This window comes from Onychomys torridus, chromosome 1, assembly GCF_903995425.1.
Source record: "Onychomys torridus chromosome 1, mOncTor1.1, whole genome shotgun sequence".
Taxonomy (NCBI): domain Eukaryota; kingdom Metazoa; phylum Chordata; class Mammalia; order Rodentia; family Cricetidae; genus Onychomys; species Onychomys torridus.
Window position 1 is genome coordinate 87,863,165 of NC_050443.1, and position 117,276 is coordinate 87,980,440.

The following is a 117,276-nucleotide window of genomic DNA, read 5'->3' on the forward strand; positions in this document are numbered from 1 at the left end:
CGAAAAGTAAACATTGCACAATGTACAGGCAGTGAGCAAAGGAAAAGCAGAGAACAGTATATGCAGAACCATGAGCACACTAAAGAAAGCAATGACTGGTTTGAGGGCTCTATGTGCTCAGACCATGCTTCTGGAACATTCTGCCAAAATAAAAATAAAAACTTAGCTGGTCCTAAGGCTCTCCCGCTGTCACATCTGACACAGCAAACCCTTCACGAGAAAATGGGCTTTTGCAACACACACACACACACACACACACACACACGAGGGCAGACAAGGCCACCTGTGTTCTATGTTCCCTCAGTCTCCCTACCCTTCTAAAGAAATGGTTCAGAATCATCCATCAATTGACAATCTTTGTAAGTTCTTGCCAAGTCTCCTCCCCCTGTGTAGTGGGAGAACCACCCTCCCACATCCTTCTTCAGTAGACTGAATGAGCTATGAAAGCCTTGGGCACCAGGGAGGGAAGGAGGGTCCAAGGACACAGATCCTCAGGAGCATCCTAGGCAGTCCAGAGCCCAGCCAGCCGCAGGGAGAGAGATGCAGAGTTTGGTCCTCAGGCAGGCCACACTGCACCCTCCACAGCACCCCCCACCCACACACCCATTAAAGCCAGTGACAGTGAGGTTTGTCTCAGGTGTTTTATTAAGTGGGCCATACTGTAGCTGGTTTCTAAGTTGCAAAACAACATAAATTTAACAGTAATAACATAGCCAGTTAGATTGTGACAAGCTCTTCCTTTTCTTAAAGAGAAAAAAAGAAAAGAAAAACAAATACGTAAAACACACAATGTCAGGTTAAATAAATAAGATAGATGAAGAAAAGACAAGCCTGTTAAAACATGCTCATGTTTACTTCTGTGCAACTTTGTGCCAACAGGAAACATGATTTTCTACATGACAGCGGCACAACGACACGTCCTGGCATGTCTCCTTCCCAAATAATACTGACCAAACAAAGGGAAGGCAGGGGAACAGATGTGGGGCTGACTCTGCAGTGCTGGATCAGAGACACTGCTAAGAATCCCTTTGATTGGAGCATGGATTTCCCGCTCACACACCTGTGCGTGGCCCATGAAAGCCAGATATTCAGAACAATGTTAATATAGAAAACATTAGTTTAAAAACGATGTGGAATGGCCTCATCGACGTGACGGGGCAGCATGTGGAATAGCCCCACACGTGTGTGCAGGCTCAGTCCAGGAGGCCACAGGCTCCCAGTGCGTGGCCGTGCAAGGGAGGGCACCAGCTTCAAAATAAGCAGTGCCAACCTCGCTCCCTCTTCCTGTCACTCTTTCACATGAAAGTGTGTAAAAAGCAGATCAGCAAATAAACTCTAAAATAGATTATTTTTTCCAAAAATCCTCTAGTTTTCTTTTTACAGTAAGTATACATCTCTTCTTGTCCCTTACAAATGCTTAGGTCCCTTTGGGATGAAGAGGCAGAGCTGCAGGGAGTCTTTCTGGGTCCTGCTGCTGGCTGGTGCTGGGAGGTCAGATGTCAATGCCCTTAACAAGGGAGGTCTCCAGTGTGATGTTGAATTCTTGCAGGGTCTGCAGCACTCGGATCAAGGAATTGACGAGTGTGTGGTCTTTGATCAGTGCCACGTCCTCATACATGTGTGCAGTGATGGGGCAGTCAGCCAGCAAGGCAATCCAGTGGTGCAGGAGGTGATCTCTGGCAGGGTGGGAGTGAGTGGTCCAGGCAGGTCAAAGCGAGGGAAGAGGAAGAAAAACAGGACAAGGCCAAGGGGGATCCTTGAGCTAAGTCTGAAGATGAAGTAATTGGCACCTCCCCATAGCCCCACTTCCCTCCTAAAGGAGCTCGCCTTCCACTGGGAGCTGCTCAGCCTGGGAACAACCCAACCCAGTCACCCCTGTCACCTGCCTCTCCCTCCACCTCCTTCATCTCCCTAGACAACCTTGGTACACACCAGTTACTAGGCTGAAGTGAGTACTCCTGCTTCCATCAAACACAAGCCCCAGAGTTAACACCACCAGGAAGAAGTGCTAAGACACATGACATTTCCCAAGTGCCAGTACAGTTGCAAGAGGTTTAGGTTTTGGTTTTGGGGGTTTTTGTTTGTTTGTTTTGGTGGCAGGGGGTGGGATGGGGGTGGGAGTTGTTTGTTTGGTTGGTTTGGTTTTTCCAAACAGAATTTCTCTATGTATCCCTGGCTGTTCTGGAACTTGCTCTGTAGACCAGGCTGGCCTCAAACTCAAAGACCCACCTGCCTCTGCCTCCCAAGTGCTGGGATTAAAGGTGTGCACCACCACTGCCTGTTGAGGTTTAGTGTTTATGACAGCCCCAGGACATTATTGTCTCCACCTCACAAAGGAAGGTGAATAGCTTGTCCAAGATCACAGAAAAGTAGGAGGTGCTCAAAGATATGAGCCTGGTAACTCTGGTTCTAGAGTCTATTTTTCACTTTTTTTTTTCTATGTGTATGGTATTTCGCCTGCACGTACAACTGTGCACCACCTGCATGCAATGGCAGCAAAGGACAGAAGAGGGTGTTAGGTCCTCTAGAACTTTTGTTAGTGCCCATGTGGGTGCTGGGAACCCAACTTCGGTCCTCTCCAAGAGCAAAAGGTGCTCTTAACCATGGAACCATCTCTCCAGCATCTTATTATTTTACTTTTGTGTTGAGTGGCTCATGATGACTTTGCATCTCTAGGCTCAAGCAATCCTCCTGCCTTAGCTTCCCAGTAGCTGGGGTCACAGCCATGTAGCACGGTGCTCAGCTTAGAGTCTGGATTTAGCCACTCGACCACCGCTCCCTGCAGGTGCTCTGAATGCCATGTCTCCAGCCTCTCTGCCTTCCTGCTCTCCATGCTGTCCACTCCGATGCACAAAATCCAGGATGTCAGACCCACATTATTCCAGCCTTCTCATCAAACAATGCAGTCGGAATCCAGGGGGAATGTTCTGTCTCAGGTCTTGAACATGCTTCCTAACACTGCCCTTCCCTCACTCTACCTGAAGCCTCGTCTCAGTACCACCTCCTCCTGAAGCCTTTTCTAGACTCTCTCCCCCTAGGGTTTCAGCACATCGTATAAGGTAGTCTGATGGATTGTCACCTTTTGCTTTTTAACATGACAAGTAAACTTCTCAGTTCAGTTTTCTTCCTACCACTCTCTAGAAGGCCTGGGACATTTAAATTTTGTTTTTGTTTTTTGGTTTTTCCAGACAGGGTTTCCCTGTGTAGCTTTGTGCCTTTCCTGGAACTCACTTTGTAGCCCAGGCTGGCCTCGAACTCACAGAAATCTGCCTGCCTCTGCCTCCCAAGTGCTGGGATTAAAGGCGTGCGCCACCACCGCCCGGCTCGACATTCAAATTTTACTGAAAGAATAACTATACATATTTACTTCCAATTTCCCCAAGGGGTGGTTTTAAATCTTCCCATCAAAATACGGCCTCCATCTTCCCCAATTATACATATTCTCCTTCACAGATCCCTACAAACATACAGGATACAGAAGGAAATGAACAGCCTAAAGGAGCTCTCCAAAGGTGCCTGTACAATGGCCAGTGCCCCCTGCATGACAGCCCTACTGCTGTGATCTGTGTAGCTGCTGCCCTGCACTCTGACCCCTGCAGTACCTGGCTCCCAGGCACACCAGCATCTGAAACTTGCCGTCCTTGCCAATGTTCCGGGGTGTGTTGTTGATTGCAGTGACAAAGCGGCAGAAATTGCGGGCCCTCGTGTGCCAGTTTTCCTCAGGAACTATGTCATTCTGCTCCAGCGTCTCATAATAGGTTTGTGCTTTCTCTGTGAAAAGCAGAAAAGTTGTGACAATGGTCCCCAAAGCCTATTCTACAGGTCACTTGCTGTGGGACTCTCCAAGCCCAAAAGGCAACTTCAGGAGAATAAAGCAAGTATACTGATGTCAGTGAATATATTTAAAAATAATCTCTAGAGCTGCAGAGATGGCTCAGAGGTTAGAAGCACTTCCTGATCTTCCAGAGGTCCTGAGTTCAAGTCCCAGCAACCACATGGTGGCTCCCAACCATCTATAGTAGGATCTGATGTCTTCTTCTGGCATAAAGGTGTACATGCAGATAGAGCACTCATACACATAAATAAATAAATAAACCTTTTAAAATAAATTCAAAAATAAAATAAATAAAAATAATCTCTAGTTATAAAATGTGTTTCTGTAGCCTTTGGTCCCCTGGTCTGAAGAGACACGAAAGCTCTGAGGACTCTCTCCAAGATAAAAAATTCTCCAGTGGGGACCCCACAGGGCTTGGGGTCCAATACTCTGAACTGTCCTTTTGGATCTATAGGGACAGAGGGTAAGGACTTGGGGACAAGCCTGCCTATTCTAGATGAAGGATGCTTAGAATCTCTTCTGTCAAGAGCTCATAAAGGATGAGCATGGAGTTGGGGTGCTTCTGGCAATCCTTTCAAGAAGACCAAGGTAAACGAAGAGCAGACTTGAGGGCTGCCTGACTTGACTTCTACAGCTAGACCACACGAAACAGGTAAGACCTCCACAGCTACATGTTTTTCCCATTCTTGAACAACAGACCAGCTCACCCAGGAAATCCCAAATGAAGACATTTTTGAAGAGCCGGGGTGATTTAAATCCATGCTGGAAAGCTTGTTCCAGGGCTGAAACGAGACCACACTCTCCACAAAGCAACAGTGTCAGACTGCCACGCTAAGAAAGAAAACAGGGTGAGTTACAGGCAGATCTCAGCTGAGCTGCCCTTCCACCACTGCATCCCTAAAACCAGCCAGGCCAGGAAGAAGTCAAAGACCACAAGGCTCTCATCTGTTGTCCAGCACTAACCATAGTGGCCAGCACACTCTTTTGGAAGAACTCCTTAAGGGCATTGATGGAGTAGGGTCACACACAGGACATTGCCCAACAGAGCACAAAGCCAGTGTAGTCATCTTCTGGACAGACACAAGGAAATCCAGAAAATGACAGGAAGAAGGTGTGTTTCCTGGGGGGCCCTAGAGACTCCACTCAGTCATCAACATCAAGGGAAAACAGAACTGAGGCAAAGGCTCCTGAGGAAAGCCATCCCAAAGTAGACTCGGCATGTTGTACTGGGCTCTGGCTGGGCATGGTAACAATGCCTATAATTCCAGCACTCAGGAGGTGGAGGCAGAACTGTCACAACTTTGAAGCCCAGATGGACTACATAATGAGCTCCAGGATAGCCTGGGATATCCCAGAAGACCTTGTTGATAACTCTGGCCTAGCCACAGCACATGGACCTTGGAGAGCATATCAAGGTTAACTGCAACATTAAGATGACTCCCTCTTATTCAAAAGGCTCTGTGTTGGAGGGCAGGAAGGCTCACCTCTTTCTCAGGTTTATGGAAGTGCTTCACAATGCCATTGACTGCCTCCCCAATAGACTCCTGGATCTGCCCAGTGTTCAGCTCTGAGAAAATCAAGCAGACATCCTTAAGGAATCTCAGAGGTTACCAAGCAGGAGCCTGGGGACACAGGAAACAGGCCCATAGGAGAAGCAGGACAGTGGGAACTTAGGAAGCAGAGACTCTTGCCCAACTACTTGTGCAGAGAGAGCTTGTCCCAAAAATCTTGGGGGGCAAAGTCAAAGCTAAGAGAGCTCTGTCTCTATGCAATCCTGGCCAGGTTTACTTTCTATTTTACTCTGAATTCTTGGCTTCCGTAAGAGGGCCATGACTTGGTGGTGAATAGTCACAAGGAAGGAGGAGGCCAGAAATGACCCTTCTCCCTGACAGGAACATGGAAAAACAGAACATCAAATGCTCCTTCTAGGTCTTCAAGGCAAGAGCCACATACGTATGATGATCACAAGAGGAGGTGGCTCCTAGGGCTGCTGCACAGGCTGGGACCAGGACTTTGCTCCCACTTACTGGGCTTGTTGCTGGGCGAGATGGCTACAAGTCTCCGGATGACACTGGGGGACTGCTGCAGGGGCGGGGTCCGGCAAGGCTTCTCATCTACCTCAGGTAGACAAGTGAGCAGCTCCCCCACCAGCACTCGCTCCAGGCTGCCATCATCCATCCCTTTCCCTAGCCATCGGCCACATGGGAACCTGGAAGTAAAGCAATGACCCCTGAGAGCTGCCCATTTCTCCAGCACCCTCCCTTGCTGCTCAGGAGTGCCATCAACAAAGCCAATCCATAGGGACATGTTACAAAACCAGATTAAGGGCTCCCCAGGCTCTCTTTGCCCCACAGTGAACTACCTGAGTGGCTTGGGTGACTTGGGACACGTGTCCAGCAATGTTATACGTGTTTATTTGGTTGAAAACCATCTTGTATCTTTCAAGTGCACAGGGCAAAGTCAAACCTTAAGAGGCTCCTTGAAAAGCTCATACTCAATCACCACAGACAGCCCTGAGGGTGCATACTCAGAGTCACTCACTTGTAGGTATGTCCTGTGATCTCATTCCTGACCATCACATACTCCACAAGCCATTTGGCATACAGCCCAGAATTATCATGGCCAATCTGGACAGTGGTGAGCTTCCCCAGGTTCTGGCACTGAGTGAATAAAGAGAAGAAGTCAGGTCAGAAAAGCAGGAGGAGAGAGTGGCAATCCTTGAAGGCACAAATACGACTGGCTGCCTGCTACCCGGCAGGCTCAGCAACTGCAGGAGCAGAGCTCACAGCTCCATCTACCACCAGATCTGGCAGCCAAGCACTGTCTCCTAGGCAGTTCATGGCTGAGAAAGAGGATGCTAGCCTTAGAGAAAACCAGGGCCAAGACATTCCAGGGGTTGGTCCTGAGGCTTAACAAATACCTGTGTATACCAGCGGAAAGAACTCTGGGGAATCTCCCAACAACCTACCCCACCCCACTCCCACGTGTGCCCCAGGACAAGGGAGTACGTGAGTTCTGACAAACTCCTTCCATCCAGTGACTCCATACAGGATGCAGATTCTTCCCTCAGGGTCAACCCTGTCCTGGCCTCAGACTGTCTCAGGACTATGCTGACACATATGGCTGGGAAATAAGGCCTCCATAGCATCCTGAAGAACCCCCCCACCTCAGCTGTTACAAACGAGTCCCCACAGCCATGGGATGGGACCCCCAGGTAATACATACCTCAAAAGTCATCTCTAGCACATTCCTGGGGATCTGCAGGATCTGTGTTTCACCCAGTTCTCCTGATATACAGATCCATGGGTTGGCGGTGAACATGGAGCCACCCAGCTTCTTGCTTGGGACGATCAAAATGTGGTACGGAATCACTGTTTAGAGAAGCCACAGAGGTACTGATGGGACTGGAACTCTCCCACACCTGATGGAGGGCCCTGACTTGCTCCAGGGTCTACTGCATGACTGCAGCCCCTGCTGTGTTGCTGTCCGCAGAGTTCTGAAGCATCACAACCCCTGACTGCTTCGACACCAGCCTTGCTCTCACTAGTCCCAGGGTTATCATCCAATAAAAAACAAGCCTATCTGTAGGCTCGGCTTTAAATGCACCCACCTCCTAACTGAATTCCATCTCAGAGTACTTTGCAGACCCTCGCCTCACAAACCCTAACAACACAACAACAGTGGTCTCCGCAGGCTACACGGCTGCCGCCTCTCTTCTGCAGGACACACAGAGGGAAACAGTTTACCGTAGGTCTCCTAAGCGCAGTTCAGTGCTGCTCCTGCCAAGGCCACAGCCCTTGTCTCAGAGGGAAGAGCGCCAAAGAGGAGACAAGAGTGTGAGTTGTAGCAGCAGAGAGTAGCTGGTCAGAGAACTGGCTATGAAGCCAGCTCAAAGGCTACTAAGTAAAGAAAGACTCTTGGCATCAGACAAAGATGGGCTCCAAGACCTTAGGGTATTCTGAACCCTCCTATGAGAGTGGGAGAGTGAGGCCCCAGGCAGGGACAGGCTCCACTCACAGGAATATAATGAGTTAGGGGCAGAGCTGGCCTGGCCTAAATCACATACTGTCACCTGCAGTTCTTCCTGCTACTTTAGGACTCCAGAGATCTCTCTCTCTGAGGCTACCACAAACCTGTGATGCTGAGACACCTCTCAGACCAAAAGAAAAGAAGGACTCTTTAGAAGTATACAGGGTGGAAAGGAAATGTAGCTCCCTGGCATACTTTTATGTCCTCTAGCTCCAAGAGCAGTGATTGGAACAACACTGATGTGAAAACAGAAAGTTCAGAGAAAACAGCCATCAAGAAGGAACTGGACCCCCTTACTTCTTCCACAGACACACAAGGCAAACAGAAAATACAAGGGAAGCCAGGCATGGAGGTGCATACCAGTGCTTGGGAGGCAGAAGCAGGAGGACTGTCATGAGTTAGGTTTTGAAGCCAGTTTTGGCTACCAGTGACATTCTTTCTTAAAAATTAAAAAAAAACAGCCGGGCAGTGGTGGTGGTAGTGCACACCTGTAATCCTAGCACTCGGGAGGCAGAGGCAGGTGGATCTCTGTGAGTTTGAGGCCAGCCTGGTCTACAGAGATAGTCCACAACAGACTACAAAGCTACAGAGAAACCCTGTCTCAAAAAACAAAAACAAAAACCCAAAAAATAAAATAAAATAATAAAAAAACAAAGAAATAAAGTAAAAAGGAGACAGCCAGCCTGGGTAGATTTAAAAAGCCTGGCTAGAGCAGGCCAGCAGGGAGCAGAGGAGAGAGCTACTCACAGATGGTTGTGAAGACGTTGGTGAAGCAGAAGTAGTCCACTGCGTTGAAGGAGAGCAGGTGATAGAGGAACTGCTCCTTCTCATCATCACAGCGCAGGAAGGCATAACGCTTGTACAGCTTCCTGTTAGGCAGGAGGCAAGACATCAACACATCAATCCCCAGCCAAGAGGAGAGCAAAGAAGCTAAGCATGCTCACTTCCACAAGCAGATGGTAAGGGAAGCATGAGATGTCAAGCGTCAAGCTTCTTAGGATCACTTTGTAAAGGTGAAAACTAGCCAGTCTGCATGGCTGAGGCTAGAGGAAAAGAGCCTAAGCCGCAGCAGGTCCAACAGAAACACATGCTGATGTTACTGTACTGTCCCATGGGACAGGTCATGGAATCTCCTTTTCGAAGCCAAGGACTGGTCTGCAGTCCATCAGAGATAACACAGACACTGCTGGCACTAGGTCTGTGGTGACCATTCATTAGCAGGCCATACCTCAAAGCCTTCCACAGACCTGAGAGCTGTGAGTCAGAACACTGCATTCCAGAGGTGATGCAGAGTAGGATCCTGATCCTACCTCAGACCCACCTTGCAGGTAAGAGCCAGCACACCAAAGGCCAATTCCTTTGCCTAATTCTAGGCCCTCTGTGGCTTGACACTGAGAGCAGTGTTCAGGCCCTTGTCAAAGAGAAATACAAGAAAAAGAAGACAACTCTTCTAGTTGCCCATACTACAATCCCCACCAGCCAGAGAAGGATAAGCGCCTTACCCACAGGTCCTAAACAGGAAAGAGCTCGCCCTCAAACACACTGATAGAATAAACTGGTAAATGCCAATACGCATAATGAGTTACTAGATGAAAGGCTCTTTCTGGGAACTTAAAGAACAGTGAGCTTAGTCCTGCAATGTTTTCTAGATCAAGAGGGATCTAGAGGACAGCTTAACACCAGACTGATGTTCTAAGTCACAGGAAAAGAATGTGTAGAAAACAGGGTGGTTAGAGTTGAGTGCTCAGAAAGGATCAGGTAGCACATTAGGGCTGGAAAGCTAGGCTAGAACACAACAAAGGAAGGCCCTACACCCTGAGGCTAAAAACTTGCAATCTGCTTAGTTAAGTCACGGGTTTCTATAGTGTGCCCTAGAGGTATGGCCAATGTCAGGAAGTTTAGTTGGTGCAGTGGGAGGCTGGAAAGAGAATGAGGACTAAACTAAAACAGAGCAGGAAAACCAAGGAACCAGAAAAAGGGGGGCTAAGGACTCAGCCTCCTTAGAGGGGCAGAACAGCAGAGTCAAAACTGACCCTGTGCTGGATTGTGGGTGTTGGGGGAGAGTGGGGAAGATGTTAAGATTTTCATAGAGAACAGTAACGACATTGCAAGCTGTAAGGAAGTTACAGCTTTTATTCTCCCCAAACTACTCTTCAGGTCTGAAAGGAAATAAATATAGGACTAGAGCTCAGAAGAATGGCCAGGGCTAGAGCTTCAGAGACGGGAGTCACCTGCTCAAAGGTGACTGAAGTCACAAGTGGGTGAGATCATCAAGTGAGGGAGAGCAAGTAAGACAGAGACAAAGAAATGACACATATGCAGAGGCTGCAACCCCCTGCAAAGAGCAGAGGGAGAAATGGAGCAGGAGGCAGGGTGGTGAGATGCTCAGGGAGTAAAAGGGCCTGCTGCCAAATCTGAAGTCTAAATTCCACCCTGAGACCTCCATGGTGAAAAGACAGAACTAATACCCAAGAGTTGTCCTCTGACCCCCACACACATGCATGCACACACACATGCATGCATACACACTAGCACAGTAAATAAGTACTGCAATTTTTAAAGGAGGAAAAAAAAAAGAGCGGAAGGGTAATTGCAGCCTTATAACATCACACAGCAGTTTCAAGATAAAGGAAGCTCTACACAGCAGGAGTCACCATGGAGAGGTCAAGGTAAGGGGGACACTATACACCAGCTGCAGAAAAGGAGGAACATGGCATGACTGACGCTCTGAGCAAACCGGGATGGAGGTGCTATGGACTGGACATGGTTTGGCTTAAACTCCCTAAGAGGCCTATGTGCTGGAAGTTTGGGCCCAAGTGAGGTGATACTGAGACAGAATACTGAAGTCAGACCTAAAAGAAGGTAACTGTGTCAGAGAGCATCACTCTCAGCAGGCATTTATACTGGCCTTTGGAGTGAGTTCTCATCAGAGCAGCAGATTATCATAAATTGAGACCACTCCATGCACTGTGTCCCTTCTACGTGTGGTGATTACCTTTTCTATGCTGTGATGTAACCAAGGAAGCCCTTGCCACAAGACAAACAGATGTGGCTGCCTGACCTTGAACTTCCAGCATCCCATTTATTGTAAAACAAGTAAATCTTTTTTTCCTTTATATAATATCCAACATTGGGTATTCTGTTGTAGCAATGCCAAATGGGCTAATACCAAGGGACTATGCTTAATACAGTACTCTTCTCTCTCTCTTCCTATACACCTAAGTGCATTCTGTGGAAGCAAATCTCATTTTCTAGTTACTGGAGTAGTTTAAGGATCAGAACATTGGGTAAGAAGTACTGTATACTGAGTGAATGTTAAGCTAATGTCCTCTAATAGGGCTAGGGTTTAAAAAAAAAACAAACAAATAAGATTAGGGCTGAAGACTTACTAGCTAAGTAGTACAACATTTGCCTCACATGTATGAGGTCCTTAATCTCTAACACCACCACCAAAAAAGGGGGAGGGGAGCGAGCCAGATGTGCTGTATCTGAAAGGACACAGAGGAGTCATTGGAGAGGCAGAGAAAGAAGGACCTCTCATCCCTTGGTTTGGAACAATCCAGGGGAGGGGGAGAGGTCACAGATGGATGGGCAGGGGACTGCAGATTTGGTGGCTCTGGAAGTGTAAGCACCTCAGACTTCCTCCCTATCCTAGTGGGAGGGGTCGAGGGAGGTTCTAGAGGGCTATTTGAAGTTTTGAGAAGGCCCAGTCAAGGAAGAAGAAAGGTTAACTGTTCTAGGTTGACCTGAGGCTCAGAAGAGAAGAGAGAAAAGGGTAACTCAGAAGTTTCCTTTTAATTCTCCAACCCTTTGCTTCTCGGGACAGGAAAGAAACAGAAGAAAAGGGGCTGGAGAGATGGCTCAGCAGTTAAGAACACCGACTGCTATTCCAGAGGTCCTGAGTTCAATTCCCAGCAACCACATGGTGGCTCACGACCATCTGTAATGAGATCTGGCACCCTCTTCTGTATACATAATAAATAAATACATCTTTAAAAAAAAAAAGAAAGAAACAAAAGAAAAAATGCCTCATGACCAGAAGGCCCCGGGAAGGAGAGGAGGACCCACTGATTCAGACATGCAGACTACAAGGAGGGAGCAGAAGGCAGCAGTCCAACTCCGCTGTGGGGGAGGAGGGGCACTGCAGGACTTCATCCCAGGCTCAGTCTAACTGCATGCCGCCTCAGTAACACACTGCGTCTCCCTTCCCACCCCAGATTCTGGTCTCCCTGCCAACCCTGGAGCTCTGGTCTACCCCCAGTCGAGTGGCCTTACTTGGTGAGCTCGTGGTCTGAAAGAAGCTGCTTCAGGTGTCTGGAGAGTAACTTCTTCTCCATGGACAGTCGAACCCATGCTCTGGCCTTTCCCACATCAGTTTTGATTTCCCCAATGTTCTGGATGTGCCTAAGGGAAAAGGGGTAGGGCAGGGTAGGAAAGCCAAAGAAGCTGGCCAGACAGCCCTACCCACCCTGGGAGAGTCACTCTCATTGTTCCACGTGGCTTTGCCAGACAGATTTCTCACTATTTGGGAGAAAGAACAGGGAGTACAGGGTTCAACAAACCAGGCTAATCCCAAGCCCTAGGGACGGTGAGATGCTCTCCTGTGCTCTCTCTCCTGGTATAGTTCACCAAAATGCTAGGAAAATCACCTTTTTATAAACTATACAAAGACCAGTAATGAAGACTTCCTAGTTAGCTGGGTTAGCTAAAATGCTTTACCAGCCACTGAGATCTTGTGGGTTATACCCAAGCAACACCTGAGACAAGACTTTAATGCTAATTCATGAATGAGCACAGACGGACCTCATGTCCTGAATTAGGGAGATCCTCAGGGGCGACATGACAGCACTGGCATCAGACTTTCTCCGTTCTGAATCAAGAATTATTCCTGGAACAACAAAGACGGTCATCTCCAAAGAAACCTCAGTATCCAAATAGTGAACTCTCTCACATGTCAAATCACAAATTCCTACAGCAAACAGTTGGTTACATCATTAATACCTTAAGCAGTCATTCACAAATAGTCTTAAGTTTCCAACAGAGATCAGATTTAAACTTTTGCATACTATTTAATTCTTCAATAATTTGTAAGATAAGCCAAAAAAGGTACAGTCTTCCCACTTAACAGAGTGAGACACAGGAAAGCTGATTTTGTGGTAGAAGGGACTTGAGCACAGATATGGCAGAGGCAGGCAGATCTCTGAGTTCAAGGCCAGTCTAGTCTACAGAGTGAAGTACAGGACAGCCAGGGCTACACAGAAAAGTCCTGTCTCGAAGGAAAAAAAAAAAAGAAGAGGAAGAGGAAGAGGAAGAAGAATAGCTGTAAACTCCCCCTGTATAAAGAGAGTTGTAAAGGAGCCAGTGTACATATGGGAAGAAACACTTCAGGACAGCATGAAGGACCCTATAGGAGTAGATAGAGGTCTGTTCCCAACCTAGTCTTTTTCATTAATTTGTTACATGATCTTACAACAATCCTGTTCCTTTTTCTCATAAAGTAAAATGGCTGGACTAGATGGTCCCTGGAGTCTCTACAAGCTACAGGTTGTTTTTGTTTTGTTTTGCAGGGTGGAGATGGATCTAGAAAGAACGATAAGCAGTTAAGAGCACTGGTTGCTCTTCTAGAGGACCTGTTGTTTTAAACAAAATCTCAATTGTTCTATTTTACCAACAAAGACTTGGAGCCAGGTGCTGGGGTGAAAACCTGCTAGCTCAGGGAGGCAGAGAAAGCACCCTGCTGATCTCCTCCTCCAAGGTCCTAGAAGCCTCCCATCTTCTCCTAGACCACAACTCTCCTCAAACTCAATGTCCCTCCCTTCTCTTTCTGTGCATCTCTCTCCCTGTCCTCCTAACTTCCCCTTACTCTCTATGGTGTTTTTCTTAACAATCCTGTGTTCACTTCCTGTCAGCTGCTTGCTTGCTGACTCTTGACCTATGGTTGACTTTATTTAATCCTGTTTAGAATATTAGAGCAGAAAGCTCTTGGATTAAAGTGATGTGCTAGGGCTAAGCCACACCACAACTAGAAACAGGTTTTTCCAGTAAATAATGCAATCTCAGGGTTCACAGTGTGAACAGATGATCCTAAAACAAGGAATGAGGGTTTAATTCCCAGCACCCACATGGTGGCTCACAACTGGCTGTAACTCCAGTTCCAGGGGACACAATGCCCTGTTCTGGTCTTCATGGGTACCAAGGCATGTACGTGGTGCACATACACACATGCAGGCAAAATACTCATACATAATTTATAATAAGAGAAATAAATTAAAAGTTTTAAAAAATCAACTCCAATATTTTTAGCACTGCTGGTGACTGAACCCAGGACACTCAGCATGCCATAGGCTCTATCACTGAGCAGAAACCCTGGTCTGACATTTTTATTAAATTAGAAACAGAAAGGAAGTATAAAGGTTTGTTCATACTGGGCTCTTGATTTGAGTTCCAAGGAAGGGCATTGAATTGACTAGTAGAATAATTTCCATACCCATGTCATAGAAATAAAAGATGCTAAAAACAGCTTCCTGCAAACACCAGGACCATAATAAAACCCAATTTCATTTTTCTTTAATTTACAGCCCATTCTGAAGCCAAAATAAGATGCTTACTTTCACTGATCAAAAGGATCTAGAACAGCTAAGAGAAGCAAACCTGTGGTGCAGTTGATGCTCTGCGTTTCAGTAAGCCCATGGCAGCCCCATTGTTTTCTTTTAAGATTTAATTTGTGTGTGTATGGGGGTGGCACTGTGTGTCTGAGTATCCATAGAGACCAGAGAGGATGTCTGATCCCCTGAAGATCTAGTTACGGCTTTGATCTACCTCACATGGGTGCTGGGAACTGAACTCTAATCCTGTGCAACAACAATGAGCATTTTTTATAAAAAGATTTTAATTTTCTTTTACGTGTATAATGTCTGTATGTATGTGCACTGCATTCATGCCCCGCAAAAGAAGGGTGTAGGGTCCCTTAGAACTGGAGCCACAAATGCTGTGAGCAACCATGTGGGTTCTAGGAATCCAACCCGGCCCTCTGGCAGAGTAGCAGGTATTCCTAACCACTGAGCCATCTCTCTCCAACCCCACAACAGTCTTTAACTACTGAGCTGAGATCTCTCCTGCCAGGTGACTTTATTTTTAAAACACAAAACATTAACGCCAAAGCATCACTGGTCTGAACAGGGAATTCAAGATCATTATAGCAAGGGGCAGGAAAATAAGCTGAGACATTCTCTGCACATGTGAAGAGATGGTCTTACCTGAGGTACTGAGGCTTCCTGATGTGAGTTTTCTTTGCCGGTTTTCCTGATAATGTAACAGGTGAGACCACAAAGCTGATTTCCCCTGGAACCAATGGGAGGGATGATATTCACCATGTAAAGATCAGCTTTTGCTAAAAATATTGGTGCTGTGTCTGGTTTCAATTCCCTCAAATACACACAATGTACATAAATGCATCTTCTACTAAAATCCAGGAAAAACAGAATGGAAGAGAGCAAAAAGCTAAAATGGTTCCCAACTAGAATACAAAGGAGATGGGATATGCCCAAAAGGGCATGGAAAGGACCATGAATAAGGAAGTAAAAGGCAATCTCTAAATGCTCTAGTGGAGAAAGGTCACCTCTTGTCCACAGAAACATATATCTAGCCTATGAGAGTCTATAAACAACTTCTAAACTTCCAATTACATTTAAAAGCATCCTTGCCCTTAGTTGCTGGGTGAGATGAATAAGCCAGGCTGGCCTCAAATCCACAGAGATCTTCTTGCCTCTGCCTCCTGAGTGCTGGAATTAAATTATATGCCACCACACCCAGCTTCCACTTGGTTTTTTTGTTTGTTTGTTTGGTTTGTTTTTGGTATGGTTTTTTGAGACAGAGTCTCTCTGTGAAACAGTCCTCACTGTCCTGGTACTCACTCTGTAGAGCAGGCTGGCCTCAAACTCAAAAAGAACTGCCTGTCTCTGTCTCCCAAGTTCTGGGATTAAGGGCATGTGCCACCACTGCCTGACCCCATCTTGTTTTTCTTTTCTTTTTTGGAGCTGAGGATCGAACCCCAGGCCCCAAGCGCTCTACCACTGAGCTAAATCCCCCCCCCCCCCCACCCCATCTTGTTTTTTAAGACAGGTTCTTTCATTGACCTGGAATTCATCAAGTACTTACTGGCTGTCCAGTGAGCCCCCCCCCCCCTCTTTATGAGCACTCAACACCATTAGCTTTTTTTACATGAGTTCTGGAGACAGGACTCAGGTCCTCATGCTTGTACAGCAAGCATTTTACCAACTGAGCCATTTCCCTAGACCTCATAACTATCACAGATGATAAAAATTTCAGATTCATGGTGATGTTCCTATATGGTTGATAAAAAATAAAGCATGCATTACGTTAGTAATAGAATTTATAATAATCTTACAAAGTCTTTTAGTTTTATATTTAATGAAAGGAATAATGACAGATGATATCATAACTCAGCACTTGCAAGTAATATAGCACTCTGTTAAATGTCTAAACTATAGTATCTTAGTGCTGTGGATGTGGCTCAGCTGGTAGTGTGCTTGTCTAGCAGACACCAAGCCAGTACCATATAATTCCCCAATGTAGCGGTCCATGACTATGATTTCTACATTCCAGAGGTGCAGGCATCAGGAGCAGAAATTTAGGGACAGCAAGGGCTACATAGAGAGATGCTGTTTCAAAAAGAAAATTAAAAAAAGGCTGGGCCCTGGTGGTACACAACCTTTAATCCCAGCACTTGGGAGGTAGAGGCAGGTGGATCTCTGAGTTTGAGGCCAGCCTGGTCTACAGAGTGTGTTCTAGGACAGCTATAGCTACACAAAGAAATCTTTTTTCAAAAAACAACAATGCCCCCCTAAAAAAAATTAAGTACCTAAAGGGCTGGGGATACAAATCAAATGGTGGAGTGCTTGCTTTGCATACAAGAAACCCTGGATTTGATACCTAGCATTGCACAAACCAGGTATGTACATGTCTGTAATAGCACTTCGGAGGTGGAGGCAGGAGGATCAGTTCAAGGTTACTCTTGAATATATATGGATTTCAAAGCCAGCCTGGGCTACATGAGACCTTGCTTCAAAACAAGTACATGAAAATAAAAGATGCTACTTTGACTCCCACTTAAAAGTACATCACTGAAATAAAGAAATTCTTTGAATATTATGTGGGAAAAACAAAACAAAACAAAACACTATACTCCTCAGGGACCTCTCTCAGATCTTCAAATGATTGACCCACAGTGAGAGCCTCATTTCTACTAGGGCTGTAAAAACAGCCATGGCTGGTGCTTCCTGAGCTCACACTCCCCTGTTCTACTTCCAGACACACCCCAATAGCTGGAGAATCCATCAAACTGACCTGCAACTTACTCCCAAGAAAGGTGCCATTTTTAAAAGTTTGAAAAACACAGATTATAAAGTTTATTTATAAGAAAAAATAAAAACCCTGAACTCACATTTGTTAGCTGTTTCATGACTCATTCTGGAAGCACTTTGTTCCACCTTTAAAGCCAGCCAGCTAGCTAGATAATATGGGGCAGCAGTTCTCAACTTGTGGGTCAAGACCCCTTGGAAGGGAAATCAAATGACCTTTTCACAGGGGTCAAATATCAGATATGCATATCAGATATTTATATAAGATTCATAACAGTAGCAAAATTACCCTTATGAAGTTGCAACAAAAATCATTGTATGGTTGGGGTCACTACACCATGAGGAACTATATTAAAGGGCTACAGCGTTAGGAAGGTTGAGAACCACTGCTATGGGGAAACCAGTAAGTGAAACCAGAAGTAGACCTATTACCTGTTTCACTTGTAGCCCATGGCTCCAGATCCTTTCCAGAAGGTCACAGAGGCTGGCAATCAAGGTGTTCTCTTCCACACCAGTGATGTTCACCTCTCCGTGCCCCAGCTCCACAGCCTCTCGGCCCATTTTCTCCACCAGCATCCTCTTGGTCTAGGAATGGGTAAGTAGGATAGATCCCCCCACAGTGAGTAGGACCACATGCAATTGCAGAGGGCTGTGGTAGCCTGCAAGGGATATATGCTGGGCAGGGAAGGACAAGATGAAGAGCCCCAGGGACAGTGTATTTACAGACATACAGGTCAGATTAGGGGGAGTGCAAACTTTCAAAGTCCAGGTAAGAAGGTGGTAAAAACACAGCTATCAGCATGTAACCCTAAGAAGGGATTTCATCACTCTGGAGTCAAGCCTTTGCCTTTAGGAGATGAAAAGAGTTGAATAAAATCCTTTGCTCGTGCCCACCTCTGATATTCTTCCCATTCTCATTGCTTAAATAAATGTACTAAACAAACCTTCAAGCACACATATAACCAAGAAATAAATCTGAAATAACCCTCAAGGAGACACAAAGTTATTGAGTATAATTTCAGGTAAAAATCTGCAAATGCTTATTGTAAATATGTACCAACATCATCAATGTCAAAGATGATTGAGGAACATGCAATCTTTCAAGAAATGTTATCAGCAATGTTCTTGATGGCAGGAAAGGAAACATTATATGGGAAAATCACAAGTGACTTAGAATGAACTGTCAAAAAAATAAAATAAAATAAATTTAACTTAGGGGCTTGGAAAAAAAAAAAAAATAGCTCAGGGTTAAGATCCTGTGCTGCTCCTGTAAGAGGCTTGAGCTCAGTTCCAGAACCTACCCTAGGCAGAACACATCAGCCTGTAACTCAAGCTCCAGGAGACCTGACACCCTCTTCTGGCCTCTGAGGGCAGTTGCATTCAAGTACAAAGAATCACAGAGATGCACACACATAATTAAAAAAAATAAAATCCTGGGCTGAAGAGTTGGCTTAGTGGTTAAGAGCACTTGCTTGCAAAGGACCCACATGGAGGCTCACCACTTCTTTAGGCACCAGGTGTCATGTGATACACAGAAAAATGCAGTTAAAGCACTCATACACACAAAATAAAATATAAAAAAAAAAAGTTAAAATCTTGAAATAAAAAGTCTGAATTTAAAATACCAATTCTGATAGACTAAACTAGCTCTTGTTATTTGTTTTTGAAACAGGGTCTCTCTATGTAGACCAGGCTGGCCTCAAACTCAGAGATCTGCCTGCCTCTGCCTCTTCAGTGCTGAGATTAAAGGTTGTATACCACCATGCCCTACTTAATCCAAGTTTGTTTTTAAGTTTTTAGTGGGGTATGGGGGGTTGTGGAGGGAGCATAAGTGCCATGGTACATGTGTAAAACCAGATGGCTTGGCAGCCAGTGCCTTCACCTGATGGACCAGCCTGACTCCATCTTAAGATTAAGGCATCTTGTTAAAAGGTCAAAATAAGTTCATTCCTGCTTTCTGTGACACTTGGAGTTGATCATGTTTTGATCCATTTTCTGAAATTTGACATGTTCCACACCCTATACTCTAATCTTCACCCTGATAAGATGTTCTGCCAAATAATTTTGAATTTTTTTTTTTCTTTTCTTTTTTTTTTCCGGGACAGGGTTTCTCTGTGTAGTTTTGAGCCTTTCCTGGAACTCACTCTGTAGCCCAGGCTGGCCTCAGACTCACAGAGATCCACCTGGCTCTGCCTGGGATTATAGGCGTGCACCACCACCGCCAGGCTTGAAATGTTTTTCAAGTTCCTATGCAACAACAACAAAAAACCTTGAAAACCCCCTAGCCTTGCAGTTTTGGGCTAATATAAACCCCACTTTCTCCTATGTTCAATGTTATTTTCTTGAATCCTGCTTTAGAGAGAGAGCCCTGTCTGGCAGAAAATAAAGCTTGCTTAATTTGACCAAAGAATTTGGATAATGGTCTTTACTCTTGTTCAGTGGGATTAACAAACCCACTGAGCCATCTCTCCAGCCCAAGTTCCTTAAAGTAGGAGTTTCCTCTAATTTTACTGATAACTATCAGGACACAGCACAGAATAAACACCTGAGTTGTCCTAAAATAAAAATTATGATACTCGGACTGCATGAGGATTTTTTAATTATAAATTATATTTATAGGCCAGGAGGTGGTGGTGCACGCCTTTAATCCCAGCACTCGGGAGGCAGAGGCAGGTGGATCTCTGTGAGTTTGAGGCCAGGTTAGACTAGAGAGACAGTTCCAGGAAAACACAGAGAAACCCAGTCTCAAAAAAACCAAAAGATGTCCTGACTTATCTCTTTGTCTCTGTCTGTTTGTCTCTGTCTGTGTCTCTGTCTCTCTCTCTCACACACACAAACACAAAACACATTTTTTTAACTAAAACAGAAGTGTTTGGAGCTAAGCAATGATCTTTTTGCTGCCAAGGGAACAGCAGCACTGAGGTGTCCACAGCTCACCTTGTTTCGGCATTCCTTCAGCAGGCCTTCTACAAACTTTGAGTTGGTTTGGGCAATGACTGATGGAGAGAGGTTGGACAGTTTGGGCTGACGGATGGTACTGCCCATATTCCTGGCTTCCTGGATGTACTTCTACATCAAACAGAAAAAGCAAAGACCTTTTATGTCCATGCACAGAAACTCCTGAGCACAGCACTACATCCCACACTTTTTGCTTGCCTCTGCCTGAGCTCAAATACACTTGTAAGCAGGAAATTTAAGTTCAATTCTTGTACTAAAGGGAAAAACCAAGATGCTATGATTTTTTTGTTTTGCTGACACAGGTATAATAAAATACCTTTGATTAAAAGACATAAGAGGGACTTAGACACATAGTCCTATACACAGGGCGCGGGCGCGCACGCACACGCGCACACACACACACACACACGCACACGCACACGCACACGCACACGCACACGCACACGCACACGCACACGCACACGCACACACACACACACACACACACACACACACACACTAGCAGGCATATTCAACTTTTTGACATTATGACATGATATTGTACTCTACAAAGTTTATACTTAAGAATCCTGCAGTGGAGTTACAAATTGCAATAAATAAACAAAGTGATCTCACAATGGTTAAGTACATTTACTGTTTTACATGGGCTGCATTCACAGGTATTGTAGGGTACATGTAGCCAGCAGTCCACAGGATGGACATGCCTGCTATTACATACACAGCTCAATGAGCAAATCCAATCAGACCTCAACGTGACTGCAATAATCATTTCACTCACCATGATAAAAGGAACTGAACTATTCTCACCACATAAAAAGGATCTATTTGTCCTAATCTTGCTAAATCAGGAACTGAGGAAACAACCATACTTCCTACTCTTCTACAGTATGTTGCTGTTTCTCTGTATGCTGTTTGTTTTAACACAGAGTCCACATCAATTTCATAAACTACACATGGGCATTCTTGACATCTCAGGTTCGTGACTAGCATTTTATCCCTAATATTGCCCCCTCCTCCATATTATCTCTAGTATCACAACCTTGTCCATTCTATGTTCTGACTCATCAATCTGCCCCTACTACCAACTGCATCTGCCTCCTAACTGGCTATCTATCTCTATGTTTCTCTCCTCCAAAATAGTCTTCCATAGCCTGCTTTATACAATACACACCAGCTTTTGATCCTGCCCTCTACCAGAAGTGTTGTTCTTTCTCTGTAACAACCCTATTGATCCCTAAGGCCTCAATAGACACTGGCTCCTCCTCCAAGTAGTTGTTTGTGGATTATCCCACTGGGATTGATCTCTACATTCTCTCACCAGTGATTGTGAGAGGATTTGCCCTTCACATGGCTCCTTCAAAAGATTTTTCTACTTGATTTACTTGTGTACCTGACTCTACTCCCTAACACACATGTTCTCTAAGGAAATGGCTGCCTCCTTGTCATCTTGGTGTTTCAAATGCTTACCCCAGTGATTCTGCCTAAAAAAGTACACTCAATAAATACTGCTTAAAACAGTCCTACTGAAGTGAGGAAGAAGACAGAAGTAAAATATTTAGAACATCAATACCAATTCCCCTATGCCAACAGCACAAAAGTCTAAGCATAATTATTTCCTGTAGACCAGCAGTAAAAATTTCATAACTATATCTTAAAGTTGAGAAAAAAATTGTTTTGTGGTGCTGGGTTGAAACTCTAGTGACCTATCTCTGCAAGACAAGTGTTCTAACTAGCACCAAGCCACAAACAGCCCTTCAAGTTTCATTCATTTCTTTAAAAAAACAGTCAAGAATCAGCCAGCCCCAAAGTTGTGAGCATGGGAGAGCTGTCCTCATTACTCATCTGTCATGCAGCAGCATGGCCCCTTACCCCCACCCATCAACATCTGAGGCAGGTGGGAGAACTGGCCCTGTCCACACCAGCTGCAGCACTCTGGAGAGCAGGCCCTGCACCTCACCTGGGCAGCACAATAGAGCCAATCCTGTTGGTAGAAGTGTGGGTGAACCAGCCCCAAAGTAATGAGCATGTGAGAGCTGTCCCCATTACTCATCTGTCATGTGGCATCATGGGTGGGGGAGAAATGCTCCCCCCATTCCCCCTACAATCAACACCTGAGGCAGGTGGAAGAGCTGGCCCTGAGATAATAAGAACAGGAGAGTCTCTCATCAGCTGTAGCACTCAGGAGAGTGGCCCCTTTGCCATGCCTGGGCAACACAATAGGGTGGTGATATTTTATATGTATGTTAATGAAGTTTGCCTGGAGATCAGAAGAAATAGCAACCCAGTAAACACAAAAGTCAGGAAGTGGCAGCACATGCCCTTAATCCAATCACGTGGCAGGCAGATTCTCTGTGTGTTCAAGGACACACTAGGGACCAGCCAAGCATGGTGACACACGCCTTTAATCCCAGTACCAACCCTAGAGACCTGGAGGTCTGTACAGACAGGCAGTGACAAGGAAGTGAGGTAGCTGGGCTAAGAGCCAATGAGAGGGCAGAACAGCAAAGCAATAAAGGTGTGGGTAGACAGAAAATCACTCCCTTTTGGTAGCTGCAGAGCTGGAGAAATAAGGTTGGTGGCTATCACTATTTCCATGGTCTCTAAGGCTTTCATCCCTATATCTCTGGCTCTGTGTTTTTTATTTAATAAGACCATTTAGAAATTCGTCTACACAATAGAGCTGGCCTTGAAGATGTAGGTATGGGAGAACCGACCCTGAGGACATGAAAGCAGAACTGGCCCTAGGGCTCATCATTGCAAGGAGTGAACTAGCCAGGGCAATGCAGGAGAGCTCCACCCTAGTGGTGAGGACAAGAGAGAGCTGGCAGGCTGACCAACCCTACAACTACTTGGCCCAGAACCAGGATAATGTGTTGGCCAACCCCCAATATCCACCCCATCTGTGATCTGCTAGAGTATATGAAGGGACCAGTCCTGCAGACCCAAGGCTGCAGGATCTCCATGACACAGGGCAACAACAGTATATCCAAGAAGTTTCAGTGAGGGCCCATCATCAATAGTGTAGCAGAAACCAGAGGCCTCGAACCAGACCAATTACTCTTTGCAATGAACACTTGCAAAGAGTAAAAATAAGTAAAAAAACAAAAACAAAAACATAAAAGTGTATGGATAAAAGGATTTACTTCATGACTCACTGTGTCATACTACAGCTTCCATGATGAGATTGGGTTTTCCTTCTTTCTTTTTTTTTCTCTTAAATTTTATTTTATTTTATTTTATTTTATTTTATTTTATTTTATTTTATTTTATTTTATTTTATGCAAGGGCAGAGGACTGATACAAAGGGATGGAAAATGAATGGAATGGAGATGCCTGATGTGAAAGACACAAAGAATAAATAAAAAAGAAAGTTTAAAAAAAAAAAAAACAGCCAAGGAAAACAAGCTATTTTCCAACTCACTGAGGTGAAAGACACATATGAAAAGTCTTCTTGACTGAATTTTTTTTTTAAAGATTTATTTATTTAGTATATAGCATGTATGACTGCAGGTCAGAAGAGGGCACCAGATCTCATTATAGATGGTTGTGAGCCACCATATGGTTACTGGGAATTGAACTCAGAACCTCTGGAAGAGCAGTCAGTGCTCTTAACCTCTGAGCCATCTCTCCAGCCCTCTTCTTGACTGAATTTTATTAGTTTAAGATGAAAATCACAATGTCTTTTAAGTTCCTGAAAGGCTTTGCAACAAATCTACAGCAGGGTCTCCAGCCAGAAGTTTAAACTAGAGACTACACTAAGAAGCAGTAACTCAGCTTGCAGCAGAGAGAATTTGGGAAACAAATTCAATAATCTGTGACACCTGTGATGGTTTGCACCTGTGAGGATGACACCCCCCCCACACACACATATGCTCATGTTTGAATGCTTCCTAATTAGTGGAACTGTTTGGGAAGAGTCAGGACAAAAGAGTCAGGACTCAACCTTCCTGATGCTGTGACTCTTTAATACAGTTCTTCATGTTGTGGTGACCTCCAATAATAAAATTATTTTTGTTGCTACTTCATAACTGTAATTTTGCTACTGTTATGAATCGCAATATAAATATCTAATATGCAGGATATATGATGTGTGACCCCTAACCAAAAGAGGTCCCGACCCACAGTTTGAGAACTGATGGGTTAGAAGGTGTGGCCTTTTTGGAGGAAGTATGTGACTGGGGGTGGACTTGAGATTTCAAAAACCCAATCCAGACCCAGTCTCCCTCTGTCTCTCTCTGTCTCTGTCTGTCTGTCTGTCTCTCCCTCCCTCTCTTTTTTTTTCCCTCTGTCTGCTACAGGAAGATCAGGATGTAAAACTCTTAGCTACTGCTCCAACACCATGCCTTCCTGCCTACCACCATGCCCCTCACCCTGATGGTAATGGATCAACCCTTTGAAACTGTAAGCAAGCCCAAATTAAATGCTTTCTTTTATAAGAGCTGCCTTAGTTGTGATGTCTCTTCATAGCAGAACAGTAACTAAGACACCATCCCTCTCCTTATCCACATAAGGGGCAAAAATAAAGTCAAGTCCACTATCTCCATTCTTTTCTATTGCTGCAGTAAAATACCCTAACAAAGGCAAGTGTTGATTCGGGTTCAAAGATGCACATCACAGTTTTATCTTATCAGGAAGTCACAACAGCAGAGCCTGAGGGAGCTGATCTCATCACATCCACAATCAGCAGAGAACAAGGATGCAGATATGGTGGTCCTCTGTTTGCTTTCTCTACTCTTATACAATCCAGGATTCCCTGCCCAGGGAATGGTGTCACCCATAGCAAGAGGACCTTCCCACATCCTCTTGCTAAGGTAATCAAGACAATCAAGACATGATCACAGGCCAACCTAATCTAGACAACACCCCCCAACTCTGGACTGTGCCAAGTCAACATGAAAACTAACCATGACAGTCACCTAAGGCACAGGGAAATGTCCTCCATCTTCAGACTCAGACTTCATCTTAAGAATCAGTGTCACAGTACACACCCCAGTTAACTTTCCTCCATTATATTTTAATAAAATTAGTTTTTTCCTAACATACCACATACAAGAAGTCCTAATTTTAAAGGCATTTCTCCTAAGTTTCAGACAGTCATTTTCTGAAGTTTGTATTACACTCAGCAGGGAATTAGTATGGAGAGAACGCCATGTGGAAAACACTGTCCAGAAGCACACCTAAACAGTCTCTAAGGAGAAAGGCCATTGCTGGGACAATGGCTACAGCAGGTGGAGTCCTTGCCGTACACACGGTGTCATACCTCTCTCTGGTCATTGTCTAAGCGCAGGTGTTCTGTATGCTGCTTCTGCCGGTCTTTCCGCCTCCACTGGGCAGGGGCATTCCTTTTTGTCCACCTGACAATATCAAAGAGGCCATTCATTAAGAATATCTACTACTTGGGGTTGGGGATTTAGCTCAGTGGTAGAGCACTTGCTTAGCAAGCACAAGGCTTCAATCCTCAGCTCAAAAAAAAAAAAGAATATCTACTACTCTATGAGTTCTAAGCCAACCTGGTCTACATTGTAAGAGACCCTATCTCAAAATGGGGGTGGGGAGGTGTCACTAAAAAGTAAGGCCAACTGGGGCTGGAGAAATGGCTCAGAGGTTAAGAGCACCAGCTGCTCTTCCAGAGGTCCTGAGTTCAATTCCCAGCACCCACATGGCAGCTCACAACTGCCTGTAACTCCAGTTCCAGCACATCTGACACTCTCACACCAATGTACACAAAATAAAGTTAAATAACTTAAAAAAAAAAAAGAAAAAAGTAAGGCCAACTGACCAAAGAAAATGAGAGTATCTAGGCAGCTGATGGCGAGCACAGAAAGCCACTGGAGGCCATACAAAGTTCTCAGGGATGAGCAGCTAAAAGAGAAGTGAATGGACAAAAGAGAGAGCACTCTCCAAAGAGTAAGACATGGATTTATCTTAAAATATATACCAAGACTTCACATGCAGATACAAAACTATCTAGGACTTGACACGTTCATCTCCAAAAGAAACTGAAAAGGAACCATCGGCATGGCAGCCACTTTCAGTCCCAGCCCAGTTATCTCCAACACCACCTTTGAAGGACATAAGCTAAACAGTCGTTCTATAGGGTTCAGGTGTGAGGTCGGTTTAACCCCGCTGCAGCCTGGCTGCTTGCTAGTCCTGGGATACAATTATCTCAGTTTGTACAGTGGAGATAAATACTGACAGATACTCTTGACACCTACATAGTTTGGGTCTTGTCCATATGTTTTTAAACCTTCTGAGGTCTTTTGTGCAACCACTCTAGTTTAGACCCTGGATACCACTGGCTGCTGTGCTCGGCAGCTAGGTTGGGGCATCTCTAGGGTTTACTCACTTGTTGCTGGCTGGCCCAGTGCAAAGTACATCAGACTGCAACTTAGGGAAAAAGCCAGGTTCATATTTTCCTTGTCCAATTTTCATATCAAGTAGATGTGGGTGAACCGCAGTGTGGTCAATTTTTGCCAGACGTAGTTCAATTGCTTTTTCTGAATGAGATTTAAAAAAAAAAAAAATCAAGTCAAACTTTTAAAAGTGACTACTCTTTCACTTCTAGCCAAGATAAGAGTGAAAAGATTGATTTTACCCTCCTGCCTGAAATACACACACACAGGAAAACAAACAGATAAAAAATGACTTCGCCAGGTGGTGGTGGCGCATACCTTTAATCCCAGCACTTGGGAGGCAGAGCCAGGTGGATCTTTGTGAGTTTGAGACCAGCCTGGGCTACCAAGTGAGTTCCAGGAAAGGTGCAAAGCTACACAGAGAAACCCTGTCTCAAAAAAAAAAAAAAAATGACTTCAAAACACTGGCCATTGGGCAATGAGGGGCAGAAGTCCCTAAAAATTAGAAACAGAGAAACAGATTATGTAATTCTTACAAATGTCTCAGCTAACTGCCCTGAGAATTTTCTGGGACACACAGAGGGGAAACCTAGACAGAGTCTAGTTCAGTCCCAAAGGCTGGGGACATGGCCAGTGGCAAGGAGTTTGCTCTGCTAACATCTGTAGTGATTTCTGATGCTCTGAAAACAGCATACAGCTGCTTCAAGTGACACTCTGATACCTCTTTTTCTGAAAGAACCTTAAAAATGAGGGCTAGTTAGTTCATCATCTCATAGCTTAAACCCTGTATTCTGATAGACCCGCGAGACTCCATATTCTGATAACAGACAAGAGTAACTCAAATGGTTATGGGCTGCAGATTCAACACATGGATTACAGATGGGCTGAGAACTGACTGGCAGGTAAGTGACCACACCCCTCAGCTGTTTGAATACTGCCATTTCCAAGTATAATACACGATGAAAAGGACTGGGAATCCTGATTTTAAAAATGATTTTGAAGCCAGGCAGTGGTGGTGCACACCTTTAATCCAGTACTCAGAGGCAAAGACAGGTGGATCTCTGTGAGTTCAAGGACAGCCCGTTCTACAGAGTTCCAGGACAGCCAGAGCTACACAGAGAAACCCTGTCTCAAAAAAACAGAAACAAAAATGATTTTGAGAGGCAGGTAGATCTCTAGGAATTCAAAGCCAGCCTGATTTACAGAGCAGTTCCAGGCCAGCCAAGGCTACATAGAGAGACTCAGTCTCAGAAACAAATGAACATAAAAAGATCTCCAGGCCAAAAGAAAGCAAACAAAACATAAAGAAGAAAGCAATGCATGGTGATGCACACCTGTAGTCTCTGTGCTGAGAGGCACAGGCAGGCAGAGCTCTGTGAATTAAGGCCAGCCTGGTCTATATAATGAAGTCCAGGACAGCTAGGGCTGTCTCAAAAGAACAAAAATAAATTAAAATAATAAAGAAGAGCATCACAAGCCATGTGATAACATACTCAAAAGCAAAAACAGAGAAAGACGCAGACATGTTTAGGTAAAGGGACATGTTAACAATGAAGTCCCAGAGGCCAAGAGGTCCTACCTGCTTCATCCACAGTGGTACACTTCTGGTACATGGATGTCCGGAGAGTAGGTGTCCGAACATTCAACAATCTGATCTTGTCTACCCTCGAGTCAAAGACACGGAGGACAGGGTCTTTATCATCATCATCATGACACATGATCTTGTTGTCAATAAAAGATGCAAACATCTGGGTCTCTAAGAATCTTGACAGGAAGGGCAGGTAGGGCTCAGGTTGATCTGACAGGAAGGATGCCTAGCGGGACCAAAAGGAAGCAATCAACAACAGAGAAGAGAGCATGGCAGCCCTAATCATCACTGGCAACACGCCCAAGGGCTGAAGTGGGACAATTCCGTGAAGCTTTATGAAAAGCCAACTACAACCCTCCTCCCCTTTGTTAACTCTCCTAAAAGTTCAGATTTCCTGAGAGCCTGACATAGTCGGCCCTGATGGTCAACTACACATACATCTTTGCCTAGAGAAAGAGAGTCCTTTCCAGCACCACAAAGCAAAACAGAAACAAAGTGGGGGCACTCTGGATAGAGGTCAATCACAGTAATGATCTGCATGCCTGCTTCTCCATTTGACTTTACTTGTCAAGCTGTAACTAGCTCTCATCCATGCCTTGTAGGGTCTCACTTACTTTATCAAAGTTCTGCATCTGCTCCCTGTTGGTGAACCAGGACTCCTTATCCTGGCTGGGCTGGATGACAAACACTTCATAATCGGCAAACATTTGAGTAAAGCGATTGGCAAAAACTTCCCGGATCTGAATGTTTAGCTGGTAAATCCTGAGTTCTTCTTCATCACACTGAACTTTGAAATCTTTATTGCTACTGGGGTCTTCACGAACTTCCAGCTATAAAAGAAAGGTAGGGGGGAGGGAGAGAGGGAAGAAGGGAGGGAGAGAAGAAGGGAGAAAGGAGAAAAAAGAGAGAGGACAGCTGAAAATACAAACAATTATACTGTTTTTTCAGGGTGCCAGTCCTGGATCTTACTCTATAGATCAGGCTGGCCTCAAACTCTCAGAGATCCACCTACCTCTGCCTCCTGAGCGCTGGGATTAAAGGCATGCACCACCACCACGGCCGCTGCTACCGCCACCACCACTACCCAGAGAAAAATTATACTTTTATGCCAAAGAAATACAACTCGCCGGGCAGTGGTGGCGCATGCCTGTAATCCCAGCACTCGAGAGGCAGAAGATCTCTGTGAGTTCGAGGCCAGCCTAGTCTACAGAGCGAGATCCAGGAAAGGCACAAAGCTACAGAGAAACCCTGTCTCAAAAAAAAAAAAAAAAGAAAAAGAAAAAAAGAAAAGAAAAAGAAATACAACTCATCTGATTTTTTTTTTTCCTTTTGGTCTCAGGAGCAAATGGTGAAGAGGTAAGAACAAAAGAAGGAAAAATAGGAAGAAACATAAAAGGGAAGAATTCTAGGAGTCAGAGGTTTAGTTTAGCGGTAGAACCTTGCCAACAAGCCGGAAGGAAGTAAAGATAGGAGAGGGAGGAGACTCTGCAGAGGAAAACGGAGCTCAGTCTGAAGGCACCCAGCAACTCAATGGAGTGGAGATGCAGTCACTGGGAGTTGAGTGCAATCCAGCCAAGGGAGGGGAGGGGGAATCACTCCTGGGCAAAGGAGAAGAGAGAGCCTGGAAGTCAGAGCAGTGGATCAAACTCTGGCTCTCAGTTCCTCCTGGTATCACCTTTCTTTTTCTTTCTTTTTTTTTAGGGGGCGGGCAGGTAGGGTTGAGGGTGGGAGCAAGAGTGGGATGTCATTTTACAACTTTCAAAGATTATCCTTTTTTTTTTTTTTCTAAAGGATATACATATCTTATCTTCCTAAATATTTCTTTGTTCAACTGGTATAGCTTTTTTAATCTGCTGTACTTTACAAAATAAAATAGAGAAATGAAATTGCTCACCACTAAAATCATTACATCAGCCTAACATTTATATGTAACTAACCAAAGTCATTTAGCAATGAGAATGGGAGAGGTAAAGAGACAGGTAAACAAGCACAGAAAGCTTAATTTCATCAAAACCAGAAACTGGAAAGCCAAGTGCATCCCTAGAGAAAGGTCAGCATTACAAGATCTGTTCTAAACTGTAGCTGAACTCCAAGAGAGGCTCCCAATCTAGGGCAGAAATGCTTAAAGGCCTCTAAGCCTCAGCGTCAGTCAAGATGTATCTCTCTATTTTGCTGTTGTGGTATCACAGGGCAATGGATATGAAAGGTCTGAACTCAAGGCTTACCACCACCATCCTTCCCAACCACGCTGCCGAGTGTCACAGAGTGGCAACAGTCTCTCCCTGATCTGACAAGAAGTCACCCAGACTCACCAAGCGACATTTTCTAGAATAGCTGCTAGCACTAGTACAGTTTCCCATATGGAACTTCACTGCTCACAATAAGCTCTGTCCTGACCTGGGTACTGTCTCATCTTAAATCCATCTTCTCCAGGCAGCACTCTAACAGAATAAATCTGTCACAAACTTATTCCCAGCATCTTACTTTTTCCAAACTCACTCCAGTCCTCTTGACCAAAGCTTGCAACCGGGCAATAGTTTCATTCTCCTTGAGAAGCTCGTAGGAGTGCAAAGGGGAGTCCGCAATATTCCCATTCCTCTTGTCAGACACAAGCTCAGAGACTCGGATCCTCTTCAGCTTCGAGGCGCTTTCGCTGCAATGGAGATTTCCTTCAGGGGGAATCCCAAAAGCCATGAGGATCTCAGAGACCTCCTGGACAAACTCCAATTTGTTGGGAAATTGAGGCAAGTCCTCTGGCAACTCAATGAAGTGGTTGTCAACATCCACAAAGCAGAGATTAGCCTAGAAATCAAAATAGGAAGGGGCATGAACAAATAGAGCACCGTGAGAGAGGTTTTAGAAAGGCCAATGGATACATCTAAATGATATAGATGAGACATGGGGTAAGGAAGATGGAGTGAGGCAATGAGACAGCCCTATGCTCAGAGCTGCCCCTGCCTTTCTGAGTATAAAACCTTAGGAACATGATATGATCTCTGACCACTTTCCTCAGAAGTAAAATGCTAGGGGCAACAGCTAAAAGTAGTATAGAGCCCACAAGGGTATCATTGCTAAGCACACAAGAGCTCCACAGTGAATGCTGGTCAAAGTCCAGGCACCAGTACTGACTGCCACTGTCTTCAGGATGACCCTGAATGCACTGAGTGTTGGATCATTCCCTTCTCAGCTTCACTCCTAATTTGTGAGATTTGACCCTTACAGTCAGTCCCTCCTTATGCGTCCTTCTGACTTTAAGACGGCCTCAGAGAGGAAGCACAGTCAGCATGCACACAACGCTCAATGGTAGGCAATATGGGTTAACAAAGGACGTGTTACCATCTAGCTAGTCTCGGTTTACAAATGAAACTGACAAAAAGAAGTCAGCAGGGTAGAACATGCCTATTCCCCAGCACTTGGAAGTCAAGGCAGGAGGACTGCTAAGAGTTCCAGACCAGCATGGGGCTACATAGGTCCAGGCCATCCTGGACTAACATAAAAAGACAAACTTTAAAAAAAAAAAGGAGGTGGGGGACTGACCCAGGAGCTGGGAAGATGTTCAGAAGTCAAAACCACTGGCTGCTCTGCCAGAGGACCTGAGGTCAATCTCTAGCACCCACATGTTGGCTCACAACTGTCTGTTAACTCCAGATCCAGCGGACCCATTGTCCTCTTCTGGTCTCCATGGACATCAGGCACAAAGACAAACATACATGCAGGCAAAACACCCATACTCACTAAATCAATTAATTTAAAAAACCTGACACAAGTTTTTTAAGACTTTAAGACTAAGTAACATACCTAAAATCACTACTTGACCGAGTTGGGATCTGAACTTAGCTTCACCCCAGTCATACACTTAAACTGCTCACTATCACCACCATTCATCCTCAGAGGTCTTGCACACTTCTTAATGCTTTAAAAAATGTGGGTGCAAGAGACTGACCTTGGGTCCTCTGGCAGAGCAGCCAGTGTTTTTGACTGCTGAACATTTTCCCAGCTCCTGGGTCAGTCCCCCACCTCCTTTTTTCTTAAGTTTATTAATCAACTTAAAGCTTTACAGTTCTTGTTCCTGTCCGTTTTCTTGCATTATAAATTAGAAGAGCTGTTCATATGCCTATTAGCCTGTCCTCACAAGACAAGTAACATTGCCTTCAACTCCAATAGATTACTAAAGGGCTCAGGGTATGCCTGTCTCGTTTATATAAAAGAGATACATGTTACAAAGTTGTTTTTGAGAATTATAATGTCAAAGATTTTTTATAGTACATTTACATGTGTGTGTGGGTGAGTGTGTGTACACAGGCAAAGTTAGAAGATGGGTTGGGGATTTAGCTTAGTGGTAGAGTGCTTGCCTAGCAAGCGCAAGGCCCTGGGTTCGGTCCTCAGCTCAAAAAAAAAAAAAAGTTAGAAGACAACACTGGGGAGTAGGCTCTTTCCTTCCACCAGGTGGGTTCTGGGAATTTAACTCAGGTTGTCAGGCTTGCTGGCAAGTGCCTTTACCCACTGAGCCACCTCAATGGCTCCCATTTAACTTTTTGATCTACCTGAAATAGGTCTCCTTATGGCAAAAGGTAAGGGTCCTTCTTCAGCAAGGCACTGATACTATATACCCAAATACTGACCCAGTGATCCACAAGTTTATCCCTGGCTCAATAACCTTTATGTTTTGGAAGAAGCAGCCAGGGTATAACATGATCAGCTAGCCAACAGCCATTCCATAAACTAAGATCTATTACAACTACATTTTGAACACTCCCTGCATCATTTAATGCTAAGTGCATAAGTTACCCTATCAGCCTGTATCTATAAAAAGAAAGATTTCCCATCTCAAAAATTCAAAGACTAGAAGATTAACTTTAAACTATACCTCTGAGTTACTCTACTAGATAACAAAGTTGGCTCCTGCCAGCTTAAAAGGCCACTGTTTATAACCTAAAAATAGACTACTTCTCATTCTTTTAAGATTTTAACATTATAAATGCTATTATTACACAGCTGGGCAGTGGTGGTACATGCCTTTGAACCTAGCAATGGGGAGGCAGAGACAGGCATATCTCTGAGTTCAAGGCTAACTTGGTCTACAGAGGGAGTTCCAGGACAGCCAGGGCTACACAGAGAAACCCTGTTTGAAAAACAAAAATAGAAAAATAAATAAACGCTACTAGGCTAAACCATCAAAAAAGGAGATAAAACAAAATCAACTCATCTAGTCAAGTGCCCTTTACACACAGCTGACAGAAGGAGAGGCACACACCTCCATCTCCTCCTCCTTGACTGTCTCTCTTTAAATGAAAGAGGGAAAAAAGCAGTTTCTTCAACAAGAAACATGGAGGCAACTAAAATAACCAGATCCACCCAACAATGTTTGGTGGCTTCTCTCCCAATGCTGTGAGTCAAAGAGAGAGTGCCCCTAAATATTTATTTATTTGTTTGTTTGTTTGTTTGTTTGTTTGTATGGGTGGTTTGCCTGTGTTAGGTCTCAGGCAGTATATACATCCAGAAATGACAGTCTTGGCCCAATTCAGGCTACTATAGAAGGATTTCTAGTGTTTAGATAAAAGCCAGCATTCCTCAGGAACTTTTGAAACAGGTTCCCATCAACCAAAAGGAGTCATTTCCTTTACCTCTGGCAGAAGGGACATATAGCTCTCCACTGACAGCATATCAAAGTCCATGCTAGCCTCCAGGCTCCTTCAGTTCCCATTCACAAGTATCCATCATACATTTCAAAGCCCCTACACTAGCCCCCTGGACCTTCTCACCACCACCCTAAATACTCAGGCCTGCTGTGGACATCGCTCTGCACAAATAAAATGCTGTTTGGCCAGTGGCTAGGCAGGAAGTATAGACGGGACAAGAGAGAAGAGGATTCTGGGAAGTAGAAGACTGGAGAGAGACACCACCAGCCGCCGCCATGAGAAGCAACATGTAAAGACACTGGTAAGCCACACGCCATGTGGCAAAGTATAGATTAACAGAAATGGGTTAATTTAAGATAGAAAAAGTAGATAACAAAAAGCCTACCACAGCCATACAGTTTGTAAACAATGCAAGTTTCTATGTGCTTTCTTGGTTGGGTCTGAGAGACTGTGGGACTGGCGGGTAAGAGAAATTTGTCCTGACTGGGCCAGGCAGGAAAACTCTAACTACACAGGCCTGCTCCAGCCCACAGGCTTCCCTCCCCACAGCTACTCATCCTCCTTATAATCCACTATTCTCCTACCACCACTTCCCAACTCCTGGCCATACCCACTCTGCTTCTTTTTCTCTCTGCTCTGGACTCTTCCAGATGCCTCTGGATACTTCCTCTTTCTCATTCACAATAAAAACCTTGCCGGGCAGTGTGACGCATGCCTGTAATCCCAGCACTCAGGAGGCAGAGGCAGGTGGATCTCTGTGAGTTCTAGGCCAGCCTGGTCTACAGAGTGAGTTCCAGGACAGGCTCCAAAGCTACAGAGAAACCCTGTCTCAAAAACACCTTTCCCCTAGTCTTTGTGCTTTCTTTACTGTACCTGTCCCATACAGCCTGAATGTATGTCTGTGCACCACAAGTGTACTTGGTGCCTGCAGAGGTCAGAGGAAGGCATCAGATCCCATCTATAGAGAATTTTATCAACCTCAAATTCTGTGTCCACATATGTGGCTATCTCTGGTCAGAGGAGGCTGAGGAAAGTAGCTCAGGCACACACTTCAGAGGTGGCTTAATTAAAATACATAGGAGCCCTCTGAGTAGACCTCACTAGCCACTCTACAAAACAGAGCTGAAAGAAGAGGGGTGAGAAGACAAAATGAAAAAGGCCAATTAATTTCTAGGCTAATAAAACAGTCTTATGCTGTTTCCTCTCAGCACACAGTGGGGCTGGCAACCCCATTTATAAACCTACGACCAACTCCACAAGCATCCCTTCCTTGAACTGAGAAAAGGGCTGGCACCTGGGTGACAACTTTGTGAAGACACTGAAGGCTAAATGACCACTTCTCTGCTCACCCCTGCCTTGCTGAAAGGGCTCACAGGAAAACTTAGCTAAGGAAGACTTGGCTAAGAAAGTAATTTCCTGTATCCTCCCCAAACTCTCCCAAACTCTTCCTTCAGAGGGTCACAAGCCCTTTGTCAACCTGAGTTCCCAGGCCCAATCCCAGCCAGCTTCCCCTCAGTGCATCTCTGAGTTCATCCTTGAAGAGGACCTCAGCACACAGGATCCTGGAGGGAAAGACAGGAGAAGAAAGAAAGGGGACAGGGCAAAGTGACAGCTCTTCCTCACTACTGCTCTCAAACTCACTTTTCTGACAGGGCTGTGGCTTAGGACAATGAAACCCCAAAGAGAAGCCAGAACAAAAGAACCCTCACAAGAGCAGCTCAGGCTCTCCTTTGCTCAAGGCCAGCTGAGATCATGTGTTGGTGTGGAAAAGAACAAAGGGCTTCTTACAGACTTCTGACGGCTGAAGATACGGCTGCAACTGATGAATTCTAATTTGAGGGTCAGAGAAATGAACATTCTCTGTCCTTCTATAGAAAGTCTCTTTTATAAACCAAGCTTACCCCTCCTCAATGTCCCGATGCCACCTCACACAGACCCACATCAATGTCCCTTATCTGTCTCAATGCTTCCTTCTCACAGCAGAGTTTAAAGATACCTTATAGTAGTATAACGATGCCAACAAAAATGCTAAATTAAATTATCTCTGAGTAGGAAGACATGAGCTAATTCTTATTATTATTAGTTTTATAAAAATGTAGTCTTTTGGAAAAAACCTAAAAGTGTGTTTCAAGGATACCATTACTCTTACCTCATCATGTGTAATGGTTTACTCTTTTAAAAAGAGTGACCCGCAGCTCTTTACCCCCATAGAGGTTATCTGCTATAAATCAGGGTAGAAGATACCCAACTAGGTAACTGCCCTCAATAATGTGTGACCTTCATTGAGGGTAAGCCTGGATGAATGGGACTCTGAGACCACAGACAGACCTACTTATGAGGACACATTGGTACTCTTCAATCCCACTATCTAAGCATAGGGAGAGGCTGGAAACAGGTGCAAAGGCTGTTCTAGCAATGGAGAAAGCCACAGAGTAGAGGACCCATATGCCAGAACACTGGAATCTCTTACACAAACTATAATTTCTCAAACAGTGCCATTAAGAAAACTGCTGGCTTCCCAGCAACTTCTTCACACACTCGCATACTTGAAGTTAACAGAGAATGAGGATAAAGAGTCCTAAAAGGAACAGAACGTGTCCCTTGTATACAAGAAGCCAAAGATGGCAATAAAAGTGGGAACACAGTGCTTGAAAAAATGTGTATTAAAAAAAGCAATTAATAAAATATACAGCCGGACGGTGGTGGCGGCGCACACCTGTAATCCCAGCACTCGGGAGGCAGAGGCAGGTGGATCTCTGTGAGTTCGAGGCCAGCCTGGTCTACAAAGCTAGTCCAGGACAGGCTCCAAAGCTACAGAGAAACCCTGTCTCGAAAAACCAAAATAAATAAATAGATAGATAGATAGATAGATTGATTGATTGATTGATAGAGATAAAAATAAAATACACAAACACAATGGACATGCCAGGTGATGAAGAATCTCTAAAATGATATAAATTGGGCTAAAAATTCATTGTACTTTTTCCTGAAAAGTTTTTTATATTCCCTGTCTTCACCCCCAAAAAGGCCCTTGGTGACACCATGCTGGGCTCCCCCCAGAATCCTTGTCCCTCCAGTGCTGGAGAGGGCCATGGACCCACTCAGCTTCTCTTCTCACCTCCTGAGGCAGCTCCAGCTTTGACCGGTCATCGAGGCCATTGGAATGCAAGCCCATCAGGTATGGGACAGGAGCATCTAAGAAATGCAGGAGAGAAGCTGGGAGGATGGGGACATAGACATGCTGCCATTGGAAAGGAAACATAAGAGCTGTAATCGTCTCTGCCACGGTCATCAGTCTCTGGTAATCTAGATCAGGAAAAAAAGACAGAAGCATGATCAACAAAGCAGTCAAATGAACACTTGCTTCTCAAAGAGAAAGCTCAAACTGCCACTACAATCCAACCAACCCAGGGACCACTGTGACTCAGACCCTGGTGGACCACAAGTTGAAACATGATCCCTATCACACACAGTCCAGCTGGTAATAGAACTTGATATACAGAAACAATAAATGGCCCCTTTCTTTAGCCACAACTCCAGAACATTAGGTATACTCTTTAAAGTGGGGGTGGGGGAGGTAAGAACAAAAAGAACAGTGGTCAGGATCTTCTGTTCACCCAGACAACAAAACAAGATCATTCACCACTCAGACACTTCTGCACACTAATATAACTTTGTGAGTTTAGCTGGGCATGGTGCCTCATGATATAATCACAGCACTGAGGCTGAGGCAAAAAGACTGCCATGAGCTTAAAGCTAGCCTCTGAGACTCAAATACATATTCCTCACACTAACAGCAAATTAATTATAGGTCACACTTTTCTTTAATTTGATATATTTGGCCTTCATCCTCAGTTCCTAGCACACAGGTCCTAAGAATCCCGATTTTGTTGTTTTGTTGTGTTTGAATACCGAGATAACTGGTGGCTGAGGGGTGGTGAGAGGCCTCCCTGGATAGCTTTCAAAGTCACCAGAAAGGCAGGAGTAGAGGCCAGGTTCTCAGCCCAACTCTGATCTCAGGGCAGGGGGGAGAGACACTAGACACTTAATCACCAAAGAGCAAAGAGTGCATCACTCAGGCTTGTGTGGTAATAAAAAATTAAAATTAAAAAGCAGATTCAAGGGGTTGGGGATTTAGCTCAGTGGTAGAGCACTTGCCTAGCAAGCACAAGGCCCTGGGTTCGATCCTCAGCTCTGGAAAAAAAAAAAAAAAAAAAAAAAAGCAGATTCAAACTGGGCAGTGGTGGCTCATGCCTTTAGTCCCAGCACTTGGGAGGCAGAAGCAAGCAGATCTTGGTGAGTTCAAGGCCAGCCTGGCAGCCTGGGCTATAGAATGAGTTCCAGGACAGGCTCCAAAACTACACAGAGAAATGCTGTCTGGAAAAACAAAGACAAAAACAAAAAGCAGACTCAAGGAGCTTCTGGGCTGTCGTACACACTGAGGAGCTGGAGTGAGGACACCCAAAGAAGGTGGCAAGGGGGTGCCTGCACAGTGCAGCTCTAGTACACTGGTCTCAAACTGTATCTTTTGTAATAAACAATAAGTATTCTCCTCTAGTCTGTAATCCACTCTAGGATTTTATCAATATGAAGAGGGAGCTGTAAGAACCTTAAAAATATACCAAACACAGACAGCCCAGGCTTGCCATCAGTATCTGAAGAAAGATGGGCCTGATCTGTTGGTCTGGGCTAACTCCAGATCCTTCATCCCTTCCTCTGGCACTTTTTATTTTTAAAGAGTCTTGTTATGTAACTCTGGCTGACCTGAAACTTGCTATGTAAACCAGGTTGTCCTCAAACTCACAAAGATCCACTTGCCTCTGTCTCCTCAGTGCTGAGATTTAAGGCAAGTACCACTACGCCCAGTCATCTATTACCAGTAAGTATTATTAATAAAAAGTTTAATAATTCTCCAGATAATGATCATTCTTATATTTTCAATATTTTAATATTTATTACTTGCTTTGAAAATGTCTATAAATAAAAGTTAAAGTCTTATGATTCTCAGACATCTGAAAAATGTATTTTAAAATCCAAAAGACGAAGGGCTGGGAGATAGCTCAGTAGCCAAAAGCACTAGTTGCTCTTGCAGAGGACCCAGGCTTGGGTCCCAGCAACCACATTAGCTCACAGTCATCCCTAACTCCAGTTAAAGGTATCCAACACCTCTTCTGAATTCTGAGAGCACCAGACATGCCCAAGGAACATAGATACATGGAGGCAAAACATATATTCATATAAATAATTTTTTTAGCTTTTTAAAAAATCCAAAAGATAAAATCAAAATAATATTGAAACATAGGAGAAAACCTTTAGATGACATTTAAATCCAGTCCTACTATTCCTAATACTGGCACTGAAACATATATTCTGAATAAATATTCTATACACCATTTCAAGATTGGGTGTATGGGATGGAGCGGGATAGAGCAAGGGTAGAAAGGAGGGAGGCAAGCAGAGGCCTTTTCTTTTTTAATCACAAGAAAACCAAAGGGATTCTGTTGGGAATATTCAACCACACTGTGAACCCCAAGTTAGCACTTGCATTAAATAAAATTAACCATGGAGGCTGAGTTAACAACTAGTTGACAGAAAGTAATCACAGAGCATCAGAGGGCATCTAGAAGAGATAGAGAGATGCACCAGAAGCGGTAGAGAAGGATTTTGAGTGGTGGAGCAGAAGGATGTGCTTTCTGGGAATGCTAGCAAAGAGAGGTTAGCTAGTTGCTACTCAACCTCTCTGAGCTAGCAGGTTTTCACCCCAGCCTTGAATCTCGAGGTTGAAATAGCAGTAGATTAAGGTGAAGCCACCGTGTCCAAGACAACAAGCTTCCCCTCTCTTGCCCTAGCCAAAGTGAATGAAGCACATGCTACTACATTCTATGGCTGGCTGCTCTTAGGACAACAGCATCCCACCGTGTGCCAAAACACCATATGAGCAAAACAGTCCCAAAATACCATCACCATGAGGTTTTTCTTTGTCCTGGATACTCATTCAGTATGAGTTCAGTAGTTCCAGTGGCTGGGAACTCAGCACATATCAGGGCATGCTGGAGTTTAAAGAAGGTCATTCTCTGCTCTGTATAAGCAGGCTTTACAACAGTGTAAAAATGTAAGTCTCTGGTTGGGGATTTAGCTCAGTGGTAGAGTGCTTGCCCTAGCAAGCACAAGGCCCTGGGTTCAATCCTCAGCTCAAAAAAAAAAAAAAAATCTAAGTCTCGCTTTACCCCTCCTCTTCAGGATAAACCTAATCTAGTATCCGAAACCCAGATAATTTTATTTGCTCTAGATTTAAATCTCTGAAGAACTTCTTGTAGTGAACTCAAGACTGTGGCATTCTTTAAAAACAAGACAGAATAAGATGATTCTCATTTTCAATACCATCTTCTTTCCATTTGTGTGGTCTGTTTTAACAGGTAAGAAATATTCTGAGTTTTCTAGCCTGTAGGTCTGTCTGAGTTTGGGTTTTCTTCCTCTACCTTTTAAATGTTATATTGTTGTTGTTTGTTTATTTTAAAGCAACCTCCCATTTTGAAAGGTGACTGAACAATGCCCCAGAGGTCCAGCAATCTGTATAACCACACTAAAATACTAACCTCCAGGAATCGTAAACACAAAACCCTTTTCTGTACACTAGTACCAATAATAAAATCAGCATCTCCTTTGCCATAGCATTCCATACCCCTTAACTATCAATGTTTGCCCTCCAGGCAACTGGCTAAATTCTCTCCATTTCCCACGTTGTAATGAGCAGTTACTAGAGACACTAAGAAGAAATAAACAAGTCTTTGTAACTCATTCTAAAAAATTAGACACAAGGACACATCATATAGTATACATACACAAACTAGGACAGCTAAGACTTGGTGACATAATCTTAAGGGACCACCACTGGACCACATAAGTAAGCAGTCTGCCACTGACCAGAAAGTTATTTTTTGGTTTTTTTTGAGACAGGGTTTCTCTGTGTAGACTGGCTGTCCTGGAACTCACTCTATAGACCAGGCTGGCCTCGAACTCATACAGATCCACCTGCCTCTGCCTCCCCAGTGTTGGGACTGAAGGTGTGTGCAACCACTGCCCAGCAAGACTGTATTTTTAATCAGAAACTACAAAAGGAAGCCTCAGGGATTAGGGACTTAGCTCAGTGGCAGAGCGCTTGCCTAGCAAGCATAAGGCCCTGGGTTCAATCCTCAGCTCAAAAAAAAAAAAAAAAACCCACAAAAAACAAAACAAAAGAAAGCCTCGGGAACCATTCATCAACAGATGCTTTTGTTTGACCTATATTATTTCTTAACGACATTGTTGTCATCATTTAAAATCCAGAGATTTCATCTAAGAAAGCCTAGAAAACTAGATTTACTAACATCAGACCAGCAGCCCCTCAGGAAATTAACTGGAATTAGTAGCTGTTTATTTTGGATGGGTATGTGCTCTTCGATTCAAAACAGTCCTACAAGTTGTGATGGGCCATCACACCTGTAATCCAAGCACTAGGGAAACAGAGACAGGAAGACTGAGTAGAGTTGTACAGAGTTCTAGGTCAGCCTGGCTACATACTAATAAGTTCTAGAACAGCCAGGGTTACAGAGTGAGATCTTGGCTCAAACCAACAAAAAAACAAACAGGATTTTGGGGAATGGCTCGGGGGTAAGAGAGCACTGCTCATCCGGGGCACCCAAGCTTGATTTCCAGCACCCATCTCATGAGCTGCCTGTCACCACAGCTCAGAAAACCTGAAGTCTCTGGCCTCCATGGGCACCTGTACACATCCACACAAACATACAAATAATTAAAAATAATTAAAAACAAAATAAATCTTCGTGGGAGAAAAAAGACCCTATTTGTAAACTAAAATGAAAATAAAATCTGTTTTAAAAATCATTCTAGGGGTTAGGGATTCAGCTCAGTGATAAGCGCAAGACCCTTGGTTCAGTCCTCAGCTCTGGGGAAAAAAAAAATCATTCTATTGCCAGGCAGTGGTAGCACCTTTAATCCCAGCTCTTGGGAGGCAAAGGCAAAGGAGATCTCAGTGAGTTAGTTCAAGGCCAGCCTGGTCTACAAAGTGAGTTTCAGGACAGCCAGCACTATTAAACAGGGAAACCTTGTCTCTAAATAAAAAAAAAAAAATTAAAAAAAAATCATTCTATTGCCAGGCAGTGGTAACACATGCCTTTAATCCCAGAACTCGGGAGGCCAAGGCGGATGGATCTCTGAGCTCAAGGTCAGCTTAGCCTACAGAGCAAGTTCCAAGACAGCCAGAGCTGTTACACAGAGAAACCTGTCTTGGGAGGAAAAAAAAGTGGAACTTGGGACTGGAATGATGGCTTAGTGGTTAAAAATACTTGCTGCTCTTCCAGAGGCCCCAAATTCAGTTCCCAGCCCTATAGCAACCTCACAACTGTTTATAACTCCAGCTCCAAGGAGATCTGAGGCCTCGAGCTTCTGCAAGCACCTGCACTCATGTGCACATACTCACATGCAAACACACATACACACACTTACACAAACCTAAATAAAAATAAAAATTTTAAAACATCCAGAAATTTTCTTCCCCAAATATCATCCTTCCATCTTATCTTTCTCCAAACTCTTGAACTACCTTCCATTCTGCACGTTTATTAACTCTTCTTGTCCCATTAAAATATAAATTCCACTACAGAAAGACTATTTCTCTATTTTGTCCACCACTTTTTGTTTGTTTGGTTTGGTTTGGTTTTTTGAGACAGGGTTTCCCTGTAGCTTTGTACCTTTCCTGGAACTCGCTTTGTAGCCCAGGCTGGCCTCGAACTCACAGAGATCTGCCTGGCTCTGCCTCCCAAGTGCTGGGATTAAAGACGTGTGCCGCCGCCGCCTGGCTTGTCCACCACTTTTATCCACCTCCCTTGAATACTGTACACTCTTAATAAATATGTGCTGAAATTCATGATCCCGGTCTGGCTCACTTAGTGCCAACTGCTCTTTCTCATCTACCTTAGCGTTCTTTCTAATCCGCTGTTCACATTCCACTCCTCTACAGAAACCACTCAGATAACAAACAACAGAAAGAAGCAACAGCTCATCTTCTCAATAGAAAAGAATCAGCCTTTAGGAAACCCTTGATTTTGCTGTCAGGCTAAGGACGAGACAGAATGGTGGAGCATCGCTAACGGTGGCTACTACCTCCTAACCCTTTTCAGGGACAATCAGAAGACAGCTTCTCAGGGTCCATCCGTTCTCCTACCTGCAAAAGACTGTCACAGCCCTTGACCTTTATAGTGAGTATAGAAAGCAGGGACCCGCATGGGTGGAGAGCTACAGTCAACATTGACTTACGCTGTGAGTAAAGCAGGATTTGAAATTCCAGAAGGGCACAAGTAAACAGCTGAAACACATTCTCCACCCCAAGCAGTTCAAAGACCTCTTTGACAGGAAAGTCAAACAGGGGAAGCTCATTGGTACTTGGCCTCTGGCAGATTACTGGCCCATAGACCCCAGAAAACTTCAGGGAGCGGCCAGGAGGTGGAAGTGGCACCTCATAGAGTACGTTGTATATGTAACTCTCAAGGGGCAGAGGAGGGGGCTGAGGTGATGTGACCGCCTGGTGGAGCTGCTGCAGCACACTCTGACATGCCTTCATGAAGGACATGGGTGTGATGAGGCAGATGCATTTGGAGACATAGAGCGTGTCCCGGCTAATGTCATAGGAGTTGAAGCGCTGAAGCTTGGTCCCAGGAATGCCTTCACCATCTTCCATGCCACTCTGGTCTCCACCATCAGCAAGTGGAGCACGAAGAACATCATACTCGGCATTGTGCATGTGATAGAGGGTCTGCATTGCACTGCAGATCTGCTTGCTGGTCACTTCTTCATAAAAGGTGAGAGCAAACCCAAATGTCCGAGAGCCATCCTCCCTGGTGATAATAAAGGCATGGAATTGTGGCTCCCTGGGATCAGCCTGGGTCTTGAATGCCAGCCCTTTGGGCATACACAGCTGCAAAAGGCAACAGGAAAACAAGTAGTGAGAACATTCCTTGACCTCTTCAGGACACATACTAGCTAGCCAGAATCTACTGTTGGACACCATCTACCTAAAGCTCTTCCATACTAATATAATACACATACTGACTCTCTAGTATATATTTGACATAATAGAAACATGAATTTTCACCCATTTGATACATTAATCAAATACAGAATCATGATCAATGTGTTCTACAATCCTTTTTTCAAGAACTACTAGGTATACCTCAATGATGTGGTTGCCCAGCATGAATACGGCTATGAGTTTAAGCCATAACACCTCCAAAAATAAAATAAAATAAGTACTCAATGAAGAAGCATTGCTACCACACTTAGGATTCATACCCTACTATACATTATTCTGCATAATTCCACAACTAAGAAATACTAACCATTCCCACTGCATCCTGGTCAAAGGGATTCCAGTCTACATTCTCAGGATATCGGGCAAGAACCTTAGACTTAAATGTTCGTCTCAATGGCGTCTGCTCAAAATTTTCTCCTGTAAGAAAAAGAATGAAGCAAATCATCTCCACAAAGTCCCTTTAAATCACCGGGATATTAACACAAAGTGTGGTAGTCCAGCAAGAAACAGAAATGAAGGCAAGGGGTTAGTTAGTATGCCAGCCGCCCAAGTAGAAAAGGCATCAAAAGTTACTATGTCAATAAGAAGCTGAAAAAGTACAGCGCAGTTAATAGTGGACACCACTACCTTCCAAGTGAAATCATTGCTGCAAGCCCAGTGGTTACTTTCTTGTAAAGGAGGGAGAAAGCACAAGAAATGAAAGTGGATTGCCTATCCTCCACCCCCATACCTATTTTTTTTTTTTTTGGCCAGAGCTGAGGACCGAACCCAGGGCCTTGCGCTTGTTAGGCAAGCGCTCTACCACCGAGCTAAATCCCCAACTCTGAGAAGCATACCATTTTAAGAGTAAGCTATATACTTCCGTGATAATAAAAATAAAAAGGCATTAAGAAGACTTCAGGTATGCTATGTAGTGGGCAATTTTCTCAGTTCAGAACCATCTGAAATTGCTAGAATTCTTAGTTTCTCCCTGCCTCCCTGTAAAAACACCAGCATATGCTGAAGTAATAACATTAAAGTGAGGAGGGAAAGACACAAAAAACTTCCACCTAGAGAGACACAAATATGAAAAATCTACTGCTTAAAAAGGCACAAGATGGTTAAAAGGTTAAAGAGTCAAAATGTCACTAGAGAGACTGAGAACCGGAAGCTCTGGGTGTGCTCAATTTTGTTTGTTTTTACCTTCAGTCGTACTTGAAATGAAAGGGCTGGCACCATCCCTGGCTTTAGAAGCCTGAATGTACTGGCATAATGCTATATGATAAATGAAATAACAGAGGATTACAATAAAGCAGTGTTATTCAAACCTTTTGACCATGACTCCAGCACAAGACACATTTTATGTCACAAAGCAATAAACACATACAGGTATGTGTATATATGTCTATGTGTGTGTATATATATATATATATATATGTATCTGTATACTTACCTAAAACAAAAAAAAAAATCCACAAAATAATACTTACCCTTACTTTATATATAGCTCAGGAGGCTAAGGTGGCATGGGGGCCTGTTTGTACATACTAGCTAACAGGATTCTAACTATAGTTCAGAACTCAAGGGGGCTGGTGTATGTTTGTGTCACACACACACACCCCTACATAAAAATAAATTAAAAATTTTAAGTACAAGGTCTTCTTGCCTACATAGAGTTTGAAGCAAGCCTAGGCTACAGGAAACCCTGGAGAGAGGGGGGGAGCTTCTAAGGCACCTATTCAAAAACACTAAAAACTCCAGTTAGATGTATTACTTTCTAATTAAAACCATCTGTAACTCCAGCTCCCTCTTCTGCCCTCTGCTGGTATTGCATGCAGATGGTACACATACACAAGCAGGCAAAATCCAAACACATAAAATAAAGTAAAAAAAAAAAAAAAAAAAATTAAAAACCTTAATTTTTAATTAAGGTGTAGTGGTGCACACCTTTAATCCCAGCACTCAAGAGGTGATTTTGATACCAGACTGGTCTACACAGTGAGTTCTAGGACAGCCAGGGCCACATCTGAGACCCTGTTTCAAAAGAAACCAAAAAGCAAGCAAGCAAACAAAAACAAAAAACCCATAATAGGAACAGATGTAAGAACCAAATTTCATTTCTAACAACAACTTAAATGTTAGGTGTGATGCTCCTCTATCTCTGTGAATCTGCCTCTACAGAGATACATTTCAGGAAAGCCTAACTAATTCTTTAAGTCTTAACATGCCTTAGGACAGCTAATGAGTTGTATACTTTTTCTGCTTTAGCCAAGTCAAATCACAAACTAGTATTCTGACTGTTGTTGATCAGCTTGATTTAAATAACCCTAAATTGGGGGAGGGGAGTTTATGTTGAAAGTTTCAAAGAACTCCTGAATTCTCTGAAGTGATTTTATGAAGCCATGAGCATTTTTCTGGGAAGGGAACCATAATTTCTATCAGATTCTAAGTACCAGAATTCAAAAAAGCTAGGAATCACAGCTCCAAATAGTTCTCTTAATTTGGGAAGGAAATATCCCACCATAAACAACCTACGTGTATATGCTAACCACATGTACCACTACATAACTGTTTTCCAGGTTGGTGCTGACCCAAATTAGAGTAATAGTATTTTCTTCTTACCTTTTTTTAAAAATTATTTTTAATGATTCCTTTTTATTTTTTATGTGCATTGCTGTTTTGTCTGCATGTTATGTGTGAGGGTGTCAGATTCCCTGGAACTGGAGTTACAGAACAGTTGTGAGCTGCCAAGCTGGTTCAGTGCTGTTAACTGAACCCACAGTCCTCTGAAAGAGCAGCCAGTGCTCTTAACCTCTGAGCCCTTCTTCCCTTTCATTAGAAGCCTACACTGAAGCCAAGTATAGCATCACATGCTACATGCTTGTAACCCAATACTTAGGAAGCTGAGGCGGGAGGATCAGAAGTTCAAGGCCATCCTCAGCTACACTATAAACTGGAGGCCAGACTGGAGTACATGGAACCCTGTCCAAAAGAGGGGAGGAGGGAAGAAGCAGAGGAATGAGAGGAGAGAAGGGAGGGAGAGGGAGGGCAGTAGAGAGACAGGCAGGCAGGAGGTAAGGAGAGGGAGGAAGGGAAGGAAGGAGAGGAGGAGAGGGAGAAAGAGAGGGAAAAGATAGTGTTGGAGATTTTTGAGTGTTTGTGAGAAAACTCCAAGAAACTAAAACAAGAGTCTTAAGACCTCAGTTTCTTCAAAAGCAGGAACTGTTCTTGGGTTACGCTTGTGTGCCCCTCCCAGGTTTAGTGGGTAGGAGTGAGTTTACTTCATGACAACTGGCTATCGGTATTTGTTTATATGCCTCTATGGAAAAAACGTGTTTTTGCCATGTGCTGCTTGTCCTGTGACTGTACTTTCCTCAGGTGACTCCTCTTAACCCTCAGAGCATAAACTGTCTGATGCTCTGAATAAAGCTGCACGAGACTTCAGTCTGTCTCATTTATCAGCTCCATTCATCCAGGTCCCACCCCCTCTAGAGCAGTAAACAAGACAGAAGTTAGAGGCTCTGCTTACAGTCATGACAGAATAGTTCCTACCACCACAACAATTTTCCTGCAAACAACCATGAACTTGACAGATTTTTTTAAAAAAAGAAAGAAACTATTTGAAAATACTGGAGAATGAAGAGCAAGCAGGGTTGGCAGGAGAAGAACTAACATTTCAAAGAAGAAAATAGCTCTGCTAAGTTTCCCTTTGGCTATGGCTTCCCACTGTGCCAAGAGCAGCATCCATAGCTCTAACAAAACCCACACCAGCTTTACCATCTTCACAGAGGGCAAACCTGAAGACTATGACAGCAGCTAAAAAGCCAAGACAAGAAATTCTAAAGAGAACGAGAGACAGGGAACCTAAAACTTGTATATAAACTCTGCCCACATTCCTTCCTGCCCAATCCGTGAACTGCACATGCATGGAGCATACATCACAGAGTCAATCTGAAAGAAATGAGATCCAGTGAAAGTTAACAAAATAAACACAAAACCAATGCCCTTTGAAGAAAGGTAATGGAATCCAGAGTTTGCTAATATATTAAACTCAATGTCAAGGATCCGAAGTCCACATATGGTAGTACATCTCTGCAATCCCAGCAGTTGAGAGGCAGAGGCAGGGAAAGCCCTGCAAGTTCAAGAGCAGCAAGTTCAAGGTCAGGGTAGGCTCTACAGTGAGACCCTATCTAAAAAAAACAAAATAAATCGCTCAAGATATAAAGAAAGAGGAAAGAAAATATGACCCATTCTCAAAAGAAGAATCAACCAACAGACAACAACATCCTTGAGTTGAGTTGACCTAAATCTTGAAAATAGAAAAGATTTTAAAACAATTACAGTCAAGGCTGAAGAGATGGCTCAGCAGTTAAGAGCACCAACTGCTCTTCCAGAGAACCAGGGTTCAGTTCCCAGCACCCACATGGCAGCTAACAACTGTTGTAACTCAAAGATCTGACACCCTCACACAGACATACATGCAGGCAAAACACTAAATGCACATAAAATAAAAATAAACTGTTAAAATAAACAAACAGTTATATTCATGATAAATGAAATACAGGTCTCAACAGAGGAATAGACAACATCATTGTGTGACCAGGCTTGACAGCAGATTGGAGAGGTCAAAAGTAGCAAACTTGGGCTGGAGAGATGGCTCAGCGGTTAAGAGCACTGGCTGCTCTTCCAGAGGTCCTGAGTTCAATTCCCAGCATCCACATGGTGGCTCACAATGAGATCTTGTGCCCTCTTCTGTTGTGCAGACAGGACACTGTGTACATAATAAATAAATAAATCTTTTTTTTTTAAAAAGTAGCAAACTTAAAAACAATAAAGCAATTATCCAATCTGGAGAACAGACAGAAGACTGGATGAAAGGATAACATGTAAAATTCATGAAGCACTATAGATTCTGGGGGCCAGCAAAATGGCCCAACAGGTAAAAGCACTTGCTGGCAAGCCTAATGATCTGAGTTTGAGCCCCACGATCCACATGGTTGCAAGAGAAAACCAATTTCTCCAAATTGCCCTCTACCCTCTCCACAGGTATGCCCACACACATACACATATATACACACATACAAACTAAATGTAATAACAAAATAGAAGTTCGTTGAGATGTATAAACTTTGGGTTTGGTTAATTTGACACATTAAAGAATCAGTTTGTTTTGTTTTCAACAGGTCTGTTCCCTGTATTTCAATTGTACCTGTCTTCCAGATAATTTGTGAACCCCAATTCAAAACCAAACATTTACTGTCATCTGTGTGTGATGGGGGCACAGTGCAGAATAGAAAGAAATGGAAATTACTAGTTAAATGAAAATTAGCCTTGAGATTACTATTAGATTTTTTTGGGGGGAGTGGGGGTTGAGACAGGGTTTCTCTGTGTAGCTTTGCGCCTGTCCTAGAACTCACTCTGTAGACCAGGCTGGCCTCAAACGCACAAAGATCCGCCTGCCTCTGCCTCCCAAGTGCTAGGATTAAAGGTGTGCACCACCACCACCCAGCTATTAGATGTTTTTTAAGTAATGACACCTTAAAAACATACATTCAAGCTAAGTGTGGTGATACCCAACTGTCTGTCCATCACTTGAGGGCAGAAGCAGAAGGACTGGTCACAAGTGTGAAGCCAGCTGGCGCTTTATAAAGCATGAATGGATCCCAATAAAACAGAAACAAACAAAAGCAACACAAAATAAGGGTTGTGAGTTTGGGAAACTCTCCCTCCCCTTATCTCCTCTTGACATGAAACTGAAGTAAATTTGTAATAACATAAAGTGGAGCTAACTAATTGCTCCTTGCAGAGAGCCTGTACCTCAGTCTCCATTACCAGCTGACTGTGCTCAGGGGTCATTCAAGAACACCCAGAAGCAGGGAGTAAAGGCCCCTACCCCAGAAAGGCCACAGAAGCCCCCTTCCAGGCACTAACCCAAGAAAGGCACTCTCACCAAGCCTTTCCGAGGAAAATCAAGAGACTGGGGATTTAGCTCAGTGGTAGAGTGCTTGCCTAGCAAGCGCAAGGCCCTGGGTTCGGTCCTCAGTTCAAAAAAAAGGGGAAAGAGACCATCTGCTACTCCTGTGTTTTCCCCTGGAGGCAGATTTGCTCACTTCCTTTCTCAGTGTGTCTTCTTTGTCACGAAATTGATTACTTCTGTTGGGGCTTTGCCCACTGTTTAAAATCTTATAGGCACCAGACCTAAGCCAACTCATATACCTCCTATCTAACAGGTTTTAACAAAGTGACTGGGATTTGAGAACTTACCCAGACAGGACTGCTCCATATTCCTAGATTACAAACTGGTTTTTTGTGGGGTTTGTTTTTATTTTTGTTTTGAGACACAGTCTCCAACAGCCCGAGTGGGCCTCAAACTCCCTATGTAGCTAAAGATAACCACAGAGCTTCTAATCCTTCCAACTTCACCTCCTATAGCAGTGGTTCTCAACCTTCCTGATGGGGGTGGGGATTTAGCTCAGTGGTAGAGCGCTTGCCCAGCAAGTGCAAGGCCCTGGGTTCAGTCCTCAGCTGTGGGGAAAAAAAAAAAAAAATCAACCTTTCTGATGCTGCAAACCTTTCGTACAGTTCCTCATGTTTTTTTCATCGCTATTTCTTTATTATTGTTGTTGTTGTTATTATTATTATTATTTTCATTGCTATTTCTTAACTATAATTTTGCTACTGCTATGAATCATAATGTAAATGTCTGTGTTTTCCAATGGTTTTAGGTGACCCCTGTGAAAGATCATTCAACCCCCCACTAGAGGTCGAAACCCACAGGTTAAGAGCCACTGTCCTAAGTGCTGAGATTGTAGGTGTGCTCCACTATGCATAGCTAGGACACAGCTTGACTAGCAAGGACTACTATAGTAGTCCTTTTAGCACAACTAAATATCCTACAGTGAGGTAGCATCTCAGATCTGGAGAATTTGCTTTGTTTAATAGGTAATATGACAAGCTGTAGAAGCCATGGTCTCTAAGGCAGGACATTCCAAGATTTTGTTGCAACAAGCCTGGCAAAGCATAATAAACAACCCAACACTGATTTGATGGGGCTAGCACAAGGATCTGAGGCTTGCCAGGCATGGTGGCTCACACCTTTAATCCCAGCACAGGGGATGCAGAGGCAGGCAGATCTCTGTGAGTTCAAGGCCAGCCTGGTCTACAGAGTAAGTTTCAGGACAGTCAAGGCTACAGAGAAATCCTGTCTTGAAAACCAAAAGGGAAAATTTTTAACTTATTTTTATTGTACATGTGTATCTGTGCACATGTGAGTGCAGGTAAGGTCCCCTGGAGCTGGAATATAGACAGGTTGTAAAACCACCTGACATAGGTACTAGGCACTGAACTCTATATTCTTGACAACTGAGCTATCTCTCCAGTCTGTAAGCATAACAAATATATTTAAACAAATTTTCTGTGACACAGAGCCTTTAGAAATCCAGGAGAAAATGTCTGCTTTTATGCTTTGGCCCAATGCAGACTGGAAAGCCACACCGAACTGTAGTTGGGTGAAAGGGTGTGCTCAGATGAAAAGGCCCATCTGTTCTTAGACTTTCTATGCAGCACTCCTCTCCTCCAGACTAGGACAGAACCAAGGGAGAAAGGAGAAGGCAAGAGTTGCCCTTCTAGGTTTTCAAGTGTTCACTGGGGGAGGGGGACCTCAGCTTTTGTGATTCACCTTAAGGAACATTGGATTCTACAACTCACTTCAGAAGAGGATACAGGGAGAAACAAAAGGAGGAAAGGTCAGAAGATTCCAATGCTGAGGGCTCCCAGCTTCCTTACTTCAAAGAGCCACAATTCAGTGTATGTCTTCTGGGCCCCAACACTTTCTTACAAAGTACAGCGTGGCATTTTCCTGCAACATGTGATATTTTTACATAACTCAACATGGGCTGGAGAGGTGGCTCAGCCTTTAAGAGCACCTACTGCTCTTAACCAGTTAGCCCCAACAAACTCTTTTTGGTTTAAGAATCAAACTGTGAAACTGGCCTTGCACACATCAGTAAGTATTCTGCCGCTGTGTGCTACATCCCGAGTCCTGAAACACAAACTGCTAACACTGATACTTGAGGAGACTGGAATCACCACAAAATAAAGCCCTGGGCCTACCTGGGAAGCATTATTTAGGTTAAGTTAACTGAGGTGAAAAGACTCACCATAAGAGGGTAAGGTGGGGGGTTGGGGATTTAGCTCACTGGTAGAGTGCTTGCCTAGCAAGCACAAGGTCCTGAGTTTGGTCCTCAGCTCCAAAAAAAAAAAAAAAGAGGGTGAGGTGGTTTGAACAGGAATGGCCCCCACAGGCTCATATGTCTGGATGCTTGATCATTAAGGAGTGAAACTACTTGACAAGGATGGGGGTGGGGGGCTGGAGGAAGTGTGTCTGTCAGGGTGGGCTTTAGGGTTTCACTAGGCCCAGGGCCCCTCTCTTCCTGCTGCCTGCGAATCAGGATGTAGAACTCTCAGCTACCATGTCTGCCTATGTGCCACCATGTTTCCCGCCATGATGATAATGGACTAAACCTCTGAACTGTAAGTCAACCCCAATTAAATGTTTTCCTTGTAAGAGCTGCTGTGGTCATAGTGTCTCTTCACAGCAACAGAACCCTAACTAAGGCAGGGCGACACCATTCAAAGGACTTGGACTGCAGCAAAGAAAGCCACCAAGCGCAGCACCAGCCTCCAGAGCTCCACTTTGAGTGCATACCAGTGTGCCCAGTACTCAAGTTCCTCCTGCCATGACCTCCTTGTCTTCATGGACTGTGAGACAAAACAAACACACCCTTCCTTCCCTAAGCTGTTTTCATCACAGCTTATTTTGTCACAATAATGAGAAAAATAAGTAAAACACACCATCTATTACCTTTGGAAGGCAAAAGTATAGGTAACTGCTAATTTTTCTTTGTACTTTACTTACTAAAGTCACAAGTTTTGTGCATCTCTGTGGGAAAGATTATAATAATAATAATAATAATAATAATAATAATAATAAAAATAAAAACAGGATCTTGCTTATGTGGTACAGGCTGGCCTCTAATTGGTGATCCTCTTGCCCCAGTCTTATGAGCACTAAATGCAGGCATGTGCTACCATTCTAGCTCAATTTGACTAATTTAATTTCTTTGGACCTAGTAATAAGATTTCTTCTAAGAATTAGAATATTAAATTAATATTCTATACTATAAAACTCAATTGATTTAGTACTATAGAAGCATGTGGGGCCACCAGGTGTGGTGGCACATGCCTTTAATCCCAAGATTTAAAAGAAAAAGGCAGTTGGAGATCTGTGAGTTCAAGGCCTGCCAGGGCTATATAACAAATAAATATATAAGATAAAGTCTCCCCAAACTGGATTATGTTTCCAGCTTAGCCAGTACTGGTCTCCCTTTCAAGACTAACAAATGAGGAAAACAGGGTTCTTTAATAAGTAAAATTTAAGTGGTTTTGTTTTGTTTTGTTTTTTTTAATTAGCGTGTGGGGGCTGGAGAGATGGTTCAGTGGTTAAGAGCATTAACTACTCTGTCAGAAACTGGGGTCTCAGCACCCACCTGGCAGCTCACAATTCCAGTTCCAAGGGATCTGATGCCTCCATATACACATTGTACACATATATTCATATAGGCTCACACACATACACAATAAACAAAACAATAATAAATATTTAAAATGTGTGTTTGTGTATATGCATGTGTGTGTACTCATGCTGGCATGTACATGCCACGACGTACATGTAGCAACAGAGAACAGCTTTGTGGATTCTGTTTTCCTTTTCCACTTCTACATGAGATTAAATTCAGGTCAGCTTTTACCCACTGAACCCTGTCCATGAAATACAAATTAACATAACCATTACTTCCTTCCCAGATTTCCTCACCCATTGTCCATTTTCTGTGTTTTGCTAAGATTTTTCAAAGAGGAAAATATGGATGGATCCATACCTGTTCCTCAGACTTCAGGCTCCACCCTCTCTGCCTCCTCTAAGTGTCATCTATATAAAAACATTCTTCCTCCAGTCAGCATGGCACTGTCTGCCCACATTTTCCATAATCACCCACACAGCTCTACACAGCTCCTCCTCTCTTGGAGAAAACTGACTAGAAACCAGCCATGGAGGCCCGTGCCTGCAATCCCGGCACTTGGGAGGCTGTCTGGAGCCAGCTTGGGCACACTTCTTGAAGCTCATGCCTTGTGAACAACAGGACATTCTCTCATTGCCACCCTCTGAACATCGCAATGGTTCTTCTGACCAGCCTGCATTGCAGGAGCAATTTTTCAGGCCCTCAGTTAGACAGGAAGAGAGAGAAGGGTTCCATTCTAAATTTTAGCTAGTCAAGCTTACTTTGCTCTTGGTCTTAAAAATGTCTTTTTTTCCCTAGGTATTCTGGTTCTTTAGAGGTTTCTAACAGTGAGTGAATTAGCTTATCCCCAAATACTTTGGAATTCTAAGGTGCAATGTCTGGGTCAGAGACTCTGCAATTCATTCACAGCAAAATTTAATGTTTCTAGTAAGTGTTTAGACAGTATCAGTCTTTTACCAATTCATTCTTTCCAAACTATACATAATTTATCCTGATAATGGGCAAAAAAAGATTTTGCAGTTTCAGGTTTGATTTGCTTTTTTCAAATGTGCTTTTGGTGCTGTTTTTGAGGCAGGAGCTCATGTATCCCACCGAGGCTGGCCTCAAACCTACTCTACAGCCAAAGGTGACCTTAAATTTCTGATCTTCCTGTTTTTACCTCCCAAAGGCTGCAACTGCAGGCATTTGCCACCACCCTGCTTTCAAATGTGGTTGAGATTTCACATTTAGTGCCATCTAGCATAAATATACTTCTTGAAGAAATACTGAACAGAATCAAAGTTTTCTTTTCTTTTTTGGCTCATGAAAACAAACCTAAGAAACTGAGAAGCTGCACAGATTCTAACAATGCAAGTTTTCTTAAGGCAGCAGAAGCCATGTTAGTCAGTTTATCATAAAATGAGCTCTAACATGCCAACAAGAAAACAAAACAGGGGGTTGGGGATTTAGCTCAGTGGTAGAGTGCTTGCCTAGCAAGCACAAGGCCCTGGGTTCAATCCTCAGCTAAAAAAAAAAAAAAAAAAAAAAAAGTTCTGAAAACAGACATACCTCTGCCAGCACAGGAAAACAGAAGAGGGCTAGAGACAGAGCCCTGGGGAAGGGATGCAAGCTCTAGCCCTCCCTATACCCTGCCCTTTGTAGTTCCACTTTGGCTGTTTCTCAATTACACCCTTTAGAATAAATGAGTAATAGTAAGTAAAGCACCCAACAAATACTGGCTCCTTTTTTCCCCATGGGCTGCCATATGTATGTCCTTTCCAAATCTGTAGTCCTGAAAACAAAATGCAGGAATGCCCTTGGAGTTCCCCAATACTTCCCAAGAAAGAATACTCCACTGCATGGACATAGTAACACATATCCACTTCACAGAACATACAGCAGAACCCAAGGTAGCCAACATCTCAAATGTGATGACGCACGCACTTGAGAGGCAGAGACAGGCAGATCTCTGAGTTTGATGCCAGCCTGGTCTACAGAGCAAGTTCCAGGACTGTTAGGGCTACACAGAGAAACCCTGTCTCCAAAAACTAAAAATAGAACATGGGTGCCTGGTGCTAACGTGCCCTCAATGACCGAAAACTTCTTTACCCTTACCATCTTTTATAATAATATTTTTTTTAAAGCAGAATTTTCTAACCAGTAAAATTTTATGAATTGGTACTATCAAAACACAAACCAGCACTTGTTTTACAAAATGTTCCTTTAACCACTGTACTGGTCTGATCAGAGCCTTGCTGTGTTTCAAGTCCAGCTGTGGATGGGAAATGGTTCATTCACTCTACAGAATACCAAACAACAGCCAAAAAAAAAAAAAAAGTAAAGGGGAGTCGGGCAGTAGTAACACACACACCTTTAATTTCAGCACTCAGGAAACAGGCAGGCAGATCTCTGTGAGTTCAAGGCCAGTCTGGTCTACAGAGTGAGTTCCAGGACAGTCAGAGTTACCCACAGAAACCCTATCTTGAAAAATAAAAATAAAAAATAAACTAAGGGGGCTTTTTTCCAGCCAATAACAGAATAGTTGCAGCACAGTATTTTAAAAGGTTAGCTCTAAATTACTTGCCTGTCTAATATGAAAGGTAAAACAACCTGGCCTTTGGAAGGAAACATAGAAGAGCTTCCTTACCTTGTAATCCTCAAAAAGATACAAAATAACAGCACTACACATAAAGAGAGAAAACTGATAAACATTACAATGTAATAATGCTTTTGTGCCTTGAAAGTCACCATCAAGAGACTAGAAAGGGAATGCTGGTGAATCCCAGCACTGGAGAAGCAGAGGCAGTTAGTTCTCTGTTAGTTTCTAGGCCAGCCTGGTCTAAAGAGTGAGTTCCAGTCCAGCCAGGCTACACAGAGAAACCTTGTCTCACAAAAACCAAAGAAAGAATAGAGAGAGAGAGAGAGAGAATAAAAAGGGAAGGCACAGATTAGAAGATACCTACAATATATACCACAGACTCCCACCTAGAACATAGCAAGAATTCCAGTAAGAACTTCCAGAGAAACCCTGTCTGGAAAAACAAAAAACAAAACAACAACAACAAAAAGTTAAAGGTACTCCTATGAAGCAAATTCTAATGAAATATCAATACTCAAAATCCTGAAACTACCCATGTGCCTAGCAAATGTAGAATTCAGAGACAAAATGTAGCAAAGTAACACAATGGAAAGCATCCAAAAAAGTGAGAATGAACAATGTGAAACCACAACCAAAGTCAATGATTGGTTACAGTTAGGCTCTCAAACTTAAGTTGTGAAAAAAATTCAAAACACAGGGCTGGACTGTAAAGCACTTGTCTAACATGCTAGAAGCCCTAGATTCAATCCCTGGTATTGCCAGAAAAAAAGGAAAAAGGTCCATGACAACTCAGAAATAAAGCAAAGACAAAAAGAAAAAAGAATCCAAGACAGAGCTGGATGTGGTAGCACATGCCATCTTACCCAGCACTCAGGAGGCTGAGGCTAACACAAGATAATAAAATAAAGCCAGGCCTTGTAGAGTATGCCCGTAATACCAGCACTCTGGAGTCCAAGGCAGGAGAATAGAAGAGTTGAGAGGATAGCCTGGGCTATGTAGCAAGATAAATACATATTCATCTTCTTAATGTATAAATTATGGCATAATCAGACTCCAAAACGAAATGTTCCTCCCATTAACATCTCAGTTTCAAGTTTGACTCTGACTTTCAGACTTTTAAAAATTCAGGAACTTTAATCACAGTCCTTGCTGGTCTCTTACATTCACTACTCAGCACTCAGGAAAGTTTAAAGTTTGGCTGATTAAGTTCCAAGAGGTTAAGTATTATGCCTTACATCAGAAAACCAGTTAAGATCTGAAAAGAAACTAATGTATTTTCATAATAATACAACAAACCGTCATTAAGCGCTTACTATATAAACCACTGACTCCAGCAAAGTGAAGAACTTCGCCTAGCTGACTCTGGGTCAAGAGAAATTTCTAACACAGTTATGTAATGTTTGAAGTTGTATAATGATCAGGATTTTAGAATCAAGAGAAAACTAAACTTCTTTTTAAGAGTTTATTACACTTATTTATTGTATGTGGGGGTTGCAGAACAAATTACTTTGGGAACTGATTCTTTCTCTCCACAGTGTGGGTCCCCTGACACGGCATTGCAGCAAGCAAATTTACTTTCTGTGCCATCTCATTAGCATAGAAAAAATTTTTAGCTTTTTAATGGTCATGTTAAATGAAAAGTAGAAATGGTAAGGGGAAAAGATACTTTCCTAAAATTAAATCTCTAGTATGTAACAGTATATAACAAAATCAATCCCTATCTACATAACTAGGCTAAACCAACCTTATAGCTATCACTTGCAAACTACAAAAACAGAGTCTTGTCCAGCAGTGATTAGCACTCACCTTTAACCCGAGCACTTGGGAGGCAGAGACAGGTGGATCTCTGAGTTCGAGGCCAGCCTGAGCTGTTATACAGAGGAACCCCTGGCTCTGGTTGATTAATTAATTAAATTAATTAATTAAAGGCTTTAGAGATCGCTCAGTGGTTAAGGGCAGTTGCAAAGGATCTGGGTTCACATCTGGCAGCTCACAAGCACCTATAACTCCGCTTCTGGCCTCAGTTGAGTATGGCATTCATATGGTACACATTCAGGCAAGCAGGTTCACAAACAGAAAAGTAGGCACATACACATAAATAACACTAAACTTTTTTTTCCTTTTTTTGGTAGTTTTTGTGAACATGACTGTTTCACTGATTTCTTTTTTCAGTATATTTGTCATTCATATAGGAAAGCTAATGGTTCCTCTAATTTTGTGGGCAAGTATGTCTGTGTAGTGTGCTCAAAGGCCAAAAGGCATCAGATGCCCTGGGACAGCAGTTATAGCTGGTTGTGAGTTGTTATGTGAGTGCTGGGGATAGAACATGAGTCCTCTAAAGAGCAGCCAGTGTTCTTAACCACTGAGCCATTGTTCCACCCCAATAGAACTGATTCTCTAGACTTTCCCTGAAATGTCAGCTTAATGTATTATAATTAAAATGAGTGGAATTTGCCATCTATCTTATGAATCCTGGCCTGTGATTATTATTTCTAAGTCATTTTCTCCTGTTTCCATTACTTAAAATATCCTAAGTTTCTTGGTTATTTCCCCTATCATTTCCTTACAAGCCCACAGAAATCACAAGCAGACCCCCGTCTACCAACACAGAGGATGAGAACTGCACACTATACCAAGTACACCAAGGGACTTCTGAGGTTAGGAGATGCAAATCTTGTCCTTTCTTCTTCAAAGAAAACAGACCACATGCAAAAATCCTGAAAACACAGAGAGACACTGGGGTTGGGGGAGCACTAGCCTTCTTAGAACCAAAGCTCTACTCACTTTTTGATCTAAGATTTCCAGAACTGATAAGAGAGGGAGAGAAGAAAAACCCACAGCCAGCCTTACTAACTGTATGTAAGGAAGCAGATCATCTGCCTGATCTCCTGACACTGCAGCTCTACTTGGGTATGAGCTGGAGACTGAACCACAAAAACCCACAGCATGTCATGTCATGCCAAACTCTGTAATTCAAGACAAGTCACTAGTCAAATGCCCCATCACCAAAATATTGTTTAAGTTTTAATTAAAAAGTAAAGTCACATTAGTTTTACGATGAAATGTCACCTCATTGCTCTGACCAAAGACTGCCTGTTCTGGTTTATTTAAACTCATCTGTGAAGCACTTTCCCTGAGCTCTTTTCTGAAAGATCCCATGCAGAGCGGCCTTGACTTTCCATTTCCTATTGATGAACAGACTGCTTAGAGAAAATGGGAATTTTACTGTGAACAGAATGGAGTGGGGCAAGAAAGGTGGATGATCCTTTTCAGTACTGTATCTGAGGTGGGGAATAGCACAGCTAGAAGTCTCTAACACTGTCTAGTGTTTTACATGATCTGTTCATAAAATTCCCTTTTTCTGTTTGTAAGAATGTTCATCTAACAGATGCTGTAAATATTTGTAACAACATTTTTTTAAACCAGACCAAAAGAAAAATAAAGGGTTTTGGGAACAAGTTAACATATAAAGTATTTTTATAGAAAACAGCCATTGTCTTGTATATTTTAATAAGCAGCTGTACCAGATTTCATTTGTAATACAGTTTGTGGTATTGGAAGAAAAGGATTCTGTGATTGTCTAAAGTAAATTATGTTATAAATGCAAGGAGGAGAAAATATTAAAAACCATATTTTCTAAAAAAAAAAAAAAAAATTTAAAAAAAAGTTACATCAATACTGAGACAGCAGAGACCTGGATTCTAACAATTCTTTTCTAACTTGCTGGGTAAACACTGAACAAAAGATTTCTTTTTCCTTTTTTATTTTTTGTTAGCTTGTTTTTCAAAACAGGGTTTCTCTGTGCAACAGCCCAGGCTGTCCTGCAACTCACTCTGTAGACCAACCTGGCCTGGAACTCACAGAGATCCACCTGCTTCTGCCTCCCAAGTGCTGAGATTAAAGGCATATGCCACCCCACAAACAGCCAGGAGATTTTTTTTTTTCCAAATAAAACTGAAAAAAAAATTGTTTAAAAGTACACTGGAAAACTATAAGGTCATTTAGAACTATTAATCATTACCATCTATCAAAAGTGGTAAATAGAGTCTCTGACTTCTAGCTCTTGATACTTTTTTGTTTCTGTGACCAATATACACGAATGCATGATCATGTTTTGCACACTGGGAAGTTTAGAACTCAAAGAATACTAAATGATAGCAACCTCCACAAACCTCACCGCTTATACTACTCAGCATTCCATACAAGTATTTTAGACTAAAGTAGTTAGTCCTATCTATACAGTAGACCAGAGTGTGTGTGTGTGTGTGTGTGTGTGTGTGTGTGTTAAAAAGTCGGTTTTGGGGGACAGGGTTTCTCTGTGTAGTCCTTGGCTGTCCTGGAACTTGCTCTGTAGACCAAGCTGAACTCCAACTCACAGAGATCCACCTGCCTCTGCCTCACAGGTGCTGAGACTAAAGGTGTTTGCCACCACCACCTGGCTGCTAACAAGGTTTTTGTGTGTGTGTGTGTTTGTTTGTTTGTTTGTTTGTTTGTTTTGAGACATGGTCTCATGGTCATTATGTAGACCAGTCTATCTTTAAATCATACATCCGTCTTCCTCTGCTTCAGGCAGGCACCACCATACCTGTCCTGGCCTAGTAACATTTTGACCAGACCACAGTGTTTATATTCATTAACCAGATTTAGAATCACCTATAACACAAAGATGGGTATGTCTTCAAGGGTGTTTCCAGTGAGGTTTAACTGAGGTGGGGAGACCTACCCTAAATGCACGTGGAACCACCCCTCAGCTAGAGGCCAGACTGACTAAAAAAGAGGGAGAAAGTGCACTGAGCACCAGCACCATCTCTCTTTGCTTCCTGGCTGCAGATGAAGTGACCAGCTGCCCCATGCTTCCACCATAATAATCTCCCTGCCATGATGGACTACATCACCCCAGACTGAGCCAAGATAAACTCTTTTCCTTTAGTTGCTTTTCAAGCAAGTATCTTAAGCATACTTACAAATCCAGTGGTCTAAACTCTACCTGTTGCTATTTTAATTCCTAGAGCTGTGTTTGATCCCCCAAGAACACTCTGAAAACAGCTTGCGATCCAGCATACCCTCTTACTGTCAACCATGCCAGGATCCTGTGACTCACAGGCTCAAATACTCCAAACTAAAATCAACAACTGGTCAGACACAGTGGTGCATGCCTTTCTCTAGAAGCAGAGGCAGGTGGATCTCTATAAATCTGAGACTAGCCTGTTCTACATACTGAGCTCTAGCCCAGCCAAGGATACATAGTAAGACCCCACCTCAAAAAAATAAAATAAAATGACAATAATAAATAAAAAACTGGGCCAGCAAGATGGCTCAGCATGTAAAGATGCTTGCTGCCAATTCTGAGGACCTGAATTTGAACCCTAGAAGCTACACAATAGGAGAATCAACTCCTAAAAGTTGTCCTCTGATTTCCACATACATGCTATGACACATGTATACCCATATACATACAATAATAAATGAAATTAAAAATTTTAAATACCTGGAATATGGACATTCTACTTTATTTACCTCATTTAATAACTGAAAGTAAACCTGAAAGTTTAGTAATGACAAACAAAATTTCATCACTGAATGGAAGTCACCAGCTTCTGTGGAAAGGCAAGCCTGTTCCATAGCAGCAGGAACTGAAAGCACAGGGCCCCTTCTGTGTAAGTCCTGAGAGCTCTACACTCATCTGATAATTACAGGAGCAGTGCCAGCAAGAACCAAGCAAAGCCCAACTACACCTTCTACCAGACTTGGCCAAAAAGGAAGTTTCTAAAAGGAAATAGGCCTGGAAAAGGATGTTACCGAAGGAGACCTTAGGCAAAGAAACTATTTTTAACTAGGAAGGAAGGAAGGGCTGAACAGAATAAAGAATTTGATTTAAGCACCAAACACTGACTCGATCTCCTCATGAAAGGTACAGAGCCCCAAAGTCATTAAAGTGAAATCCACTCATTTTCCACATGATCTTCACCACCTGAGGAAGTCAAGAAGGGGCTCTCTCATGCTGTACCAGTTCAGTCTCAGAACAAATTCGTATGTATTTGAAAATGCCTTGGGCTCTGTCTTCATTATTTCCTGAGTGCTAGCCTTCTTCAGACTTCTTCCTTGTTCTACCTTGCAAAAGAAACCCATGTTCTTACTTGGGAAATCTCCCCCTACTACAGCAGCCTTGACTTTGGGCAATCAGAAGCCTGAGGTGAGCCATCAAGATTGGAGTTTCCTGTAGCTAGTAAGCTAGGTTTGAGGGCAGAGACATTGAGAATTGGCCTGGAACTCACAGATTGGTAGAGAAAGATCAAAATACTTTTCATTCATATTGACTCCCAGTTTGAAGAAACTCGCTCACCAAACATTTCTGGGGATCGAACCCAGGATTTCATGTATGCCAAACAAGCAAGCATTCTACCACTGTTTCACATCCCCAGTCAATTCATCAATCTTTATTTTAGTGGGAGGGGGGCGCAGGGATGAGATGGAGAGTGGGGATAGAGGGGGAACTAATCTCTCTGTATATAGCTCAGGCTGGGCTGGAACTAGCTAGGGACGTACTACCTCTGCCTCCAGTGCTGAGATTACAAGCATGCACTGTCACACTCAGCTCTCAAGCTTCAGCTCTATAAGATGAGAAAAAGTTTATTTCTTTTAAATAAGATATCTTTCTTTAGCAGTCAGGAATAGGAAATCAAAACCCACATTACACATAGGATGGATAGCTATAACCAAAAAGACATTCAGCCAGGTCTGCTGGGTCACACCTATAATCCTAGCACTCAGGAGGCTGAGGCAGGAGGATCACCATATTTTAAGTCCCACGACAGTCTGCCTGTGCTACAGGGTAAAAAACTCGGTGTCAAAACAAAGTAAAACAAAACAGAAAGACTGCACTGTTGGGAATACATGTGGAAACAGTGGCTGGTGGGGCAATTTTGGAAAAAAAACTAGCAAGCAGTTGCTCAAAAGGTTAAACAAAGTTTCCATATGACCTAGCAACAGTTGCATTCCTAGGTATGCAAGCCAAGGAAACCAAGCCATATGCCCACCAAAAACCATGTATGAAATGTTCACAACAATATTACTCATAATAATTAAAAAGTAGAAACAACTCAAATATTAATCAACTAATTGTATGTTTTATATCACAGAATACTAATCAACCACAAAAAAAAGAACAGTAGAATCATGTGTGGTGGTGCACATCTAATTCAAGCAGGTGGAGGCAAGAGGTAGAGGCAGAAGGATCCAAATTCAAGATGTCTCTACCACCTTCCTAATGATGAAATTACTTGGAAACATTTTTAATTTTTGTTTCTTTCTTTCTTTCTTTTTTTTTTTTCCCCTTGAGATGAGGATCTCATGTAGCCCAGGATAAACTCAAACTAGCTATGTAGACAAGGATGACCTTAAATGTCTAACTCTCCTGCATCTTGAACCTTCCCAGTACTAGGATTACAGATGTGGACCACTATACTCAGCCTGTCTAAGCATCTTTGATTTGCTTTTTCTGGACACAGCTTGTTTTGTTTTGTTTGTTTTGAGTATTTGGAAACTACCAGAGAAATAATACAACTTAACTGGGTTGGAGAAAAGAACACAGGTTCCCCTCAGTGCCTAACCAGAGAATCTGAGCGCAATTCCTAATTTCATATAGTTTCACGAACTATGACATCACCAATTTGGGAGCAATCAAACAGGCTAAGGGGAGAAAACTGCACCCTAGAGAGTCTCAGCATGGACTGCACATAGTTATTTGTATTGTTTTGTTGTGCTCAAAGAGTCCCCATGGCTCATCCAGATTCCCCAATCAACCCACCAGAAGTGAAAAGGGTGGGAAAAAAAAAATCCCCCAATCAGTGTCTGCTCTAACAAAGGCAAGCTATTGGATAAACGATCGTGGCATTACACTACTGCAACCAAATTTTAAAATGCACAAAATGCCTTCTTACACGTTGTCTCAACTCATCCCTTTCTCTATTTTCCCCATAAGCTTGCACAGGGATAGAATTTTAACTTGCTGAGAAGCCAGATAATTAACAGATATTCATAAAGAGAATGACATTTCTTTTTTAGTAAAAGATAATGCTTTTTTCAGTTTCAGTTTCAGTTCAGTAAAACCTCTTTAGTTGCAGTGCTGATTATCTAATTTGCTTGAGGCACAAATATTGCCAACAGCAAAACAACATTGTCTCATCCCAACCCAAACTGCATTTTCTTTTCTTTCCTTTTCTTTCCTTAATGTGGTGAGAATGGCCTGGAACTCCAGACCCCCCTGCTTCCACCTTCCAAGGGCAGAGTTTACATCACCCCTTAGTCTTTATTTTCTAAAACCAAATATCTACACAATTTAGCATACATTCAATGGCACAATATGAAAACAACAATAGTTATTCTACCCTTGAGCTTCATCCAGAAAATTGTTATTTTTATTGTTATTTCATTCATCCAGAAAAACTGTTGTTTTTAACCCTTCTTAACATGTTAGTTTGCTTTTCTTTCTTCTTTTTGGCCAGGGTCTCACTATGAAGCCCTGTCTGGCCCTAAACTTGTGGCAATCCTCCTGCTTCTGCCTAGAAAGTGCTGGAATTATAAAGGCACAGCACCACTGGTGACCATGTTGCTGTTTTTTAAAGACTTCCAGAGGGGCTGCTATATACAGCACAATGTCACCAAAGAAGCACTGGACCAATGGTCAAGAACTATAAGCCCTACTCTCCTTCTGGGCCTCATTTTCCTCTCAGATCCTCTCCAACACCAAAACCTAGAACCGTATCCCAAAAACTACATCATCCCAAAGTCTAAAGTTAATACATATGAAACAGATGACAACATCTGTCTGTAGTGTAGAATTAGATGACATAAAAAGGTGAGCTTGGAATACTAAAGTTGCCCCCAACAGGAGGCTCAGCTAGCATCAATCCATTACTACTTCATGACTTTTTTTTAATAAAGTATCAGTTTCTCATATGTTAAAAAAGACAATCCATTTTTGCCATCTGAAGTGTGCACTTAGTTTTTTCCAAAAGAAATACTGGAATTTTTCTGGTGACAAAAAAAAAAAAAATGCAAAACTGTCCTAGCATCTCTTAAGCAGTGTGAAATCAGTCAACAGGATGATCACTTTCAAAAGGGGAAACTGTACAGTGCGCAGTGACCACACCGTGACAGAAAGGGAAAGGAGTCCCCTCATCAATGGCATGACATAACTTTGAAGTCTAACGCAAGCCTCCACCCACTGAAACATGCTTACTGGTCACTCCAGCCAGAAACTTTTCAAAACTGTCGCAACTCAAAGGTTTCAGTGCGGGCAGCGGAGGAATTCACCGGGGATTTCATAATTCTTACACTTTCAAGCAATGGGTGCCAAATCTCGTCAGGCGTCACTGTCACTACCCCACCACTTCCCCTTCGAAAGATAACTTCAGAGGCATCTGAGCACAGCGCAACCTGTCCATCTGGGCCGTCGCCCTTTTAGTCACAAGTGACATAACTTTCATAAAAAGGCATGGCCCCGGGTGCAAGTTCTTTTCTAGTGCCAAGGGAGAAATCATTCTTCGTGTAACTCAAGTTCAGTTTGTCACTTGGTGTCTCATCCAGAGGGGCAGAGCTGTGGGGCCTAGCCTGCTCAGAAGTGAGTTATAACGGTTTTGAGGAACTGGTATCACCGGCTTCTTGGGGAGAGGCCAGATAAGCTCAAGTTTTTGTTTTGCTCTTTGGAAAAGTCTGGGTGGGACTAACTCTCACTAGGACGTGAGCTAACTTCTACCCTCCCAAAAGGGTGCTGGAAGGCACGCTCCCCTTCTTTCTGCACAAACCACTCGACCTCCTGGGTGCACACAGCGCCCGCGTCTTCGCAGGTCGCCGACGCCGTGCCCCCCGCGCGTGGGGCAGCAGGCCCTCGGGCCCCCGCGCGCGCCCCGGTCCCCTCGCCCGACCCTCGCCGGGCTCCCGGGACAAAGCGAGGACCGCGGGCCCCCGCCCGGGCTCGGCGCGCACTCACCCGACAGCTCGTCCGGCTCCAGCCCGGTCTCGGTGTCCAGCCCGCAGATGACAAAGTAGTCGGCGAAGCGACTGGGCGCCGAGCCCCCTCCGCCGCCGCCGCTCATGGCGCCGGGCCGAGCCGGGCGAGCCGCGCGGAGCCGAGCCCCCGCCCCCGGCCGCCCGCTCGCCCTCGGCCGCCGCTCCCGCCGCCGCCGCTACCGAGGCTCGGGCCGCCGCCCCCGGGCCTGGCCGGGTCCCAGCGGCCGCCGCTGCCGTGCCGGGGCAGGGGGGCGCTGGACCACCCCGCGCCGCATCCTGGACTGTCCTCCGCGCCGCGGCCCGAGCAAGCCTGAGGAAGGGCGGAGAGCGGCTGCCCGCCCCACCGCGGCCCCCGACCCGCCGCCGCCGCCGCCGCCGCGTGCGCACGCGCGGTCGGGGAGGGGCGGGCGCCGGGCGCAAAGGATGACGTGATGCTCTTTGGGCCCCGGGGGCCCGGGCTTCCAGAGCCGCGGCCGCAGTGTAGCCAGCGGCCGGCCGCCGGGATCCCGCGACTACGGCGGCCCTCACGGGACTGCGACGCCCTTTGGAAGACTGGGGGGTTGCGGAAAGAGTGGGCCACGGGGGTAGAGCTGAGACCCTGGCCCGTGCTGGCGGTGTCACCGGGATAGAGTTTCAGGACGGAGCTGTGAAGCCCACGGGATCCTGGTCCTAGACTGTCACCACACAACAGCTTCTCCTTGTCCGCGTTCCTGGTGTCAGTGGCGGGGCTTTCCCAATAGATCTGAGGAAAGCCTGTTCTTTGGAGAGGGTGGGTCAGTTTATCTTATATTTACCCTTAATTTGCAGATAGGGAAACTGAGGTTCAAAGAAAAGCAAGAGACAAAACCTACTCTTGAGTGCCAAGTTCTCAAACAGCTCACCACCCCGCAACCCATGCACCAAGCTGTCTCTCCACCTTCTAAGAGGCCCCAGCCACTTAGAAGTTCTTTCTTTTTATGCTGTCAGAATTTGCCCGCCCTCCCTTTTTCCTCCCTTCCTTCCTTCCCTCCTTCCCTCTCTCCCTGCCTCCCTCCCTTCCTCCCTCCCTCCCTTCCAGTGCGCCTTCCCATGGAGGAGAAAAGGGTGGCTGAGAGAGTGAACCCTCCTGACCCTGTCTCTCACCTCAACAACAGACCCTCTGATTTCATTCCCCCAGAAGCTAGACAGATGTGTCATTTCTTTTGTTTTTTGAAAGGGGTCTCACTGTGTCTGTGTCGCCCTGACTGACTCAGAATTCACTATGTGCTTGTACCGACCTGTAGCGATTCTGTTACTTCTGCCTCCTTGGTGCTGGGCTTAGAGGCCTGCACTGCCACACCAGGCTCAGGTGGGTCTTTTAACTTAATATCAGACGCTAAGAAAGCCATACACTGTAGTGATTGCTGTAATGAGCTGTAAAAACAACCCTCCAGTATGAATCCCTACTTTAATAATTTACAGTGTGATGTTGGCAAGTTATTTATGTAATCTGTAGGTGCCAGCAGGCATTATTTTTGTGAAAGCATAAAACAAATGCCATGTATAGGTAAAGTGGTGAGGATTATATCCAGAACATAAAAGACACTCCAGAAATACTATGCTTCGTTGTCATTGCTGCAGAATGGTGTGCTCAAGGTCTGCTCTGGCAAGCAGCCAACTAAGGACTATAGAAAGCAGTTGGCTTTCCCAAGGGCTGAACTTGGGCTCTCTCCTGGGTCCTGTCTCCAGTATTTCTCTCAAGTACTGGATCCCTTCGGGAGCATGGCCGAGAGGTCACAACCGACATCACTGGAAACCATAGCATCTGCTCCCTGGATCTAACCTCCCTGAACAGATGGAAGAAAACTCAAGAGATGAGAGCAGCTTTACTAAGTCCATCTGAAGTGATGCCACCTTATACTGCATGCTTGCTTGGGGCAAGGACTATGCAGGGGGCTCAGAGAGCTAAACAGAGCAGGGACAGGAAGCCTAAGGCTGTTGGGTCATGGTCAGGGAAGGCTTCCAGAGATCCAGGGGATAAACAAGAAATTCTTACATCAGATATATAACATGAGCCACAACAGAGTGGAAAAACCCATACCTTTGGGCAGCATCAAGGAATGAACTAATATGGAAGGTAGGAAAGTCAGATAAGATGGAGTAAGCCTATCATCCCAGCATCCTGGAGGCCAAGCAAAAGGATTGTAGATCTGAAGCCAGCCTGACCAGACAGTAGAGACCCCGTCTCAAAAAAAAAAAAAAAAAAAAAAGCAAACAGAGCCAGAGTATTAACAAGGGTTGAAAACTGAAAACAGAGAGGGAGAAAAGGGTTGGGGCAGGACAGGCTTCAAGTGCCAGGTATAAAACTGGCCCTAGCCGGGCGGTGGTGGCACACGCCTGTAATCCCAGCACTCGGGAGGCAGAGGCAGGTGGATCTCTGTGAGTTCGAGGCCAGCCTAGTCTACAAAGCCAGTTCCAGGACAGCCTCCAAAGCTACAGAGAAACGTGGGGGGGGGGGGATGGCCCTAGAGGAGTACATGTAAAATTAAAGGATCACTTGGGGGTAATATTACAGAGGAGACTTGGGGGTGGAAATTTCAATTAAAACTAAAGAAAAAAAGGAAGAGATTTGGAAAAGAGTAAATATCCTCAGTTTAAAAGTCCAGAAATGGGTTGGGGATTTAGCTCAGTGGTAGAGAGAGCACTTGCCTAGCAAGCTCAAGGCCCTGGGTTCGATCCTCAGCTCAAAAACAAAACAAAACAAAAAAAGTTCAGGAATGTTTTACCCAGACTAGCCTGCTGCTAGAAGATCTCTCTTACACTAACTCAGCCCAAAAGACACAAGTTGAAAACAAATCCATGACTGTATTAATTTTTCTTAAGAAATGGTAGCTGCTCAGAGGCCCAGAATACTCAACTGTAAAGTGATCTCCTTCCCAGTATGCTTGGCAGAATAATTGCTTCTTAGAGAGTCGGAGGAAATACAGAAGTAGTCCTCACTAGTTAGTGACTAAGCCTCTGTCCCCACTCCTCATACTAGCTGTGTAAAGGAGGCACGTCAATTAACCTCTCCTGGACAAGAACTGTCATTCTTTTCTAAAAAATTTATTTATTTATCTTTATTTTATTTGCATTGGTGTTTTGCTGCATGTATGACTGTGTGAGGGTGTCAGCTCTTGAGTTACAGACAGTTGTGAGCTGCCATGTGGGTGCTGGGACTTGAACCCAGGTCCTCTGGAAGAGCAGTCAGTGCTCTTAACCACTGAGTCATCTCTCCAGACCCCGGCATTCTTTTTTTTTTTAAATTACTTTATTTTTATTTTTTATTTTATATGTATTGGTGTTTTGCCTGCATGTATATCTGTGTGAGGGTGTCAGGTGCCCAAAGCTGGAGTTCCAAGCAGGTGTGAGCTGCTGGGAGTTAAACCCAGATCCTCTGGAAGAGCAGCCAATGCCCTTAATTGCTTAGCCATCTCTCCAGCCCCAAGAACAGCCATCCAGTCTTTTTTTGTTTTGTTTTGTTTTGTTTTGAGACAGGGTTTCTCTGTGTAGCTTTACACCTTTCCTGGAACTCACCCTGTAGCCCAGGCTGGCCTCCAACTCAAAGAGAGATCTGCCTGCTTCTGCCTCCTGAGTGCTGGGATTAAAGGTGTGCACCACCACTGCCCAGCCCATCCAGTCATTCTTACCTCTCAATAGATTACAGTGCAGGCTCAGAAATTAATTGAAGAATTAATGGATTTTAAATATTGAAAGTATTATATACTTGCATTGTTTTGTTTGAGACAAGATCTCTCTTTCTCTCTCTCTCTTTTTTTCACAGTCCATTAAGGCTTTTTATTAATGTGTTTTACATCTCTAGAAAAAGAATTGCAGGATTTTCCCAGCTCTGTGGTCGTCAATGATTTCAAACTCACCAATGTAACCATGCGTCATCATCACAATTAGGAACCTAACGATGACTTTGGAGCAGGGCCTGATGAGGACCTGGTGTTTGCTTCTCTTCTCAGCATCGTTGATGCTCTTGAGAGCATCAGCCAGGACATTCATGTGCACCATGGTGACGGCCCAGAAAGATGGCGGAAAGAGCAGGGTCTCTATATAACCCAGCTGACCTGGAATTGCCTATGAAGCCCAGGCTGGCCTTAAATTTGAGATCCTCCTACCTCAGCTTCCCAAGTGCTGGGATTATGGACATGTATCTCCATGCCTGACTATAATATACTCTTTTATATTTAAGAATATCTTTATTACACTTATTTATACCTAAGAGAGAGTGTGTGTGCGTGCAATGGCATGCATGTGGAAGTCAGGACGACTTAGGGGAATCCATTCTTGTCTTCCGTGATATTGGGTTCACAGAATGGAACTCTAATTGTCAGATTTGGTAGCAAGTACCTTCACCCACTGAGCCATTTCAACAGCCCAATACATAATGTTTATTATGAACACAACCTGGGGTGCCCAATTCAATGAAGGACATTGACAAGTAAGTGGGTATCTGAGGGGACGTAATTACAGAAATGGGTGGGAAGCAGAGTGCACCTGGAGTGTTCATGGAGCAATAAGGAGGCGAGGGGGGCTTGAGAGGACTGAGTTTGGGGAGAAGATAGAAGTGATTCTTGCACTTCACTATGAAAATCACATCTCTCCTTCCATGGTGTGTGCAGAGCTGTTCCTGGAAGACAAATACCTCAGCAGGAACACATTTTCTGTTTTCCTTGAATCCACGTGGCTGGTTGGAACCAATGGGATGTTTAAGGAGTGTTGGCATGCAGCTCCTAGATCAGGACAGTTAAGAAAGGAGAAGTTCCCTTGGTGATAAGGCTCACCTTTGATTCCAACACTGGAGGGAGAGTCAGGTGGGTCTTTGTAAATTCAAGGGTAGCCTGGTCTACAGAGCAAGTTCAAGGCCAGCCAGGGATACATAATGAGATCTCTCTTTAATAAACAAATAAGCTTATTTTTATATTATTTATTTACACTGGTATTTTGTTTGCATATTTGTATTTGTGAGGACATCAAACGCCCTGGAACTGGAGTTACAGACAGCTGTAAGCTGTCATGTACATGCTGGGAATTGAACCAGGGTCCTCTAGAAGAGCAACCAGTGCTCTTAACCACTAAACCATCTTTCTAGCCCCAAGATTATTTTTGTAATGCCAAGACTGGAGATGTAGCTCAGTGATGACCCTGACTCTACATACTTGATAAATAGTTTTGAATCAGTTCAAAGACACATGACATCACTTCTCTTCCTCCTCCCTTCAGTTTCACACCTTCCCTGGGATAGAAAAGAACAGCAGGGCTACACTCTGCAAAAACACCTCCTAAAGAGAGGGGAGGAAGAAAATGGTCACAGCCCGGCGGTGGTGGCGCATGCCTGTAATCCCAGCACTCGGGAGGCAGAGGCAGGTGGATCTCTGTGAGTTCGAGGCCAGCCTGGGCTACCAAGTGAGTTCCAGGAAAGGCACAAAGCTACACAGAGAAACCCTGTCTCAAAAAAGAAAAAAAAGAAAAGAAATTGGTCACAACAGTTCAGCTCAAGAGCAGAGAGAAAATGAACTGACAGGAAAGGTCTACAGATCCACTAAGAGCTAAACACTGCCTTTTGAGCCAAAATGAAGATACTGACATATTTTGCACCAAACTAGCTGTGTAATTACTTATTTGCAATGTAGAAAGGGTTCCAAGAGTAAAAACTGAGAATAATCCAAATTACTCATCTACACCATACAGGTTAAAGAAACCAGTTTATGCAAACATGGGAATATTATACAGATAGAAAACAAGCAAGAAGAGAAATAAAAGGGGGGAAGAGATTTCAATATGTACCAGTGAGGAACATATCAGTACAAAATATTAGTTAATAAGCAATCTAGGCAAGCTTGGCTACATAGGTTCTGATATCAAACAAATAAATAACAGCAAAAACAAAACAACAACAAAAACAGGTGCCAGAGAGATGGCTCAGTGGTTAGAGTGCCCACAGTTCTTCTGGAGAACCTGAGTTCAGTCTGAGCACCCATGTCAGGTGGCTCACAACCACCTGTGCCTTAGTTATTTTTCTATCGCTGGTATAAAACATCTTGACCAAGAGTCAATACATTTAACTGGGCTTATGGTTTCAGAGGGTCAGAGTCCATGATGGCAGAGCAAAGGTGTGGTGGTAAGGAGAGCTGAGAGCTCACTTCTTGATTTGCAAGTAGAAGGCAGAGAGCAGTATTCTGGGAATAGCACCATTCTTTTGAAACCTCAAGGCTGCCCCAGTCCAATAAGCCCACACCTCCTGATCCTTCCCAAAGACTTCTACCTACTGGGGACATTTGAGCCTATTCGAGAACATTTTCATTCAAAGCACAGCCTGTAACTCAGTTCCAGGAAATCTAATGACCTCTGGCTTCCACAGATAACTGTATGTACATGGTATACGTAAACTCATACACACACATACATTTTTTAAAAATAAAGACAAATAAAAAAACAGGAACTGAAGAGATAACTCGGCACTTAAGTGCACCTGCTGCTCTTGTAGAGGACCAGGGTTCAGTTCCCAACAGCCACATGGCAGCTCCTAACTGTATGTAATCCAGTTCCAGGAGATCAGTACATATGTGGTACACATATATACATGCAGGCAAACACTTGTGCACATGAAATAAAAACAAATACTTTGAAACAAATTCATTTAGGAAAAAAATAAAGGGTTAAGGATATAGTTTAGTCAGAAGACAGCTCTGAATTCAACCCCAGAGTCACATAATGTAAGTATTGTGGCATAGATCTGTAATCCTAGCCCTCAGGAAGTAGAGCCAGGAAGCTTAGATTAGGAGTTCAACGCCATCCTTAGCTGTATCTGGAATTTCAGGACAGCCTGAGTTATACTAGGTCACACACACACACACACACACACACACACACACACACACACAGAGAGAGAGAGAGAGAGAGAGAGAGAGAGAGAGAGAGAGAGAGAGAAGGTACATTGAGTATGATGGTACACACCTATAATCTGGGACAGAGAAGCAGAATTCCAGTTCAAAACTAGCTTGAGCAACATAGCAAGACTCTGCCTCAAAGCAAAGGGTTGAGGTACAGTTCAGTGGTAGCCTAGCACATGCAAAGCCCTGGGTTCAATCCTCAGCACCTAAGAAATGTGTAAAAACATTACAGAATTGTACACAGTAGCTGAAACATAGAAGCAACCCAAGTGTCTACTGGCAGATTAATTGACAATGGATAAGCAAAATGTAATATAGGCCACAAGAGAATATTATTAAGCCCTTAAAAAGAAGGGAATCCGGATAGGGTGTAGCCCAGTTGTTAGAATGCCTGCTCAGCATGAACAAAGCCCTGCACTCCATCCTCAGCTCAGCAGGAACGAGACTGCAGCCCGGACATTGTTGTAATTCCAGTACTTGAGGTGTAGATACAAGAGGATCAGAAGTTCAGTCATTTTTTAGCAACATAGAAAGGTAAGAGTCAGTCTAAGCTACATGAGACCCTACTTTAAAAAAAACATATATATACATACATATATATATATATATATATATATATATATATATATATATATATAATTTAGGGTCTGGAGAGGTGGGTCAGTAGTTAAAAGCATTTCATCTTTCAGAGGACCAGGGTTCAGTTCCCAACACCCACACAGTTGCTCACAATCAGCTATAAACTCCAGTTCCAGAAGATCTGACCCCTTCTTCTGGCCTCTGTGGGCACTGTACACACAATGTACACAGACATACATGCAGACAAAACATCCTGTCTTAGAATCTCTATTGCTTCAATGAAACGACCAAAAAGCAATTTGGGGAGGAAAGGGTTTATTGGGCTTATGCTTCCATATCACTGCTAGGAAGTCAGGACAGGAACTCAAACAGGGCAGGAACCTGGAAGCAGGAGCTGATGCAGGGGCCACGGGGGGATGCTGCTTACTGACTTGCTCTCCTTGGCTTGCTCAGCCTGCTTTCTTATAGAACCAGCACCACCAGCCCAGGGATGGCACCATCCACAATGGGCTGTACCCTCCTCCATCAATCCTAATTAAGAATATGCCCTATAGGTTTGCCTATAGCCTGATCTTGTGGAGCCAGTTTCTTAATTGAGGTTGCCTCCTCTCAGATGACTTTAGCTTGTGTCCGGTTGACATAAAACTAGACAGTACTTACCCATACACATAGAATTTAAAGAAAAAAATTTTGTGATTTTTCAAGACAGGGTTCTTTGTGTACCCCTGGCTGCCCTGGAACTAGCTCTGTAGACCAGGAAAGCTTTGAACTCATAAAGATCTGCCTGCCTCTGCCTCCCAAGTGCTGGAATTAAAGGCATGTGTTACTGCCACCTGGCTTAAAAATTAAAATTAAAAAAAAATCTAAAAAAAAAGTATTTGCTTTGCTCAATGAAAAGTTCTACTGTGTAAACAAAGGAACCTACTGATCCTTCACAGTTTGTTTTATTTCTATTATTAGTTTTAAGACACAGTCTCACTACATTGGCCAGGCTGTTAGGCCCCAGTCTCTGGAGTGTTAGGGTCATAAGCACTGTCACCATGCTCGATAATCATAGCCATCTCTGACTGATTTTTACCTAAGGAATCACAGCTATTTCACTTTCTCACACCCTACTGCCCACCTTGCTTGTAAACAGGACTCCTCCTGTCTCTCAACAACTCACTTTCTAAAAGAATTGAAAATCAGGCCACACTGCCAGAACGTTCTCGGCACAGAGTTAAGCAGCTATGCTATGTTATGGTTTTATAGTTCCTAAATGATGGCCTTAACCAGGGCCTGGTTCCTCCGTGTTCTTTCGTTACATATGTAATCCTAAATCTCATGGCAAAACACTTCTTGTGAGCCCCAGAAGATGTACACAGTCGGATATTTCCACTCGTTCACTGATTTCTCTGGAGCCTCTTTTCGGGGAGCCTTTCTTTGTCGTCCTTATTATGGCAGCACTATCTCTGTCACTTTTATTCTTGCTTTGAACTAAACCTCTTAATGAAACTCCTCTTGAGGTTTTCTGTTTTTTCTTCGAGACAGGGTTTCTCTGTGTAGTTTTGGTGCCTGTCCTGGATCTCACTCGGTAGACCAGGCTGGCCTCGAACTCACAGAGATCCGCCTGGCTCTGCTTCCCGAGTGCTGGGATTAAAGGCGTGCACCAACACCACTCAGCTTGAGGTTTTTCAAAAAGATTTATTTTGTGAGTGTTTTGTCTGCATATATGTGTACTACATGTGTTCCTGGTGCCTGCAAAGGTCAGAAGAGGGCATTGGAGTCCTTGGAACTGGAATTATAGATGTAGCTCTGGCTTGCCTGGAACTAGCTATGTAGACCAGGCTGGCCTTAGAATCTGAGATCCACCTGCTTCTGTCTCCTAAGTGCTGGGGTTAAAGGTATGTGCCACCATGCTTGGTCACCTCTCCCAGTTTTAAAGGAAAGTTTCTCTTTATGGTTAAAGCCCCTGTTAAGCTATTTCTGATATGTTATTCCCATGTGTGCGTGTGTGAGTGCGTGTGTCTAAAGAAGCCAGAAGAGGATATTGGATTGCCTGGAGCTGGTGTTCCTGAGCCACCTGACTTGAAGCTCTGAGTAGGAGCCTGACTCCTGGAAGAGCAGAAAGCACTCCTAACTGCTGAGTGGTCTCTCTAGCCCTACTGTTTTTTTCTGTCTCCCACCTCACAGCCTGGTCACAGTCTAGGTGGAGGCGCTTTCACTTAACAAAGCTGATTCCTGGAGGGCAATTATGTGTCAGCTCCTTTTCTGAACCATCAACCACCTCTGCTCCATTTATATTTAACAGACATCACCCTGTAGCCATGTAACTAACAACAACAAAGAAGCCTCCAAAATCAGTCAGCCTCAACCCACATCTGAAACTGCAAGTTGAGGAACAGAAGCAAATGTTGATAATGCCCCCAAGGGTTGCAACCTTCCCTAAAGTAGTGTGTGAACATGTGAATGTGTTTCTGTATGGGTGACTGATCTGGTGCAGGACTGATCTTGTATGTAGATGCATACATACATGTGTTTGCATGAATGTGTATGTGTGTGTGTGTGTGTGTGTGTGTGTGTGTGTGTGTGTGTGTGTGTGTGTGTTGACGTAGAAGAGGGTAGTCAGACCCAGAAAGCAGAGAAGTATCTTTGGCTCTCAGCCCCTCTCCCTTCCCCCCCATGTCCCATTGGACTACAAAGCTTTTCAGAATCAGACCAGATGGCCTCTTGTGTGCTGCACCCAGCCTTTTCCCTTAGACTGTGAACACAGTGGCACCGTTATTCTCATCAGCTTGGGGCCAAGAGCTTCCTGGGAAAGGCCGGATGGTCCTAGTGAGGGAGAAATGAAAGGCCCTTGGACCAGATCCCAAAGGGAAGATATATTTAGCTGTCGCTGAGCTCTGAAAGATTTTTGTTTTGCTTTGTTTTGAGACTGGGTCTCAGTATGTGTATGTGGCTGGCCTAGTCTCAAACTCTCTATATAGGCCAGCCTGGTTTCAAACTCATAGCTTGTCTCTGTCTCCAGAGTACTGGGATTTAACGATTCATGGCATCACATCCCACTTCTGAAAGATTTTGAGATGGGGTGCTGGAATTGTCATCTATCTTGATTGTAATGGTGGTTACATAATGGTTCATGACTGACAAAACTGAGAACTACCCACTAAAAATAGTAAATTTCACTAATATGAAAATACATACAACTTATAATTGACTATTTTGGGATTTTTTGTTTGGTCTTTTGAGATAGGGTTTCATGTAGTCCAGGCTGACTTCAAACATTGTAAATTAGTATTTGTGACTCTGGCTCTTAACACCCTGAAAGTAACATGGGCTGCCTACTAACTTTTTTTTTTTTTTTTTTTTTTTTTTTTTTTTTTTTTTAGGAGCTCTGGCAAGTTTTATTAAAGAAAAACTTTCCTAGTTTACTTTTCACCAGTCTGTTCTGGCATGCTTCTAATAATATCAAACAGACTTCCATCCAATAGGTCTCATTGTGGGCACCGTTAATTTGCATAGTTATTATGACAGTCTTCCAATAGGTGGCAGTAAAGTATCTGGAGCTGCATCCTTTACACACACACACACACACACACACACACACACACCCCACACAAGGCTACTGGATATTTGCCAGCACGTGGCTGGTAGACAGCAGAACACAGATTTGCAGAGCTACAGTCAACATCTGTTATGCTCTTCCATTACAGCTTTCTTTGTGCTTCTGCTCCATTCTCCTCTCACCTTTGACCCTCATCACCTGGTTGCGAGCATGGTGCTGGATATGGTCAGTGGGCAGGCAGTATCTATACCTACCTCTTTCTTTTATGCCCAAGGCCACCTGCATCACCATTCCATTCACGTACTGTGCTTAGAAGGGCCATGTGTTGCGGAATATTTGTTTACATTGTGAAGATGTGTCTTTGCCAAGGCACCTTCTGATTGGTTTAATGAAGAGCTGAATGGCCAATAGCTAGGCAGAAAGAGGTTAGGTGGAACTTTCTGAGGACAGAGAGGACTCTGGGAAGAAAATAGGCAGAGTTGCCAGCCAGCCAGAGGAAGCTGGATGGGCAGTACAGATAAAGGTAACCAAGCTACATAAAAGAACAAAGATTAAAAGATAAGGGTTAATTTAAGTTCTAAGAACTAGTTATGAACAAGTCTAAACTAAGGCCAAGCTTTCATAAATAATATGCCTCTGTGTCATTATTTGTGAGCTGGTGGCCAAAAGAAAAATCCATCTACAGTCACACATTTGATTTAATGTTTTGCCGTGACCTTACAATGCCAATCTTTCAACAACAAAAATTGTGATGTATGATGAGTCACAGAAACTGGAGATCTGTGAGCCATGAGTGTCTACTTTTTTTTTCTGCTTTCATTCCTTTAAAACATTTATAAAACTATCTGAGCAGAGAATTCCAGTACCAGTGTGATATATAGGCCAGTACAAGTTGAGCATCGATATCCTCAACTGGAATATTGAAAATCTGACAAGAAATGCCTGCCAGCCTGCTAAGGGCTGGGGCATAGCTCACTGGCACAGTGTAGATTAGGCTGAGCTCAAATTTACTATGTAACTAAATGCTGGGATTACAGGCTGTACCATCAGGACAGATTTTTGTAGTGCTGAGAATTAAACCCATGGTTCTGTGTATGCCAAGCAAGCACTCTATCAACTGAGCTTAATTACCAACCTTTCACTTACTGTGTGACTCTATCTTTAGTTCTTATTCCCTGTAATACTTCCTTATTCAGTGTTATTTAAAAGAGATTGTTGGTATATTGGGAGGTACAGACAGAAGGATCACAAGTTTTAGGTTATTCTCAGCAACAGAGTAAACTCAAGGTTAGTCGGGGTTAGAGGAGGGAGGGAGGGAGGGAGGGAGGGAGGGAGAGAGAGAGAGAGAGAGAGAGAGAGAGAGAGAGAGAGAGAGAGAGAGAGACTGAGACTCACTTTATAGCTGTGGGTGGTATGAACTTGGTATGTAGATGTAGACCAGGCTGGCCTCAATTCAGAGATCCGCCTGCCTCTGTCTCCTGAAAGCTGGAGATACCACTCCCAAGCCCCACCCTGGCTCACCCAGTTTTCTTGCACCACTCAGGGATCCAGTTCACTAAACCTTCTCCCCAGCACCTATTTATTCTTTAGACAGGACGTTATTTTGTGTAGTCCAGCTGGTCTGAAACTCACAAACTCTCTGCCTCAGTTTTCAGGATTGCAGGCATGAGCCATCATGTTTTCAAAACTTAATACTTGTTTTTGTGTCTATATAGGTGTTCCTTAGAGCTGAAGTTACAGGTGTTTGCAGGACATAGCTGCTGGAATCCAAACTCTAGTACTCAATTGAGTATCTGCTAGGCTCTCTCCAACCCACAATGACTTCAGATTTATTGTATGTGTATATTTTGCCTTCATGTGTACATATGTGCACCATGTGTGTCTGATGCCCACTGAGGTCAGAAGAGGGCATTGGATCCTCTGGAACTGAAGTTACAGATGGTTGTGTGCCACCATGTGCGTGTTGGGAATCAAACCTTCTTCCTCTGCCAGAGAAACAAGAGCTCTTGACCTGAGTCATTTCCCCAGCCAATATATTTTAAAAACTATCTAAAATTGCTACCTTCAAAATGTCACACAACAGACTGTCCCACTATAACACTACCAGTAATGATGGACTAAGTTGTTACCTGTGGTCAATTTAAAAGCCACAACTCAGCCGGGCGGTGATGGTGCACACCATAAACCCCAGCGCTCGGGAGGCCAGTTCCAGGGCAGCCAGGACCGTTTAAATATAGAGAAACCTTGTCTTGGAAAACAAACAAACAAACAAACAAAAAAGACCACAACACAAACCTTATAGGCATTCAAATCTTTATTTAAAATAGACAAACGTGGAGTTTTGAGGACATGAACTCTCCTCCACTGTTCCAACTCAGATCTCTGGACTTCATGTTCAGAATGTTTTCTACAGCACTTCTGTCAGTAGAACATTGAGAACTTGGGGCTCAGCAATGCTACTAGGCTTCAGATGGAGAAATAGCAGAGTTCCAGGCCCAGCCTCTTGCTGAAGTCACAAGGTACATATCTGATAGCCTTCCTGTCTACTGTCATGCAAACCACCCCCACTGATTCCTTTACACAAATACACTACTCCTGGGCTATATAGTCCCAGCTACTCTTCCTTTTCTTTTTCTTTTTTTTTTTCCGGCTTTTCAAGACAGGGTTTCTGTGTAGCTTTGTGCCTTTCCTGGAACTCATTTGGTAGCCCAGGCTGGCCTTGAACTCAAGAGATCCGCCTGCCTCTGCCTCCCGAGTGCTGCGATTAAAGGCATGCACCATTACCACCCGGCTTGCTTTTCTCCATACATCAGTTTGTTGTGACCAGATCAACCTTACTTCTCATGGGTCTGGTTTCCATCCTCAAAGAGACCATGGTTACCTGAGACACAAGAGCCTTCTTTCCAGCCCCTGTATGTTTTCCAGATAGGTTCTTGCTATTAGCCTAGGCTGGCCTTGAACTCAATGTGTCTCTCCAGCCACAGCTAGTATTGCCTCAAACTCACAGAGATCCACCTGCCTCCGCCTCCCAAGTGCTGGGATTACAGGCGTAGGCCACCACCACCCAGCTTTTTTGTCTTTTTTTTTGCCAGAGCTAAGGACCAAACCTGGGGCCTTGCGCTAGCTAGGCAAGCGCTCTACCACTGAGCTAAATCCCCAACCCCGAATTTCTATTTCTTTTATTTCTAGAGTGCTGCTAAGCCAGCTCTTCTTTTTTTGTTTCTTTATTTTTTTTTGGGGGGGGGGTTCAATACGGGGTTTCTCTGTGTAGTTTTGGAGCCTGTCCTGGAATTCACTCTGTAGTCCAGGCTAGCCTCAAACTCACAGAGATCCGCCCGCCTCCGCCTCCCAAGTGCTGGGATTACAGGCGTAGGCCACCACCACCCAGCTTTTTTGTCTTTTTTTTGCCAGAGCTAAGGACCAAACCTGGGGCCTTGCGCTAGCTAGGCAAGCGCTCTACCACTGAGCTAAATCCCCAACCCCGAATTTCTATTTCTTTTATTTCTAGAGTGCTGCTAAGCCAGCTCTTCTTTTTTTGTTTCTTTATTTTTTTTGGGGGGGGGGGTTCAATACGGGGTTTCTCTGTGTAGTTTTGGAGCCTGTCCTGGAATTCACTCTGTAGTCCAGGCTAGCCTCAAACTCACAGAGATCCGCCTGCCTCCGCATCCTGAGTGCTGGGATTAAAGGAGTGTGCCACCACTATCCAGTTTTATATTTTCTCTTAATTTTGCTTTCTTTTAAAAAACTAGTTGATTGAAGGACATTTGGATTGCTTTCATTTTTGGTCTAGTTATGAACAGTTGCTAAAAAGAGAAACTGGATCACTCATTCAAACATCACTGGTGGGGAAGTTATTTCCAATTTTTTAAATATATAATTTATTTTTATTTTATGTGCATTGGTATTTTGCCTGAATGTATGTCTGCCTGAGGGTGTCAGAGCCCTGAAACTGGAATTACAGACATGTGTGAGCCACATGTGGGTGCTGGAAACTGAACCTGGGTCCTCTGGAAGGGCAGTCAATGCTCTTAACCACTGGCTCATCTCTCCAACCCCAAATTTTTTGTTTTTAGTTAGCCTAGAAGTCAGAGATCTACCTGCTTCTGCCTCTTAGATTAAAAGTGTGTGCAACCACACTGTAATCTTAATCTTTTTATTTTGAGACAATCCTAATAGATTACATGTAGTTATATGTAGTTCTAAGAAATCAGAGAAATCGTATGCACCCAATTTCATCCAAAGGCAACATCTCACAAAGACACATACTGACATCAACACCAAGACCCATAGCAGTCTAGTCCCCTGGTTCCTATTCTCAAGGTTTCATAAAGAATTATATCAAGCCGGATGTTGGTAGCACACGCCTTTAATCCCAGCATTCAGGAGGCAGAGGCAGGAGGACCTTTGTGAGTTGGAGGCCAGCCTGGCCTACAGAGTGAGTTCCAGGACAGCCAGGGCTATGGAGAAACCCAGTCTTGAAAAACAAAACAAAACAAAAATCAAAACAATTCTTTTAATCAAGAAATGTTATTTGTTAAAAAATGTATATACTCTGATGAAGTCAATCTAGAGCATGACATTAATATTTCTCCAGTGTAATCTACATTTTAGTTTACAATTATTAACCATCATAGATAAGTTAAATCAAAGTAACAAAGCTCCATGAAAGAGCCAGAAACTAAGAAGGAAACAGTCTTAAGCATCTGGACTGCCTACTTAGCCTACTTGCCTCTCCATTACAATAGGATGTTCTCTTTTGGTTATTCCTAGGATGTGGTTATGAGCTGGGTGGCGGTGGTTCATGCCTTTAATCCCAGAACTCAAGAGGCAGAGGCAGGCAAATCTCTGTGAGTTCAAGTCCAGCCTGGTCTACAAAACAAGTTCCAGGACTGGCTCCAGAGCTACACAGAAAAACCCTGTCTTGAAAAAAAAAAAAAAAAAAATTTGGCTATGGTTATACCTCAGTCATATGGATGGTACATATTTAAGCATGGGCAAGGCCCTGGGTCTAATCCCTAGCCCAAAGATAGAGACAGTGCTTAAAGATTGGATTTATGTTTGGCATTATGCCAAATCTGTGCTCTATGAACACTGGTGACACACTGTATTTGGGGTAATACCTACTACTGCCAAGTTGTGTTTCCCTGAGACAAGATTCAGGTATCCAAGCTGTCCAGGAACTCTACCTCTTATCTTCCTGCCTCAGCCTTCCAAGCACTGGGCATGGGTCACCATGCTTGGTCTAAGTTCTCTCTCTTTTAAAGGTTTAGTTATTATGTATACAGTGTTCTGTCTGCACGTATACCTGCACGTCTGAAGGGCATATCAGAACCCATTATAGATAGTTGTGAGCCATGTGGTTGCTGGGAATTGAACTCAGGACCTCTGAAAGAGCTTTTTTCTTGACAGTCAAGCGTGTTAAAACAATGGTTACTCTCTCCAGGTAGAAGAAAATATATCCAACTAAATTGGCAGCTCCTGTTATATGTAGGAAAAAAAATATAGCAAAGGAAAAGAATGTATACACTAGAGGATGGAGGTAATATTCTCAGCATAGACTAAGCACCATAAGACAAACCAAAATAAACAAGAAGGTTTCCCCCAAACCCAAGCTTTTATTTATTTATAAAGGTCCGATAAAAAATTTACATACACACATGTGAGTATACATGTATGTGTGTATAGCTCAGGTTGGCCTCAAACTCATTATGTGGCCGAGGTTAACTCTGAACCTCTACTTCCAAAGGCTAGGGATTGCAAGCATGTTACCATGCCCAGCTTCAATGATATTTATACAATAATATTAGTAAATCTTTGTCCCAAACAGCCATGTGTTTAATTCATTTATAAAAATAACAAAAGCTTTATCACTTGGTCTCTGGTTATTAAGAACTTGCTAGACATAACAATTTCACACAAAAGGACACAAGACTACACTATCAATCAATATTATTTTCCTTGTATTTGTAACATATCCACATATTAACACTGTGACAGAAAAAGATTAGTCCATATTATGCAGGAAAACTGGACTTCGATGATCAGACTACAAAGATAAAAACACAAGGACTTCCCACACCGCTAAAGCAATTGTTCAACATACCAACTGCATCTTGGAGTGCTTCAGGTCGCTCTGTCCTGGCAAGGAATGAAGCGCATAGCCACTCAGACAAAATGAGTCTCTCAAGAAATGGTAGAGCCACTAATCACCACAGAAAAATTGTTTCACTTCGTGAGGTGAGAAAGCTCTACAGTTGGGAAACTGTACTAATCAAGTGCTGTCCCAAGCAGGAAGTCATTAGAGGAAAGGCAACAAAGCAATCGCAGATTTATCATGCATAAAAGGTAATTAATTACACAATATACTCTTTAATGAGCAGACATATTAATGAGGCAAAATTTACAGTCATTGGAACAAATAAACTAGATTTAACCACTGTTTCTGCCAGATGTTTCAGTATAAAATAATTAATGTCTAAAAACTATATGCTCCGAGTATTTACTTTTAGAACCCCTTCAAGATAATAAAGACACTGTAACAAAATATTATTATCTGAATATACATTATCAACACCAATATGATACAGGCATATAATTCTCATTTTATATATGTACGGTGGAAATACTGTAAAGCCTAGAAAAAGAATGAAAACAGACTGGCCAGAACTTAAATTATCATACTTATTCATGATAAAAATCTATAAGGAAAACTTTAATAACTCATTCTTGCTACATTCACTGGCCTATGGAAAGTGCTGTCTGAAGAGAAAGAAAATAAAACCTCCTATTTGCTTCAAGTATTCAGTTTATGCTCTGAATTTTTCTATTGTTTAATTTTACTGTTCCTTATTTTACTTTAATATAGGGTCTTGAGGCATTGCTCAAGCTGGTCTCAAACTAGCAATCCTCTGGCCTTAGTCTCCTGAGCAGCTGGGATTACATGTATGTGCTACTGTACCCAAGTTCACTATTTTAGTTATTAGTCAGACAGAAAAGAAAAAAAAAAAAAAACACTCAATTCAATGAATCATTTAGAGTAAGAATTGCAAACCAAGTCACATGAATGCAATCTCAGAGCTACTCTTGGTATAGTAATGGACAACATACAGCTCATAGCATTTGTCACAGTACAACAATTTCTGTTCTCCCTTGCCACATAGAGGCATTGTTTCAACTGTCTCCTGGGATATTTTACTTTACAAATCTTCTTTCAGTTACTGAAGAGGTGATTTCAAAACATAACACGGATACACCTGCAATCCTGAGATGATGATGATGGTGGTAGTGGTGGTGGTGGTGGTAAACAAAAACCCATGATTTTTATTCAAATTTCTGTTTTAGTTTTTTCTGGAAGATGGCTGGCAGAATAGAGAGAAGAGCCAAAATCATTAGAATAAATACTGAGTTCCAGGAAACAGCTTCCCCCGCTGTTGTAAGCTGATACAGAGTTGTTCCTGCCTTAATTGCTACAAAAGAGGGAGGTGCAACACCTAAAATAAAAAAACAAAAGGCAGAGAGTGAGTGGCACTGAGAGTCTGTCAAATAAAGTAAAACCACCAATTTCCCCATATTTTTTCTTCATGTATCCATGTTTTGCTCACATGTAAGTGCATGCAGTGCCCATGGAGGCCAGAAGAGGGCATCAGATCCCTAGATCTAGAGTTACAGACAGGTATGAGCCTCCATATGAGTACTGGGAACTGAACCCAGGTCCTCTATAAGAGCAACAAATATTCTTAAGCATTGAACCAAAACTCCAGACTCCCCAAATCCCATTCTAAAAATTAAATTTCTATGTGCATATACTGTCTTTTAGGAACACAGCTGTTTGCATTTTGAAGAAAGGACTGAGAATTAAAAGCAGGTACTTAGCACACTGGAGGCCCCAGCTCAATCCTACCACACACTAGCATTCACATGGATAACATTTTGAAATGATAAAATTATCTTGACACATTGACTTTGAAGTACACCATAGAAATAAAATTTGAGCAAGGCCATGGGTTTGATCCTCAGTTAAAAAAAAAAAAGAAGGAAAAGTGTGCCTTTTCATATTGAGAAAAACAAGAACGGCTAGGGAGGTGGATCGGTGGGTAGAAAACGTCCAACTTTGTAAGTGTAGTAGTCCCCAAAAGTAATTCTGTTTCTATAGGCACCTCCTCAGGATAATGAAAGATTTTAAAGCCCGAATATTTGAGAAGGCAAATGAAAACAAAATACAAAAACATGTCATCCACAGAATAACTTCATAACTTTAGCATGTTTTAAAAGTCAGTCAGGCCAGGCGGTGGTGGCGCATGCCTGTAATCCCAGCACTCGGGAGGCAGGGACAGGTGGATCTCTGTGAGTTCGAGGTCAGCCTGGTCTACGGAGCTAGTCCAGGACAGCCTCCAAAGCTATAGAGAAACCCTGTCTCGAAAAACAAAAAACAAAAAAAACAAAAAAAAATGGGAGGAAAAATAAAGATGGCTGGGGATCTCATTCAATGGCAGAGTATTTGCCTCACATGCATGAAGCTCTAGGTTCAAACCCATGTACTTCCTACACCCCCAACACCCTACAAAAACTAGGTTGAACATATATGTAGAACAGACTTCCTGGGTTCAAGCTCTACCTCCAAATCAAACACAAAAAATAGTAGAAGTTGGGAAGATACACAGTCTGGGTAGACACAGCAGTTTATAAGATGAAGTAAATGCAAGGGGTTGGAAAGATAGCTCAGTGGTTAAGAATGCCAGCTGCTCTTGCAGAAGATCAGGGTAGTCCCAGCACTCAGGGGCAGAGGCAGGTGGATCTAAGTGAGTTGGTGGCCGGCCTGGTCTATAGAGCGAGTGTCAGGACTGTTACACAGAGAAACCCTGTCTCGAAAAACCAGGAGAACAATGTTCAGGCTGGGGAACAGTGAAGTTTGTGCAGAAAAGTACTAAGAAGAAGTTGTCTTTGGCCAGCTACAAGTCATCACTCACTAAGCCCTTTGGAAGGCCAGGGGGCCCCTGAAGCCTGGGACGCTCACAAGGGAACATGCGATCCAGACTCAGGAGAGGAGCTTTCAGCCAATGAAGCTCAGGCCTGCGACCTGTCACCTCTGAGCTAACCGGCTCCAGCTGGCAAAGGGAGAAAGGGCCAATGGGCCAGAGTTTGGGTGGATATAAAAAGTCTCCCTGGGCTAAGGATGTGGTTGGTGGCACAGAGCTGCTGGCTCGGCATACATAAGCCCCACATTTGAGCCCTAGTATCACACACACACACACACACACACACACACACACACACACACACAGGTGGAAAGGGGGTCTGCTTAATTTCAGGTTACTAAAATAATATCTAGTAGAAAGTACTCATTCTTTACAGAGGTAACACATTACAATACACTGAACAAGCTATTTATCTAGGCCAGGCTTTGTGCCAAGAGTTATATATGGTACTGGTGATTTTGCACATAGCAGGCAATCTAGGCCAGCTGGACAGTTGGACATGTGCACGGATGAGCTGTCACACGGCATGAAGTCTTACCTAGAAAAGTGCCAATAAAAAACACTTTCAATGGCACATTTATCACAGGAGAGGTAATATTAATAAACCAGTTAGGCAGAAATGGTGTGATTCTCAAAAATATAATGTAGTTAATGAGATGTTCTCTATGACGCTCTACCTGTCATAAGAAAAGAACAGGTAAAAGTTAAGACCAATATTGAAGGTAAGTTGCTTAATATAACAATACCTTAAATTCTCATCCCTGGTATGTCACAATTTACCCGACAGAAACAATGTGTGTTGTTCTGGATATGAGCTCAGCGATACAGCAACTGCCTATCATGTTCAAAGCCCAGGGTTGAATACCCAGAACCACACACATCCATACACAAAGTTAAAAAAAAAAACTTCCTTTACCTTTACGTGGGTTCCAGGGATCAAATTCAGTTGTTTGGCTTTTGGGGCCATGATGTTACAGACTGAGGCATCTTATCAGCCCCAATTTTAGTTCTTTTTTTTTTTTTTTTTTTTTTTGAATTATTTATTTATTATGTATACAGAAGAGGGCTCCAGATCTCATTACAGATGGTTATGAGCCACCATGTGGGTGCTGGGAATTGAACTCAGGACCTCTGGAAGAGCAGTCAGTGCTCTTAACCTCTGAGCCATCTCTCCAGCCCCAATTTTAGTTTTTATGGTTATGGGAGAGGTAGTGATCGATCCTAGGGACTCATTCATGCTAGCCTCCAGTTTCCAATTTTAAAAATTTTTCACATAATCTTCATCTTATGCTATTATGAGTGAATTAAATAAGTAAACAGAAAATTTTCATTAAATATAAATACTAATTACTTATATTTCTGTATAACTTATACAGAAATAAGTGATACTACTTATATAAGTATATTTCTTCTGATATTACAGATTCAATGTATAAACCAGTCATTAAATTTCAGATGTTTTACAAATAAGTGACCACAAATTGAAGTAAAATACAAATTTTTTGTTTCTTCTCTTTTTTAGAGGGAGTGAGGAAGGATGATCTCTGTATTTCCTATATGAGACACAATTATTTCTTCTGATCTTTTTATAAAAATAGAATTTTCGGGTTGGGGATTTAGCTCAGTGGTAGAACGCTTGCCTAGCAAGCACAAGGCCCTGGGATCAATCCTCAGCTCAAAAAAAAAAAAAAAAAAATTCTCCTCCTGTTACGATTTAAAAGTAAAAACGTCCCCAACAACTGTAACGTGTTGAAGCCTAGTCTCTAGTTGGTGGAAATATAAAAGGTTATGGAAACTGGGTGGTGGGGCCTAGCTGGAAGAAGCAGGCTACTTGAAGGGTGTCCTTTTTTTGTTTTGTTTTTCAACACAAGGTTTCTCTCTGTAGCCCCTGGCTGTCCTGGAACTGGATATGTAGCCCAGGCTGGCTTCAAACTCCGAGATCTGCTGGCTGCCTCTGCCTCCTGAGTGCTTGGGAATAAAGGCACATGCCACCACAACCTGTCTGAAGGGTGTTCTTAGAACTGTATCTTGGGGGTTGGGGATTTAGCTCAGTGGTAGAGTGCTTGCCTAGCAAGCACAAAGCCCTGGGTTCCATCCTCAGCTCTGGCAAAAACCAAAAAAAAACAAACAAACAAAAAAGAACTGTATCTTGGTTCCAACCCAGGAACCTCTGTTGGGTTCCTCTCTGCCATGAGATGAATAGACACTGTCACAAATTTCCTCTGCCTAATGCTCTGTCCCACCACTGGGCTAGAATGAACACAGGTAAGGACTACAAACTGAAACCTTGTAGCAGAATCATGCCTGTGTTTTTCTCCAGCATTTGTCACAACAAAGAGTCTAATACACTATGCAGATTATGGTAGCACTTTCCTGCGTACAGTACGTTAATCATTGCTAGTCTTTAGAGATCCTGACTGAAAACAGCGTTTTTCCTACTAAAATGCCCAACAGCAGTAAGCTAAAGGTTTTTCAGTTACCCACTGACAATATGATACATCCACACAAAACATGAAGTGCCTAATTTTGGGATGCTTTCACATTGACACTTGACTTCTGCTAATTGATTTTACAAAAAACAAAACAAAACAAAAAAACAAATGGGGGGGGGGTAGCATTCAGGCCTGCTCCTTGGGGACCCGCCCAGCATCCTGAAGTCATCTTATGTAAAGCCCCTTTAAGAGGGGAAAGCCCCTCCCCTTTCCTCCCCCCCTTCTCGAGGCTGTGGGCACTCTCTGCTTACCTTTCTCTCCTTTTCTTTCTTCCCCTCTCCCATCCCCTTTTAATAATAAACCTTTCCACATGGATGCCATGCCTGCAGAGTGTTAGTAACTTTCCGCCGTGCCCCCCTGACCGCCACCTGCATGGCATGTCTCCTGGGCTCAAACCCACCAAGGCCTCTGGAACACTGTTTCACAACACTGGTGCTGTGACTCAGCAGGTACCCCTGGCGTTTTCTCCCATCTGCTGGCAGTCTGGGAAATGATCGCTGGGACCCTGAGCCTTTCGGTAAGGCCCTCCCTTCTGGCTGTTTTCCACCAGTGAGGATTTGTCTCATCTCAACTGGGGTTTCTCACCTTTCGGCCTCACCCAAAAGCTCCGGTACTAGGCGACCATGTCTCCAGGCTCTGCCCTTAGGCATCTGTTCCCACATGAGGACCTACAGAAGAGCTTGCCCCCATTCACCCCACAGCCCCTAGATCTTCGGTCACTGGTCCTTGCTGACCCTGGGACGCTGGAGTTCGGTTTGTTGGATCTTCTCCCTGACTCATGGAAAGGGAGCCTACCATCAAAGCTCTAAAACCCTATCTGTACAACTTCTGCCTGCCTGCCTGCGATGTCCTGTTCACCCCGTCCCAGCTCTGGCCTGTTGGATTCCTTCCTTATCTTATCACCCACTCTCTCAAGTTCCTCCAGCCTCTACCCAAATAGTTACATCATCACCTGTGGCCAGGTCCCTGTCCAGACATGTGCACCCTTTCAAATTGCCTGCCAGGCAGAACTCGTTCTTTTCTGCCTGTCCCTTGCCTCTAATTCATTTCCTTGTCTGTAATTTCACCTCTTGCCTCTTCTTTTCTCTCTGGCATAACTCTGTGGCCAGGACCATATCCCTCTGTTCCACCCGCAGCAGATCTGCTCCAAGAAGGAGCCTGGCACCAACATTTTCCTACAGCTGCCTGTTGCTTTTGTCCAGGGAAGGGGTGGGCTGAGGATCAGGAATTCAAGGCCAGCATGGGTTATACAACACCCTGTCTCAAAAAAAGTAAAATAATTGGGGATAGAGAAACAGCTTAACAGTCAAGAGCATCTGCTGTTCTTCTAGAGGACCCAAGTTCAGATTGCAGCACCCGTATCAGATGGCTCACAACTAACTCCCTATATCTCCAGCTCCAGGGGATCTGACACTATTCTGGCCTCCACAGACATCAATATATACACATAGGACATACTTATACACATAAATAAAAATAAATTTGAAAAGAAAATTTAAAACTAAAATAAAGTTGTTAGTAGGGTGGCATACTACTTTAATCCCAGCACTTGGGAGGCAGAAGCAGGTGAATCTGTGAGTTTGAGGCCAGCCTGGTCTACAAAGCTAGTCCAGGACAGGCTCCAAAGCTACAGAGAAACCCTGTCTCAAAAAACAAAAAACAAAACAAAACAAAAAAAACCCAAACAAACAATCAAACGCAAAGTCAGAGGAGCTATGGATGCAGTTCAGTGGCAGAGTGCTATGTTTTGTATGACTGAGGGTCTGGATCCTCAGCAGAACCAGAACGCCAACAAAAAAGAGAGCTGGGCGGTGGTGGCGCACGCCTGTAATCCCAGCACTCGGGAGGCAGAGGCAGGTGGCTCTCTGTGATTTTGAGGCCAGCATGGTCTACAAAGCGAGTTCCAGGTCAGGTTCCAAAGCTTAAAAAGCTTCTTTTTTTTGCAGTAGGCAGCAATGCAGAGTCATAACTGGCCAAAGTGCTGACAATAAGTGACTGTTGAGTGCTCTCCTTTTCATTCAGGGTAGGTCTTCCCATCTCAACCCAACAAAGAAAACCCCACAAGCCAAGCCAATCTAGACAATTCCTCCCTGAGCCTCTTTTCCCAGGTTATTTTACTTTGTGTCAAATCAACAATTTAAACTAACCATCACATGCTTTAAAACAAACTTCTTGTAGGAGTGGTAGCCCAAGCCTTTAATCCCTGACCTCTGGAGGCAGAGGTAGGCAGATATTAGAGGTGAATCTGAGACTAGCCTGGTCTACAAACTAAGTTCTAGGACCTGCCAGAGCTACATAGTGGAAAATAGGCATATGAAATTCTCAAAGAACAAAAACACCATCTTTAAAAATTTTATCACATTATTTTAAAAAATGATGACAAACCTAAAGAACCATAAAGAAAACCAAAAATACATGCCTACCTGCTGCGACCATTTTACTGCTTTCTCTGTTAGGTATTTGTATACCACAGGTCTTCCAACTAAATAGGAGAGCATGTAGCAGAATGAGGCTCCAAGTCCAGAACACTGGAAAACAAAACAACACATGTACTTTTGTATCTTCCCATCTCCTTCCTGTACATTATTTACTTAGGTGACCCCTTTCAGGGCCAGGCAAAGCAGTCTATATAACATCTCTTATTTAGAGAATAAGAACCCATTTGATTTAGTCCTTTCTCAAACTGTAACTTAAAACAAGATCAGTTAAAATAAATGGGTACTTGCAATTAAACTCTGTGGCCATATCCAATAATTACTGCTATCCTTTAGCTTAAGAACAAGGAGACTTGCCAGGCGGTGGTGGCACACCTTTAATCCCAGCACTTGGAAGGGAGAGGCAGGTGGATCTCAGTGGGTTCCAGGCCAGCCTGGTCTATACAGCAAGTCCCAGGACTGTTACACAGAGAAACCCTGTCTTGAAAAACCAAAAAAATAAAAGCATAAAAAGAATAAAGAGCCATAGCTGGGTGTGGTGGCACAGGCCATTAATCCCAGCATTCAACTAGGGAGACAGAAGCAGGCAGATCTCTGTGAGTTTGAGGACACCATAGTCTACAAACAAAGCAAGTCCCAGGACAGTCAGGACTCTGTTACACAAAGAAACCCTGTCTCAAACACAGCCCCACCCCCCAAATAAGTAGTCCTTCCCACTCTCCCCTATAGCTATGCATAAAGATACTACTTCCAGCCTAGGGGCTCACTGTGTCAACCCATAATCTTAAACTATCTGAACTACAAAAACAGAAAAGAAAGGCTATGTAATTACAAGTTAGTCTATAGTACCCCATTCTAGGAAAACCAAACTCTTTTTTGTTTGTTTTGGTTTTTCGAGACAGGGTTTCTCTGTAGCTTTGGAGCCTGTCCTGGACTAGCTTTGTAGACCAGGCTGGCCTCGAACTCACAGATCCACCTGCCTCTGCCTCCCGAGTGCTGGGATTACAGGCATGCGCCACCACCGCCCGGCGAAAACCAAACTCTTAACAGCTCCATATGAGAAACTTAACAGGAACCACACTCCTGTTAATTGACATTAACACCTCAAAAACTGATGAATGTTAAGATGAGACAGAGTGGAGGGGCTAGAATTCCATTACCATCCTCAATGTTCTATTTATTTTTCCAGTCTCCCAATTCATTTCACATACTTACCAAACAGACAAGGAATAAGGCTAGTGGAAAGGGATAAAGAAACCCCGAGAGTATACTGAGGAATATGGAACCTGGAATAGCAAATGTTTGCAAGCTGTTAACTTCTAAGTTAAGGATTAAAACATAATAAAGTAGAATTTTTACAAGATAAACTCTGAGGAAAATTATAATATAAAAATTATGTTAATAACCTCATAGTAATTTTATGTAGTATTACTATTTTGTGTTGGACTAAAACCTACCCCAGGAGCTCAGGCGGGTTTTTCTACTCATGGTATCATCTCTGCACTAGAACAAGTTGCATACTTTGGAGATTCTGGATATTAGTTTGGGAACTAGGAATACCCAACTTGTAGTAAAGGATAATGAATGTCTCTGGCTCTAAATGAGATACCCATTGACTTCAGCAAGAAAATAAACACAATGTTAGTGTTGTACAATACAACAATTTTAAGGTGTGTTACTTTTGTTTATGTTGCATTTTTTTAAACTCTGTGAAGCTGTGTTACTGTGCCCGTCTGAAACACCTGATGGTCTAATAAAGAACTAAATGGCCAATAGCAAGGCAGGAGAAAGAATAGGCGGGGCTGGCAGGCAGAGAGAGGATAAATAGAAAGAGAACTCTAGAGGAAAGAGAAAAAGAAAGGAGACACAGAAGGAGGTGGACTCTAGGGGCTAGCCACCCAACTCCACAGCAAGGCAGAGTGAGAACAAGAGTTACAAAAGAAAGCCGGGTGGTAATGCCTGTAATCCCAGCACTCAGGAGGCAGAGGCAGGCAGATTCTGTGAGTTCGAGGCCAGCCTGGGCTACAGAGCCAGTCCAGGACAGGCTCCAAAGCTACAGAGAAACCCAGTCTCGAAAAACCAAAACAAACAAAGTTACAAAAGAAGAGAACGGAGAAAAGCCAAGAGGCAAAAGGTAGGTGGGGTAATTTAAAGTTAAGGAAGGCTGGCAAGAAGCAAGCCAAGCTAAGGCCGGGCATTCATAACTAGGAACAAACCTGTGTGTGTGATCTATTTGGGAGCTGGGTAGCAGGTCCCCAAAAGAGAAAAAGAGCAAAAACAAACATGTTGGTAAAATTATGCTAAGAGGAAATCCAGAACAAACATCCAACAGACACTGGGCAGAGATAAATTTGGCTGCTAAACAAACAAACAAACAAGAAAACAAAAAAAAAAGTCTTCAGTAAGGTCTTTTTTGTTTTGCTGTTTTTGAAACAGTCTCATTTAGTAGTCTCTGGCGGCCTGGAACTTTCTTTGTAGACCAGGTGACCAGGTCAGATTCAAACTCAAGAGATCCACCTACCCCTGCTCCCTAGCGCTGAAATTTAAAGGCATACTAATTAATATGTGCTAATGCAGACTGGCTCTACTAACAACTATGCTGTGAACCTATCATTCTTCCATTATTCCAGTTGCTTAATGACTTTGTTTTTTAATATTCAAACATAAAATATGTACTTAGTATATACATACTACTTTTAAAAAACTGGTTAAATGAACACTAGGATTAAAATAAGAAAGTTAGGGGCTGGACTAATGGCTCAGAGGTTAAGAAAAGCAGGCAATATTTTTAAATTCAAGGGCAGTCTGGCCTACATAGCAAGTTTCTGGTCAGCCATGGCTATAAAATGAGACCCTGTCTCAAACAAAGCAAAAAAATTAACAAAAGACACAAACAAAAGAGGAAATTAAATATCTCATCAATAATTTTTGGGGCTGGGCGAAGGATCAGTAATGAAGCAGGTACTCAGTGCACTGGAGGCCCTGGATCAATCCCAGCACACCCTAGCATTCACATGGATAACATTTTAAAATGATAAAATTATTTGACACATAGACTCAAGTACAACATGAAAAAAATTAATTTCAGGTGTTACTTTTTCTCATGTTCCCTAGATGGCTCACAGAGTTCTAATAGACCTGTGCTACTAAAATGAAATCTTTGGCCGGGTGGTGGCACACGCCTTTAATCCCAGCACTTGGGAGGCAGAAGCAGGGGGATCTCTGTGAGTTCCAGGCCAGCCTGGGCTACCAAGTGAGTCCCAGGAAAGGCGCAAAAGCTACACAGAGAAACCCTGTCTTGAAAAACCAAAAAAAAGAAAGAAAGAAAGAAAGAAAGGAAAAAGACAAAAAGAAAAAAAAAAAGAAATCTTTGTTATATGCACCAAGATCAAATCTCTCCCTGTTGTTCACTCAATTAAAAAAGTGTGCCTTTTCATAGTCAGAGTTAATATTCCAAAGTACAAGACAGACTATCGAGATGGCTCAGTGGATAGAAGCACTTGCTTTGGAGCCTAGTGGCCTAAGTTTCATCCCTGGAACCCACAAATAAGTAGAAAAAGAAAATCAGGCTGGATGTGTAGTGGCACATAACTTGAATCTCAGTACTTGGGAGGCAGAGGCAAGAGGATCTGTGAGTTTGAGGCCAGCCTGGTCTACAGAGTGAGTTGCAGGACAGCCAGGGCCAGGGATATGTATCAAGACTCCAGTCTTTTTTTTTTTTTTTTTAGTTGAGGATCGAACCCAGGGCCTTGAGCTTAGTTAGGCAAGCGCTCTACCACTGAGCTAAATCCCTAACCCGATTCCAGTCTTAAAAAATTAAAAAAAAAAACACTCTACAAAATTGTTCACTGACCTCCACATAGCATGAGGGTATGCGCACATGCACACATATAAATAAATAAAAACAATACAAATAGAGCTGGGTGGTGGTGATGCACACTTTTTTTTTTAAAGATTTATTTATTCATCATGTATACAGTGTTCTGCCTACATGCATGCCTGCAAGCCAGAGCACCAGATCTCATTACAGATGGTTGTGAGCTACCACGTGGTTGCTGGGAACTGAACTCAGGACCTCTGGAAGAACAGCCAGTGCTCTTAACAGCTGAGCCATCTCTTCAGCCCGGTGGTGCACACCTTTAATCTCAGCACTCAGGAGGCAGAGCCAGATGGATCTCTTTGAGTTCCAGGCCAGCCTGGTCTACAAAGTGAGTTCCAGGAAAGACACAAAGCCATACAGAGAAACCCTGTCTTGAAAAGCCAAAGAACAAACAAACAAAAACCAACTAAATGTAATTATCTTAACAAAAAGGGGTTAACAAACTACAAACAAAACTCTCACAAAAACCTAAAACAGGCTGAGAAGATGGCTCACTGGATAAAAGTGTTTGCCATGCAATCCTGAGTTGGATCCCAACAGTCTGAGTGCAATCTCTAGAACCCATGTAAAGGTGGAGGGGGGGAAGAACTCACTCTACAAAGTTTTCCTCTCACCTCCAGACACATGTGTGCATACACACACCATAATAAAATTTAAAAAATGGCTGGAGAGATGGCTCAACAGTCAGGAGCACTGGCTGTTCTTTCAGAGGTCCTGAGTTCAATTCCAGCACCTACCTGGTGGCTCACAACCATCTATAACTGTAGCCTCATGGGAACAGATGACCTCTTCTGGTGTACAGATAGATATACATGCAGACAAAACATCCATATATATAAAATAAATAAATCTTTTAAATAAATAAACATAAAATAAAAACTCAAACAAATGAGATTACTATTATTTATCAAATGAATAGTAATTGTGTGTAATAAGACTTGCTGGATTGCTTAAAATTTTAAACTAAATGAATTTTGTAGTAATAAACCCTAGGATACAAGTGTATGCCATATGATTAGCACTGATAAATTTCTTAACACTGTTTTGTAGTATTAAATAATTACCTAAGCCAAGAGACTACTCGGAAAAATAATGACATGGGGCTAGAGAGAAGGCTCAACAGTTAAAAGTGCTGGCTATTTTTCCAGATTCCCAGCAACCACACAGAAGCTCACAGCAGTCTCTCATTCCAGTTCCAGGAATCCAGTGCTCTCTTCTGACCTCTAAGGGTACCTACACACATGTAAGTGGTGCACCAGATATCCATGTAGGTGAAATACCCATACACATAAAAATTTTTTGAACGAAGCTGGGTGGCAGTGGCATAAGCCTTTAATCTCAGCACTCTGGAGGCAAAGCCAGGTAGTCTCTGTGATTTCCAGGCCAGCCTGGTCTATAGCATGAGATCCAGGACAGGCACACCAAAACTACACAGAGAAACCCTGTATCAAAAAACAAACAAACAAACAAACAAACAAACAAAATTTTTTTAATGATATGGTAACTCATAATTGAAGATAGCCCTTGAAATTTAAAGGTTACCTATAAAAATTACAAATAAAAATAAATATTCCAGGGGGCTAGAGAGATGACTCAGCAATAAGAGCATTGCATGTTCTTCTAGAGGACCTGGGTTCAATTCCCAGCACCTACATGGCAGCTCACACCTGTCTGTAACTCCACTTTCAGGGGACCTGACACCCATGGCAAAACACCAATGCACATAAAAAATAAAATAAGAAAATAAACATTCCAAATAAGAGGAAAGTTAAGCACTACATATGTGAGTGTGTATATTTTTTTGTTTGTTTTGTTTTTTTTCAAGACAGGGTTTCTCTCTGTAACAGCCCTGGCTGTCCTAGAACTCAGAGACCCACCTGCCTGCCTCCATCTTGAGTGCAAGGATTCAAGGCGTGCACCACCACACCCAGCACTGAAACAGCACTGAAGTAAGAATCTTCCTAGTTTACCTTTCCAAAAGAATGTCTTTTGTTTGCTGTGGATATCGCTCTGTGTAAATAAAGTTCTGATTGGCCAGTGGCCAGGCAGGAAGTATAGGCGGGACAAGAGAGAAGAAAGAGAATTCTGGGATGGAGAAGGCTGGGGAGAGACACCGCCAGCCGCCGCCATGAGAAGCAACATGTAAAGACACTGGTAAGCCACACGCCATGTGGCAAAGTATAGATTAACAGAAATGGGTTAATTTAAGATAGAAAAGGTAGATAACAAGCAGCCTGCCACGGCCATACAGTTTGTAAACAATGTAAGTTTCTGTGTGCTTTCTTGGTTGGGTCTGAGCGACTGTGGGACTGGCGGGTAAGAGAGATTTGTCCTGACTGTGGGCCAGGCAGGAAAACTCTAACTACATTTGTTGTTCTGGTTTTTTTGAGACCAGGTCTCTAAATCAGTGTTTCTCAATCTTCCTAATACTGTGACCCTTTAATACGGTTTCTCATTTTGTGGTGACCACACAGGTTGAGAATTGCTGCTCTACACAGTCGTGGAATTCTATGAAGTCACTGTGTAGACAAGGCTGATAGGACTCACAGAGATCTGCCAGCTTCTGGCTCCATAGTACTGGGATAAAAGGTGTGAGCTACCAATGCCCAACAGAGTTTTAATGTTTGAGAGCTCATGCCTATAATCCCAGCACTCAGGGAGGCTAAGGCAGGTAGATTTCTGAGTTCCAGGCCAGCCTGGTCTAGAGTTCCAGGCAAGCAAGGGCTACACAGTGAGACTCTGCCTCAAAAAAACAAAACAAACTCAGTTTTATTCATTTTTAAATATTAAATTATTTGTGTGTGTGGACCTAAGTGGGATGTGTAGAAGTTAGAGAACAACTTTCAGGAGCAGGTTCTCTCATACCATGGTCCTAGGAATCAAATCCAGCACATGCTTGGTTGGCAACAAGCCCCTTTATCTGCTAAGCCATCTCACTGGCCCCTGCATTAACATTTTAAAATGAAAACAGTCATTACTTAAAACAGTAGACCTTTAGAACCTTATCTTGAACAAATTAGAAAACATTTTTTAGATAAAAGGATACAAAATATACGTAGCAAAATAAGCAACCAATACTTGTACGTAAAAGGTGTCCTTATATTTGGAGAGAACTTTTCCTAAAGCCTTGGCATCATCCATATCTCTTGGAACCTTCATGTTCACTCTTTCTTCTCTGGAGAAATAAAATTAATAATGTAAAAAATTTTAAGAACCAGAATTCCATGATAAAAATCAAAGTTAAATTCAAAACATGAAGTTTTAAACAAAAATGAGGCAATGCAATTTATCTGTAATAAGGACAAATTCACAAATTTTAAATTTAACAGTCTGTAAACATACACACATATAAAGTTCAAAATGGTACAAACCAACGATTAAAAACATTTATTTCACTATTGGCTTTAATTTTAATTTAAACATTAAGAAATGTATTAACATATTAAAAACATACTTGTGTGGCAGTGGTAGTGTATTCCTTTAACCCCAGCACTCAGGGAGGGAGAGGCAGGCAAATCACTTTGGGTTCTAGGCTAGCCTGATCTACAAAAGAGTTCCAGGACAGCCAGGACTACACAGAGAAACCCTGTCTCCAAAAACCAAAAATGCCTAGTTGAAATTTTTGTTTTTTCGAGACAGGGTTTTTCTGTGTAGCTTTGTGCCTTTCCTGGATCTTGCTCTGTAGCCCAGGCTGGCCTCAAACTCAGAGATCCTCCTGCCTCTGCCTCCCAAGGGCTGGGATTAAAGGTGTGCGCCACCACTGCCTGCCCAGTTGAAATTTTTATAAGCAAGAAATCATTTACTTCTAAACAAGGCAGAAAATAGAAAACAAAATTAATGGCAAGGGAAAAGTAAAAAGCCAGGGGAGGTAGACAGCCCCAATTAGTGTGTAGGCTGAGGCAGGAGTTTGAAGACAATCTGGGCTTCATTGGAAGATACTGTCTCCAAAAAAAAAAAAAAAACAGAGTAAGCAGTACGTAGTAGTGCATGCTTTTAATCCCTGCACTAGGAGGCAGATGTAGACAGATTAAGAGTCTAGCTTGGTCAACATAGTGAGTTCCAGGGCAGTCAGGATTACATAGCAAGACCCTGTCTCAGAAAAAAAGTTAAATAAAACTAGGAAGTGGTGGCACACTCCTTTAATCCCAGCACTCCAGAGGCTGAAGCAGGTGGATCTTTGGGTATTTAAGGTCAGCCTGGTCTGCTTAGTGAGTTCCAGGGCAGCCAGGGCTACATAGTGAGACCCTATCTCCAAAGAACAACAACAACAAAATCATTAAATAAATAATAAAATTAAAGCTATCTTTTAATTTAATGTACTTTTTGTTTTGTTTTGTTTTTTTTGAGATAGGGTCTCTATGTGTAGTTTTGGTGCCTGTCCTGGATCTCGCTTTGTAGACCAGGCTCGTCTTGAACTCACAGAGATCTGCCTGGCTCTGCCTCCTGAGTGCTGGGATTAAAGGCATGCACCACCACCACCCAGCTGAATTTAATGTACTTTTATGACTGTTTTCACTGTAGGATAATGACAGAACATTATTTTTCCTTTTTTTTTTTTTTAAATATTTTTGATGCTCAATCTACAGCTTATAGATCTACTGATGTTCCTGCTTCAGACTGAGTAACTAGCTTGCTGGAACTACAGATTTATACCACCATACCTGGCTGCATGCTACCTTTCTTTAACTACTATAAAAATACCTAACTAAAGTGGCTTCTTGCTGATGAAATTTAAAACTAGAAATACTCTACAGAAGTGTGCACATACATATACACACACAAACAAATATATAGAAAAAATAGCAGACTAGAAAAGGTACCTAACTACATTATTATGTATGTTATTACAAAGATTGGAAACAAAGATTACCTTAAATCACTCTTCATTTCCTATTCCTTTAAAAGCCAGAAAGGAATCTAAAATTGAATTCATGTCAGGAGGCAGAGACAGGAGGACCTCTGTTAGTCCTAGACCAGCCTGGTGGATACTGAGAGTTCCAGAAAGAGGGTACATAGATGGATGGATGAATACATACATACATACATACATACCCTATCTCAAGAAAAAAGTATTTGCTTAACAATACAAACAGGCAGGCAAACTCTCCTTCAGAAGCCCACATGGGTGTGTTACTTTCTTCCTCAGAGCCTCTATTAATCCTGTAAGATCAGTTTAAAATGTCTTTAATAGCTGGGTGGTGGTGACACACGCCTTTAATCCCAGCATTCAGGAGGCAGAGCCAGGCAGATCTCCTTGAGTTCAAGGCCAGCCTGGGGTACAGAGTGAGTTCCAGGAAAGGCGCAATGCTACACAAAGAAACCCTGGGGGGGGGGGGGGGACGACACCCAATAAATAAATAAAGATAAAATGTCTTTTAATACAAACTTCAATTCTGCTTCAAAAACTTAAATACACACACTCTCAGCTCACACACAGACAAAATTTAAAAATATACATTGAAAGAGAAATCACCTGCAGACAGTCACTTATAAAATCTCCTCACTGAGCATGGTGGGAAACAGCTACAATGTCAGCACTCAGGAGGCAGAGCAGGAGGATCTGAAATTCAAGACCAGCTCGAGCTGTCTAAGAGAACTTGACTCAAAAAACATAGGTTAGCCGAGCAGTGGTTGTGCACACCTTTAAACCCAGTACTCAAGAGGCAGAGACAGGAGGATCTCTGAGTTTTGAGGCCAGCCTGCTCTACAGAGTGAGTTCTAGGACAGCCAAGGCCACACAGAGAAACCCTATCTCAAAAAAACAAAACACGTATATAAATTTAAAAAATGTCTTCTAGTAATCATGTTTGGAAAAAAACCTTGAAAGCCACTAGAAAGATGATTCTTTTTTCATGCTTAAAGGCAAATGTATTTGATTCCTTTCCATGTAACACATACTAAAGTAATTACGAGGGGCAGTGGTGGTGTATACACCTTTAATCCCAGCACTCGGGAGGCAGAGCCAGGTGGATATCTGTGAGTTCAAGGCCAGCCTGGGCTACCAAGTGAGTTCCAGGAAAGGCGCAATGCTACACAAGGAAACTCTATCTCAAAAAAACAAAAAAAATAAAAAATCAAATAAAATAAAATAAGGGCTGGAGAGATGGCTCAGAGATTAAGAGCATGACTGCTCTTCCAGAGGTCCTGAGTTCAATTCCCAGCAACCACATGGTGGCTCATGACCATCTATAATGAGATCTGGTGCCCTCTTCTGTATACATAATAAATAAATAAATCTTAAAAAAAAAAAAAAAAGTAATTACATGCTGCTTTTCCAAATCAAGTTTGGAAAAGGAGCTTACATAGAGGAAAGGGAACATTCTTACTAAGCTACTCACTGTCCAAGTAGTGAGGAGTATACTGGGAGAGTTAACATCTATCGTCTTTTCCAATATGCATGCTCATGAGAAGGCCTGTATTAGCCTTGTACCAGAAGAAGCCTATGAAAGCTATTCAGATTTGCCACAACAGGGAGGAAGGTACGGGAGGAGAGGAGGAAGAGGAGTGTCGATTGTCCTATGTTTGAGTGTAGAAGCTGCTGGCAAGAAAAAAAAAAAAAGAAAACCAATAAAATGAAGTGGTATTTCTTAGGATGCCATGCCAAGCAGAAAGCCTCCAAAAAATCCTCCTGTCACTAGAACATTCTTCTTTAAAAATGACATAACCTCCTCAGCTTTCCTCTTGGCCTCAATTGGTATTTGGTTATTATTATGAATCTTCAACTGCTCTTCGGCTTTTTTCACGTCTTTCTCTACTTGTTGCCAGTCAACTTTGATGTATCCAGTAGGGTTTGCCAGCTGAAGTACAAAGAATCCTCCTCCTACAGCTGTTGCAGCCAATTTTCCAACTTTCTGGAATATGAAACCAGTGCACCTTTAATTTCAGCACTCAGAAGGCAGAGGCAGGCAGATCTCTGAGTTCAAGGACAGTGTGGTCTACTGAGCTAGTTCCAGGACAACAGGGCTATACAGAGAAACCCATCTGGTAACACCTTCAATTAACAGCTGGGTTGCTACACTATACTTTGCAGCCGATGGGCCCAGATTCCTGCCCAAACAGCTTACACCACCACAGTTGTTTAGTTAATTCTGCAAGATTCCAGTGCCTCAAATTTTCCAAAGTTTCCTTGACTGGTCACAGCCATTTTTGAAAGATGATTTCTTAATTAGGGAACTGATACTAGGAAAGCCTTCCACAGAAAAATCAAAGAGTCAAGGCAATTTTCTAGCTTGAGAAACCTTTGGTAACCCTTGGATGTGGACTATTAGCCTGTTCTTTGAAGACTATACTAGCCTTGAATCAGAAACATCTACCTACCTCAACCTCTGCCCCTGCAGTGCTGGGATTAAAGGCTTGAGCCACCACACCTGTCCTATCCTTTTCTTTCTTTCTTTTCTTTTTTCTTTTTTTGTTTTTTTGTTTTGTTTTTGTTTTTGAGCTGAGGATCGAACCCAGGGCCTTGTGCTTGCCAGGCAAGCATTCTACCACTGAGCTAAATCCCCAACCCTTCTTTTCTTAATAAATTCTAATTTTGTTTCATTTAAGAAAGAAGGAAGGTGCTGTAGGATGTTCTGTATGCTGTGAATATGTGTTGCTCCTATTGGTTGACAAATAAAATGCTGATTGGCTAGTAGCCAGGCAGGAAGTATAGGTGGGATAAGCAGACAAGAATTCTAGGAAGAGGAAGGCTGAGTCAGGAGACATCAGTCTGCCATCCAGGGGGCAGCATGTAATGGCACACAGGTAAAGCCACAGAACACGTGGTGACAAACAGATTAATAGAAATGGGCTGAGTTTAAATGTAAAAGCTAGTCAGTGTTAGGCCTGAGCTAACAATGGAGAAATTTTAATTAATATAAGTCTCTGTGTTTTTACTTGGGTCTGAGCGGCTGTGGACCGGGCAGGTCACAGGAAAACTTTAGCTACAGGAAGGAATGAAGGAAATAACCAGGCAGTGGTGGTGCACGCCTTTAATCCCAGCACTCGGGAGGCAGAGCCAAGCAGATCTCTGTGAGTTCACAGAGGCCAGGCTGGTCTACAGAGCTAGATCCAGAAGGAAATAAAGAACGGAGGGAGGCCTGGGGGTATATATCAATTGGTAGATTGCTTGCTTAACATACAGAAAACCCTGGATGAAAATCTGGGATCATCTCAGACAAGAGGTAGAGACAGTAGAATTAGAAGTTCAAGGTCATTCTTCATGAAAACAAGGAGTTTAGACCAGAGAGGGGATAAAACAATCTGTCTGAAAAACAAAAGGGTAGGAAGGTGGGAAATCTGATGTAACAGTGCTCATGTTATAATCTATGAGAGCAGGTACAAGCACCTTAACAGTTCTGTTGCCAAAGGAAATTTAGCTTTTACTTCACTTAACATCTAAAATATATAAACATTTTTAGTTTCTTTTGCTGTATACTTACTCACTAAGCTGAGGAAAGTTTTTATATACCAAAAACATAACAAAAGCTGCACATAAGAAAATGGACACCAATATAAGGAGTGACATTCTTGCTGACCCAGCTTCTGCATAAGGTTTGTCTGAAAAAAGAAAAAGAAATAGGGTAATTAAAATAAATAGTATTTCAAGCTAACTAGTAACTTCTTCAAATCCTTTCCTCCCCAAAACTGTTCAAACTCTTACCTAAAACCATGACATTAAACCAATTACTTCAACTGCTATAAGAACCACTTCTTGTCATCTCTCAGCACTCAGGGGGCAGAGGCAGGCAACTTTGAATTTAAGGCCAACTTCATCTACATAATTCTAGGACAGCCAGGGCTACACAGTAAGGCCCTATCTAAAAAAAAAAATTTTTTTTAGGAAGATACCTCTGGCCTGCACATGCATACACCCACACAAATATGTACATATCACATACACATACATAAATTACTCTTGGCCTGACAGGTCAAACCTGTAAACCCAACTCTTAGAAGAAGAGCTGCTCAAGGTTTGAGGCCAACCTGGGACAGATAATGGTGTGGTGCTTTAATAAAGGTTTCCTGGAGATCAAAGGAAATAACAAGCCATTTTAAGTAAACAAAGAAGTCAGGCAGTGGTTGTAACTCACACCCTTAATCCCATCACTTAGTAGGCAGGATCTGTGTGTTCAAGGCCACACTAGGGAACAGAGCCAAGCCTGGTGACACACGCCTTTCATCTCAGTACCAACCACAGAGTTCTGAAGGCCTATACAGACATGAAGTGACAGAGATGGCCAGGAAGAGGAAGTGATGTAGCTAGACAGAGAGCAAATCAGATGGCAGAACAGCAAGACAATAAAGGCGTGGGCAGACCGGAAGTAACTCGCATTTGGAAGCTGCAGAGTTAGTGAGGTAAGGTTGGCTGGTGGCTTTCTCTATTTCCCTGATCTAAGGCTTTCACACCCATATTTGGCTCCGTGTTTGTTTGTTTTTTAAATAAGACCATTTAGAAATTCGTCTACATAGTGGGGTTGAGGCTAGCCTGGAATAGATAACAAAACCTCTGCCTCAAGAATCAAGAGCTATGGGGCTGCACAGGCTGGTAGTTCACAAACATCTAAAACTCCAGTTCCAAGGCATCTGATGCCCTCTTCTAGCTTCCACAGGCACAGGTATGTGGAGCATATACATACAAGCAGCCAAATCTTCATATATAAAAACAAACCTTTAAGAACAAAACAGTTGTTACGGAGCTGGGGAAACAGCTGAATAAGAATGCATATACTGCAAAAACATGAGTACTGAGTTTGAATCCCCAGACTCACATTGAGCCAGCCTAGCCCAAAGGGGGGCTTCCGACTTAGTAAAAGATTCTATCTTGGGGATTTAGCTCAGTGGTAGAGCGCTTGCCTAGCAAGCACAAGGCCCTGGGTTCGGTCCTCAGCTCAAAAAAAAGATTCTATCTTAAGACAGTAAGGCACAGAGCAATAAAGGAAGACACCTTTCTGTTCTAAGCTCTGTATTGTATATGAACAGTCTTTGTTAGTTTACTTGGTTGGGTCTGAGTGGCTGTGGGACTGGTGGGTAAGAGAGATTTGTCCTGACTATGTGCTAGGCACGAAAATAATTACAAAGAGAAAATTCTAGCTACCTGTATTTATGAGCCTAAGTGCTCAAACCTACCCACTCACATGCATGCACACAAAAAAAGCTATAAAAACATTAGTATGTATTAAAACTAACTCAATCAAAAATGTAGCTTTTGTTTCGAGGACAGAAGACTAGGCAAGGAATGGCAGGCAGCACACACCTAACTAATCCCAGCAATTAGGAAGCTGAGGCAGGAGAACTGAGAGTTGGAGAAAAACCTGCGCTATACAAGGAGACCCTGCCTCAAAAAAATTACACTTTTACACACACACACACACACACACACACACAATTTTCTTAAGGCTAATTTGTTTTCTTATCAAATAAAAAAAGTCTTAGAAGATAAATAAGAGGACCAGGCTTTTTCTCTCAGCACTCAGGAGGCAGAGGCAGGTGAATCTTTTAAGACCAGCCTGGTCTACAGAGCAAGTTCCAAGACGGCCAGGGTTACAGAGAAACCCTGAAACCCTGTCTCAACAAACCAAATAAACAAAAAAGAAAAAAAAAAAAAGATTACATAAAAACTGAGTTCAGAGAGACAGTTTCAATGGGCTGTCATCAAAGCAAAGACATGTTATACAGAAGTAGTATATAAGGAGTCTAGTCTTTTTATTATGCTTGTTTTCTTTTAAAGACACACTATTTTTAAATCTATCTGGAGAGCTGAGGAGACGCTCAGCAGGTAAAGGCACTTGCCACTAAACCTGACAGACGACCTGAATTCCATCCCTGACACCCACAAAAAAGGAAAGATAGATCAGACTCCTGCAAATTGTCCTCTGACCTCCACATGTGTGCCTTGGAATACTGCGTTCTGGCACATACACATGTCCCATCTACCCACCAGAAAATAAACAAATAAGCAAACAAATAAATGTAAAAAACCTTTTTAACCTACCATCTAGAATTAACTTGTCCCAGTCCAAAGTTTCAGCTTATTTTATTGAGAAGTCCATGAACTCAAAGTATTTGATGGTAATAAAATTGTTTTTGTTTTTTTGAGATAGAGTTTCTCTGTGTAGCTCTGGCTGTCCTGGAACTCCCTCTGAGACCAGGCTGGCCTCGAACTCACAGAGAACTGCCTGCTTTGGCCTCCCAAGTACTGGGATTAAAGGCGTACACTTCCACTGCCCAGCAATAGTAATGCAATTTAACATTAACTTAATATTAAAACTAGTAATAATTAGTTTTCACTGGGCAAGTATCTGTGAACACAAGAATGCTTTCTAAGAACAAACTGTTGATCTTCTCCCCATTCCTGATAATTCTATAGAAGTCACAGACTGAGCACACTTCTCTGTATGCTCAGCATTACTATGTTCAACCTCTGCTTCCAAGAAGCAGGCCAACACCACCATAAAGAATACAAATTCAAAAGGGCTTAAAGATTTCATAGGAAGGCCAGACAGATAGATTACTTGGTGGACACGATAAAGGCAATTTTTAGTTGAAGATTAAAAGATGGGGAAAGAATCTTCTAACCTGTACTATATGTTCCTAAATACATTTTAAGAACTTAAACAGTCTTTTGAAGTTAAAACTTTTTTTTTCTTTTCTGAGACTTTCTGCCATGGGATTAAAGGCATGTGGCCCAGCTTTGAAGTAAAATTTTAAATAAAGCATTTGTTATATATTATCTGGAAAATTAATCTTTTCCCCTCTGCACTAAGAATTCACCAGTCCTAAATTAGGGGCCAATGGGGACATGTTTCAGAAATGGTTCACTGGACTACAGAGCACTAACTAACCAGAGTTTTGAGTACACATCTACTTGCTACTTCTTTGACAGTGACATAACTTCCAAGGTTTAACCTGACACCTACTCTCTTCACTGTCTGAAACTGAGGCACCTCCGCCTCTATCAGCGTTATTATGCTCACCAGCCAAGTAAGAAAACACGGGAAAAGGTTCACAAACACTTGAGTGACATTCAATTCTGAGGCTCCACTTTTTCACATGTAGTAAACAGTGCTGATAGTTATGATTCAACAACACTTCTGCATAATCCTAGTAAACCTTATAGTTCTGAGCATAATTCATTTATAAATCGTTTTTATAGCTCCATCAGAATCTGTGCCATGCATACTACTAGTGTATCTTTGTACAACTATGTTAGATGGTTGTGTTTTAGCTCTGGCAGCCACCAGGCCTGCACCTGAAATGCATTAGCTTCTAAATCTTCCCCAACACTACCATTATGCTTGTTAATGTTAGTATCTAATAGTATTATACTCATCCACCTATCTGCCTGTCCAATTTCCTCCCAGGTCAAAGGTGCTGCTTGAGCAAGAGTCATGCTGTCAACCTACAAGTCCATCTACTTTCTCTGCTTCAATCTGGGTTATCACTGACAACCCTGTCACAACAGTCTCCCTGTACCCAAGGACCCTGCCCTTACTAAGTCTATTCACAAAAATCACCGTCCCTTGTCTTATCCTTATCTTTTCGTTAAAAGTTAACAGACTTCCTTCTAGATCCTACTCTATGAAATTTTTCCATTCATCAACATCTTCAATACAGTCTGAGCACTCAGGAGACAGAAGCAGATGGATCTCTAAACAATGAGTTCCAGTTTAGTCAAGGCTACACAGTGAAAATCCCTCAATAAATAAACAAATGAATGCAGCCTAAAAAAAATTAAAATTAACCATACTGTACCTCTATGTTTTCTATTTTTTGAGATGGTTTCGTGTAGACCAGGCTGGCCTCCAATTTAAAAATGTAATCAAAGGTAACCTTAAACTCCTGATCTTCCTGTATCCATCTCCCAAGCATAAGCACCCACAGACATGCACATTTAACATACACACACACATATTCACACCAAAACCAGAAAAAAGGAAAGAAAGGAAAGAAAAAACCAAAACCTCACAAACACAAAAGGTCACTGATGGTGGCATCTGTCTACAATCCCAGTACTTGGGGAGACAGGGACAGGACTGCCAAAAGATGGACCCCAGCCCAGTCTAGGCTTGGTCTATAGAGTAAGACAATCTCTACAGCGTAAGACCATCTCTCATACAGACAAAAAGGTGTCATGGCCTGGTATATAGTGGCCCATTCTTGGGAACCTCAGTACTGAGGAAGAAGGATCTCCAAGTCTCCTTGGGATATATGGGGAGACTATCTTAAAACTGTTTGGTAACTAGTTACTAATGGCACCACAACAACAGAACACTAAGAAAACTAAATCCTATCACATAAGAGGGCCACAGAATCTCTAGCTACAAAGAGAATTCCTAACATTAGGAAAAGGCGTGGGGTGGGGGTGGGGGTGGGGGGTTGAGTCATTAATAAATAAGATTTTTTTAAAAAACCTTCTTTGCCTAACTAACAAAATCATATCAAATAGACTAAGCTAATCTCCTATCACCCAACAGCAACCCATCCACTGGTGACAAACTAACTTCTTTACTGACACACAAAAAGGGGTCATACTAACCTTCAAGCCTACTGTTTCCCCTAGCTCAGAATCCCCTTCCCATATCCTAGACTTATCTAAACCCCACTTTTCCTAGAGGGCACATCTTCAAATCTCTATCCTTTGGCTTAAGGATGTGTAGTGTAGTTGCAAGTCATTTGATTTAAAACAAAGAAAAAAACACCATAAAGGAACTCTGGATGTTCTGAGGTATTATTATTATTATTATTATTATTATTAATAGTATTATGTATAGTAACTCTAAAACAAACAACAACAAAACAAACAAACCTGCACAACTGAAACTATCTCAAGCCAAATGACAATTATTGTTAAACTTGCTCTACCTGGATAACATCCTTGCAAGAAACCTAAAGCTTGGATTATTCTCACTCTCCACATCTGAGTCTTCAAAAACAGTGTTCACTTCATTTAAAGCAGACTTAGGCCTTAGCAACAATTTGTTCCTAAGAGTTTTTTCATTTATATGAAATTATTTAGCTCCAGTCTAAATGAAAATACATAAACCTGTAAGAGCCAAATCAGACTACAAACACACATTTAAAATCAGATGAGAACACATTTCCACTGTGTATTTTTATTATTATTATTTATTTTTTTATTTTTATTAGAGCTGAGGACCGAACCCAGGGCCTTGCCCTTGCTAGGCAAGGGCTCTACCACTGAGCTAAATCCCCAACCCCCTTATATTATTTTTTAAAGATTTATTTTATTATGGGGGTTGGGGGGAACACATTACTCAGAAGATGGTGCTAGATACCCTAGAACTGGAGTTACAGACGGCGATGAGCTGACATGTGGGTGCTGGGAATTGAACCAGGATCCTATGCAAGAACAGCCAGTGTACTTAACCACTGAACCATCTCCCCAGCCCCTCCACTAAATATTCTTACAAGACCACTGCTTTGGCCACTAGTAGTGGTGGAAGACAGCAATGTGAGTGAGCTGCGAACAACTTAATGGCCATTTGTTCTGATCATTTCAGATGTCTGAGCTTCAAAAGCACTTAAAAGAATTAATCACTTCAGTTGTTGAAAAGCAATGAATAATTTCATGCCATGACAAAAATCAAAGCACTTACTTTATATATTTGCACTTACTTTATATATTTACAATTTTTAAAGCTCCAAGAAATTTCAAGATGATGTTAGTAGGGGGAAAAAAGCTTTTGAATAAGTTTCCTTAGAAACTTGTAACAACTGTTTATCCTCCATTTCATAGAAGCCAAGCTTACGTGAACTGTTTTGTTTACACCACGCAACAATGATTGAGTAGATAATATTATTACTATTCTTGTTTAATTCAGATACTGAGGTTTTTTGTTTGTTTGTTTGTTTTGGGTTTTGTTTTGTTTTGTTTTTTCGAGACAGGGTTTCTCTGTAGCTTTGGAGCCTGTCCTGGCCTAGCTCTGTAGACCAGGCTGGCCTTGAACTCAGAGATCCACCTGCCTGTGCCTCCCGAGTGCTGGGATTACAGGCGTGCACCACCACCGCCCCGCCGATACTAAGTTTTTTAAAGTTACAAATCCAGCTCTGCATGGTAGCATACTCGTTAAACTGAGGCTGGTGAATCTCTGTGAGTTCCAGACCAGCCTGGAGTGTCTTTTTTATTTTGGAGACAAGGTTTCTCTGTGTAACAGCTCTGGCTGTCCTGGAACTCGCTTTGAAAACCAGGCTGCCCTCGAACTCACAGAGATCCGCCTGCCTCTGCCTCCCGAGTGCTGGCATTAAAGGCGTGAGCCACCACCACCCAGCCCCAGACTCTGTCTTAATAAATAACTAAGTAAATAAATAAATAGAACAAGTTCCAGTACAGCTAGGGCTACAAAGGAGGAACCCTGTCTCGAAAAACAACAAACATAAACAAAAATCAAAGTTACAAAGCAGGGTAAATGGAAGCACAGGATCTGACACTTTCAAGTGGTACCTGGAAGGGCAAGTCTTTGCTCTTAATCACTACCTTAGTTTGGCTCTGTGACCTTGCACAAGTCATGTATGTACCTGCATAGTCCCCAGTTTGTTCATCTATAAAACAATGCAATGAAGCCTCGAGTCTCTCTTGAACACCTGTCTAGTAGGTGGCCTGGGTAACCAACCTCATTGTCTGATCTTCAACAAGTCAGAGTCACTGCTTCTTTTAACCGGGGAAGTATTACTAGGCGCTTGACCCTCGGTCGTGCAGTCCCACCCCCCCCCCCCCCCCCCCCCGCCGCCAAGTACACCACTCTCCTGCTGCAGTCCTTGGGAGCTGAGGTCCGTCTTTCTCTGACACCTCCTGGGGGACTCGACCCTCCGACCTTTGGGGTAGCCTGAGCTCCGGCCCGCAGGTGCACTCACCCTTCAGGTGGTCTCTGCTGCCTGGCGTGGTGGAACCCCGCGTGCCGGTTGCCCGGTCCCCTGCCGGGGTCGAGTTCAGCGGCCCCGTTTGCGTTCGCTCGGCTACACGTCCTTTCGCCATGGCTGCTGCAGGGGGCCGTGAAGAGCGCCCAGTGGTGCCGCGCCCCCTTGAATGACTACACTCCCCGAGCAGCTTCCTACCAACACCGAGGCGCGCGGCACAGCCACTTCCGGCGCGACCCCCTGACCCGAGACGACCTCCGCAGCTAGACACTGGGCAGAGCCTCCCGGAGACCTCGGGTTAGGGCCCGCCCAGCACCGCCCAGCACCGCCCACGAGCCTCGCGCGCTCCCGCAGGCCCAGTAACCGCGAGACAAGTCAGAACAAGCCCCGCCTCCTCCGGGGCCCCGCCTCCTCACATCACGCGTGCAGGACGCATGAGCAGTCGCAGTGCCAAGTCACGGGTCTGCAGCGTGCCGATCGACGTCTCTGCGCAGCTTCCGTCACGCGGAAGTGAGGCCTTGAGTACTTCAGACGCTTTGTTCCCGCCGACCGGAAGTGTCTGCGCGCGATTAGTTGGCGGTTTCCGACTGAGGGTTCCGCAGATTCCTCTGCAAATGGGTCATAATCGCAGTGGGAGCTGGAAGCCCGCGCTGAAGATCGTGCAAAACTTAAAACCTGAGACAGAAAACTGAGACCCAGAGACAAGGTGCCACCTATGAAGGTCACTAGGTGGCAGAAATGAGTTTAGAGTCCAGGTTTTCTGGTTCAAAACAAGTGCTTTCCCGCCGTCAACCCACCAGCACAAGTAAATTCACCCTAGCTCTTTCTATTTGGCGTTTTCCGAACCCAGACATACCTCTTGACAATTTTTCTACTCCTGCCCCTCAGGACAGCTATCCAGCCTCTCACTGGTAAGTATATTAGAGTTCCCCCTTTTAAGTTTCAGGGTTGTTTTGTTTGTTTTTGCTGCAGACTTAATCCGAGACCTTGGACGTGCAGAGCACACATTTTGCTACTGAGCATCCTCCTATCCTATTAACTCCTTTACCCGTTAGCTTCTTTAAAAGCAGGTATCAAAAGTAATATTGGAGACTTCCCAGTATTAAAAAATTGAACAAAATGGGGGAGGGGAATAGTATTGTTCCTACCCAGTAATTACATTTATAAGAAACAATCTGTTAGCCCCGGGAGATTGCGGCTCAGGGGGTAAAGGTGTTTGTCTTCAAATTTGACAATCTGAGTTCGATCTCTGAGACTCACATAGTGGTAGGTGAGAACCAACTCTTGCAAGTTGCCCTCTGGTTTCTTTCTTTCTTTCTTTCCTTCTTTCTTTCTTTCTTTCCTTCTTTCTTTCTTTCTTTCTTTCTTTCCTTCTTTCTTTCTTTCCTTCTTTCTTTCTTTCCTTCTTTCTTTCTTTCCTTCTTTCTTTCTTTCTTTCCTTCTTTCTTTCTTTCCTTCTTTCTTTCTTTCCTTCTTTCCTTCTTTCTTTCCTTCTTTATTTATTTATTTATTTATTTATTTATTTATTTATTTATTTATTTGAGCTGAGGATCGAACCCAGGGCCTTGCGCTTGCTAGGCGAGCAGTCTACCACTGAGCTAAATCCCCAACACCCCCCTCTTTTTTTTTTAAAGCTGAAGATGGGTTGGGGATTTAGCTCAGTGGTTAGAGCGCTCGCCTAGCAAGAACAAGGCCCTGGGTTCGATCCTCAGCTCCAAAAAAAAAAAAAAAAAGTTAGATTGCCTCTATTAAAAGAAAAAAAAAAAGATTTATTTATTATGCATACAGTATTCTGCCTGCTGGAAATTGAACTCAGGACCTCAGGAAGGGCAGTCCGTGCCCTTTTTTTTTTTTTTTTTTTTTTTTTTTTTTCTCGAGACAGGGTTTCTCTGTGTAGCTTTGGAGGCTGTCCTAGATCTCACTCTGTAGACTAGGCTGGCCTCGAACTCTCACAGAGATCCGCCTGGCTCCGCCTCCGAGTGCTGGGATTAAAGGTGTGTGCCACCACTGCCCAGCGGAAGAGCCACTTCTTAAGAGTGGTCATTAATGGAAAGCCTTAATAAAAGTAGGCAAACAATCCTGGTTAGAAGTAGGATATAGTTCCCTGGTGACTTGGTGACTATATACTTATTATACAGACGACCCCTGGCTTCAGTCCGTGCTCTTAACCACTGAGCCATCTCTTCAGCCACAGCCCTCCCGGCTAGAAAACTCATTTCTAATAACATTAGTATAATAGTTGTCAACACAAAACAGCTCTCACCTGAAGGAGTAAGAATTTATTCATCTCTGATGGTGGTGGTACATGCCTTTAATCCCAGCCCTTAGGAGGCAGAGACAGGCAGATAGATCTCTGGGAGTTCCATACCAGGCTTGTCTACGTAGCAAGTTCCAGAACAGCTAGGGATACACAGTGAGATCCTGTTTAAAAACAAAAACAAAACAAAACAAATAAAAACAGGGACTGAAGTGCTAGCTTAGTGGTTAAGAGAACTGCCTGCTCCTCCAGAGAGAGGATCTAGGTTCAGTTCTCAGCACCTGAACTGCCTGAAACTCCAACTCTAGGTGATCCGGCAGCTTTTGTTACCTGTGCACACATGGGACACAGACATACATTCAGGCACTCTCACATAAACAAATATAATCTTTTTTTTGTTTTTGTTTTTTTGAGACAGGATTTCTCTGTGTAGCCCTGGCTGCCCTACAACTCAATCTGTAGACCAGGCTGGCCTTGAACTCATAGCAATCCACCTGTGTTTGCCTCCCAAATCCTGGGACTAAAGGCATGAACCATCACTGCCCAGCCAAATAAATAAAATTATATATATTTACATATGTAATTAATATATATATATTAACCCCTTACCTAGTGTTTCTACCAATATATATATATTGATTACAGCAGAGTGGAAGAAATCTCTGCTATAAGTTTCAGAACTATCTGGTGATAGTCTTAGTTTTTTATTGGTGGAAGCTTGTGTATTAAGTTAATTCATTTCCTGTGAGTTCAATGCCAGCCTGAGCTACCAAGTGAGTTCCAGGAAAGGCACAAAGCTACACAGAGAAACCCTGTCTTGAAAAACAATAAATAAATAAATAAATAAATAAATAAATAAATAAATAAATAAATAAATATTAGGTGAAAAACAGAGAGGAAATGCTCTTTTTCTGGTGTTTTGAGACATGGTTTTTCTGTGTAGTCCTGGCTATCCTAGAACCCACTTTGTAGACCAGGCTAACCTCAAACTCAGAGATCCGCCTGCCTCTGCCTCAGCAATGTTGGATTAAAGGCATTCACACACACACACACACAAAATGGTTAAGTAAATTCTGTAATACCCAGTAAGTGGAAATAAGTTTGTTTTCAGTGATGGGAATTGAACCCAGGGGTCGTCTGTATAATAAGTATATAGTCACCAAGTCACCAGGGAACTATATCCTACTTCTAACCAGGATTGTTTGCCTACTTTTATTAAGGCTTTCCATTAATGACCACTCTTAAGAAGTGGCTCTTCCGCTGGGCAGTGGTGGCACACGCCTTTAATCCCAGCACTCAGGAGGCAGAGCCAGGTGGATCTCTGTGAGTTTGAGGCCAGCCTGGTCTACAAAGTGGGCACCAAAACTACACGGAGAAACCCTGTCTCAAACCCCCCCCCACACACACACAAAAAGAAGTGGTTCTTCGCCTATATGATAGTGAGTATTCAGAGATGGGTAATGCCTGGGGGGCACTCACCAACCTAAGACAACGCCTTCCTGGACTGGGAAGGTGTCTCCATGACGGGTAAGGTAACATGCAACCTAAGTCAGTAATCTTGCCTCAGAAATAAATAAATAAAATGAAGTGTCACATACACAAACATTTGCAAAGTCAAAAAATAGGCACTCATACTCACTTCTCAGGAAAAGTTTAGAGTTCAAGGCTAGTCTGGACTACTAGGTTACCAGATCTATTAAAAGATCCTTTTCAAAAGTTCAAAGATGATGTAGTCAGCATAGTACTTGCTGTGCAAGTCATTAGGACCCAAGTTTGATCCTCCAAAACCTGTGGATAAACTCAGGTGCAACACTGCACACCTGTATAATACTGAGCTAGAAAGACAAGACAGAAGGATCCCTGGATCTTGCTGGCTAGCCAGCCTAGTCAAATCAATGAGCTCTGAGTTCAATGACAAACCCTATCTTAAATATCTCAAAAAGTAGGTAGGAAACAATTAAGACAGCCAGCATCAATTGCAAAGTCCTATAAAATAGAAGTGTTTGCTAGCCAAGAACACTGTCAATCTAAGCACTTGGGAGGCAAGTGGATCTCTCTGAGGTCCAGGCCAGTCTGATATAGCATGTTCCAGACCAGACAGGGGAGTAAAAAGGGCACTTAAATCCCATGAGCAGGCCTTATTTCTTTTATTTTATTTTATTTTTTTGGGGGGGGGCGATTCAAGACAGGGTTTCTCTGTGTAGCTTTGTGCCTTTCCTGGAACTTGCTTTGGAGACCAGGCTGGCCTCGAACTCACAGAGATTCGCCTGCCTCTGCCTCCCAAGTGCTGGGATTAAAGGCATTCGCCAATGGAGAGATGGCTCAGCCATTAAAGGCTAGGCTCACAACCAAAAATATAACAGGGTATAGTTCTTAACACCCAGTGGTAGCTCGAAACCTGTAATTCCAGTTCCAGAAGATACAACACTCTCTTCTAGTTTCTGTTCACACATGTGCAGGCAAACACACACACATCTTTAAAAACACGAGGTAGAACTAGTTGTGATGGCACTGGCCATTAATCCCAGGATTTGGGAGACAGCCAGGCAGATCTCTGTGAGTCAGAAGTCTGCCTAGTCTATATAGTGAGTTCTTGGCCAGCCAGGGCTACATAGTGAGATCCTGTTTGAAAAGACAAAACCAACCAAACAAAATACTGTGGAGAATAGAGAAGGACACATGATATTGACCTCTGGCCTCCATATGAACATCCACATACATGCACACATTCAAAATTGTGCGTGCATACATACAGAGCCAACTTGTCATTTTAAAAAAAAAATAACAATAGGGGCTGGAGAGATGGCTCAGAGGTTAAGAGCACTGACTGCTCTTCCAGAGGTCCTGAATTCAATTCCCAGCACCCACATGGTGGCTCACGACCATCTGTAATGAGATCTGGTGTCTTCTTCTGGCCTGCAGGGATACATGCAGGCAGAACATTGTATACATACTAAATAAATAAACCTTTTTTAAAAAAAAATAGCATGAACATGAAGAGGATAGGACAATGTTATTAAAGTATAAAAAAAAGTATTTCTAGCCAGGAATTATAATTCCAGCAGAAATATTTTTATAAGTGAAGGTGCAATAAGGACATTACTGACCAACAAAAAAAATTAAGAGCTTCGTCATCACCAGACTTGGAATGTAGGGACTGTTGAAAGATGGTAGCAGAAGAAAATGAAGCACCATGACAGAAGGAAGAAGAATCCCAAAGTGGTAAATTGGTAAATTAAAAGAAAGTTTTCCCAACAGGAAGTAGGTGGTTGATACCTTTAATCCCAGCCCTCAGGAGACAGAGGCAGGAGGATCTCTGTGAGTTCAAGGGCAGCAAAAACAACAACTTTGTCTCAAAAACAAAAAAAAAAAAGAAAAGTTTTCCTAGCTGGGAGTGGTGGTACCCTTCAGTTCTTTATTTATTTCTTCACCCTTCTTTCTTCTGCACCAGGATCCCTAAGTGGACTTGTTTTTCACCTAGGTTTTTTGTTTTGAAACAGGGTTATGCAGATATGCAGCTCAGGTTGACTTCAGAATTGCTGTGTAGCTGAAGATGATCGAAAACCTCTGATGCTCCATCCTCCACATCCTGAGTGCTGAGATCACAGGTTTAGGCCACCATACCATGTGTGTGTGGTACTAGGAATCAAATCTAGGGCTTCGTGGATGCTGGGTTACCAGCTGAATTATATCTCCAGCCCCCCACCTCACCCAGTTTTGGCTTGTACCAGTCTAAGTTATCACTGTCCTCTGTTGACAGTCTTCGTTTACATTGGCTTTTGTGTTCATTCCCTGAGACAGGGTCTAACCAGGTAGCCGAGCTGACCTTGAACTTTTGGTTCTCAGGCCTCAGCCACTGAAGTGGCAGAATTACTAAGCATGTGTCGCCACTCATCCTCTTCATTTGACTGAAGCTGGCTTTGAACCGACCCTCCCCAAGAGTACCTTTATCACCAAGTGTGTAAATAGACTGTTTATAAATTATTATAGCAGGCCTAAGACTGCTGGTTGTAGACAGATCTGTCAAGGAACCAGTGGTTTTCTTGCATAATTAGAAACATGAAAAGGGAGAGAAGTGTTGAATGTGAGAAGCAGAGACATAAGGATTGTCAGGAGTTTGAGGCTAGCCCAGCTTACATAGTGAGTTCCAGTCTAACCCTAGCTTTATTAGGCAAGGGCTCCAAAGCTACAGAGAAACCCTGTCTCAAAAAACAAAAAAACAAAAACAAACAAACAAACAAAAAACCCCAAAAAACAATATCTCAATATCTCACTATCAAGCCAAAACTAGCCTGGAGCTCTGACTCCCCCTTCCTCAACCTTGGAAGAGCTGGGATTACAGATA

The 117,276-nt window shown here is 43.1% G+C and overlaps 2 protein-coding genes and 1 pseudogene across 4 annotated transcripts; all 3 read right to left on the reverse strand.

Annotated features, from left to right (window-relative positions):
* Positions 1 to 626: 626 nt before the first annotated feature.
* Positions 627 to 66,385, reverse strand: Dennd5a (DENN domain containing 5A). 3 transcript variants are annotated; one of them, XM_036188991.1, is made up of 23 exons: positions 65,996 to 66,339; positions 45,052 to 45,123; positions 44,177 to 44,286; positions 43,098 to 43,755; positions 36,901 to 37,088; positions 30,628 to 30,945; positions 28,758 to 28,973; positions 28,135 to 28,369; positions 26,549 to 26,699; positions 25,463 to 25,556; positions 20,182 to 20,313; positions 17,677 to 17,829; positions 15,121 to 15,205; positions 12,668 to 12,752; positions 12,140 to 12,268; positions 8,612 to 8,733; positions 7,061 to 7,206; positions 6,377 to 6,495; positions 5,863 to 6,044; positions 5,320 to 5,402; positions 4,543 to 4,666; positions 3,603 to 3,771; positions 627 to 1,676 (listed from the first exon to the last, which is right to left on the reverse strand). In XM_036188991.1, the coding sequence occupies exons 1-23, from the start codon at positions 66,099 to 66,101 to the stop codon at positions 1,493 to 1,495; spliced, it is 3,861 nt and encodes a 1,286-aa protein (XP_036044884.1). In that variant the 5' UTR covers positions 66,102 to 66,339; the 3' UTR covers positions 627 to 1,492. The 3 variants fall into 3 exon arrangements, with proteins under 3 accessions (XP_036044884.1, XP_036044893.1, XP_036044900.1); XM_036189007.1 differs by having other exon boundaries at positions 1,597 to 1,676; positions 3,637 to 3,771; positions 65,996 to 66,296; XM_036189000.1 differs by lacking the exon at positions 45,052 to 45,123 and having other exon boundaries at positions 65,996 to 66,385.
* A 16,589-nt stretch (positions 66,386 to 82,974) lies between these two features.
* Positions 82,975 to 111,079, reverse strand: Tmem41b (transmembrane protein 41B). Its single transcript, XM_036173505.1, has 7 exons — positions 110,672 to 111,079; positions 103,240 to 103,357; positions 97,866 to 97,994; positions 92,155 to 92,248; positions 90,928 to 91,032; positions 86,551 to 86,689; positions 82,975 to 84,527 (listed from the first exon to the last, which is right to left on the reverse strand). Exons 1-7 carry the CDS (start codon positions 110,790 to 110,792, stop codon positions 84,358 to 84,360), a joined length of 876 nt encoding a protein of 291 aa, XP_036029398.1. The 5' UTR covers positions 110,793 to 111,079; the 3' UTR covers positions 82,975 to 84,357.
* On the reverse strand, positions 101,406 to 102,146 carry LOC118573266 (annotated as a pseudogene).
* Positions 111,080 to 117,276: the final 6,197 nt, after the last annotated feature.

Excerpts from the sequence above, each read along its gene's own strand:
- Dennd5a (XM_036188991.1), bottom strand. The coding sequence starts at position 66,101 with ATGAGCGGCGGCGGCGGAGGGGGCTCGGCGCCCAGTCGCTTCGCCGAC. Across the intron at positions 7,207-8,611 it reads CAACGTCTTCACAACCATCT|TGATTCCGTACCACATTTTG; the intron begins GTGAGTAGCTCT and ends TTCTCTAAACAG. Across the intron at positions 6,496-7,060 it reads TGCTAGAGATGACTTTTGAG|TGCCAGAACCTGGGGAAGCT; the intron begins GTATGTATTACC and ends TTATTCACTCAG.
- Tmem41b (XM_036173505.1), bottom strand. The coding sequence starts at position 110,792 with ATGGCGAAAGGACGTGTAGCCGAGCGAACGCAAACGGGGCCGCTGAAC. Across the intron at positions 91,033-92,154 it reads CCTTATTCCTTGTCTGTTTG|TGTTCTGGACTTGGAGCCTC; the intron begins GTAAGTATGTGA and ends TTTGTTTTCCAG. Across the intron at positions 84,528-86,550 it reads TTTTATTGGCACTTTTCTAG|GTGTTGCACCTCCCTCTTTT; the intron begins GTAAGACTTCAT and ends TTTTTATTTTAG.